The sequence below is a fragment of the Grus americana genome, chromosome Z (assembly GCF_028858705.1).
Source record: "Grus americana isolate bGruAme1 chromosome Z, bGruAme1.mat, whole genome shotgun sequence".
Taxonomy (NCBI): Eukaryota; Metazoa; Chordata; class Aves; order Gruiformes; family Gruidae; genus Grus; species Grus americana.
In genome coordinates, this window is record NC_072891.1 from 58841350 (window position 1) to 58955292 (window position 113943).

The 113943-nt window shown below is 41.8% G+C and overlaps 3 protein-coding genes across 5 annotated transcripts; 1 reads left to right on the forward strand and 2 right to left on the reverse strand.

Annotated features, from left to right (window-relative positions):
- Window positions 1-239: 239 nt before the first annotated feature.
- On the reverse strand, window positions 240-9357 carry LIX1 (limb and CNS expressed 1). The gene is given in 3 exon segments (XM_054810867.1): window positions 240-514; window positions 1244-1322; window positions 9289-9357. Coding segments are annotated over 3 exon segments (423 nt in total).
- Window positions 9358-12269: 2912 nt separating this feature from the next.
- Window positions 12270-26210, reverse strand: RIOK2 (RIO kinase 2). The gene is made up of 10 exons (XM_054810756.1): window positions 26076-26210; window positions 25126-25264; window positions 24108-24224; window positions 22976-23151; window positions 21438-21526; window positions 17743-17934; window positions 17243-17335; window positions 15769-16305; window positions 14717-14813; window positions 12270-13156 (listed from the first exon to the last, which is right to left on the reverse strand). The coding sequence occupies exons 1-10, from the start codon at window positions 26139-26141 to the stop codon at window positions 12995-12997; spliced, it is 1668 nt and encodes a 555-aa protein (XP_054666731.1). The 5' UTR covers window positions 26142-26210; the 3' UTR covers window positions 12270-12994.
- Window positions 26211-74959: 48749 nt separating this feature from the next.
- Window positions 74960-111795, forward strand: RGMB (repulsive guidance molecule BMP co-receptor b). Of its 3 annotated transcripts, XM_054810762.1 has the most exons (5): window positions 74966-75388; window positions 78075-78586; window positions 89917-91497; window positions 96196-96267; window positions 109373-111795. In XM_054810762.1, exons 1-3 carry the CDS (start codon window positions 75271-75273, stop codon window positions 90583-90585), a joined length of 1299 nt encoding a protein of 432 aa, XP_054666737.1. In that variant the 5' UTR covers window positions 74966-75270; the 3' UTR covers window positions 90586-91497; window positions 96196-96267; window positions 109373-111795. The 3 variants fall into 3 exon arrangements, with proteins under 3 accessions (XP_054666736.1, XP_054666737.1, XP_054666739.1); XM_054810761.1 differs by having other exon boundaries at window positions 74960-75388; window positions 89917-96267; XM_054810764.1 differs by lacking the exon at window positions 96196-96267.
- The last annotated feature ends 2148 nt before the right edge of the window (window positions 111796-113943 follow it).

Consider the following 113943-nt stretch of genomic DNA (forward strand, 5'->3'; position numbering starts at 1 on the left):
TGCTTCCCTTCAGGTTTACCTGTAGTTTAGTACCAGTACCACATCAAATATTCATGGTAGCTTTTACTTGACCTGAAGAATGTTTCTATCCACTAAAAAAAATTTTTTTAAAAAGGCATCAGTGCTTTTAGGTATAGAAATTAAAACAGCCATGGAAAAGAATGTTACCAATTTACACATGGGGTCTTTTCAACTGAGAGGAGTATGTCATAGTTCAAAGTCAAATGCCTTTTTCAAGGTTAGTGGTAGCCATGTAAAGCCAAGCTCATGTGATCATTCTGTGAGGGCGAGGTAACTTGATCACTGTAGATCCGACTCAATGCTAAGGTCAATATTTCTTTCTTTTCTTTGTAAAAACCTCAGTTTCTGCCCAGCTTTCCTGACTTCTTCCAGTTCCTCGTGTGCAACTCTTGGGATATAATTCCTGGAGATTCTTGCTCCTTCATAATCCAGCCTAGAGCCACGTGACTTCTCATTCTTTCATCCAAGGAATACTGGGAGTAATATGAAATTACTTTATATTACTCAGGAAAGTAACAACAGACATGGAAGTTAGTAACAAATATCTTTTGGGTTTGGTTGTTTTTTATTCTGGGAAAAAAATTACACCCCAATCCTTGTGTGACATTCTATACATCTTTCAAAAGCTGCTCATTAAAAGGGAAAAAAACGTCCATCAGATACTGAATTACTTTCTAAGATGCTAAAAATGTTAAGCTATAACTAAACCTTCTGCCTACGAAGACTTATCTTGAAGAGTGGTAATATTTTAAATGCTAAATGTGATTTTCTTCCTGTACTTAATTTAAGAAGTTTAAAAATGTCTTTAAATTGTTCAACCTAATTTCTAACATTTCTAAATGTTTTCACAAAAATGGAAGATAAAACATGCTGGGTTTACAGTTTTTACTCAAGTGAATTTTCTGCCTGTTTCTTGATAGATAGAAGTGAGAAATATTATGAGGCTTCTGCAGTGACAGCAAGGGCCAAGTACAGAAAATAAAAATCTAATTGAAAATTTAATTCTGTCTGAATAAGTCCGGTATTAAAAAAAAAACCAACAACCAAAAAAACCCAAGCCCACAACAAAACAAAAAAACCCCAAACAAACAAAAAAACCAACCCAAAACCAAAAAAAAAAAGAAAACCTCACAATTTAACTCAGAACTTCAAAGAAAATTCTTTGCATATTTTAATCTCCAGCAGTTAACCACTCAGCCAAGTTTTTGATGTGATGTCCTACTTGTTTGGGAGCACTTTGTTTCACAGAGGGCTTTAATGCTTCCATTCCAATGCAAAAGCTGAAAGAGAATCCTCAGCTCCTGCAAAATGAGAGCATGCTGATTACTGATTGACTCTTCAACACCCACAGCTTTCCATTTAAGAGAAAAATAAAATAGGGCAGATGTGGTGTTTAAAGGTGATAACATAAAGAAACACAGTTGATCCTAATCACATTAAAAAGTATAATGAAAGACCTATGGCCAGCCAGCTGGAAGCTGGTATTGCCTCTTTCAAAGCAAGTAGAAAATGCATGAGTACTGAACAATATTCGTATTCTAAGTAGTATAGGTTTAATATTGATCTCTACATGAAGTTTTACTTACTTTTAGGTAACTCCTACAACCTTGTCTGTAGTCATAGTGCTGGTGCAATTAGAGCTTTCTGACAATCACATGCTAATATGAAAATACTGTGAACTCTTGGTCACTATGCTGCATGTATACTTTCTATTTTCTGTGCATTGCTAGTATGGCGGTTTAAGTTACTTACTTGCTAATCTTCATTGTGATACGCCTAGCTACTCACGGCGAAAAAAATTGAATTTGATCCATTACCAATGGTATCTAAAATTAACCTTAAATCCTTGCCCCAAATCATTGTTATATCAGTTTTAACAATTTATGAACTTTGAATTGAGAAGGGCAACTATCACAGAAAGAATGTTATCAACTAAATTAAGTAACTGCATTTTTACATAAGCAAAAAATGCACACTAAAAGGGAGTGGCAAATATGCACGCAAACAGGAAGTGGCATCTGTTGGGAGTAGCTTCAGCAGTTTGCATGGCAGTTCACGTAGAAGGGTACGCAGAAAGTGCAGTGCACTCTGCCAGTGATTGAGCTGCTGCCTACTCGGCTCACCTGCAGGCTTAGGCTGCAGCCCCATTGGTCATCCCCAACCTAGCCTGAGACAAGTGGAGGCAGCCACCCAGCGTTTCCTGTCAGGGAACCTACTGTACAGGTGGAGGGCTGTGAAGTCTGTGCCCCACAATCCTAGGTGGAGGAGAGTGGAAGCTCCATCTGTACAAAGTGTGTTCTGGTGGAATCACTGAGGCAGTGGGTGGAGGAGCTGCAGGAAGCTGCAGGGATCAGGCCCAGCCAGCATGGGTTCATGAAAAGCAGGTCCTGCCTGAGCAACCTGATCTCCTTCTATGACCTGGCAACTCGCTCAGTGGATGAAGGAAAGGCTGTGGATGTTATCTACCTGGACTTCAGTAAAGCCTTTGACACGGTCTCCCACAGCATTCTCCTAGAGAAGCTGGTGGCTCATGGCTTAGACAGGTGCACTCTTCGCTGGGTAAAAAACTGGCCGGAAGGCCGAGCCCAGAGAGTAGTGGTGAACGGAGTTAAATCCAGTTGGCGGTCGGTCACAAGCGGTATTCCCCAGGACTCAGTCTTGGGGCCGGTCTTGTTTAATATCTTTATCAATGACCTGGATGAGGGGATTGAGTGTGCCCTCAGTGAGTTTGCCGATGACACTAAGTTGGGAGGGCGTGTCGATCTGCTTGAGGGTAGGAAGGCTCTGCAGAGGGATCTGGACAGGCTGGATCGATGGGCCGAGGCCAACTGTATGAGATTTAACAAGGCCAAGTGAGGGGTCCTGCACTTCGGTCACAACAACCCCAGGCGACGCTACGGGCTTGGGGTAGAGTGGCTGGAAAGCTGCCTGGAGGAAAAAGGACCTGGGGGTGCTGGTTAACAGTCATCTGAACATGAGCCAGCAGTGTGCCCAGGTGGCCAAGAAGGCCAACAGCATCCTGACTTGCATCAGGAATAGCGTGGCCGGCAGGAGTAGGGAAGCGATCGTCCCCCTGTACTAAGCTCTGGTGAGGCCGCACCTTGAGTACTGTGTTCAGTTTTGGACCCCTCACTACAAGAAAGACATTGAGGTGCTGGAGCGTATCCAGAGAAAGGCAACAAAGCTGGTGAAGGGTCTGGAGCACAAGTCTTACGAGGAGCGGCTCAGAGAAGTGAGGTTGTTTAGTCTGGAGAAGAGGAGGCTGAGAGGAGACCTTATCGCTCTCTACAACTACCTGAAAGGAGCTTGTGGTGAGGTGGGTGTTGGTCTCTTCTCCCAAGCAACAAGTATTAGGACAAGAGGAAACAGCCTCAAATTGCTCCAGGGGAGGTTTAGGTTGGATATCAGGAAAAATTTCTTCACTGAAATGGTGGTGAGACATTGGAATAGGCTCCCCAGAGAGGTGGTAGAGTCACCGTCCCTGGAGGTGTTCAAAAAGTGTGTAGACATGTGACATGGTTTAACCGCAGCCCGCACCTGAGCACCACCCCTCCCCCGGCGGGATGGGGAGGAGAATGGAAAAACAACAGCAAAGCCTTGAGGGTTGGGATAAGGGCAGTTTACTGGGACAGCAAGGGAGAGGGAAACAATCAACAACAGTACTGATAACAGATATTAACAACGGGTGATAACAGAGAACAAGTTACCGATCCAATGACCGACCAACCAGACACTCAGCCCGTCCCGGAACCGTGTGGAAAAAAATCACACCGCCCCTCTCCTGCCCGACTAGCCCTCCGCTTTTATGGTGAGCATGATGTCACATGGTATGGAATAGCCCCCCCCCCCCCCCCCCCCCCCAGCTTGGGTCACCTGTCCTGGCTCCTTGTGAAATTAACTCTGTCCTTGCCAGAACCAGGACAGGGTGTTGGTTGACAACTGGCTGAATATGAGCCAGCAGTGTGCACAGGTAGCCAAGAATGCCAACAGCATTGTGTCAGAAATAGTGTGGCCAGCAGGAGTAGGGAAGTGATTGTCCCCCTGTACTCAGCACTGGTGAGGCCACACCTTGAATACTGTGTTCAGTATTTGGGCCTCTCACTACAAGAAAGACATTGAGGTGCTGGAGCACATCCAAAGAGAAGTAACAAAGTTGGTGAAGGATCTAGAGAACAAGTCTTAGGAGGACCATCTGAGGGAACTGGGGTTGTTTAGTCTGGAGAAACGGAAGCTGAGGGGAGACCTTATTACTCTCTAGAGCTACCTGAAAGGAGGTTGTAGCCAGGTGGATATCGGTCTGTTTTCCCAAGTAACAAGTAATAGAAAAGACAGGAAATGGCCTCAATTTGCACCAGGGGAAATTGAGGCCAGGCCATTAGGAAAAAAATTCTTCACTGCGAGGGTTGTCAGTGTTAGAACAGACTGCCCAAGGAACTAGTTGAGTCACCATCTCTGGAGGTACTTACAAGACTTGTAGACATGTCGCTTACGGACATGATTTAGCAATGGACGTAGTAGTGCTAGGTTAATGTTTGGACTTGATGATCTTAAGGGTCTTTTCTAACCTAAATGATGCTATGATTTCTATGGAAATGCTTAGGTTCAGTTCAGAGTTGACTCCTGACACTCCCTTGATGGCCTCCAGCCAGCAGGGAAGCTGAGCTCATCAGCAAGTTACTTTCCACATAAAGCCATCAAGACACTTTCCATGTATATCGGGTTTAGCTGGCAGTTTTAGTAGCACGTGGGGAGGGTTACAGGGTTTTGACAGGTTTTTTTACTATTTCCTAAGATCATAAAGTTCCTGATTCAAAATCTTTGGGTTAATAATCTCTCCACTGACTTCTGTGTTGTTGGATTAGAAATATACCTGGTTATTTTTTCTGCCTTTCTGATTTATAAGATGGGATATTATTTAATTCTTGTAGGGTTTTTTTATCATTACCTCATCTTTGGCTTAAGAATTAGAAACAACTAAAAGAAGAGATAACTGCTAAAATTAGCATTTATTTGAAGAAAATTAAAATCTTTCTGCGCAGTACATCATCTACTATTGGACCTGGAATTATTTTTTTTTATACTTTCTGATAGATTTCAGAAAATTTGGGTAAGGATAGCATAGTACCTTACTTATGCTGTAAGCATTTTCAGGCAGAGAATCTGTTTTGATTGCACAGTGTTTAACAGAATTGGGTTTTGACATACATTCAGGTGTCCTACAGACTTGCTTGCATATCACATCAGATAGTCTTAATACTGTAATCCTTTTATGTAGTATATTCCACAGTATCTCTACTCAGACAATTGCACATTAGGCAAAGGGCTTTTTTTCATTTCTTCAACCTACAAAAATAATTTACATGTGGGAAATGCAACAGCAATCTACTTTTCAGTTCATGGACAATATTATGAGATATAAAAACAAGGTAGGATGTCAAGTGATACCTTACTGTCTCTGAGATCTAACAGAAATATGAAAAGAAAACCAACTCTTTTGTACTTCAGCCTTTAATTGGACTCCTTACAGAATTCATGAGTTCAGCTTCCTTCCTTGGTTGGTGATCCTCATGTTTCCTTCAAAGAACATTTAGAAAAAAACAGCTGAACTGAAGTTAGAATACACGAGTGCAGCATAATGTGTATGGAGAAGGGGGATGGATTTAATCTGCACAGGAAATACAATTTAATTACATACTGATACTTTTATTCCTTCCCTGCTGTCAGGACACTTCTTTTTTTCTGTCACTGCACAGCTTAGACTAGCTCTGTCTGGCGTTAGATAGGGGCTGTGTGGTAGAAAGTGTTATCTTTACAACAACATATCTTTAGTTACAAGAGTTGAATGCTGGGCTCCTTGTTCTAGCCTGAGTATCCTCCTTCATCCTCCAGGTCTTTGCCCATTCCTTTCTCCCTGGGGCTGCCTGCTACAGCCTTTCTGCAGATTAGCTGTCTCAGTCCAACGTTTTCTGTCCCACCAGTTGGTAGGCAGCCTGACATGCCTCCTCCTTGAGCTGGCCTGTGTGCTGTGTCATGAATACGGCTGTTTTGCCCTCCATGTGCCCATAGTGGGGAGCTGGAACTAGATGATCTTTAAGGTTCCTTCCAACCCAAACCATTCTATGATTCAATGATTCTATATTCCTGGGTCAGTATGTGAGAGCTACTGCAATTCCAGACATGCTTCACAGCAGCCCAGAGATACTACTCAAGGCCCAGTTTCTCTCAGCACACGCAATTATAAGGGGAAAAAGAATTTCTCACCTACAGATTATCTCCACTGAGCACGTGCAAACTGAGATTTTTCAAAATGAGAAGTGTGTCTAAGTTTTTCTAGCTAACTGCAGAACTTGCATCCTTCATACAGAAGGCCATTTCTGCTAGTAAATAAAAAGTCCGTGTGAAAAATCATGGATTACAGCTTTTTCAGAGAAAGATGCATAATCTGTTAATTCAGACAAAAATTAGTTTTTACCTAGTGCTGGCTCTTTCCAGTACAGAACATAAACAGTTCAAATACACCGGTTTAGCAGATAGCAAGAACAAAAGTCTTAATAGGCAAGACTTAATAGGCATGCATATTCATGTCTCTGTTTTATATATCAAACTTTTTTCTCCTGCCAGCTGCACCTAGGGAAGCAGGAACTCTGGAAACTCCTGTGGCTGCCTGCTGCTGGGGAAAGCCCTCGATGAAGGCATTTCCAACAGACTACACAATGGGAACAAAAGTTGCATGTGGTGTTGACTGGTAGCAAGCAGATTGTTTGCTCTGAGATGTTTCCCTCTAAGCAAAATTCAGTCTGATCCACATACTAAACTGATTTAGCTCACACTTGAAAAAAAGTAGCTGTTAGTACAGCAATATGGATGCTAGATGGCTTTTCATTCTCATCTAGTTATTACTGGCAAAGGCTGAAACTAATGTAAGACCTGTGGACATGCTTTCTCAGGGAACCATGACATAATCTTCTTTCCAGACTAATAATTCACATTGTTTAAATCCCATTAAAAAATAAAAAATAAAAAAAAATTAAAAAATCAGATGAGATGGACAAATCTACCTAAATCTTTTTAGACTTGACTTTTCACTGAAGATAAAAAGAATGTATGTAAATTCTCATCTAACTTTATGCACAAAGCACTATGAGTGTTTTTCACCAGCCAGAATTAGTGGCATGTACTCACAGTAATTTCAAGCCTATGTAGGTCAACCTGTATTAGAATGTCTTTAGGATTCTTTTCGTTCCTCAGAAAAATCTAAAGAAAAATAGTACTCCAAGCCACTTACATTTTTGTTTCAATTTCATCTTTCCCTAGATCTGTGGGTCATCACAACTGCATTGTCCAAGCAGCTTGCACATATATTTTCAATAAAAACCTTGTCAGTAGATCTGTAGAAACCAGTTACCAGTGATAACTTATGAAAGGGAATGCCCTTCTTCTTCCAGACTAACTTCCCATCTCCTGTCCCACGTCCCCTGCCTTAAATTTTTTGGTCCTGTCATGCATGTGCATTCACAGACTTTACTGGAAGGTTCTGAGACTGCAATGATAATACAAATCTACCCAGCAGCATGAAAACAACCTGAGGGGTGGCTTGAGAAGCAAATGTTGAACTCTTAAGTTTCAGGATGGATCCTTACACGGCAGTCATATGAAAATAGCATCCTTCTGCATGAAGTTCCCAGGGAACTACTTGTGCAGTTGTCCTGGTTCTGGCAAGGACAGAGTTAGTTTCACAAGGAGCCAGGACAGGTGACCCAAGCTGGCCAGGGCTATTCCATACCATGTGATGTCATGCTCACCATAAAAGGGGGCTAGTCAGGCCGGGGAGGGGGCGGTACAGTTTCGGCGCGGCTCCGGGACGGGCTGAGCATCCGGTCAGTCGGTTGTTGGATCGGTAAATTGTTCTCTGTTACCACCCATTGTAAATATCTGTTATCAGTATTGTTGTTGTTTTCCCTCTCCCTTGCTGTCCCAGTAAACTGCCCTTATCCCAACCCTCGAGGCTTTGCCTTTGTTTTTCCGTTCTCCTTCCCATCCTGCTGGGGGAGGGGTGCGCGAGTGGCCGTGTGGTGCTCAGCTGCAACCTGGGACTGAACCACGTCAGCAGTCTCTCACTTTTCAGTGTGAATAAAGTATAGGCATGTAGTGAGTAGACATGTTTTATGCACAAGTACACATGGTTTCCCACAGGTCCATTACTAGTCATATACTTTAGTTTTCCATAGCAAGTTAGAAGAAAACCTTTGATTGTATGAGATTGATTTTATTAACTCTTAAGGTAGCTGTTGACAAATGAAGTGGAGATTAAATAAATGCCTCTGCACTGTGCCTTAGGTCCCACAACAGATTACAATTAGATTTAAATGTTAAGGGGAAAAAAGCTCCTTAAAAAAAGAAAAATCAGTTATCCCAGCATTGTCTGCACATAACACAACTGCTTAACTGAGCTTGCAATGACAGCTAGAAGACTCCTAATTTAACAGTTTAAGTAGGACTGGATTTGCAGTCACAAAATTAAGAGATCCCATTCATCTTTGGTTCATGCATAGCCCTGCTTAAATCATAAAGAAGTCAAATTTAAATACTCGTATTTCCTTGATATCTAGGTCACATTCAACTCCATTTGTTTCAAGGCATGTATCAGACCTGTTTATTATGCAGCCAAAAAGCACTTCAGAACTAATGGTTCATAAAGGACAGGTAGATACATCTTGTAAGATGAGAAAACTATATACATAGAATAACTAAGTGAACAGTTTTGGCATGCTTTTTAAAAAAAAAGAAAAAAAAAGAGCATTTATGATCAAGTCTGATAGAAAAGAAAAACAACAACAACAACAACAACAAAAACCCAACCCCCCCCCCCCAAACACGATTCCATTACTTGTAGGAAAACTTATGCTTAAAAAGTGGACAGGACAAACTACCATAAAAAGAAAGGGAAGTGACATAAAATTTTCCAAGGCTGTCAAGTAGTAAAAGTTTTTACCAAAAGATCAATATTACTAAGAATGTAATTAAATATCCCAAGAAAAAGTTCTGAATCATTCTCCTGAAATGCAAACTTAAAAAACAGCCAGCAACACTACCTTAGATAGTTGATAGAGTTAAAATAGAATTATAGTTCACGATATGCATGCAAACATAAGTCAGTTAATTACTTCTATGTCTTAATAATTTGACTCTAGCAGACATTTGAATTAAATAAGGCAAATGAATTGTTAGGCAAGTCAGTTATCTTTGGTACTTAGAGTCTGTAAATACCAGGGCAGGGTCTCTATGAGGAAGAACTCTGGCAATTACAAGTTGCAAAGACTTTAAGGTTCTGTCCATCTCGAGTCTGCTTTTCCAGAAAGCGTCCACAAACTGTCCTTGTACCTAAATTAGTTGAGTCCTGTACTGAATTTTTGCACATATGCCAGTCAGACACCGCCTCTAACTCCAGGATCCTTCAAAGGGTCCAGCTCCCTGAGCTGCTTTTCTTTGCTGTATGCTGAGTTAATTAGCTGCACAGGCAGACAGGCTCATTCCTATTGCTTCCACAATAGCCACACCCACCTACAGGCTAGGAAGAGGAAGAGGAAAGGGCTGTCTCATCAGGATATTGATGAGGTACTGAAGCAAAGATCGTTCTGGTTTCTGCCAAATGAACAAAGACACTCCCTTGCTCCTCAAGACTCTCAAATTCTAGGGAGAGACTGAAAAAATAAGGAAAAAAGATGTAAAGTTGTTCCAAACTAATTACCACAAAAGTAGCATGTGGATTCTTGTTTAAACAGTGAACTAACCGAAAAGTATGTTTTTCTTTCTCTTTCAATTATGTAACAGGAACACAACTTTGGTATTAACAGCAAGTGGAAAATGAAAGCAAAAGTAAACTTGTGATGTGTTATATTAACCCAATTTGAATCTATTTTCCTGGAATGTAGTTTCAAATTCCATGTATGGTAAGTGTATTAAAATGCCAGTGATTTAAACTATTTACATAAAAGAGCACAGGTCCTGTGCTTTGTTCAGCGGTCTGAAGAGGCACTCCAATCAAAAGACAGACATAGATGTGCTAGCAAAAACCTGAAGCACAAATGCAAATATACTGCTGTTATACAGGTATAATTTTTCTTTCAGACAGGAGGGCTGTTTGTAGCAGCTATAAGCTATATATCTAGAGCTACTTTGCTGGTACAGAGTACTTCTATATCAGTTCCCATAAAGCAAAGATGTGTTCTTTAGTTACTGTACAATCTTTTATTCCATGTTCCAAAACAAAAATTAGTTATCTAGGATTTAGCAGTTGAAAATTGCTACACAACCTTGTATCTGTATCACCTAAAAGTTTTAACACATACTGTTTCATATATTGAATGTGCTTAGTACAGTGTTTATCTGCTCTCTACTAATTTTCAAATTTTGTTTCAAATTAATGAACTAACACTACTGTGTGCTTAAAATAACACATTTTAAACCATTTTTTTAATAACCCACACATTCCCTTCTGCTGAATATGTGAATTTAAGACAGTTAATAACACTATTGTGTTAACCTCTGCATTTTCCTAAGTTCATTCAAAATACTTTGTTTCACATGTGGACATTCAAGTGGAGTGAGTACTCTGAAGTCCATTCAATGTGTAAACCTGTTACTTTGAATGACTTCAGATATTTCAGGAATTCTGCTTTGGAAAAAATAGGCTTAATGGAGATGTATTGAGCTGTAACTTTGAGGATTAGTTCCTCCCTAACTCATCTCAGAAGAGTCTCATCTGGCAGAGTAAATGAAAATGGTAACTTACAGCTATCCATCAGAATACCTTTGAAAGAATTAATGGACATTTTAAAGGAACATTTTGAAAATAAACAGCAAAGATTTCCATAATCCTTGCTTTTCTCATGGTGCTTAATCAAACAGACAGCTTTTGTATACTTTTGGAACTGCTTACCAAGACAAACTTACAGTTGCACACCAAAAAGAACTCACTCACTGTGAGAAGTCCTAAATCAGAAGCCAAAACGCATGCACCTCTTAGCCAAAGAACAGTAACTCAAATCTTGTTAAGCTGTCACTGAGCCAGTCCCTTAACAGGTAAGAGCCTAGAAACATAAAAAGATTTTTCCCCTTAATGTTTAAAATGGAAATACAACTAATGTAGTTTGCTTTTCTACTCTGAAGTGTTTCAGCCCCAGCCGGCAGCTGAGCACCAGGCAGCTGCTGGCTCATCCCTCCCCCGCGGCGGGATGGAGAGGAGAATGGGAAGACAAAGGTAAAACTCATGGGTTGGAATAAGGACAGTTTACTGGGACACCAAAGGAGAGGGAAACAACAGTACTTATAATATTCACAATGGGTGATAACAGAAAGCAACTTACCCATCCCAGGACTGACTGACCGACCACACCCTCAGCCCATACTCAGCCCAGTCACATGGTATGGAATAGCCCCCCAGCCAGCTTGGCTCACCTGTCCTGGCTCCTTGTGAAAATTAACTCTACCCTAGCCAAAACCAGGACATACTCCTGCTAAAATCAGGCCTACATACCTTGATTGCAGTCACTTACGCGTGAGATTTAATCAAACTTCTTTGTTTCTGTCAACAGACATACATGCAGCTGTGATGCTACAAGGAACTATTACTGCATGTTTTATAAAACTTCCATGGTTTTATTTAAGACCATATACAGCTGCTGGCTTAAACTAGCTTTTATATTGCGCCAGAGAGAACAAAAAAAAAAACCACTGAAAGCAAGAGCATGCTGCAAGACAGTATAGAGGCTGCAATTTTTGAACAGGCTAAAACCTGAATAAGGTATCAGGCATATCAGGTACACAGGGCAAAGAACAGATAGGGTAAGACAAGCAAGGTCAAACCTGAAGTTCCTAATTTCTTTTACTAAGGCAAGTTAGCGATTCAAGATTTTTCAAACTATAGATTGATAATTTAAACTCTACCAAGTTGTCCTTCCCAAGAAAGGCTCCACCTCACATTTGAAGCACAGATGTAGTAGCTAGAAGATTAAGAAAAGAACAAAGAAAAATTTTAACTGCTCTTTCTTGCTGCAGTAGCTTCAGTGTTCACAAACACTTCTCTCCTTAAGTTGATTAGGTGTTTTTAAACATAAACACCATTTAATTTTATTACTACACATATCCTAAAATAATAAAAAAATCAATATACTTGTTTTTCTTCCAGGTCTTCAGACTGCAAGGAAATAGCATAGTAAAAGTCATGGTAATATTTTTGAAAAGAGAAGTTCCAGAATCCTCATCATTTTATTTATTAGGTATAAAGGAATTCAATTTATTGGTAACTGTGCAGGCACATTAAAATCTTAGTCCTTTCCAGGTCTGTACAACTCTGCTATTACTACATATTCTTCTGGGCAAGATTTATATCCAAGATCTTGGAGTGAAGGAAAAACATAAATGAGAATTGCTGGCTTCAAAGAATGCAAATTCATCATACAGATTGCTCATGTTTGTACACGTACAAAAGAAATCTTATGAATGCTAACTGCTATCAGGTTCATATTTGTGATTTTTAATTAAACAAAAAAATACCTGTTTATAACATGAGGGCAACATTTTAAATTTAAATCTCATGTCTTTGCAAAAATTGGTTTTCAAAATTTCCTTTCCTTCCCTCTTAAGAGCAATCCTCTGCACAATACAAGATTGATAATCTAAACAAACACAGTACAACTGATTTACAACAAGATACTGTTGGAAATTACTGCAGTTAAACGATCTTAGCTGGTACTTCTAATTTAATTTATAGTCAACAGTTTTAACCAGAAACACAAAACAAAATCCCCCAACCAAAATCACAGGAACCAGAATGTGTTTATTAACTTCCAGAAAAACATCTGGTTGTTGGAAGAGATTGATCCATTATAGAAAAGGATTATTAGTTATTAGCATAATTCTTTCAACTCTATACATGATGAGTTTTCTCATGTTCTACAGGAGCTTTAATAAATCATCCCCAGAAACTAGCTGCATCCAAGCTTGACTTTATGTTGTGCATATTTTCTCGACGTTGTTTGGTATAAATATTTGCCTCTCCTTTTTGCAGTCGTTGCCTCAGAGCAGACTTTTGATGTTTGGTCAGATGACGTTTTATCTTCTGTTTCACCAGTTCCTAGAAATAAACAATTCAGTATCAGAACTTTTTGAAGATCATTTAGTACTGAGACATGGCACAACAACAGTGTATTTTCATGCATGATCCTAACCAGAAGACCTCTGTACATTGAGAAGTGATCCACACAACGGCTACCATGAGTAAGCTCAGGTCTGTGCTGTGTTGCACAAAGTTGCGTGTACAGGGTGGCCTTCAGGCCTGTGTCACACTGCACAGATACATTGGCAGTAGGATAAACTAAGCCAGCTCCCGCTCAGTACTGGCAATTAGGCCTCCTGTGTGGCCCTGTCTTCACCTAAAAGTGCAGCAAGAAGTTGTCATGTGAACATCATTTCAGCTTGACTGTAGAAATTAGGAACAGTGTTGTTTCCTTGTAAGAAAATAATAAATTAGCTGGACTGATTGAAAAGAGAGATACTCTGCTCTGGACAAGGTTTGCACAGCATGCTGCGTATGTGTTGGAGTGCTGTTCAAGGCTAAATCCTCAGGGCCTCCAGCACCTAAAGAAGGTATTACTATGCTATTCTCAGTCTTAGCTCTAATAAACAGTATTTTATATCATACCTTACAGAGTTTAAGTCACTTTCTTACAGGGATTATAAAGGACCAGCACCTCTCAGTGCAAAACACATGCCTTCTACAAAAATATAAAAGCTGGTAATATTCTATAATTGAAGATTTGACAAACATCTTTAAAGTTTTCTTTTAAAAAAAGGACTAACACAACATCTCACATCCTGCAGTAATTATTTGGTTTGTGCCTATTTTTTTAGCACCTTGTTTTTTCTAAAGTTTGGATTACAAAGATCTGAATATGATTCTAATGGAAAACAAAAACTCTTTACCACAAGTCTGGCTAAAAAAGAGGGGGAGTCAGGAGTGATTTACAGTTCTTCCTCCAGTTTTCCCCTGTTGTAAGGCACGCTCCTATTAAGATTCACAAGGTCAGGACTGTCTCACGCCTCTACAGCATAAGTACTGAAACAGCAACAGCAACTGTTATTTCCATAAATCTGCAGCAGTTTTACGAAATTTAATCTGTTAGTTACACCTAAGTTTTCTTTCTGACTTCTGCCCTCCATTATGATGGCAATAGCTATCCATAATAAAAATGAAGCTATGGTTTAGTAGATTGTGGCAGTGATTTTGTCATTTGGAAAATGATCCCAGCTCAAGCTGCTGCACTGATATTGAGTGCATACTTGTATATCTTATTAATTGTAGCTAGCAACAGAAATGAATGAACTGATTATACGTTAGTGTATTAACACATATTAGCCAGTTATTGGCTAAATCAGAGTTGTTAATGCTGATCTATAGCTTTGGTGAAAGAGCAATACATGAAGGAAAGTGCTGGAAATCATTCCCTGTGAACAATTACAGAAGTATCAGTCCTATTTTTCTGTGGGCATGGAAATGCAAATCAGAGAGGAACATGGTAACAGTCTCTCTAAAAATAATTAACGCTAGGTAACATTTTTACAAATACGTACTAACAGCTATGCACAATATAACGTGGTCTGAGAGGAAACTAGATAATAACATAACAATATTTACGGCTGGAATGGTTGAACAGCTCCCAACGCTTCTGACTGATGTGATACTTTTAGTCCTTGTTCTGTGCTCAGCAACATGAACGATACTCTCTTCATTTCTAAAATACATAAATCAACGTTTTATTCCACTAGCAAGATTAACATCCTTCGCCTTTATAAGCATCACATTTTAGTCTTAACTTTTTGAGATATAATCTGAAAATTCCCAACAGAACATGCAAGTACTACAGAACATTTACATTTTAAATATTAACACTAGCTGTTCAAAACAGGCATTGTATGAAGGAAGAATTTGTTACACAATAGCCACATGTACACCAACCGTATGCAACGAAGTTTCAGAACACTAAAAAAAAGTATTTCAGATTCTGCACAATGTCTTGAGTCATTTCAGTAAAAAGCAAAAGCAAGCGAGGAAGTGTGACTTGGTATATGCATCCAGGTACATGGTAGGCTGGCAAACTCAGAGTCAGAATTTCATGTACAAGGGGCTAGCCTGAAAGCAAGCAGGAATTTCTAAGTATGTCAGGAAAGGAATTAAAAGCTAGAATAACACAAAGTACAATATATTTGAATAATAAATTCCAAGGAGCTTGTTCTTACTAACTTCAGCCGAGTGAGCAGCAGAATAATTTGGCTTTGAGACAGCATTCAAACTACAAACTTTCATGAGTAAGTTATTTAGAAGCAGTATTTTAATATTGAGAACTCTCTCACTACCAACATTAACTAAAAGAAAAAGGGGAAAAAATTCCACCATAGGAAATAGGTTGGACTAAGACCTGTATTCTCATTAGATACTACTACGCAGCTGGACAACTGATCTGTTACACATTACATAAGAAGCATCACGTATGTAGAACCAATCAACAGGCTACCTTATCCTCAGACCAACAGGAAAGATATTCACTGCAATGTTTTAAAAATAAATTTAATTTTTAGTCTTAAACAATGGTAGCTGAAGAGTAGTTCTTTTTGAGCTACTTGAAAGATTTACACTTGTTTGGGGGAGGGGAGGAACCACACTTGTAGATAGTAAATATGAATCTTTACCTGTAATGCCTGAATTCCTCATTTAAAGTTGACAAGCCAACCAGACCAGGGCATTTGGCTCCATTCTCTCTATTATTACAGCACTCCTCTTGACTTGTCTGATTTTCGACTTCAGCAGCATTTTCAGATATGCTTCTGCCCTCAGAAAAGGCAATTGCAGAACACTCTGCCTCTTCACCAGACTTACAAAGCATAGCTTGCCCTTCAACTTTTTCTAAGGCTGAACACAACTTCGACATACTCAGCCTTTGTGTATTTTCACTACTGTCAGTTGTACCAGCCTCTCCATCACTATACGTCAAGTCGTTAACAGTTTTGCTTTCATAGAAATCACCCATTTCATACATGAAGTCTGCATTGTTTTCTTTATCTTTGCTGAAGAAGTTGAGCTTATTCTCAGCATCTTCTACAAATTCTGACGCCTCTGTTGTATTATCATCCTCATCAGAACCTGGTGGGTAAAGCAGTTCACCATCTTCCTGCATTTCTTTTATATGGCCGCTGGCAGCAATCTCTCTATCAAGAGAACACTCTCTCCTGTGAAAGAAGTAAAAGTATGTTTTCTTTTAATATGCTGAATCATCAAGCCACCAATACACTACATTTTGGATTAAAAATACTAATCAAACTAGACTATAATTACCCATACTATTAACAAAGAGGATATACTCTGTTCAAACACACAGAATACCACATGACAGTGCTGAGCTGTGTGATTTGAGAAAGGCAAACTTCTACAGAAAATTAGTCCATCTCCATAACCAGTATATATTTGTTTGCTGATGTATAGGAAAATATTTTATTTTAGCAGGAATACAATTTGGCTTTAAGCTCAAATTATGTTTAAGCAAACAGAAAAATAATGGGTACACTGACACGTAGAGACTGATTAAAGTGTGGTAGCCCTTTGGGAAAAGCGCTCAGAATGAAATAAAACCCTTCTCATTGCAACACCTTAAGTCTTAAAATAAGTGAAAAATTATTTTACTTTTCAAAAGGGACAAGAGACATTAGGAAAAAACCTGAACATAATAATGTTTGAAGAGGTAGCCACCACGTTTACTAGCATTTAAAAAATAAATTTAAAATTGAAACACAAATTAATCCTCAATATACTAGAACTGTCAAATAGGCTTTGAGAAGTGGAAGAAACTGATTCTGCATTACTGTTTACATTTCCTAGATAACTACCATTTGGACCAGGCTTTCAGATTGATCTCTCTTCCTTAGCTGCAAGAAGAAAGACAAAGGAGGCAGCAACAGATTTTAAAGCACACTCTAGCTTTTGGACACACAGTAACTCTGATTGAAGAAAACACAATAGGAATGACATAAATATAATTTAAAATTGCATAGTTGGACCTATAGGGTTTTTTATTTCTCCTACAAGCGTCTCTCACAGGCACCCGTTTTCTCACAAAACCAACACAAATATGATAATTAGGAGAACTGAAACCTATCTGGTAGTTTGCACCTGATGTCTTTGAATGTTGGGAAGAGCTCACTCTCGTAGCTGAAGCGTTTCTTAAAGAACTCCTTAATACAGCTAACATCTCTGTCAAAATACCTGTAAAAATAGAGAATTGTACAAATACAAAATCAAGGTAACAATGTCTACTGCAATGACAAACTTTTACCCTGCACTTCTTGTCTTTTACTGATTTTATCTGAAAATTATTTCTATTAGTGATACCAAGACAAAAGGCTGAGGAGACAAACTGCATGCAGTTTATTTCTAAGCATTTCTTAACAATGTCATTCTCTCTGAGAAGCAATTAATTACATAATTACCCTAAAGAGACATTTCTACTCATTCATAAATCAAACTATGTTTAGAACGTTACTTGTGCTGCATAACAATAATGGTAGAAAAAGAATCAGAAACAGTCTGACGGAAACAAATCATGGTTGACTATTTGCTGTTGTAAGCACTTGCCAGATTTACTTTGAGAACATCTTTAAATTTGAACCTACCATTCCGCATTTGCGTGTGAGGCTGATATCATCTGAGGGAAATCAATCATAGTGACATGGTCATCATTATCCAATATAAGATTAAATTCATTAAAATCACCATGAATCAAACCATGATTGGCAAGTTTTACAATTAGATCCATTAATTCACTGTAGACAGAGGCAGGATCTTCCATTTGGCGCACCTGGCACCTGAAAAGTAAAATAAAATATTCTGAACCTTGAAAGACTTTATTTAAAAATATAGACAAAGTATATGAAATACATCTGACAGAATGACAGGGTAATTCAAGTTAAAAGGGATCTCAAGTCTCTAGTCCAATATCCTCCTCAAACTTGAGTCAACTCTGAGATCAGCCCACATTGCTCGGGGCTTTGTCTAGCTGGGGCTTGAAAAACTCAAGGCATGGAGACAGACTGTGCTACCTCCCCAGGCACCCTGTGCCACTGCCTCACTGTCCTCAATGGCAAAAAATTTCTCCTTATATCCAGGCTAAATCTCATTTCAACTTATGCTCATTGTCTCCCATCAGGCATTATTATCATAATGCATTATTTAAATACTGCATCCGTAAATTTTTATTTCTCTCCTGTTTCAGGTAATCTTATGGTCTCAGCAGGAACTAGGTCTTCCTGTATGCAAATTCAAATGCCCCATGACTTTTTTTTTTTACAAAAATGTACTTTCTAGATTAAGTGAAAAGAAAAAAAGAAAAAAGCTTAAAGCATTCCTGAATGTACATCTGAGAAAGCAAAGTACCTTAAGTGGCAAAATACAAATCACCCTCTCTTTAGAAACAAACCAAGTAAAAAGGCAGTTACCTAATTGTACCATAAACTGTCAGAAAGTGGTCACCATTTAGTTATTATGTGAAATATTTTAGTCCAAATGCAGCACTACAGTATTATAAGAATGGATCACTTGTACAGTACAAAGAATGAACAGTGGAAGTCTGGAAGTCTAGCAGCTCTGTAAGAGGCTCCTGTTGAACACTTTCACACTTGTACCAAAATTAACTGGTGGCAGACACAGGTCTGTACCATAAAATGTCCCACTTGCTCTTTGGAGTCATGTTAACTGGTACCTTCTGAGATAGGAATCCCAGGTCCCAGGGGGAAGGGCTGGACCTCTTCTGGATGGAAGAGCATCAGTTCAGGGAATACTTAAGCAAACTGGACATAAATAGTAAATCTGGCCCATGGACACTGATGGGATGTTGATAATCATTGGTCAATCATGGCAACTGAGAGAAGTACCTTAAGACTGCAGAAAGGCAAACGTCACTCCCATCTTCAAGAAGGGCAAGGAGGACCCAGGGAACCATAGACTGGTCAGCCTCACCTCGAGCTAATCCTGGAAACCACTGTGAGGCACATTAAGGCCAAGAAAATCATCCATAGTAGTCAACTTCGCCAAGGGGAAGTCATGCTTGACCAACTAATAAACTTCTCTGACAAAGTGATTGGCCTGCTAGATGGGGGACAGCAGTGGATATTATCCACCTGGACTTCAGTAAGACTCTCATAGGAAAGCTGTTGATGTACAGTGTGGATGTGCATACTGTGAGGTGAACTGAAAACTGCCTGAATGGCTGGGCACAAAGTCTAGTTGGAGGTCAGTGACTAGCAGTGTATCTCAGTGGTCAAAAGTAGTTCCAGTCTTGTTTCACATCTTCATTAATGAGCTGGATGATAGGTCAGAGTTTGCAGATGACACCAAACAGAGTGGCTGATATGCCGAGGGTCATGCTGCCATCCAGAGGGTCCTTGACAGGCTGAAGAAATGGGCCAGCATGAACCTCATGAAGTTCAATGAGCAAAGTCCGGCACCTGGGGACAACCAACCTCATGCACCAGTACATACTGGGTGTCACCCAGCCGGAAAGCAGCTTGACAGAAAATGACCTGGTGGTCCTGACAGACACCAAGTTGAACACAAGCCAGCAGCGTGCCCTTGCTGCAAAGAAGGCCAATTGTATCCTCGGCTGCATTAGACTAAGCATTGCCAGCAGGTCAAGGGAGATTATCTTTCCCCTTTATTCAACACTGGTGACGGCATGCCTGCAGTGCTGTGTCCAGTTTGACACAAGATGATTAAGGGATTGGAGCATCTCTCCTGTGAAAAGACAGAGAGCTGGTACTGTTCAGCCTGGAGAAGAGAAGGCTCAAAGGTGATCTTACCAATGTATATCAATACCTGAAGGGAGGGTGCAAAGAGGACAGAGTCAGGCTTTTTTCAGTGATGCCCAGTGACAGGACAAGAGTCAATGGGCACAAACTGAACATAGGAAACACTTTTTCCACTGTGAGGGTGACTGGGCACAGGTTGCCCAAAGAAGTTGTGGAGTCTGCCTCCGTAGAGATATTAAAAATTCATCTGGATATGGTCTTGGATAACCATCTCTGGGTGGCCCTGCTCAAACAGGGAGGTCAGACCAGATGACCTCCAGAGGTCCCTTCCAACCTCAACCACTCTGTGATCCTGTGAGATGAAATAAAGTAGGTAGACTAGGAAAAACTAAGTCCAATTTGGCAGGAACTTTGGATAACCCTTTATTTGTCAAAGATAGCATAACAATCGTTCACTATACGTCACCAACTCCACACTAGTTTTTCAACTCAGGCAACGGACAATAGAAAAACTGGCAACAGGCTCTAGGTGGCCCTGCTCGAGCAGGGTGTTTGGACCAGATGACTGCCAGAAGTCCCTTCCAACTTCAACCATTTGGAGATTCTTTGATCTTCGCATATTTGAATAATTCTTATCCACTGCTGATCTCCTTCATGTTAGAATCACAAAACAGGGCAAGCACAGTGAACTTCCACTGCAGATGTTCACATGGAACTTGAAGTGTTCCACGTACATGATGGATGTGGAAATATTTAACAAATGAAGGTGGGGAGACAGAATATAATGCAGTCTCTTACATGTCACTCCTCAACTTTTACACTTTGGGATTAACTCCCTTTTGATTAAACTGCCCACATCAGATTTTGATTACCATACAAGAGCATGGACTGGTTTGTTCTTGAACTAGATATTTTAAATCTCTGGATAAGCACCTAGGTTATTCTGCATTATATCAAGTATATAGGCCTTTTGCATTCTGCTCTGCAAACAAAACAAACCACCCCTCAATGTACAAATGTCAATGATATGTAATGTTTCTAGATGTTGAACAACTCAAGCAAAGTAATCTACCTTGAAGAAGCAAAACTAGATTACACATGATATTCTATATAAACAGAGCAGAAGTTCTAAAACACTCAGTTATAATCTCACCTGAATTACCAGAGCAGGGATCATGAACTGGAGGTCAGAATGTGAAGGATACAGTATTCAATATTGTATATATTCAATAACATTCAGAATATGCAATTTCTCTGTAGAAAACAGTTGCAGTACTAACCTGTGTCACTCTGATTTTTTAATGTATTCCTTAAAAAAAAAAAAATCAGTCTATCTCACGAGTTTCTTTGGACTAAGAAAAAACCAATTTCTCTGAATAAAGAGGTAAGAGAAGTAAGACTATAATTAAGTAGAATGCTAGTGAGTGTGGGCTAGAGAGCACTATTCAGCATGGTGAAGTCAGAATTCACTCATATGACAAGGAAAAACCCTAACCATATTACATTAATGAACCTAACATTGTTAGGGTTTCTACAACACAGACAATTCAAGCTTCAGTACTTACAAAGGGTAGCCATCAATAAGTTCCATAACAACTGCATGCCTGTTGTAGTCTACAGGTTTTGGAACAGGAAATTTTCTGTCATGCAAAGCCTGGAAAGAGACAACACATTGAAAAGTTAAAATTAATTAGTTAAGGAAACATTACATATATTGACAAACTCGCATCTAAGATAAGCAATGAATATTACTGAGGAAGCAGCATACATTACTCAAATGCTAACTGGAAACATCAAATCACATGCTTAAGAAGGAAGACAGCATAACAGCCATTTGAACTTTCACTGCAAAGACAAATAAAATTACTAAGGTTAGACACTAAGCACAGTGCTATACTGTCTACAGTTTAATTATTGTGCAACTGGAAGAAAAAACCCAACAGAACAGAAAAATGACAGAATCATATCTAGTCTGTTAGCCCAAGTAATCAAAAGCAGGTAACTGTGAATAGTGTGTCAGGCATTAGAAAAAAAATCCACACTAAGTTGCTGCCAATACAGTTCTGCCTGACTAGTTAATCCATACCTAGTTGCTGTAAGAGAAAATATTAAAAACCAGCATTACACTACATTAAAGATTGACAAAAGGTAGGTAATAATATTTTGAAGCTTTCTTGTTTGACTTTTCTAACACAAATTTAGTCATTCACTTGATCCACTCAACTTCTTTATTCTCTTTTTACTCATTCTCTTGTTAACAGTGATTTTTTCTAAGATAGAGTTCTGAGTTAAAGCAACATAAATACAGCTTTTGTTACTTAAATATTACACTATTATCACTTTTCAGCACACAATTAATCCTCCTCCAACTCTTTTCAGGGAAACTGCCCCCCAAGATTATATTCCTGCAAGTCCTGAGCACAAAATGCTTTCCCAATTAGACCAACTGAACCAATAGAGAGGTTCTAAATGATGGTAATAGTTCTTTCTCTCTCTGACAGAAACCTATCAACGTTTTTTAAAAGAAACAATAAAATTATATTTAATTTATATAGTACTGTTGAATAGCACAAAAGGAAAAGGGAAAACTTTTTTCAGAAATAATTGAGTTTTCCCACTATCAACTTTTAATCACTATATAACATCTGCATTTTTTTGAACTGAAAACATGGTAAATTAAAAAAATAAATAAATGCATTTAAAAAAAAAAGGGCAGTTAAAAAAAAGTAATTCTTACAAGTAACTGTAAATTTCCTTACTTTTTAAGGTGTTTTTTGCAAGCTTATGTAATAAATTTTAAAGAAAAAAACAGCAGAACTGGTGATATATAAATTATCTATCCATAAATAACAACCTTCATCTGAAATTCTCTCATGACACCTGCTTGTGTTCCACATGACTTCCATGGCAAAGCTTCATTTCGTCATTGGAAAGTATACAAAACATATATGAAATTCTCTGAAATGTATACTTTAAGTCCATTAGTAAAAAACCAAAGGGTAAATCCTACCAGCACTGCAAATAGGAAGTAATCAAAAGACAGTCTGAAAAGTATCTTCCAGTCTATTACACCATTGCTGATATTGTGTGAATGGCCACCTACCTTCATATAGGCAAACTCCTTCATTGCTGCTAGCCGGGATAAATAAAGCCATGACATTTTATGTCTGTGCTTGTGGTAGTCACGTTTATTTTTCAGACTGCGAAAGGAAGTTCTTCCAAGTCTATGTAATTTCAATGCAAACTTCTGCTCCTCTTCATTTGCAACAATATAAATATCTAGAGGACACATAATGGCATAAATCTAAGACATAAATGATATCTAACAAGCTAGTGTCTGACAAAAAGGTGCAGTGATAAGTTTGTTACTTCTCACAATTACTATTTCTGGCATGGCAAGTTCTACTACAGTTAGTAAAGACAGCTACATTTACATATTGTATATTAGAGATCTGAACAAGAAGAAATTATTGTTAAAGACATCATGGTACTCCATTAGAAGAAATACTGATGTGATCTGAAACGTCTTTCAGAGCAGATGATCTTAAAAGTACCTATATTGAGGGTAACATCAGACTATCTGCACAGCAAAGAACAAATATAAGCTATCCTAATTTAGAGCAGATGCTGGTGTTCTCAACTGCACTCTGGAAGAGCCGCCTTCTTTCTGTTAAGTGGACAGACAACCCAAGGGACCAGCCTCTTAACTCAAACGGTGTTAACCGCCTATGTGCCATTGCTACCTCTTGTCCCCCAAAAATCCCCTTCTCATTCTTCAACTACACGTTACATGCTGTATCAAATTACCATCTTCACGAACGTAAGAGGAACTACAATAGTACTCTAATAGTTTTGAGTCTGTTTTACTTTACTATCTCATATTGAAGTGTGATGAAAAAGTTGAAATTATCTTTTTGCAAAAATGGTTCAAAACTATTCAGAAAGCATGAGACAAACAGCATCTGCCTGCAAAGTATCTTTTTAAGTGATGAACCAAGAATCAGACAAAACTGTCAAAGTAGAATGACATTTTTGTAAAGAAATATTCAAATGCAGCCACAAGCCTCACACGGCATTTCAACAAGTGACCCATAAATCCTGGTGTTTGACAGATTAACTGATGTGCCTATCCAGAGGGAAACCTACCTAGTTTCTAGCAAAATATTTGCAACATTACAGTTGTGCTTGCTTAAAAAAAAAAAAAAAATTAAAATGTGGGGTTTTTTTTTAATTACCTGATTCTTTGCCAACACCCATCTGGTTTCCAACAGAACTTATGACTTGTCGGGAAGACAGAGTTTTCAAAGCAAGGTAATCATATCCTGCATTAGTTAACCGATAACCCTGGACAGCTAGGGAAGAATAAAATGCAAAACATTTAATTCCTCGTTATGTATACATTATACTTAAGTCTCAGTTTAGTCTTGTTTCAGCTTACAGTATACAACACCAAGTAATATTTCACCCATTGGCTAATATCAGGCCCATCTAACAGAAGGGTATAAAGATGTTTAAACTGCTGCAAGTTTTATGAAAATTGACAACCTGGCAAAAGACAGACACGCTGTTAGCCCCTCTCTAATAGAGGCAACAGCAGTACTTTAAATAGCCAGGGAAAATCTAAGCAGCATTTTGGAAGATAGACATATAAGAGACACAGCAGGGATCTAGGATTGTTGTGATGATCTAGAGTGACCCTTATTGCTCTGAAGAACTGTGAAAAAAAGGATAGGAATTTCCTGTACACTCCTACAATATGTTTGCAAAGCCAGATGCAACTAAAAGGCTGAAGGAAATGGGGAAAGGCCTGCACAACTATTTGTCATATGACAGGGAATAAAAACTGCTTTAGCTGTTTCTGACAGGGGGGAACATACAAGGCTTTTGCAGTCTGCTCCGGTTTGTGTGCTATAAGACTGTAACTGGGTTGATTCCTGTATGCATCTGAATACAGTCGTAACTGATCATTCTTTTATTCTTCATGACTTTGGTGACTGAACAAAAAAGAAAGTTAACTGTTCATCTCTTTTCTGCCTGTCATCTTTATGATTTATTCATCACCAGCAGCTCGGCAGACAGCTACAACATTTGGTGCTGCACAAAACCATATTCCCAGGGTAGGTCCTAAAGAACGTAAGGCTAGCAAGTGCTCTGGATGCTCCTATGTGCCAAGCTGTGGTACTTCTGCAAGAACCATTGTGAGGCATTGGGGATAGAATGAGAGAGGGAGCCCAGTACAAAAGTAAAACTCACTTTTAGTTCGTTCATAAGCTAGAAGTTTGTGCTTCACCAACTCTCTCAAAATTTTATTACAGCCACCATGTTTAAGGCTGGCAATGGAAGCAATTAAGCTAGCAGGAACTATTTCATGGTTCTTCATGCCCATTTCCACCTAAAAGAGTAAATAAAAGTAGATTTGTTAGCCTCTGCGCTCAACAATGAAATACAATCACATCCTGCTCGAGACTAAAATCACTTTTCATGGATGCAATTTTTTTTTCTTTACTTAAGCAGACCTTTTAATATGCATCGCTACCCCTTGATATCTCTTCTATAATTCAGCATGGAAACTTCTACAGTAGTGGCCAGAAAATAAATGGCTAATTAGATATCTGTCTCAAGGGTGGATGAAGGAGCTGTTCTACATTTCTGAAATGAGACTCCTTCCTCATACTTACACAGCCATGGCTCAGTTTGCTTTTCCACTAGTACTCCTGCTGTACACTCAGATCAAGTGGTGTGGTCTGTGCTTACCAAGCAACTAGCCAAGGCAGCATGTCACACACCGGTAAACCTTTGGTCGCTGTTCCTTAGGCAGGGTGGAAAAAGCAATCAGTACGTGTGGAGAAAGTGGTACCCTACGGGGCAGCAACCACCTGGGCAGCCGCAGCGACCACCCTGCCGCTAACGATCTCTCCGAGGCGGCCGGCGGAAGGAAAGATCGGCCCTCCCCACCGTGAGACACCAACATCGAACCCTAGGGGAGGCAGCGAGAACAGAAGCAGGTCCCATTCCCCTGCAGCATTTCTTCCGCTGCCGTTTGCGACACAACCAATCCAGTCTCCCATCCATGGACGGAACCCGCCCAACCCTGCTTAGCTAACCGGCAATGTGGAACTCCGTGCGCAGAGCTAGGCTAAACAGGCCTCTCCTAAATCCCCCCGCTCGCCTGTCCCCCTAGCCAGGCCTCCCCACCGGCTCACCGCTGTCAGGACCCTGAAGTGTTCTCTGGAGAGGTACCGAAGCATCACCACGTTCAACTTCCCCATGACCGGTGCTTCTAGTACACGCTAGCGGCGCAATAAGCCGGCTTAGTCCGAAAAAGAGGACGAGTAGCCTCTCTGCCCGTCCGGAAACACGCCAGGCCCACAGCACCACTCCGACGCATGCGCAGAACTCCGCACAGGGCCGCAGCAAGCTCCTCCCCAGCCGAAAGTTGCTGCGTTTGGGTCCTGGCAGGTGTGTACACATTCGTGTAGTCGGCCGGATATTTGTGTGCTTTATCACTGAGACATTACCGACTGAAAATCGAAGCAGAACAAGTTCCGACGTTTGGCCTGACCTCTCTCCCTACTGCGAATGTGTTAGTTGCGTGGCGTGTGCGTCTTTCAAGACCCACTCTTTAAAAGAAACACCACTCTGGGGAAAGCCGGCACAGCAACCAGCTCGGAGCGAGCATGAGCTATCGAGAGGAACTCCCACCATCCCCAGCCCCGGGCGCCTCGCTCTCCTCCCGGCGGCCGCAAATCTCGGCTGCGCCTGCGCACAACTCGGGCACAGCCGGGATGTACAGCGCCTATGCACTAGGGGTGTGGTTCGATGCTCTTTTTACGTCTGCGCCGCACAGCTGTGCTTGCTCTGCGCGGCGAGCGAAGTGTATGCGGGAATGGGGGGGGGGGGGGGCGTGGTGTTCGAGGGAGCGCTCGTGTGTTGCGCTGTGGAGCGCCTTCTGTGAATTCTTTTTGGTTTTTAATCATACGTGATAGGAGGGCTGAAAGAAGTAGAAATACTGATGGGACAAAAAAAATCCCAAACCTATTTACTGGGGAAGTGAGGATGGTTCTTCCCCCCCCCCTCCCCTAACCCCTTTGAGGAACAGGCTGTAGTCTGGAGTCACGTTTACTAACTGGGAAATGAAATGCTTTTACTGCTTTGTTAGTAACTGTTCTGCGTTGTATTAGGCTGCAGTGGTGAGAGGTTAATTTTATTCTGTAGCAGTAATGAAAAATTAGACACCCTTTCCTCAATTACTTTGTAATATAACTACTTGTGATGAAAATATTTCTGGTGAGCTTTCTGTCTACTGCATTTTTCATATTCTTTCTCAAGGTCTTTGGTGAAAAGGGTATCCTTCTGTTGACTTAAAGCAGTAAATCCTTGATACTTATTTTTTTTTAATTTTCAGAAGTTAAACATTGCTATAAAATGTGCCCTGCCTCCCTCCTTGGTTTTTTTGTTGTCGTTTTGGGTTTTTAGTGTTTTTTTCTTTTTAAACCTTTCTGACATGGCAAGTCAGAAAGATGTTACTTACTAATAAAGTATCTTTGAGAAAAGTTTTCACAATGATAGCAAGATCTATGTATTTTTGTCTGTTTTTCTTGTAATAAGTTGCCAGCAGTACAGGTAGAGACCATATATAAAGATCAGAAATAATTTATGCATGTAGTGCACTAGCTGGTGATACAATGCTCTCTGAGTAGTGAGGAAGAAAGATTTTGTGGAGGAATGGCATATGTTGCGTTGAAATTCTATACAGCAGTTGTGCATTCACAAGTCTTAATAGGTAGGTCAGCCTCATCCCACAGTGTGCTGGTTTTGGCTGGGATAGAGTTAATTTTCTTCATAGTAGCTAGTATGGGGATTTTGGATTGGTGCTCAAAACTGTTGATAATGTAGAGATGTTTTTGTTATTGTTGAGCGGTGCTTACACAGAGCCAAGGCCTTTTCTGCTTCTCACACCACCCCACCAGTGAGTAGGCTGGGGGTGCACAAGGAGCTGGGAGGGGACACAGACAGGACAGCTGATTCCAACTGATGAAAGAGCTGGTCCATACCATATGACATCATGCTCACAATATAAAGGGCTGGAAGGGGAAACTTTTCAAAGTGATGGTGTTTGTCTTCCCAAGAAACAGTTATGCATGGTGGACCCCTGCTTTCCTGGAGATGGCTGAACACCTGCCTGCCGATGGGAAGTGGTGGATGAATTCCTTATCTTATTTTCCTTGCCCATGCGGCTTTTCCTTTACCTATTAAACTGTCTTTATCTCAACTCATGAGTTTTCTCACTTTCATTCTTCTGATTCTCTCCCTCATCCCACTGGAGGCAGGGGCAGTGAGTGAGCAGCTGTGTGGGGCTTAACTGCCAGCTGGGGCAAAACCACAACATGCATCTTCAATAGACTAAGTAGTACTCTTAATGCAGTAGAACTGTGTTGCGTTGCATTTTGTGTATTCAGTTGTAGAACTCTTCTTCAAATTCTTTGTTGAAAATGTGGTTTATATGTAGCACTTTTACAAAAGAGTAATGTGATTAAGTTGGATAATCATAGAATCATACAATAAGGATCATCGAGACCAACTCCCTGCAGCACTACCTAAAGCTAAATCATATGACTAAGAGCACCGTCCAGACACTCCTTGAACTCTGACAGGTTTGGTGCCGTGACCACTTCCCTGGGGAGTCTGTTCCAGTGACCAACCACCCTTTCAGTGAAGAACATTTTCCTAATGTCCAATCTGAACTTCCCCTGACACAGCTTCATTCCATTTCCTTGTGTCCTGTCGCTCATCAGCAGAGAGAGATCAGTACCTCCCCTTCCACTGTCCGTCTTGAGGAAGTTGTAGACTGTGATAAGGTAACTCCTCAGCCTTCTCTCTTCTCTCTCTCACTCTCTCTTCTCTCTTTCTTCTCATCTCGGCTGAACAAACCAAGTGACCTCAGTTGCTCCTCCTAAGTCTTGCTCGCGAAACCTTTCACCATCATGGCTGCCCTCCTCTGGACACTCTGTAATAGTCTGATGCCCTTCTTGTATTGGGGTGCCCAAAACGGCACACGGTATACAAGATGAGGCCGCAGCAGTGCAGTGTAGAGTGGGACAATCAGCTCCCTCAACTGGCTAGCTATGCTGTGCTTGATACACTGCAGGACACGGTTGGCCCTTTTGGCTGCCAGGGCACACTGTTGACTCATATTCAACTTGTCATCACCCCAAGCCCCCAGATCTCTTTCTACAGGGCTGCTCTCCAGCGTCCTGTCTCCCAATTTGTATGTGTAACTAGGATTACACCTTCTCATGTGGAGAATCTGGCACTTACTCTTGTTAAATTTCATATGGTTAGTGATTGCCCAGGTCTGTAGTCTATCCAGATCTTTCTGTAAGGCCTCTCTGCCCTCAAGGGAGTCCACAACTAATTTGATATCATTGACAAACTTAATGTACGGTCAACTCCTGCGTCCAGATAATTTATAAAAACATTAAAGAGCACTGGTCCTAAAATTGAGCCCTGTGAACCCCACTAGTGACTGGCTGGCAGCCTGATGCAACCCCATTAACTATAACTCTTTGAGCCAGACCTGTCAGCCAGTTATTCACCCAAGGTATTATGGACTTGGCTAGCTGTATGCCATGCTGTATACTTGATCTAATAACCCCAAACCCCTCAATCAGTTCTTCAGCACTGGCAAGTAATTGGTGAAAGAGGCAGGTGCTATATTCCTCCAAATTTTTGTTCTCCAATTTAGAGTCCAGTAGATGAGCAGGTGAATCAGTTTCCATTAAAGGAATAATTTCTGGCTCTATTTTTACAGTCTTAAATATTCTCCTTTGCTTGGTAAGAATGTTGTGTTATTATTGATGTTGCTGGTTGCTCTTCTTGACAGCTGTGCTATTGCTACTAGAGAGTTTTGCTGTGCTGTGAAAAAGCTTAGTGTGCAGTAAGTGTTTCAGGTTGTTTGAAAAGTCTCAAGAACGTGTGCATTAGGGCCTTTTGGTTTTGTTAGAAGTTCTCCAAATGAAGAATCTTTACCTTCCATACCAACGCTGCAATATATGAGGGCTGATCATGCAGCTGGGGAACATTTAGGCATATTGGATCCCGTGAATTTTCCTAATGTGAGTATATATATAAATATTATAATATAGTCTATATATCCAAATATAAAAATTAAAGATATTGGCACACATGCATGCACGTACACATATATGTGTGTATATATATATGTTCTCATATAAAAATGTGCTTGTATGCATGTTTAATCCTGCTGAGGACTTGTGGGCTGTCTTGCTTGTTCCCTTCGTTGTGTACTAGATGTTGACACAGTACTTCTACCTCTGTCCTTGCCTGTCCTGGGATTCTCAAAGAAAATGTGTCTGCTCCTTGTGTCCTCTCTTCAGGCTTTCACTGCTGGACTTTTGTGGGTAGTGACATAAAATGATTTTTTGGTATTTGGGTTTTTTTTTCCCCAGTCCCTAAACTGCTTACTCAATATAAAAGTTACTAAAAATTGATTTCTAGCTAAACAGGGTAATGAAAAGTTTGAAAACAAAAAAACCCCTTCAACACTTCTGTAAAATCTAAGCAAACTCTAAATTGGGATGTCTCCATCTGTTCTGCTTTCTGAGTTGTGATGTTCATTTGTTTTTCTGTGAAGACACTGGGGAAATTTATGTACTTGGCCTTAGCATCAAGTAAATGTAGTAGTAGTACAATGATCATTCAGCTGCATGCTTCTAATAACCAATAGTATGGTTTTAACCATTTAGATAATAGTTTGAAACACTTGATATTTTAATCACACCTTATTTAGTCTTTCTGACTGCCTATTTTTAAAGCAAGAATTTATAATGATGATTTATAATTCTTTAGCTGTTAAATAGGCAATGATAAGCCAACAGATAGCATCTCTGGACTTTCAGGTGGCATCCTCTGGACTGAAACTTATATGTTCTTGATGGATTTTAACCTATTTCTTTCTTTTCATTGACAAGAAAAATGGAAATTACTAAGGCTTTTGCAAGAAGGTTTATTTTTATTCAGTGCATGGGAAATATGAAAGGCTTCAAGGTATATGGTTTGCTAGACTTCAACATGTAATGTGTAAATTACCTAGCAGTATTTTGTGCAGGGGACTCACTAATTCTTTATCTGATGTAGCTTTGGACAGCTGTTCATTACAGTAGGTCTTCTGTAGTGATTTCCAGAATTTGATGAGATTGTGTTGTGTCTGCCTCACCTCAAGGGCTGACTGAAAGAAGAGCTAAAGCACACTTGCATGCTCTCTTGCTTGCTTGCTGTGTCTGCTGCACTGGCGCTCTCTCTCCCTTCTGTACACTCCCTGTCTCACACTCTGTCTCTCACTCTTTACTGTTGTTTTCTGTTGCTTGTGCACTTTGCTTTTTCCTGTGGTCACTCTTGTGCTCAAGCTTGGTTGCACTCTCTTGCTGTCAGTGCTGCACTCTTGGGCTTGTTCTCTGGTGCTCTCATGCTCAAACTCACTCTTCTGGTCTCCCTCCCTTTCTTGTGCTCTGTTACACTTCTCACCCTGTTGCACTCTTGCACTATCGCTTTCATACGCTCATGCATTCTCGCGTGCACCTCCATGCCCCACCTTTCCCCATGCATTCTCTGTCATGCTTTCCCTATCTTCCTATTACATCTCTTGTTCTCTCTGCTGTCTTGACAATGCTCTTGCTTTCTCATTTGGTCGCTAGCTCTTTCACTTTTACTCCCTCTGTCTTCCGTGTGCTCCTGTGGGCTCGGTCATGCTTGCATGCTCTCTTGCTTTGGCTTGGCCATGCTTGCTCCCTCGTGCTCAGTCTTTTGCGTGCTGTAGCACTTGCCCTCTTTCTTGCACTCTGATGGTGTCTCTCTTGAGCTCTCATGCTGTCTCATGTTTGTGTTCACCCCTATGATCTTGCTTCTTCCAAATTTCTCATTTGTGTATATGATTACTTTGAATGGTATATACTATTTCAATTGTTTATTCTAAGTACTGTATATGTTGAACACTTCTGTGTAACATACCCCGGATATTCTATGGTTAATTAGATCATCAGTCAATAAATTATGAATCAATCCATTATGGATCATTAATATTGAGCAAATGCTTATTTTTGGTTACTTGCACTACTTTATTAATAAAGCTTTTTGTTTTATTTCAGAAACTCCAAGTGGAAAATATGAAAAAACAGCAAGAATTAGAAGATTTAAGGTCTTCCTTTTGGAATTCATAAATACCAACTTTCTTTATACTAAGTTCAGAATTGATTTCATTATTAATTCTGATGTCCAGTACAAATTGAATTTTATTACATGTGGTTTAAAAGCCTGGTGAGGGCACTATCCACAGACCAGCCTAGCCTGTCACTGTGAAAGCATGTTGCAGTGGAGAAGCCAAAGCTACAGCTTCAGAAACAGTAGTAGTGCAGCAGATGGAATTAAGTATACATTTGAAGAATTACAAATTCTAGCTAGTGCTAGTGCAGGAAATAACAAGAAGCACAGCAGAGGTTTATTTGGAACCTGGTCAGAAAATATTTGGCAGTATTACAATATTAGGTAAAGTAGTGTATTTTTGGCATTCAGCAGCTCAGCTTTGAAGAGCTTTGTGCTCTTACAGCTTTGAGCTATATAAAAACATAAAAAGAAGGCCTGTAGACTAAATCTTAGTGAGTAGTCTTTTAAAATTGCAGCTTGGAATTCTGGTTTTGCAAGTGTTTTTTCACTTCTCATTTGAAAGAATACTTTGCCTTTCTCTTGGGTGAAAAAAATCGATCAGCCTCAGTAAAAATAAATAATTTAATATTTGAAATATGCCAGAAGCAAAAAGTGTGGAAGTGAACTAGTAAGTGTTTTGGTCCCAAGAAAAATAAAGCAAACAGTGGAAGACAATTAGGCCATTACAGTGAAACTGAATGACTATGTTTATCTTCCATCAAAGAAGAGAAGAGCGAGCTATTTTTTTCAACACTCCGTTTTAAAAATAAATAAGCTAAATAGTATCAGAAAAATGGAGATTTAAAAAGAAAATGTACTTATCGTTGATAAATTTTAAGAAAAATAACAAAATCTTTGATTCCTGTGTTCTCTGTTACTCTGAACCAATACAAATAAAGTGCTTGGGTTGATAAAAATGTAATCCATATAAAACATCTATGTGGTATCTATAAAGTACATTTTGATCATTCTTACTTTTTACCCCAAACATTTGTATTTTATTTTTTAAGACACCTTTATATACAAACATGCTATAAGAGACTTCATCTAGCATGACAATTCATTTGTTTGTGAAGGTAGTGTAAAACAGAGGGTTATTGTAGTCTTGCTCTTCCTAACCAAAGACTGATTAGCTCTAGAATTACTGGGCTAATGTCTTTCATTTTCTCCAGCTGGTGAATACAGGGTATCATAACCACATCTTCACCATTTTTCTACATGGGCTCTTTAGTTGGACGTCACTCAGGTCTGTTTTTGCTGTGTTCTTCATAAGAGGCTATACCAATGGAAGTGGCTCTATCCTCAACAGAGAGGAATGGGCAGAAATAAACAGGTCAACCTGAAGTTGGGGGAAAATAATGAGGGAGGGGGAAAAAAAAGAAGTAGATAGAAAGCATGTCAAAAAGCAGTGACTTTCCTCTGAGAAAGAAAGCAGGGAATCTATGCTGCTAAAAGACTTCAGCTAGGTTCCATCCTCAGCTTGAGACTTAAAAAACTGGGCATAGAATCATAGAATATCCTGAGTTGGAAGGGACTCATAAGGATCATTGAGTCCAGCTCCTGGCTCCACACAGGACCAGCCGAATCAGATCATATGACTGAGAGCGTTATACAGACACTTCTTGAACTCAGTCAAGCTCGGTGCTGTGACCACTTCCCTGGGGAGCCTGTTCCAGTGCCCAGCCACCCTCTCAGTGAAGAACCTTTTCCTGATATCCATCCTAAACTTTCCCCATCACAGCTTCATTCTGTTCCCTCGGGTTCTATCACTGGTCACCAGAGGGAGGAGATCAGCGCCTGCCCCTTCGCTCCCCGTCGTGAGGAAGTTGTAGGCCGCAATGAGGTCTCCCCTCAGTCTCCTCCAGGCTGAGCAAACCAAGGGACTTCAGCCTCTCCTCATACATCTTCCCCTCTAGACCCTTCACCATCTTTGTTGCCCTCCTTTGGACACTCTCCGATAGTTTTATGTCCTTTTTGTGCTGTGGTGCCCAAAACTGCATGCGCTACTCAAGGTGAGGCCGCACCAGTGCAGCGTAGAGTGGGACAATTGCTTCCCTAGAACAGCTAGCAATGCCGTGCTTGATGCACCCCAGGACATGGTTGGCCTTCCTGGCAGCCTGGGCACACTGTTGACTCATGTTCAACTTGCTGTCGACCAAGACCCCCAAGTCCCTTTCAACATGGCTGATCTCCAGCGTCTCATCGCCCAGTCTGTATGTGTAGCCAGGGTTGCCCCTTCCCAGGTGCAGAATCCAGCATTTGCCCTTATTAAACCTCACGCGGTTGGTGATTGCCCAGTTCTCCAATCTATTCAGATCTCTCTGCAAGGCCTCTCCACCCTTGACGGAATGAACAGCTCCTCCCAATTTGGTGTCATCTGCAAACTTGCTCACAACACCTTCTAGTCCTACATCCAAGTGGTTTATGAAAACATTAAAAAGAACTGGCCCTAAAATTGAGCCCTGGGGAACCCCACTAGTGACTGGCCGCCAGCCTCATGTAACCCCATTACCATAACTCTTTGGGCCTGACCGATCAGCCAGTTGCTCACCTATCGCGCTATATTTTTGTCAAACTGTATGCTGGACATTTTGTCTAGAAGGATACTGTGAGAGACAGTATTGAAAGCTTTACTGAAATCTAAAAAAATGACATCAACAAATCTAAAAAACTAACATCAACAAATCTAAAAAAATGACATCAACTGGCATGTGTTATATGGAAGTGGTAATACAGACTGTATAGCTTTGTGTCAACGAAGATGCAGCCTAATGCTGACTGTATGTGTCCATCGTTAGCACAGAACACACTTGTTGGCCTCAGTTTAAAGAGAAGTTCTAAACTTTGGTCAAACATACAAAGCTCTTTCTTATGTGATGTACAAAACAGTAGTGTTCATTAACTGGAAATGAGAGTGCACTATGGTGGTTTTGAAATACTAAAGTTCCTGAAGAAAACTTGTAACCATAAGGTGTCTTTTCCAAGCACAGCACATCAGAAGCTGATGCTGCCTGTTTATAGCAGGTTGGTTGCTTATTTTTTGTTGTGATCTGTGACTTCTGGTCTGGTAATAAGAGATGTGCTATTTAGCAAAAACATTTTACATTTGTTATACTTTGTGAATGTTGTAGAGGTTTTCTTCATTATTGAAACTGTCTTTCTATAACTAGACCTTAGTATCTTTGAACTCAGAAAATGGAGAGATGTGTTTTTCAGTAGAATATTTGGAATATCCTGAGGAGAAATGTAGTGAATTGTGAACTTCATGCTTTTGGTCATCTTAAGTGAATTTTATTATTTAAATTTCTCTCTGGCCGTATATTCTTCTCACAAATATCAAAGTGTACACAGTGTTCAAGTTGTGAAGCATTACTAATATCTGCAAAGTGAAATTTGCAGGGAGACTAGATTTTTCTATCTAGAGCTATACAGTTGCAAAACCAGGCAAGCTTTTGGATATGCAGCCATTCTTTGGCAGCTAAGCACAAACATGCCTAAATAGGCCATGGAATCAATTCCTTTCCCTTCCTACAAGACTGAGAACTCTTGCAAAACATGCATAATGTATTATAATGAAGGTCAGAAATCTCTATCAGTGCAGTTTGCCTAAGCCCCTTGATACTTTTAACATCCATTAATGGCTTTCATTTTTTTTCTCTCTCCAGATCTCAAAAAAAGCCAAACAAGTTTACTAGATCCTCAACACATTCAACAAACGAGGCAAAAGATCTGTATCCTAAAATAATGTAAAAGTGTATTTACCTGTTTAATGTTTTAGGAAGGTATAGATTCACTAATTTTTTTTCTTGGAATTTATGTATGCCAAACCAGTTTTTGCCAACATTGCCATTAAAATCTGAATTTGGAGAGTTAGGCTGGATTGTGTCTCACTTGTAGATTAATAAAAATAAATCTAAGGATCAGAATGTACATTTTTGTGAGATTTATGATTGTACCTTGTTGCTTCCTTGTCTTCAGGGATTTAGATTCAGCACACACAGTAAGCTGACTGGTAACTTATTTGTTATGTTTGTCATTGTTTCCCTTCCAAATATTTGAGTTGAGTCCGCTAGCAGAAAAGAAATACTGATGGGTTTAGTTCCTATTTCACATAATAAGAATATTTAACTCAGGGGGATATCACTGAAAATTGCAGGTTCTCAGCATCTCTTAAGTTCCTGTTTATGTCAAAATGATTAAAAGCGCAGCCACTGGGTGGCTACCGAGATTGAGAACATAATTAAGTTCAATGTAATAACTATATTGTGAGATTCTGTTTCCTAGTAAACAGTGCTGTAGTGAATGAAGATCCTGTTTTTTTTTTCTAATGTGATTGTCGTATCTTGTAATAAACCAGTGCATTTAATATGACATAAAAAGAGCTTTGAAAGTATATTTGAACTCTGATAACCCACAGACATTATGACTAAGTATGATTTCATCCTGTAATTATTTCAATATGAAATTCAAAATTCCCACTTTTCAATTTGTACATAAGAACAATACAGAATGTCTTGATAATCACCTTGACTAATTTTAAAGTAATGAAATTGTATTATCCTTAATGCTTTCCTGAAAGCAATTTGAAAGCTAGATTTAAAACAGAAAAAAAAATTTTTGAGGCTTATACTAAATTTAACACTTTATTAAATAATTTCTATATATCAACTGACATTTCTTAATTACAAAAAGGGAAAACCTGAAAGTGTGGAGGTTTATCTGTCTTTTATCATTGACTTTCCTTTCATAAACTGAAAAATTTGCTTGGGGCTGAAGATTATAATTTATATGACAGAAATTAAACATCGCTGTCTTAAAATATTTCGAAGTCAAAACTTTCCATCTTTAGAAAGAAATTTTCCTTATCCTGCCACAACTTTGTTTAAGAAAGAAAATTGTGTAAATGTGTGTGTGTAGGAGGGTAAGTTAGTAACAGTATGTCATAACTCATGCACAAATTGTTCACTCAAACAAGTGCTTGGGACAAATGAGAGTTATCTGCTCTAATATGTAATTACCCAAGACTAGGAAAGATACTTAGGGTAGTAAGGGGTCTGAGGTTATATGGATGGAATTATTTTAATCCCCTTTGAAAAAAATAGGGGAGATGCATTTCAAGAGAATGGTTTTAGAGTGCTTGGCTACTGAGTAGCACTCACAGAAGAAAAACCTCTTCTGGGTAGCTATATTCCATTGAAAATACTGTCACCTGGGAATTGAGATTAGGAAGACAGTAAATGAAGAAGTAAAAAGTGAGACTTTGGAAGAAGGCATGACATCTTTTAACTTAACTTGAGCACTTAAGAGAAAAATAAAATAAATGAGAAAATGGCAAATGTTGAAGTAATAATAGAGTAATAGGAGAAAGGGCAATGGGAAAGGAAGTTAAAAATATTGTTAACAGTGATAACTACATAAGTAATTCCACTAAAGAATGGGTTTTATTGTTGATCAGTTGTGGTCAGCAGGCCACTACTGAAATATTTGTGAGGTAATGCAGGAAGTCTAATAACAAGGTAGAGGAACTTGAACTGCTTGAACCCCAGTTTTATAGGTTAACTAACAGATATAATTACAGAAATGTAAGATGGTGTTTGAGGAAAACAGAAGTAAAGCTAAAATGTGTAGTCATAGTATGGTACTCTTGGTTCAGTGGAGTCTGGAAAGGATAGTAAGAAAGTTCTAATGAGGTAATTTTTGTAAACTAAGTCTCTCTAACAGCATCAAAGGAAAAAATAGCACTGTTTGTTCTAGTAATATGGGACATTTTAGCTTTCTAGATAGGGATTATGGGGAAAAAAATGCTAGTTAATAGTGCTAGAGCCTAGATACTGACATTTGACCAGTATCTTAATTAATATCTTTTCAATGACTAACTCTATTTTGTATTGACTTAAATGGATAAGCAGGAATAAATCTTTAATTATCTTGATTTCAGAAGGGGAAATATTGAGAAATTAATGATTTAGAAATACAGATACACTGAGGAGCCCAGATACTCAAGTGAAAAGGAGATTTAGAATTCCACATGGAAATTTTTTTTTTGTTCTCAGCAAGGTAACTTGAAAGAAGGACTATGTGTGTCTGTGAGAATACTGACTTCCAAAATGTCATACGAGGGAAAGAGGATGGGAGAAGGAAAAGGCCAAACAGCAATGAAATAATTCAAATGTAGGGATAAAGTTATATTTGCCAAATATAGTGTAGTAGGAATGAAAGCAAATGGCAAAGTATTTTTCAGCCATTCAGTTTTTAAAAGAGTAAGAAAAAATTAGACTGCATTCAATGAGGATCAAATATCTAGATTATCTTTAATCTCTAACTCAGGAATGAATATTCTGCCTCAGCTTCCATGACTAGGGTAATGATACTACTGAAAAGGAAATAACAATGAAAACACTAAAACTCAATACTCATGTGCTGGTTTTGGTATTACGCTGGTCCAATGCTCTGAAGAAATTTACACTTTAGACACTTAATTAAAAACCTAACAGATCTTTGCATTTAGTTGAGAACTAGTATCATATGAACTACAGAATAGTAAGCATTGGTATTGTAGTATAGATACAGAAATAAAAGATAAATAAGAGATTTATTAATGTGAATTTGACAGTACGGAAGCTTTGGATTTTTTCCTGAACAAGTTTTTGAAGAAAAATCCCTACCTATGTCCAGTTGCTTCAATACAATTTGAAATAATGTCCATTATCTGCCTTGAAACAGCCAACCAACATTTTACGTTCTTCATTCAGATTCCTTATTTCTAGACAGAGGACGTAGTTCTATTTGTAATGCATCTGCTCTTGAGAAATCCAAGTGATGCACTGGCACAAAGGAGGTCAGTCCTTTAACTGGAAAAGATCTCTTGCAAAAGTAATTACAAGGTTGGTAAAGAAATGTTAAAAAGGGAAATGGCAAAGGAGAAGTATTAGGTTAGAGGATGGGTGTTACTACTCTGTTACAAAGAAGCTGGTCTTGGGTTGATTGCATTTCTTTTAATGAATGCTAGAAAATGTTACAGAGCATTTTTGTGAATCTTGATAATACAAAATTAGGATCTATAGAGGAGGCATGGTTTTGAGGACTGAAACAAGAAACAGGAAGCCACTCTGTATCTTTCAACAATGGCTATGTTTCTTTCTAAGGCTGAGCCCAGGCTACAGCCTGATTTGTAGCCTGAAGTCTTGCGTGTTCATAAGCATGTTCAAGAGCACACATATCAGTTTTCTTGCCTGTTTCCTCTCTTCTGCAGTGACTATACCATCAGAATACTCTCATTTCTGCATAAGATTTTTTTTGTCAGCCTTCGGAAATTATTAAAATGTCTCCTGGCTGACTATGTCTCCAACTGCTATGGTGCAACCTATGGTGAATGTGCACACCCTCTCTTAATGGCAACTGCTCTGCTGATGTCTGTCCAGTATGGGTATTCTGACAAGCATAACATTTGTGTTAGATAAATTACCTAAACTATTTTCATAATGTATCATGAACTTTCACTCAACATAGTGTATTTATTTTTTATGTATACTAGTATTTCTAACTAATCTAAAAATTCCCTACTTTCATTGCAGTAACCTTATATTTTCTCTTCTTATGCTCTTCTCTAAAGAAGAAAACATATGTGGTAAAGTGTCACTCTCAGGTATAACTGTTTCCTGCAATTGTTGGACTAGGTGGAGCTTTCATTCAAAATTTTACTAAATTTTGACTAGTTTTGTGATTCTGGAGATGGATTAAACTGATGGATGTTTTAGTTCAGATAATGTGAAATGAGAACTTGGTGAGTGCTGTGGTGAAATATTTCTGTGGACTTTATGAGTTGAAAACTAATGCATAAATTGTCCATACAGACATAAAAATGTCTGTGTGAAATGAATTGGTAGTCCTTTTATACAGATGTTGAATAGTATATGCGTAACTTCCTTCCTTAAAACCACTACTTGTTGGTTCTGTTACTGTCCTAATTTGATGTATAATTGTCCATTTTATAATAGAAGTGGTATTCAGTTGTAGTATTCATTGAAACTGAGTAGATTTCCCTTCGTTCAGTGTGTAGATTTTAACTGATATGAAAAAAGCAAATGCCTGGGAAAGGGCATTTGTACTCTCTGCTGAAGTACTGTGGGACATATTTTTGTCTGACCTGCATTTGGATAAATAGAGTTGACATGAGACTAGGCTTTCTTTTTTCTGTGTATATATATTTTTTTCTGTGTATGTATATATTATTTTAATCACAACAACAAAGTACTCCTTGCCAAATCACTCCTTTACTCCCAAAGCTCACTTACATGCTGGGAGAACCCCACAACTGCCAAATGTCTCAGGTTGGCAGGGACCCTTAGAGATCACATTGTCCAATCCCCTCCTTGGCTCATAGCGGGGTCAGCTACAGCACGTTTCTCAGAGCAGTGTTATCAAATTTTGAATTTCTCCAGTGTGGTAGACTCCAGAACCTTTCTGGGCAACCTGTGCCAGATCTTGGTCACACTCGCAGTAAAACAAAAAAATAAAAAAAATTGTTTGATGATGTTCAGCACAGACCTTCCTGTGTTTCAGTTTGTGCGTTGCATCCTGCCACTGGTTATTTGCTCCAGTAATCTTCAGTAAAATACTCACAGAATTCCACTAAGAATTATGGAGCACTGGGGCTCAGTGAATTATTGGTTGAAAGAGTGTTTCTGAGTTCTCCCTGTCCTTCCACAAGGGGGTGAAATTTATATAAAGCAAATGTTTTTTGTACTCCAAGATACATCTGGACTGGAAAACCGATATGTCTGCAAGTATGGAAGTGCCCTTCTGAAGTAGTTTTTGGCATTCCTGGAATATGGAATCACTCCGCATCCTAGAAATAAAAACATTTTAAGGAGATGAGATATCATCATTAAGTCATTTTATTTCAAGGAATCACATATGCAAATGACTTGTAGAAAGAAGCTGAGAGAGACCTGCTTTAATACGTTTTCCTGGCTTTGGTTCTGAGTAGGTTGTTCAGAAATTCCTGCACAGACCTCCAGAGAAAAGTATGGATATTAATACACTGTTTAGATTGTCCATATTTTTTTTAAATCTCATAGGAAAAAAATATTAAAAAAATAGCATAATTGCAGGTCCAAAACAATTACATTGCCAATGTGTAACCAATTATTGTTGTGACAGTCCACTTCATATTACTGTTTATCTCTCATTATCACTGTATTTCAAAAGACTTGTCATGTGTGAGCTGCAGCTATTCTGTTGACAGAAGAATAATTTTATTCAATCACTCTATGAAAATGTGTTATATTATTCCTCATTAGATTGTGTGAATGATAAATGCATAAAATCGGTATTTCCATTTTTAAATCCTTTTCCTTCGGCAACTGGTATGCAGAATCATTGATTACTGTGGATCAGGAAGAAATCTGACCAGCCAACCTGTGATAGTCTTAGATGTTTGCTATGAAAATGTAGAAAATTTAAAACTGCAGTAAGTGGTTAGAATTTCTAAGTAAAAAATAAGAAAACAGTATTTCTATGTTTGGAATTAAATTCTGTTGAGGATCTTAAAGCACTTTCTCAAAATTTCTTCTGAATATTAAATAGATAAAGGTTTCCAGTGATATTTCTTACTTCATACAACTGTTCAGAAAGAGTTTGGAAAGACAGAAAGATCTTTGCTCTCTAAAATAGGTAACTTAGGTCCAAGATTAATATAATATCGCTACAGCAGCTACTCTACCTTTGATCAATTATAGTTTCTTATATTGCAGAGTTTGACCACAACACATAAGTGCTTGCTCTAACACAAAAGTAGGAATGGTAGTAGTTTGACTCTGAATCTTTAATCTTCAGCTGTTTCATTTCCAGACTAATCTATAGAGAGTAACACTAGGCACAGAGGCTGAGTTTTGTGTCCTTTTATTTTTACAGTACTGTGAATGTGTGCATGGCACCTTCCAAACAAAATTGAAGATATTGTCATTGGCCTAAGTTGCATAAGACAGAAGAAATTCACAGATGAGATGAAGGCAAGCCAACACATAAGTGAGACTTTTTGCAGGAGGCAGAAGGGTTTTATAGGAGAGAACAAAAACCACCTGATTTCACTAAGTGTGATTTCCTAGGACTTTGTCTTGTTTGGGAAGAAGCGTTCCCATATGATTAAGATGGGTCGACAATATGGGACTGGGAGTCATGTTTGACAGGTGTTGATGCTTTTCCTGGACACTTCTTTACAAATGGAGATAATGGGTATGTCCACTGTCCTGTTTGCCTTGTCCAGACTTTCATGCAGTAGATAAACACACAGACCTTGTATAGCTCTTGACAAAATCTGGCTGTTCATGCAGACAGTATGTCATAAGTGGCTTCAGATTCAGGATTCCCTAAAAATCAACTCACTGAGAAGATAGCTCCTGGCATCTGGCTCTATCTCAATTGACCTTGCAGCCCCTGCTGTTCTAATAGCCCAGACTCCTAGTCAACTTCCAGGAAGTTTCCCAAAAAGCATATTAGCTTTTGAAGCTAGAATCTTATAGGGGTGGACCTGTTTGCTTGACCTCCACCAGAAAAAAAAAATGACAAAATTGTTTCAGTACTACTAATTTTACTGTTCATCAAATGAATGTATTTCTGGCTTGAGCCTGAGCCACAGGATTGTTGCTGCCCTTGCTCAAGAATATGAACAAACTATCCTCAAACCACTACTGACAGCAAGCTTAATTTATACTGAAGAGGCTCTAGTACTAGCTTAGGTGCTAGTGGCATTGCTACTGCTACATTTCCAAGACTTTTAAGTGATTCTGGGCATTTTTGTTGATACGTTCATCCTGAGGCAATTTGTATACATCTGTTCTTTTGCCAGAGGTATATGAGGCTTTTGGCAGATCATTTTGGACTTTATTTTTGTAACAATTCACAGTTCTAGAGATTTGCATATTCTTGGGATATTTGATTTCTGCAGTCCTAGTAATTAGACAATTTGCTGTTGGTGTGCTTACTGGTTTTGCTGGGTATATTGCTGCTGTGGCTATGCTGGGTTGATAACTACTTACGGGATTCATAACCACTTTCAGAATGCGTTTGAATCCATGCTTCCTTTAATAAGGAGCCCTGTGCTCCTTCACAGTCTTTAAGATGGTGTGTGCCCCTTTCCCTCTTCTAAGCTATAGCAAATGACCACCACAGTCTCTTGCGTGAACATGCATTCAAATTGGCTTTATTTTTACTTCGATTTAAATTAATTTATAAACCTGTGAGACAAAAGAAAGCACAACAAGAAGAGAACATTTCAGCATGTCTTACAGGAATCCTTTGCATCTTTTCTGCATTTCCCTGCCATCAGCCTCACTGAAAGGGCGCAATTTCTGTCCCGCTCTAATGGTTAGGGTCCCTGTACTCACCTCTTGTGAGCTATATTGGAGCAGGCTGAGACAAGTCTGACTCAGATTTGTAAGGCAAGACTTCCTGTCAGAGTGCAAGACTTTCGGAATAGCTTATTTTAGATACTCCACTCATGGACGGTGTAATGTTTAATATCAAATCTACTTATCTGAAGACAGTTGATGTTACATACAATTTCTGATTAAAAGAGTGATACAAAATATACCGCATAACACAATATAAATGTCAAATGTAAGTTACACTTAGCAAAATATAGCAACTTGTAATACACAGTTCAGTCACAATAGTAAGGTGATTCCTGTTACTGGTCTCTATATGCTCACCATCACAACACTGGGCATCCTCAGTCAGCAGGAAGGCATATGTGGTTGAAGCCAGCTCAAGCCTGTAACTGAAATTTTTTGTTAGTTGTTTAGTTTCTATACTCTTATTTTGGGTTGAGCCACCTATTCACTCCCCTCATGCTGCTCTGCCTAACTCAGGGAGACTTGTACACTCTTTTAATGAATTCAGGGAGAAACATTTACACTACCAGCTGATCCACTCAATTTTTGATTGCTGTTTATCTAAAGCAAAGGTCAGACTTGTGTCCCCTTTGTGCTGAGAAAAAAAAAAAATCAGTTTCTTTCCATTATTCCCTGAGCTTCATGGGCACATCACCCTTGACCATCACCCTTCCTCTGAGCCTTCTTCCATTACAGGGTTTATTCAGTGACTCACATTAAACCCCTAGGGATTCAGTGAGGGCCACTTCACTTTGCAGAAGCCACCACAGCACTTCCCAAAAAGGCAGTATGTATTCTAGTGCTCGCTAACTCTGTTCTAGAAGTTTATCAGTTTGTAGTGTGGTATCATTTGAAAACCAGCAAGTTTAATGCCTCTACTTAAGAAGAACCAAAAAATTTCATGCAATTACCTGTAACAGAAGAAAGAGAAGGAACCAGTATGATAACTAACAAAATGCAGTCAGTTTTGCTGTGTACTCTGAGCTCTCCCACTGAAGCTGAAATAAAAATATTTGAATGCATTGGTCAACGGCAGAATGATCTATCCCACTAAGAGGACAGAGACATGAAAAAAGGAATGCAATTCTGGAATGTGCCATTGAGAAAATGATTTTCGAGTGGGCAGGATTTGCATGCTGGTAATGCAAGACTTGGCTAGCATACCACAGTACAGTCCTGATAACCATTTTTCAAGAAGGACTTAAAGCCACAGTTTTCTAGAGAGTCCTGCTAAGCCAGTAGAGGGAACTGTCTCCATCTTTCTTTTTCTCTTACGAAATAAATTTGTGTCTGTGTGGACTTCACAGGCACACACAGATGAGGTGAACAGCTCATAGATGTGTTAAAGCTGCAATTTAGAAGAGGATTTCAGGCCTTAGCAGAGGTGAGGCTTAGGAACAGTTTTTTATCAAAAGCAGATGAAAACACACTTAGTCTTAGGTTAGTACTTAATAAGTTTATCAATTTGTATTATGAGAGGGCATAGAACTATAGTTTATGAGTTTTTTCGTCCCATATATATAACTCGAATGGGCACCTACTGCTATTTCTTTATAGAATCTCAAAATTTAAGAGGCTACTTAAACTTTTGTTGAAATATGGAAATTTTTACATCTGTGAATCATAAAATAATAGAATGGCAACTTGTAAGAACATGTACATATTTAACTAGGAACATTAAAAAGTTTTTAAAAAATTATAAGATCTGACTTATTTTGACTTTAATAGTCAGAACAAGAACCTTTTCAAGAGATATTTGTGTCATAGCACGGAGTTACATATATTCAAAGTTATAAAAAGTCCAAGTGATTGACAGATGTAGAAAGTGCATTATTTTATTTTACGTAAAAAAGAAAATAATCTCATTTCCAAAGCCTGTGTTCTCATTAAATACTGAAATAAATAAGAAATATCTTCTGAGCACTTCTGAACAAAAAAGTAATAGGATTCAAATTTTCGTGAAAGCGTAATTTTTAAAGTGGTAATATTAAATGCAGATTCCTTGTATTTCAACGTGAAATGTAAGACCTTACATTGGGGTGCATATGTCATAAGTTGTAAAGAAAAAACAGTTTCTGGTCAAAAAATCGTCTCTCTCTTGGATTTGTTATATGCTGTGTGAGTACATATTTGCTGTGCCATTTGCCTCCTTTCATGTACAGCTTAGTATGTCTTCTCTCAATAGAGTTTGCTTCAAAATATATTTCCTATCTTTTAGGAATAATCGCATGTTCTTAGTAAATGAAAACATGCTTTCAATAACTGAATGTTTGGCTGGCTAAAGGTTTAAACAGTAAAGGGACACAAGAAGATTCTGTGGTAGGTATAAGCTAAACATGCTCTTGTTTATACTTTGTTTAGAATTCTGAGTATTTTCTATGGACAGTTCTTCAGAAAATTAAACAATCAGTCCGGTATAGATGGTGGCTTTGATCTTTGTTTTTTATTTGTTGTAAGAGGCTAAAAGACTAGAATTTTGTTATTCCATGTTCTGTTAGGTCATCCTCCCTCCAGATGTTATCCACAGATGGTTTAAGGGGAGAAAAGAAAGGCAACCCGCCTAAAGATTTGACATCTTCAATAAATTCCCAGAAGGTTCCTGTGTAAATATCAACATATTTGCAGTTCTTGCAATTGCTTAAACAATATTTGTGGTATTTCACCTAGCATAATTAGCTTCCTTTTATTTCATAATGTTTACCATTTCTTTGCCTAACCCTAGTGTTTCTACAGAGTGCTTCTGAAGGAAAACTTAATTAATTGCATAAACACCTGCTTGCCACAAGGCAAACACAGCTTCATGTTAGTTCTGGGAGAGAAGCCCTGTGAGAGACTTGCCATAGGTGCATACATCATACAACTAGTTGTCATCAGTCTGTGGAGGAATGTAGTAGTGACTTGCTTATTTTGACACTTCATGTGCCATCTATGCTGTGGGTTATTTACAATTCAAAACTTCGTATATTGAAGTTCAGTGAATAATAGAACTGAATTTTAAAAAGCTTTTTCAGAACATTTCTGAGGTCAATATCCTTATATCACTTAAATCATGCCTGTCACATCCTGTTTTATTACTTTCATACATACATATCTCCTATGTTTCTGATTATGTTTCTGTACACTTTAGAATAATTATATTCCAAAGTTTGTTTTCACTATAAAACATTTATGATCATGAAATATGATGCAATATTTTTTTCCAGATGCGCCAAAACATAGAAAAATAATTCTGTTGATCAGTGGAGGAAGGCAAAATCACAAACTGTTCATTCTTGGATCATTTCTGATTTGCACTTATTAAAGGATTTATGAAGCATTTTGTCTGTGTAGTGAGTGATTTAAAGACAACTCTGTAATAAAAAAGCTGGTCTTTAGCATCTCATGGGTGTTATTAGCTGTATAGATGAAATGCTGATGGAGTTTCAGGTGAGTTGCTTGTAGGCAGTTGTTTCCATCAGAATTTGTAATGACTTGCACATCTGTGTACCATCTCAGTGCAGAAGGTAGGATTTGAAATAGAAATAATCAAAGAGGACATCAGACCTGATGTCACAAACTGTGATGATAATCTCTACACTTGTATGTAGAGGTTTTGTTAAATGAAAAAAAAAATTAAATGCTTGGTTAACTTTGATTTCTTACTTTTCTTTCTAAGAGTGTGAACAGACCAGATGACATGGGTTGATCTCTGTTCATGTGTATGAGGCAAAGTTGTGTTAGAGAAAAGCATAAGAAATTTCAAGCCACAATGAGATGTCCAGTTACCCAACAGTAGCAGGTGATCCTTGTTAGATATCCATCCTACAAAAGAACAGGCAGGTTACAGGTGGTGTTCTCCCAGAATGAAAGCTGAATGGTTAGATGATCTTTTTTTCAGCTGGTTGTGAGTGCACATGCTGTAACACTTGCATGTTGTAATCAATTGTACTTTTCCATGGGATTGATCAGAGGTTACAGGTAATATCAAGCAATTTCAGTTCAGAAATGAGAATGATGCCAGAGTAATCATTCTGTTCAGGGAAACAAAGGAGGACAGAAGGCCTGGAAGTTAATCCGTAACTAGGAAGTATGAAATAAAATATCTGGATTTTGCAGAACATCAGTCAGTTTTTTCTACAGCAGAAAAAGTTATCTAGCTTGGTACCTTCATTTTTAGAGACAGACCAGTCTAAAATCAAGAAGACAACAAAGTAACAAAATAGGAAAATACAGAACGAATGGAAGGTATTTAAAATAATGATTTTGAGAACAGCAATAATAAAACACCAAAAATTGTGAAAGAAATTAGTCAGTTGCCAGTGCTAGAGATTTGAAAGATAGATAAGAATAGGATTTGCTTATTTATCCACCCACTAACAAATTAATTAGAAAAACAAGAGTGGTAGAAGGAATATTTAAAAAATTAAGTTCTAGCATGAATGAACAGGTCTATTAAAGCTGTAATTTATGAAACTACTCACATTGTTAAACTTTAACTGGATTACTCTGGCCAAGCTCCCAGAAGGCTGCAGGTTGATTTCTTCCCTGATAGCCACAAGTTAACATGATCTAGAAACTTTATCTGCTAGGTAAAAATGAATTGTTTTGTCTGAAACAGAGCAGATTAAAGCTCAGAGTATTTAGAAAAATATCATATTTTCAACCATTAAAAAGTCTGCTACAAGGAAAGATCTCCCTTCCAAATATAGGCAATGTATGTTAAAACATGTAGTGGATTTAAACTGCACCAAGGAATTTTAGACAACATCTTAGAAAAAAAAAGTAATAGGATCATGAAGGAGTGGGCTACAGTGCTCAGTGAGTTTTTAGAATTGTTGCTATTGGAAGACTACATACACAGCTTTTAGAAATCATAGAATGTTTTGGGTTGGAAGGGACCTCAAAGATCACCTAGTTCCAACCCCCTTGCAATGGGCAGGGACACCCTCCACTGGACCAGGTTGCCCAAAGCCTCATCCAACCTGGTCTTGAACACTTCCAGGGAGGGGAGCATCCATAACTTCTCTGGGCAACCTGTTCCAGTGCCTCATCACCCTCATAGTGAAGAATTTTTGTTAATATTTAATTTGATTCAGTCACCAAGGGGAGCTGCTCCGGTGCCAGCCTGACCTGCAGCCAAGCAGCAAATCTTGGTGCATAGAGAGTTTTCCTGAGGCAGCGAAACACCAGGGGAGCAGGGAGACATGCCAGGAACCAGCAGCTCTTGTGGGAGATGAGGCCTGGGCATTGCCAGAGCAAGCATGGCCACCCCCATGCCTATAAAAAGCAGACTAGGGAGTGCTAGTGACCAAAGTGGGCAAACAGAGCATGGTGCATCAGCTAAGGTGTGTGTGGGGGTGTCAGCCAGAGTGGCAGTTCACATGGGATGGCGCGCAGGAAGGGCATAGTCACCCTGCCAACTTTAAGAGGTCTCTGTCATAATGATGGGCACTCGCCTCAGAGCTAAAACCAGTGTTTCTACTGAGAAAGCCCCTGAGATGTCTCATGGTTCCACCCAGAAAGAACTGCTAAGGAAGGAGACTCCAGTCTAGATGGTAGATCTAAATGGATCTCTCCTGGATTTCTCCTGGAGAAAATGAAACCCTTCTCCTGGAAAAAAGTATGTACCTGCAAAAGATGTGCATAGCTTGATGATCTGTTGTATCAGGTGGCTGAGTTGCAGGAGACAGTTAAAAGGCTACACAGTATTAGAGAGGCCGAGATGGATATAAGTGGTTTTAGAACCATGCTCCTGTGATGGACACCACAAAGAATGAGGCACCTTGGACTCTGGTGGCCCACAAAATCAGGATATGCTTCAGTCCCCATGCTCCAGCATTACAACCAAAAAAACAGATATGAAGCTTTAACAGCTGCACACACCCACGAGCAAGGTCTGCATAGAGAAACTGTATGAGCAGCACACAGTGGATACTGCAAAAGTAAGCAACGAGTGCTCATAGTGGGTGACTCTCCGCTGAGGGGCATTGAGGTGCCCATCTGCCAGCTGGGAGCTAAGGTCTGAGATGTTGCCAGGAGGGTGCCACAACTTGCCAAGGCCACAGACTACTATCTGTTGCTACTCTCTCTTGTAGGCATGAGTGACATCGCAAGCTGGAACCTGGGCAGAATCAAGTAAGACTACAAAGCTTTGGGGGCAAGTGAAAAGTGTGGGTGCCCAAGTTGTCTTTACTTCTGTTTTACCCAGGAAAGGGTACAGCCAGCAACGTATAATGCAAATCAACTTCTGGCTTCATGGCTGGTGCTGTCGTGAGGGTTTAGGCTTTTATGACAATGGGACATTCTTTGATGAATACAGCCTACTATGGAGGGATGGGATCCACCTGTCTAGAAGAGGCAAGGGAATCTTTGGCAGCAGGCTGGCCAACTTGATGAGACAGGCTTTAAAGTGAAGGACTCGGGGCGGGGGGGGGGAGGTGTGTCCAAAGTGGCAATGCTCACGCCACTGCAGCCAACTGGGGAATAAGCCTGCCAAACCAGAGCAGTGACAAATGTTCCTTAGCTGCCTCTCCAGATGCAAGCCAGAAGACCAAGCACCTCAAATGTATGCACAGCAATGCATGCAGCCTGGGGAACAAACAGGAGGAACTTGAGCTCCCCACCCAGTCAGAAAATTATGATATCATAGGTATAACTGCAGATGGAGGATCATGATGGATGGGTATAGGCTACTGACAGGCAGGGAAGAAGAGGTGGAGGAGCTGTAGTCTATGTTAAGGAGAACCTTGAATGTATAGAAATCAGCTACAGTGATTGTGGAAGTTCCATCACATGCCTCTGGGTCAAGATCAAAGGTGTCATCTCCAAGGGGGACTTTACAGTAGGCATCTACTATCGACCTCCAAACCAACATGATAAGGCTGACAAAGCAATATTTGGGTCACTTAAGCTTTAGGTCAAAAGAACATGGTTCATATGGGTGACTTCAACTACACAGACATTTGTTGGAAGAATATAGCAGCTCACACATCATGCATCAAGTTACTGGAAAATGTAGAGGACTGCTTCCTTGTACAAATGTTAAATGTGCCAACCAGGAATGAGACACTGCTGGACCTGTTACTCACAAATCAAGAAAACCTGCTTTGTAATATCTTGGTTAGCGACAGCCTTGGCTGCAGTGATCAGAATATTGTGGAGTATGGGATCCTACTGAGCATGCTGAAGGTTAGTACTAAGACAAAGATATTAGATTTTAGAAGAGCAAATTTCAGCTCGCTCAGAACTCACTTGGGAGGGATTCCGTAGGAAGCTTCCACGGAGGATAAAAGAGCTAGCGAGTGCTGGGTGTTTTTCAAGAACACTCCCCTGGAAGCAAAAAACCAGTTCATCTCCTTTAACGGTAAGGGAAGTAGGTGGAGCAAGAGACCCCCTTGGCTTAACTGTGAGCTTCTGAGTCTGCTCAAAACCAAAAGGGAAGCATACCAGAGATGGTATGTTGTGGTAGCAATTGGCATCTGTTCTTCGGCCCTCAGCAACCCCACAACAGAAGGGTCCTCTGAGAGACCAGGTAAAGCAGACAGCAGTTCAATTTACTCCTTCTCCAAGGCAGCTATACCAAAAGCCCACTGGTACCCTTTTGTGTCCTTGAAATACCCTCTCCAGAGGTAATCTATGCCCAGGATCCAGGGAGCCTCTGAGCCAGTCACAATGGGGTGCTTTTCCCAGTCATTCCCAGTTAGACTCACTTCAGCCTCCAGCAGAGTCAGCTGTTGGGATTCCCCATCACTCTGGAAATAGAGATGTGTTCTTCATTGCTTGATGGCATTAGAGTACACTGTGCACCGCTGTCCACTAGAGCCTTGTAGTCTTGTGGATCTGACATGCCAGGCCATCAGATCCACACAGTCCAATAAACCTGGTTGTCTCTTTCCCCCACCCGGCTGGAGGCAGGGCCTCTCTAATCCTGCTCATCATATTTATTACTCGCGTCTTGTGAATACAAATTAGAAGTCCCTTCATTAAAATTTGAAGTCAGACCAACCCTTCTACTCTGTCTAGGGAAGTGCTCACTGGAAACTGGAACAGCAATTTTCCTGAAAGAATCCCCTTTGGTGATTGTGTCACCTTGCAACTCACATACCTGTGCCTTTAGGGTCAAAGTAGATTTTCCATCCCACTTCCTCATGTCCTCTCTGTGGTTACGCAAATAAAACCACAGGGTGGCAAGTACCCTTATATACCCTCTCTTGAATAAAGAAACTCCTTTCCCCTCCCAGATTTTGAGCTGTCACCTTTTCTTCATGGAGGGCAGAAGGAATTTCTCATGATTCACTGTGAATTCATTCAAATTCACTCATCCTGTGCAAAGCTGTAGCAATCCCCAGGTTATAAATGGCAAGTTCATCTTACCCAATGCAAACTTCATACCTGACAGCTTGTTCCTCTGGGGTAATAACAATTATACTAAGGGACCAGACAGGTTCTTAAAGTATCATTATTTAGAACAGTTGCATTTAAGACCAAAAAAAAGTTGATAGCTTTTAGAAGCTAATAGACAATAAAGAAATCATAACTTTACAAGTGGATACCTATTGCTTGTTGGGCATGCTCTACACAACACTGCAATGTTGAGGGACTTGACATGTTTCTTCATTACATTTATAATGTCCACAGTCTGTTTAACGGTCAATCTTCCTCACATTAACCATGTAAATTAAATCACTTTAACTCATTTTATGGTTTTGATAATTAGACCCTGGACCTGGCAAAACATCTGCAGAATTCTGGATCCTTGAAGTATATCACTACCCAACAACATTTCTGAAGAATGTACCAATTAATTTCTTATCCAGAACAATTTTCTTACTTCCATATTTGCTTTTACAACAGCTTACTAAAGTAATGAATTATATTCACAGCAGGAAGCCTCTTAAGTTAACCTCTCTGCTACTACTTTACATAACATACAGAATTCATAGAAGCATTGCACATCTATTTTCTAAGCTTATTGTAAGGCAATACAACCCCAATAAGACAGAGTACAATACAGGAGTTTTGGAAAATATAAGTGGGAAATTTTTTTAACATTAACTTCTATGCAACTTATTGCACATACTAATTCTCAACTGGATATGACGCTTTTGTATTCTTTTCAGTGGAAATTATTTTAAGAGGAGAAATGAGGAATTGCAGAGTATTTTTTTAATAATTTTTTTTCTAGTTGTTCACTCTATGTGTAAAGAAAATCCCACTTTTTCTATTCATACTGCAGTGGTTTTTCCAGTAATGGGAGTGATGACCTTCATGAAAGTGCTATTAGAATGGAGAAATTGAATTCAAAGAACAAGTTCCTCTGAGGTACTTAAGAAGAAACCCAGCCTGTGCTGATGGCCAGTTAGGATCTTCAGCCTGGCATACTAACAGCCTTGGGCTCCTTTCTAGTCCTAGTAGTCAGTTTAATCTTCCTAGAAGTCATGTTAAGTTTTTCTTTCATAGGAAGCTATTTGGAAAGCTCAGCATCATGTTCAGGAGATGTCAGAATTGGGAACATGCACATTAAGAAGTGGTATGATAGCATTCTGGTAAGACATATTAATACCTGAGGCGTAGCCTATTAGTATCTGGACTAAAAACAAACTTCTTTTTATTTGTTCCTGTACATGTACATTTAATACAGCATAAGCCTAGCTAATGCAAACTGTCAGACCAAACTCAGTTTAGTCACTCAGAAAGTAAAAAAAAAAAATTAATTCACACATATTATTTTCCCCAAATACAACAGAGCAAGTTTGACATGAGTTGTCAGATGTATTTGATTTTCAACAGCATAATTAAAGGCCATTTATTTAAAATAAAAATATTTTCCAAGGCAGTATATTCCAGAAATAAACACACTAATGATTATGATGCAACAGGCCATAGTGACACCAGGAGGCAAAGAATTACTGTTTGAAACTAAGTGAAAATTCGAGAATTTAGTGAATGCAGTATGCTACCAGCAGTTCTAATCTGCTTAGAAAGAAGTTGATCTCTAAGAGAATAAAAGGAACTAGAAAAAGATATCATTTAATATTTAATTGTAGATAGAAGTACACAGCTGTGTGTAATTATTTCTACATGGGCTTTTCATAATTATTTTTTTACATTTCATTGTTGAGACAAGTTTAGAATGACAATTTTCATTTGGTAACAGAGTACATCATAGCTTTTATGGTTTTTAAGGCATATCAGTAAGTCCCTGGAACAAATTCTTCCCTGATTTCACTCCATGGCTCTAATGAAATAAGACAGATGAACTTGGATAATTATGTGGGAGATTTTCTCTTAATGGCTGGAAGAACCCAGATGGTCATTTAAATGACAAAAACGTTTTTCAATACATTTTGTTTAAAGTGTTAGGCAATATCTACATGTAGCCTGAATGGGATTATGGAAATATAGAAATAAATATGTGTACTCATACTTATTTTAAAAAGTTACAGCCAATTTTAGTGACTAGAAAACCATGCAGGCTATCATGAACTTGCCAAGAATAAAAGGAACCTCACTATACAGAACTAAACTGAAAATTTCATTATGCTTGGTAAGAAGAAAATTATCTATAATCTAAATCTCTATAATTTCCAGGATATATATGAACATTGCCAGAAATATGGCAGATGTTTGAAATATTTTTGTCTACTCTGATGATTTCACAGCCTTGCCTGTCATTCAGTGAAATTTAGCTATATCTTGAAAGAGCTCATAGCAAAAAGCATGTGCCAAGGGCCAATGACAACTCCTGAAGTAGTGTAAATCTGCTAAAACTGTAAACTTCAGTTTGGAATAACACTTTAAGGAAGTGACTCAAAACACAAGTGTAGTGGCATGTTGTCAATGAAGAAAGGGCCTGATTCCACATTTCCCTCAAACAATACCACCCAGAGCAGATCAGTCAAAAATGGGATCCTGGTTAATCAGTTTGTAGACTGACCTCTGAAGGTTTAATTTGCTTTCCACGTAACTCATATGTCTCCAGATTTCCCTTCCTTCCCACAGACTGGGAAGAAAACAGTCTCCCATAATGCTAATACAAATCACTTCCTACAGAACACTGTGGAATTCTGTGATCTTTGACAAAACACTGTTAACTCTTACTAGTTTTATTAATTATTTTAATGCAATAGTTAATCATCAGTGATGGTCAAAATTCGTACAACCCCTATGGCTAATTTGGCAGAAAATCTGTAGGCAGGCTACTCCTCTGCACTCAATTGCCTGCATTCAGCTTTGCTGAGATTTGGCACAATGAAGTGGAACACTGAAAAAGATACTATGTCCTGATCCAGTGGAGCTCAGCTCAGCTGTTTTCCTAAACTAAATGCATGTCAAGGGATTAGACTTTTTCTTTAAATCAAAAAATCCACCGACTTTCATCTGTCTTACATTTTGCAATCAGCTAATGAAAGCACTGTCTAGAGAACCAGCAATCTGTTAAAGTTTCAAAATTGCTTCCCAAAATTTGGAAGAATTTAATACTAGGAAATAGCATAAAAAAACATTTACCCATAGAGAATAAGTCCTCAATACTAATAATTTGAGGAACGAATGTGACTTTTTGTCAGCTTAGAATATGGTTCCCTGGAAATATGGAGAAGTTCACATTTATACTGGCAAGCCCTTTATGTATTAGACTAAATTTTTAATGCATATACAAAACAGTCAGCAAAAGATATATGACTTCTTGAGAACAAAACTATTCTCAAAAGAATAGACATAAGTTCAATTAACCTGTGTATTACAGCAATTAAATTAATATATCATATTATCTGGTGGTGAACCCAGCAGATGCAGGATACTCTTGGTCTTCTCATTGGATATCAAGACACAGCCAGTAACTTGTTAGTGGATTCACAACTTCTCATATTAGCAGTCCTTTGATATATGATGGCCATACTGCTGTGCAGTTGTTCATAACAACAATTCAAAAGTGTGAATTTAAATACTTGCAGAGGCTGAAAAATGAGCAATTGATGAATAACTCAACAGCTTTTGCCCTACCTTGAAACTGTTCCCAGATGATAGGAGGAAGACAGCCCTTTTCCAATATCACATAAGCTGATGAGGTATCTAGAAAGTGTTGAGTTGAAGGCCTGAGAAGAAATCATGTCTGTATGTGCTCTTTCACTATCTTTTCAAATAAACTTATCAATTATCTGTTACCACAAATGATGCAAAATGCATACAAAATTGTTAGTAAAAATTCCTTTATCTAATAAATATCATCTCACTTTATATGTATGGTGGAACTGATATTACTGGGAAAGTTTACAAACAATGATAAATATAAAGAAGCATTACTAAGCACTTCTGCAGAATGGTGTTTTACCTTTTGTATGAATACATATAGTAATATGGTATTTTACTACATGAAAGTAACCAGTGTTCTAAACTAAAAAATTACATTTATAATATAGTACTATATCAGTAGTGAATTTATTTATAATCTATATTTTTTTTCTTATAAAGGACAACTGAAAAAACTGTATATTGTATATAATGAAAAAGAGACGTGGGTCAATTCACAGGAGAATTCACTAGACATGACTGGCAAATTAGAAAAATCACATGAGCAAATTCTTGCACAAATAGACACATTTCAACAGGAAAGCTTAATTTGCCTTCATTTTTTTGTATTCAGTTGCCTCAGCAAAACAATCTAACCTAGGGGAAAAGCCTTTTACACTGGTGTTGTGGTTAGCTCCCAACAGGTGTAGCTCCCAAGAGGCAGTTATAACACAGCCATTCACTCACTACCCATCCTCCCAGTGGGATGGGAGAGAGAATTGAAAATGGAAAAAAAAAAATAAAACCTCATAGGTTGAGTTTAATAGGAGTGAAAAGGAAGATAATAATAGGAATAAAAGAATATACAAAACAAATGATGAACAGCACAATTTCTCACCAGCTAAAATTGATGCTCTGCAAGACCCTGAGCTGCTCCACGTCACTGCCCACCCCTCAGTTACACACACACCATGACATCAGGTGGTATGGAATATCCCTTTGGCCAGTTTGGGTCAGCTGTGTCCCCTCACAGCTTCTTGGGAGCAGCCTTGTTGTTGGCAGGCCAGTATAAGAAGCTGAAAAGTCCTTGAGTGCTTGGCAACAAACATCAGTGTGTTATTAACATTATTCTCATCCTAATCCAAAACACAACTCTATCCCTGCTTAAACCAGGACAACTGGTAACTATCATAGCTATGGTCAGCATTAACTATTTTTTCTGCAGTTCTCTCAGCACCATTATGCTTAAACTTCTTAGTATAGAAAAGGTCCTTGAGTTACAGAGTTAGCTAAACAATTCTAGAGGGAATCAGAGCTGTGACACAAGTTCCTCTATCTTCAGTCCACAATGGTATTCTGATCTTCTTTTGCAGTTTTAACTGTGAGGTTAAATAAGTCACTTTCATATAAAGCTGCAGCAGAAGTAAGATTTGTTGCTACCAATTTCCGCTCCCAGAACAATTATGTTGTGTTAGATTTGCATGGCAAGGTTTTGGTAGCGGGGGGGGCCTTACAGGGGCGGCTTCTGTGAGAAGCTGCCAGAAGCTTCCCCTGTGTCTGATAGAGCCAATGCCAGCCGGCTCCAAGATGGACCCGCTGCTGGCCAAGGCCAAGCCAATCAGCGCCTCTGTGATAACATATTTAAGAAGGAAAACAAAACAGTTGGGGAGAGCTTTTGCAGCCAGAGAGAGGAGTGAGAAGATGAAAGAAACTCTGCAGACACCAAGGTCAGTGCAGAAGGAGGGGGAGGAGGTGCTCCAGGCGCCAGAGCAGAGATCCCCCTGCAGCCCGTGGTGAAGACCATGGTGAAGCAGGCTGTCCCCCTGCAGCCTATGGAGGAAGGATGAGGGGGTGTAGAGATTCCACCTGCAGCCCGTGGAGGACCCCACGCTGGAGCAGGTTTGCTGGCAGGACTTGTGACCCCGTGGGGGACCCCATGCTGGAGCAGTTTGCTCCTGAAGGTCTGCACCCCAGGAAAGAGACCATGCTGGAGCAGTTTGTGAAGGACTGTAGCCCGTGGGAGAGACTCACATTGGAGAAGTTCATGAAGGACTGTCTCCCGTGAGAGGGACTCCATGCTGGAGCAGGGGAACGATGAGAGGAGTCCTCCCCTTGAGGATGAAGAAGCGGCAGAGACAACATGTGATGAACTGACCGTAACCCCCATTCCCCGTCCCCCTGTGCTGCTGAGGGGGGCGGAGGTTGGAGCCGGGAGTGAAGTTGAGCCCGGGAAGATGGGAGGAGTGGGGGGAGGTGTTTTAAGACTTGATTTTATTTCTCATTCCTCTACTCTGTTTTGCTTAGTAATAAATTAGATGAATCTCCTCTCTCCGTTCAGTCTGTTTTGCTCGTGACAATAATTAGTGAGTGATCTCTCCCTGTCCTTATCTCCACCCAAGCTTTTCATTATACTTCTCCTCCCCATCCCGCTGGGGGAGGGGTGAGTGAGTGGCGGTGTGGCGCTCAGCTGCTGGCTGGGTATAAACCACGACATATGTCTTTTGCCTGCTACAGATACAGCCACTGCAGAATCCTATTGTCACAATTACAAGCTCATAAAACATTAACAGATTCTTTCTCTAAAAGGATGCTCAACATCCTAATATAGCAGTTTGTAGGAACTGTTTTGCTTTGGTTAGTCTATACACAATTCTGATAAAATTTAATATATTCTGGTTTTAAGACACTCATGAAAATTGGTTGGTTTTATTTTTTTAATATACTAAGTACAATTAAAATGGGTCACACAAAATAGGACTATTAGCTCAGACTCCACCTAAATTTCTCTGTCATTTTGAATTAGTACATCTCAGTATGTAGAAAAGACAAATTTGATCCTAAGAAGGTTAAAAAAAGTACTAATGCATTGTTAATCTTCACCATGCTCTTGCTACAAATTTTTGGTATCAGAATCTACATGCTCTTGCTACAAATTTTTGGTATCAGAATCTACATGGTTCCTCTCCAAGAACTGGAGTTTAATTAAAAATCAACTTACATTAAAAATCTGAAATTTTTTCCTATTATTGTTGATGAAAAAGAGGAAATAGATGACGACAGGTACTCTAAGAGTCCACTCCACAAAAAAAAGGCCATTTCGTGAACTCCCAACTCTTTACATTTTATAAAACCCAAACAAGGAAGCCCCTGCATATTACCAGTGAAAAGCTTTAATTGGAGGTCATGGTAAGAAACCAGTCCGCGGATGTTAACTTTGGTGTTCAGAGGATCTACAGCTTTATTAAACCTTATTAAAGGACAGTAGAAATGTCAGACATGTTAAGGATCTGGCTCTAGCAACACTGTAGTTCATGAAGCGTACTACAACTATTCTAAAAATTCCAGAATACTTCTTGATGTACATGTTTGAGCTGAATAACTGATCCTGGAAATCTAATCCATTCCATACCGCTGTTCTTCCATTCTAAAATCATTAGCCTTGATTCCTGTATATGTTTTGATTGAGAATATTATCTTCTTTACACTGTCACCAAACAACAAAGTGGATTGTTACCAAGATTTTGCTTTTGTTTTCCAGCACTGTCACAATGAATGTCAGCAAACTATAATCAGAAGACCTCATCTTAAGCATAGGTAGGCAGTCAGGTTCACAGGAAAAGTTATCCAGGAACAAAGAAAGCTTAACCATATCAATCTACTGCTATACATCATAGTCACACCAGCAAAGGAAGAGGTTGAGAAAACTGGTCCTGGATAATTTCTCGTTGGTCCCTAAGGTCTATCAACTGTGTTTACCAGTGTCCTGCAAAGTATTTTTACAAAAATTTATTCATGGAAGCTCTTCTAACTGATTTCCTGAGTGTGAAGAAAAGGCCTGAAAAATATTCTTTAACACTTCAGAGTGTGCTGCTACATGCATCGCAATGCAAATTGCATAACATGTTAAAAAAATTATGAAAAGAAAGCATTGACAGAAAAGAGAGAGCTAATGTAAAACTTCCCCAAGGGAAGCACCTTTTGCAAATGAGACAAAGGACACTGTAATCTCACTTGAAGCACAGCAGTACATAGCTATCCATTTAGAATTTACAGCCATGTACTCGAAATTCTGCTCTTCCCACTGACAATCAATCAATCAGTCTTTATCTTTCTGTCTTGCCTTTATTCTTCAGTGTTTCCTGGATGTCTATGGCCCACTTAGTTTTCTTTAAAAAAACACAACACAACTTCACAGAAAAACTAAAGCAAATGAACAAACAGAGAGAGCTCTGGCATAATTGATATAGTATAATGTCCTGGTTCTGGCAAGGCTAGAGCCAGGACAGGTGACCCACGCTATTCCATACCATGTGACATCATGCTCAATATAAAAGGGGGGGGGCTAGTTGGGGGGGGGGGGGGGCGTGGTTCCGGGACGGGCTGAGTGTCTGGTCGGTTGGTCATTGGATCAGTACATTGTTCTCTGTTATCACCCGTTGTTAATATCTGTTATCAGTACTGTTGTTGATTGTTTTCCCCTCCCTTGCTATCCCAGTAAACTACCCTTATCCCAACCCTCAAGGCTTTACCGTTGTTTTTCCGTTCTCCCCCCCATCCCGCTGGGGGAGGGGTGAGTGAGCGGCCGTGTGGCACTCAGCTGCCAGCTGGGCCTAAACCACATCAGTCCTTTTGGTGCCCAACGTGGGGCCCAAGGGGTTATGATAACGACAAGTCTGACCCAAGTGTGTTAAAGCAAAATTGTTACAAGCATTTATGATGTTATTGAAACAGTTGCTGGTCATAATGATGTTCTGTTTGGTCACATGGCTCTGGTTTGTAAACCCGTGTTTACTCTATGTAATCCCTGTGGCACTGGTTATCGCCTCTGGGAGAGGGGTTCCTGTTCTCATATTGTTGTACTGTGTGATAATGACTTATGCTAAGATATCATCGACAGTCATGAGTCTGAGCTGGTACTTGTACGTAGCATTTCTGTCAGGCCCGTACCTCGGTCAATATCTTTCAGAATTGATTAATAATTGCACCCAATCTATGGGGAAGACAGGGGGGGATACCTTCTCCCAGTCTTTCACCTCCCCTTTTCCCTTTTGGTTGGTCATGACAATTTCTGAGAATTTTGAATACCCTTGGAATGTTCAGGCCAGTACATTCCTATTGCTAGGTCTCCTGCATGTTTTCCAACTCCTGTTCAGGGTTAGCAAAAATTGTTTCAAGGATACCACCCAGGGATCTTCCCCAAGGCTGAAGGGTCAGGGCTGGCATGGCATGTGGGAGAGTATGGGTGGGTATCTAGAGACCTTCTCACCCCCAATGGTTTGGAGCTTCACTCCCGAACAACTGCAAGACCCTGATAAAATGGTAGAATATTTGAAAGGAAAATGCTGTGGGGATTCTAAGGAGACACAACTTACTGCGCTGTGCTGGGCCCTGGCCACAATCTATCAAACACTGCTTGATAGTAGACAGCACCATCCAGAGGGAGAGAGCGGACCCACAGGCACTGCAGCTACCCAAGCCCCTGCAACAGGCACTGTAGCTGAGCCAAAAGATCAACCCATACCAGTATCAGTCGCCCCTGTACACAAAAAGAAATACACAAAGAAATCGGTTCACCTAGTGAGAGATGATGATGAACTGGGACCATCACGAGAACAAGAAGAAGAGCCAGAACCAGAAGTGATCACCCGATCCCTGTCCCTGAATGAGCTGCGAGATATGCGGAAAGATTTCAGCCGCCTTCCAGGGGAGCACATTATTACCTGGCTGCTCCACTGCTGGGATAACGGGGCCAGTAGCCTGGAACTGGAGGGCAGGGAGGCCAAACAGCTGGGATCCTGGTCTAGGGAGGGGGGCATTGACAAGGCAATTGGGAAGAAGGCGCAGGCCCTCAGCCTCTGGAGGCGACTCCTGTCAAGTGTGAGGGAAAGGTATCCTTTCAGTGAAGACGTCGTATGCCGGCCATGCAAGTGGACCACCATGGAGCGAGGTATCCAATATCTGAGGGAATTAGCTGTGCGGGAAATGGTTTATTATGATCCAGACAATGCACAGTTGCCCACAGACCCTGATGAAGGCCAATGTACCTGACTGTGGTGGGTTGACCCTTGCTGGAGGCCAGGTGCCCACCAGAGCCGCTATCTCACTCCCCTCATTCACTAGACAGGGGAGAAAAAGTATAACGAAACACTTGTGTGTTGAGATAAGGACAGGGAGAGATCACTCACTAATTGTTATCATGAGCAAAACAGACCGAACTTAGAGAGGGAATTCATCTAATTTATTACTAAGCAAAACAGAGTAGAGGAATGAGAAATAAAATCAAGTCTTAAAACACTTCCCCCCACCCCTCCCATCTTCCCGGGCTCAACTTCACTCCCGGCTTCAACCTCCGCCCCCCTCAGCAGCACAGGGGGACGGGGAATGGGGGTTATGGTCAGTTCATCACACGTTGTTTCTGCCGCTTCTTCATCCTCGGGGGAGGACTCCTCTCATCGTTCCCCTGCTCCAGAATGGAGTCCCTCTCACGGGGTGCAGACCTTCAGGAGCAAACTGCTCCAGCGTGGGATCCCCCATGAGGTCACAAGTCCTGCCAGCAAACCTGCACTGGCGTGGACTCCCCTCTCCACGGGTCCACCGGTCCGGCCAGGAACTTGCTCCAACGTGGGCTTCCCACTGGCCACAGCCTCCTTCAGGTGGCTCCACCTGCTCCGGTGTGGGGTCCTCCACGGGCTGCAGGTGGAATCTCTACACCCCCTCATCCTTCCTCCATGGGCTGCAGGGGGACAGCCTGCTTCACCATGGTCTTCACCACGGGCTGCAGGGGAATCTCTGCTCCGGCGCCTGGAGCATCTCTTCCCCCTCCTTCTGCACTGACCTTGGTGTCTGCAGAGTTTCTTACATCTTCTCACTCCTCTCTCTGGCTGCAAAAGCTCTAATTTGTTTTTTTTTTTTTTCCTTCTTAAATATGTTATCACAGAGGCGCTGATTGGCTTGGCCTTGGCCAGGGGCGGGTCCGTCTTGGAGCCAGCTGGCATTGGCTCTATCAGACAGAGGGGAAGCTTCTGGCAGCTTCTCACAGAAGCCACCCCTGTAGCCCCCCCGCTGGCTACCAAAACCTTGCAACACAAACCCAACACACCGACCCATGTGGCGAAAATTTGTGCGAAGTGCACCATCATCGTACGCCAACTCACTGGCAGTCATCGACTGGAAAAGTGAAGGGGCACCCACAATGGATGAAGTGGCTGGCTGACTCCGGCAATATGAAGAGAGCCTTTCTTCCTCCCTCGTCTCAGCTGTGGAGAAACTGTCCAAGGACGTCCGGCAACTCAAAGAGGATATATCATACTTCCCACCTGCACAGACCTGTATTTCAGCTGTTAGGCGTAAGCGTTTTTCTGCTCCAGAGAGGGGATATGGAGCATACACACCACGAGGTATCCTGTGGTTTTATCTGCGTGACCACGGAGAAGACATGAGGAAATGGGATGGGAAGCCTACCTCAACCCTGCGGGCACGCGTACACGAGCTACAAGACAAGACAGCTGTACAAAGGGACTCTTCCAGAAAGAATGCTGCTCCAGTTTCCACCGGGCAGCCCCCCAGATCAAGTGGAAGGCCTGATCGCACTTACGATCCTCTTGAAGGGACTTCTAAGTCCTTTCTGCAAGAGATGACTAGTGAATATGGTGAGCAGGATTAGAGGGGCCCTGCCTCCAGCCAGGTGGAGGAAAGGGGCAATAGAGTGTATTGCACCGCGTGGATCCGATGGCCTGGCACATTGGACCCACAACAGTACAAGGCCCTAGTGGACACCGGTGCACAGTGTACCCTAATGCCATTGAACTATGAAGGGGTGGAACCGATATCTGTTTCTGGTGTGACGGGGGATCCCAACAGTTGACTCTTTTGGAGGTTGAAGTAAGTCTAACTGGGAATGAGTGGTAAAAGCACCCCTTTGTGACTGGCCCAGAGGCTCCGTGCATCCTGGGCATAGACTACCTCTGGAAAGGGTATTTCAAAGACCCAAAAGGCTACTGGTGGGCTTTTGGAATAGCCGCCTTGGAAGCGGAAGAAATTGAACCGTTGTCTAGTTTGCCCGGTCTCTCGGAGGACCCTTCTGTTGTAGGGTTGCTGAGGGTTGAAGAGCAACAGGTGCCGATTGCTACCACAACTGTGCACCGGCGGCAATACCGCACCAACAGAGACTCCCTGGTTCCCATCCACAAGCTGATTTGTCAACTGGAGGGTCAGGGAGTGATCAGCAGAACCCACTCATCCTTTAACAGTCCCATATGGCCAGTGCGGAAGTCCAATGGAGAGTGGAGGCTGACGGTAGACTATCGTGGCCTGAATGAAGTCACACCGCCGATGAGTGCTGCCGTGCCAGACATGCTGGAACTTCAATATGAACTGGAGTCAAAGGCAGCCAAATGGTATGCCACAATTGATATAGCTAATGCATTTTTCTCGATCCCTTTGGCAGCGGAGTGCAGGCCACAGTTTGCCTTCCCTTGGAGGGGCGTCCAGTACACCTGGAATCGACTGGCCCAGGGGTGGAAACACAGCCCCACCATTTGCCATGGACTGATCCAGACTGCACTGGAAAAGGGTGAAGCCCCAGAGCACCTGCAATACATTGATGACATCATTGTATGGGGCAACAAGTAGAAGTTTCTGAGAAAGGGAAGAACATAGTCCAAATGATTCTGAAAGCCAGTTTTGCCATAAACCAAAATAAGGTCAAGGGACCTGCATGGGAGATCCAGTTTTTAGGAATAAAATTGCAAGACGGGCGTTGTCAGATCAGCTTTTGAACGAATTAAACAAGAAAGAGTTCATGCTGTAGCTCTTGGGCCAGTCCAGGCAGGACCAGATGTAAAAAATGTGCTGTACGCCGCAGCCGGGGAGAATGGCCCTACCTGGAGTCTCTGGCACAAAGCACCAGGTGAGACTCGAGGCCGACCCCTGCAGTTTCAGAGTCGGGGATACAGAGGATTCGAGGCCTGCTACACCCCAACTGAAAAGGAGATATTGGCAGCATATGAAGGGGTTCAAGCTGCTTCGGAAGTGATTGGTACTGAAGCACAGCTCCTCCTGACACCCCAACTGCTAGTGCTGGGTTGGATGTTCAAAGCCCTCTACTCAGCATGCAACTGATGCTACGTGGAGTAAGTGGGTTGCACTGGTCACACAGCAGGCTGAATAGGAAACCCCAATTGTCCAGGAATTTTGGAAGTGATCACAGACTGGCCAGAAGGGAAAGATTTTGGAATGTTTCCAGAGGAGGAGGTGATGCGTGCTGAAGAAGCCCCAACATATAACAAACTGCCAGAAAATGAAGAGCCATATTCCCTGTTCACTGATGGGTCCTGTCGCATCGTGGGAAAGCATCGGAGGTGGAAGGCGGCCGTATGGAGTCCTACACAACAAGTCACAGAACCTGCTGAAGGAGAAGGCGAAGCGAGCCAGTTTGCAGAGGTGAAAGCCATTCAGCTAGCTCTAGACATTGATGAAAGAGGAAAATGGCTGATACTCTACCTCTCTACTGACTCCTGGATGGTGGCAAATGCCCCGTGGGGGTGGTTACAGCGGTGGAAGCAAAGCAACTGGCAGCACAGAGGCAAACCCATCTGGGCTGCCCCATTGTGGCAAGATATTGCTGCCCGGCTAGAAAAGCTAGTTGAAAAAGTACATCGTGTAGATGCCCACATACCCAAGAGTCGGGCCACTGAGGAACATCAGAACAACCAGCAGGTGGATCAGGCTGCCAAGATTGAAGTGGCTCAGGTGGATTTGGATTGGCAGCGTAAGGGTGAATTGTTCATAGCTCGGTGGGGCCATGACACCTCAGGCCATCAAGGAAGAGGTGCGACATATAGATGGGCCCGTGATTGAGGTGTGGACTTGAGCATGGACGCCATCTCACAGGTCATCCATCAATGTGAAACATGTGCCGTAATCAGGCAAGCCAAGCGGGTAAAGCCTCTGTGGTATGGAGGACGTTGGCTAAAATATCAATATGGGGAGGCCTGGCAGATTGATTGCATCGCACTTCCACAAAGCCGCCAAGGCAAGTGTTATGTTCTTACCATGGTGGAAGCAACCACCGGATGGGTGGAAACATATCCTGTGCCCCATGCCGCCACCTGGAACACTATCTGTGGGCCTTGAAAAGCAAGTCCTGTGGTGACATGGCACTCCAGATAGAATTGAGTCAGACAGCGGGACTTATTTTCGGAACAACCTCATAGATATCTGGGCCAAAGAGCATGGCATTGAGTGGGTGTATCACATCTCCTACCATGCACCAGCCTCTGGGAAAATTGAAAGGTACAATGGACTGCTAAAGACTACCCTGAGAGCAATGGGTGGTGGGACTCTCAAACATTGGGACACACATTTAGCAAAGACCACCTGGTTAATTAACTGTAGGGGATCTGCCAATTGAGCTGGCCCTGCACAATCAAAACTTCAACACACTGTACATAAAGTCCCAATAATATGAAGTAGATGTTGGGGAAGACAGTCTGGGTTATCCCTGTGAGGTGGTTTAGCCCCAGCTGGCAGCTGACTGCCACGCACTGCTCACTCTCCCCTCCCCCGGCGGGCTGGGGAGGAGAACCGAAAAACAACGGCAAAGCCTCGAGGGTTGGTATAAGGGCAGTTTACTGGGACAGCAAGGGAGACGGAAAACAATCAACAACAGTACTGATAACAGATATTCACTATGGGTGGTAACAGAGAACAATTTACTGATCCCACAGACGACCAACCGACCAACCGACCGGACACTCAACCCGTCCCAGAGCCATGCTGAACCCGCCCCTGCCCAACTAGCCCCCTTTTATGGTGAGCATGATGTCACATGATATGGAATAGCCCCCGGCCAGCTTGGCTCACCTGTCATGGCTCTTTGTCTAATTAACTCTATCCTTGCCAGAACCAGGACATTATCCACCCCTTATTCCATACCATCTACGTCATGCCCAGATTATTTCACAGATCTCATTCCCTTACTCTATGGGCTATCGCTCTAAAATGTCTGTCAAGTTCATTTAGTCCATGGCTTTGGCTTCCATCTGTCATTACAGTCTCTCAGAGCAGGAGCAATGGTGCGTGCTACTGGATTGTTGCACGCTGCATCCGGAGTTTTCACGGCTGGCGTATCTGGTATGGTCCATGATCACAGTCTGGATGTCAAAGATGTGATTTTCAAAGAAGTTCCTGGGCACCAGTTGAAGTCAGTTCTAGTACCATCATCATGGCACTTTGTTCAGTTTCAAAGTCCATCCTTCCATTAGTTTTGGGTGATTGTTATGGTCGTACCGTTGATACAGTACATAGCTATTAACATCAAGCAATTTAATTTATTGGCTATTTTCACCCAAAATCAAATCCCCTTGGGGTACACACCGGACTTCCCCATCCTTTCTCATCACCCACCAAGTGCACCCTGGTCCCTGAGCAAAAGCAATCCCGCAGATGGGCTTGCCTTTGCCTGAAGTGGGGATAACCCAAACCGTTTTACCCAACATGTTTTTCATGCGCACTACAGGAACTTTATCCCTTTCTACTGGGCATGGAAATTTTGATTGGGCAGGGCCAGTTCAATTGGCAGATCCCCGAGTGTTAACTAACCAGGTGGCCTTTGCTAAATGTGTGTCCCTGTGTTTGAGGGTCCCACCACCCATTGCTCTCAGGGTAGTTTTTAGCAGTCCATTGTACCTTTCAATTTTCCCAGAGGCTGGTGCATGATAGAGGATGTAATACACCCACTCAATGGTCTTTGGCCCAGGTGTCTATGAGGTTGTTCCGAAAATGAGTCCCGTTGTCTGACTCAATTCTCTCTGGGGTGCCATGTCGCCACAGGACTTGCTTTTCAAGACCCAGAATAGTGTTCCGGGCAGTGGCATGGGGCACAGGATATGTTTCCACCCATCCGGTGGTTGCTTCCACCATTGTAAGAACATAATGCTTGCCTTGGCGGCTTTGTGGGAGTGTGATGTAGTCGATTTGCCATGCTTCCCCATATTTATATTTCAACCATCGTCCTCCATACCACAGAGGCTTTACCCGCTTGGCTTGCCTGATTACGGCACATGTTTCACATTGATGGATGACCTGTGAGATGGCGTCCATGCTCAAGTCCACCCCTCGATCACGGGCCCATCTATATGTCGCACCTCTTCCTTGATGGCCTGAGGTGTCATGGCCCCACCGAGCTATGAACAATTCACCCTTACGCTGCCAATCCAAATCCACCTGAGCCACTTCAATCTTGGCAGCCTGATCCACCTGCTGGTTGTTCTGATGTTCCTCAGTGGCCCGACTCTTGGGTACGTGGGCATCTACACGATGTACTTTTTCAACTAGCTTTTCTAGCCGGGCAGCAATATCTTGCCACAATGGGGCAGCCCAGATGGGTTTGCCTCTGTGCTGCCAGTTGCTTTGCTTCCACCGCTGTAACCACCCCCACGGGGCATTTGCCACCATCCAGGAGTCAGTAGAGAGGTAGAGTATCGGCCATTTTCCTCTTTCATCAATGTCTAGAGCTAGCTGAATGGCTTTCACCTCTGCAAACTGGCTCGCTTCGCCTTCTCCTTCAGCAGGTTCTGTGACTTGTTGTGTAGGACTCCATACGGCCGCCTTCCACCTCCGATGCTTTCCCACGATGCGACAGGACCCATCAGTGAAGAGGGCATATGGTTTCTCATCTTCTGTTAGTTTATTATTCGGTGGAGCTTCTTCAGCATGCATCACCTCCTCCTCTGGAGACATTCCAAAATCTTTCCCTTCTGGCCAGTCTGTGATCACTTCCAGAATTCCTGGACAATTGGGGCTACCTATTTGAGCCTGCTGTGTGATCAGTGCAACCCACTTACTCCACGTAGCATCGGTTGCATGATGTGTGGAAGGAGCCCTCTCTTTGAACATCCAAACCAGCACTAGCAGTTGGGGTGTCAGGAGGAGCTGTGCTTCAGTGCCAATCACCTCTGAAGCAGCTCGAACCCCTTCATAGGCTGCCAATATCTCCTTTTCCGTTGGAGTGTAGCGGGCTTCAGATCCTCTGTATCCCCAACTCCAAAACCCCAGGGGTCAACCTCGAGTCTCCCCTGGTGCTTTCTGCCAGAGACTCCAGGTAGGGCCATTCTCCCTGGCTGCAGTGTACAGCACATTTTTTACATCTGGTCCTGCCCGGACTGGTCCAAGAGCTACAGCATGAACTATTTCCTGTTTAATTTGTTCAAAAGCTTGTTGTTGCTCAGGGCCCCATTTGAAATCATTCTTCTTCCGGGTTACGTGGTAGAGAGGGCTTACTATCAGACTGTAATTCGGAATGTGCATTCTCCAGAAACCCACAATGCCTAAGAAGGCCTGTGTCTCCTTTTTGTTGGTTGGTGGAGACATGGCTGCTATTTTGTTGATAATATCCATTGGGATCTGACGCTGCCCATCATGCCACCTTATTTCTAAAAATTGGATTTGCTGCGCAGGCCTTTTCATCTTACTTCGTTTTATGGCAAAACCAGCCTGCAGCAGGATTTGGATTATTTTCTTCCCTTTCTCAGAAACTTCCTCTGCTGAGTTGCCCCATACAATGATGTCATCAATGTATTGCAGGTGCTCTGGGGCTTCACCCTTTTCCAGTGCAGTCTGGATCAGTCCATGGCAAATGGTGGGACTGTGTTTCCACCCCTGGGGCAGTCAATTCCAGGTGTACTGGACGCCCCTCCAAGGGAAGGCAAACTGTGGCCTGCACTCTGCTGCCAAAGGGATCGAGAAAAATGCATTAGCTATATCAATTGTGGCATACCATTTGGCTGCCTTTGACTCCAGTTCATATTGAAGTTCCAGCATGTCTGGCACGGCAGCACTCATTGGCGGTGTGACTTCATTCAGGCCATGATAGTCTACCGTCAGCCTCCACTCTCCATTGGACTTCCGCACTGGCCATATGGGACTGTTAAAGGATGAGTGGATTCTGCTGATCACTCCCTGACCCTCCAGTTGACGGATTAGCTTGTGGATGGGAACCAGGGAGTCTCTGTTGGTGCGGTATTGCCGCCGGTGCACAGTTGTGGTAGCAATCGGCACCTGTTGCTCTTCAACCCTCAGCAACCCTACAACAGAAGGGTCCTCCGAGAGACCGGGCAAACTAGACAACGGTTCAATTTCTTCCGCTTCCAAGGCGGCTATTCCAAAAGCCCACCAGTAGCCTTTTGGGTCTTTGAAATACCCTTTCCAGAGGTAGTCTATGCCCAGGATGCACGGAGCCTCTGGGCCAGTCACAAAGGGGTGCTTTTACCACTCATTCCCAGTTAGACTTACTTCAACCTCCAAAAGAGTCAACTGTTGGGATCCCCCCGTCACACCAGAAATAGATATCGGTTCCACCCCTTCATAGTTCAATGGCATTAGGGTACTCTGTGCACCGGTGTCCATTAGGGCCTTGTACTGTTGTGGGTCCAATGTGCCAGGCCATTGGATCCACGCGGTGCAATACGCTCTATTGCCCCTTTCCTCCACCTGGCTGGAGGCAGGGCCCCTCTAATCCTGCTCACCATATTCACTAGTCATCTCTTGCAGAAAGGACTTAGAAGTCCCTTCAAGAGGATCGTAAGTGCGATCAGGCCTTCCACTTGATCTGGGGGGCTGCCCGGTGGAAACTGGAGCAGCATTCTTTCTGGAAGAGTCCCTTTGTACAGCTGTCTTGCCTTGTAGCTCGTGTACGCGTGCCCGCAGGGTTGAGGTAGGCTTCCCATCCCATTTCCTCATGTCTTCTCCGTGGTCACGCAGATAAAACCACAGGATACCTCGTGGTGTGTATGCTCCATATCCCCTCTCTGGAGCAGAAAAACGCTTACGCCTAACAGCTGAAATACAGGTCTGTGCAGGTGGGAAGTATGATATATCCTCTTTGAGTTGCCGGATGTCCTGGGACAGTTTCTCCACAGCTGAGACGAGGGAGGAAGAAAGGCTCTCTTCATATTGCCGGAGTCAGCCAGCCACTTCATCCATTGTGGGTGCCCCTTCACTTTTCCAGTCGATGACTGCCAGTGAGTTGGCGTACGATGATGGTGCACTTCGCACAAATTTTTGCCACATGGGTCGGGTACATTGGACTTCATCGGGGCCTGTGGGCAACTGTGTGTTGTCTGGATCATAATAACCCATCTCCCGCACAGCTAATTCCCTCAGATATTGGATACCTCGCTCCATGGTGGTCCACTTGCCTGGCCGGCATACGACATCTTCACTGAAAGGATACCTTTCCCTCACACTTGACAGGAGTCGCCTCCAGAGGCTGAGGGCCTGCGCCTTCTTCCCAATTGCCTTGTCAATGCCCCCTTCCCTAGACAAGGATCCCAGCTGCTTGGCCTCCCTGCCCTCCAGTCCCAGGCTACTGGCCCCGTTATCCCAGCAGTGGAGCAGCCAGGTAGTAATGTGCTCCCCTGGAAGGCGGCTGAAATCTTTCCGCGTATCTCGCAGCTCATTCAGGGACAGGGATCGGGTGATCACTTCTGGTTCTGGCTCTTCTTTTTGTTCTCATGATGGTCCCGGTTCATCATCATCTCTCACTAGGTGAACCGATTTCTTTGTGTATTTCTTTTTGTGTATAGGGGCGACTGATACTGGTATGGGTTGATCTTTTGGCTCGGCTATAGTGCCTGTTGCAGGGGCTTGGGTAGCTGCAGTGCCTGTGGGTCCGCTCTCTCCCTCTGGATGGTGCTGTCTACTATCAAGCAGTGTTTGATAGATTGTGGCCAGGGCCCAGCACAGCGCAGTAAGTTGTGTCTCCTTAGAATCCCCACAGCATTTTCCTTTCAAATATTCTACCATTTTATCAGGGTCTTGCAGTTGTTCGGGAGTGAAGCTCCAAACCATTGGGGGTGAGAAGGTCTCTAGATACCCACCCATACTCTCCCACATGCCATGCCAGCCCTGACCCTTCAGCCTTGGGGAAGATCCCTGGGTGGTATCCTTGAAACAATTTTTGCTAACCCTGAACAGGAGTTGGAAAACATGCAGGAGACCTAGCAATAGGAATGTACTGGCCTGAACATTCCAAGGGTATTCAAAATTCTCAGAAATTGTCATGACCAACCAAAAGGGAAAAGGGGAGGTGAAAGACTGGGAGAAGGTATCCCCCCCGTCTTCCCCATAGATTGGGTGCAATTATTAATCAATTCTGAAAGATATTGACCGAGGTACGGGCCTGACAGAAATGCTACGTACAAGTACCAGCTCAGACTCATGACTGTCGATGATATCTTAGCATAAGTCATTATCACACAGTACAACAATATGAGAACAGGAACCCCTCTCCCAGAGGCGATAACCAGTGCCACAGGGATTACATAGAGTAAACACGGGTTTACAAACCAGAGCCATGTGACCAAACAGAACATCATTATGACCAGCAACTGTTTCAATAACATCATAAATGCTTGTAACAATTTTGCTTTAACACACTTGGGTCAGACTTGTCGTTATCATAACCCCTTGGGCCCCACGTTGGGCACCAAAAGGACTGATGTGGTTTAGGCCCAGCTGGCAGCTGAGTGCCACACGGCCGCTCACTCACCCCTCCCCCAGCGGGATGGGGGGGAGAACAGAAAAACAACGGTAAAGCCTTGAGGGTTGGGATAAGGGTAGTTTACTGGGATAGCAAGGGAGCGGGGAAACAATCAGCAACAGTACTGATAACAGATATTAACAACGGGTGATAACGGAGAACAATTTACCAATCCAATGACCGACCGACCAGACACTCAGCCCGTCCTGGAACCACACTGAAAACCGCGCCGCCCCCCCCCACTGCCCAGCTAGCCCCCTTATAAGCTGAGCATGACGTCACATGGTATGGAATAGCCCCAGGCCAGCTTGGATCACCTGTCCTGGCTCTTTGTGAAATTAACTCTATCATTGCCAGAACCAGGACATGGTGAAATAACTGGTTCACAACTAAATAACTTTTCACTATTAGTGGACTCAGAGCCCTGACAGATGCTTTTTGCTATAAGAAAAAAGTGAAATTTATTAATAAATGCAAATGATGTCAAATTAATCTGAACTTAGAAAGTCATTATATTGTGTCTAACTGTTTTATAATTTCATTTCATGTTTTAAAGCACTCTTGTTAGTCCTAGCTTCTGATTAAAAATCATGCCTCCCAGATAGCATAATAGTCATATTCTACTAATATATGTGCATTATTGGTATTTTGGTGGGTGAAGACTGCGGGCGCAGTGGGGCAACGCCTGGCCGGGCGTGGAGAGGCAGGCTGAGGGGCATCTCTGCACTCCCAGGGGTACTACCCGTGCTCCCCGCTTTCTCCCCCCACTCCTCTCCATTAGTTTTCTATAGATGGCAGAAAGATCATCCTGTCATTAAAAGCACATCTCCTCCCTCTGTGCAGGTACCGGTGAGAGAGGGGTGGGCGGGCGGCAGGCACGCCAGGGCAGACCGCTCACTGTTGCTGCTACTCCCGCGACATCGGCCACTACCTGCACCGCTGCTACGTGTGCTGCTGTGCCAGTGGGGGCGGCTTCCTGCCGGTCCTGACCAGGTGCTGACCCATGGACCGTGCCAGCAGTTGGTCACCTGCCAGCATGGCTGCTGCCCACCCACCTGCCCCTTCACCTTGAAAGCTGCCTGCCAGCCCCACTGCACCCCGACCCCACCGCCGGCAATGTAGGCAGGCGATGGGGATACACAGGGTGAGTCGTTTGTCGTGTGCCTTTGTCTGAGCTAGGGTTGCAGCAAGGGGTGCATTTCAAATAGTGTGTTTACTTGTTCGTTGTGTTGAGTTTCTTCCACCTGACTTTAAGCAGTCTCAGCTGTTGTTCAGAGATGCCAAGATCTTGGGGATCAGGGACTGGAGAGGGAAGGGAAGCATTGCTGAGCTGTCTAGGTGCACATCTGGATTCATTTGCAAGTTTGCAAGATACAGATTGCATCCTAGAGAACAAACAGCTCCCGATGTGGAGTGCTTCCTGTGAATGTCAGCTTTAGGGATTCCAGGGGGTTTCCCTGCTCTGTGCCTAAACTAAAATGTGTTCCCTTCTTCAAGTCGAGGTGGGTGAGAGGGTGGCCCCCACTGAGTGCTGCTGAAAAGGCAGCCCCAGTGGGGTCAGTGCTGGCAGCATGCATTTTCCACAGGTATCTCCCAAAGGTGGGCAGCATGGTGCGGCTGTCTGGGACCACCATAGGTAGAACTGGCAGGCCTCAGGCCCAGCACCAGGGTGCAAGTCCAGGGCGCATGCAGAGATCCTAAGTACGACACATGGCAATGACTGCCTTTGCTCAGATGGAAGGAAGCAAGAAACAAAAATGCCAGTGCATCTGTGAAGCTGCTGTGCTTTCAACTTTTCGCAGTTTTTCCCTGATGAGATTAATATGGTGGTGCAAGTTTCCCCAAATGGGCAAGAAACATGCTACCTCTGCAGCCCTGGCAGGCAGGCCCCATATGCGTCTTGCACTGGCTGGCATGCCTGCAGCAGCGCGCTCACAATGCAGATGCAGGGCCACCTCTGTGTGAGCCCTGTTCTTGCCCCCACAGCGGGGCTGCTCACCATGTCCATGTGGTCACGTATTTGATATGCAGGTCCTAATCGTCAAAGCATCCCAAACTGTCCAGTGGGAAAGCATGGTGCAGCCCTGACCCCAGTGAGCCAAGCAGCGCACTAAAGTCAAGTAAGACATTAAGTACCTGGTGCAGCATGGGTGAGTTACCAGGGGTGTAGTGCTGGTACATCTGCCCTCCCCGTGGACAGGCATAGAGGAACACGGTGCGCCCTCTGCGCCCAGGGCGACCACGGAGGAGCCGACCGTGGTACTCCTTCCTGGGATTGCAAATGCTGCCCACGGGGGAGCGGCTAAGGCATCACACCTGACTTCTGGAAAATAAACCACGGCTAGTTCAAAATCGAGTAGTGCTTCTTGCACTGACACGTCCGTTTAATTTCACTATTTTTCCTGATTCTCCCGTGGCTGTGCTTGGAGCCCTGTCCGGGGACGAGTGGGCGGTGCGGGACCCTCTGGCTGCTATGAAAATGCCGTGGGTATGGCTTGTGCCGGGACGGGATCGCCTACAGAAGGTTTCACCCCTGCCTGGCGGAGATCTCTCCACCGCTCTGTCCGGTGGTTCCCTCGTACCCGCTGGGACGGACGCACGCGAGCCGCGCGCGACCCCTGGCGGCGGCCCGCGGCACTGCGGACCCTCCCTCCGCGTGTGTGCCGGTGCAGCCAGTCACCGCCGCAGGTAGCGCGGCCGAGTGACGTAAGCAATGGGGCCGGCAACAGGCAGGCGGAGCCGCGTCCGGCGGCACAGAGGGGGGGCTTTTTGCTCAGCGTCTCGCCGACAGTTGGCAAGGCGCGAGGGGGCGGGGGAGCTGGGGGCACCCCTCCCGCTCGAATCAGCCCAGGTCTGGGGGGCGGGGCCACGCCGACGGCACGTCGTGGGGCTTGCCGCACAGGCTGAACAGCCAATGGGAGTCGGCGGGCCGGGTGGGGCCGCGCGGGGCGGGTGCAGTACACTCGGCGGCGGGGGAGCCTTCGGGACGCTCGGTGAAGCGGGCCGCCATCGCCTGACCGCTTTCGCTTCCTCCTTCCCTTAGTCACCGGCTCCTTCCCTTTGTGCTCGTCTTCAGCCGCCATGCCGCGCTGCCCCACGCACGCCCCCGCCCCGCTGTGGCCCTGCGGTTACCGCTCCTCGCCGCGCCGCTGAAGGAAAAGGAGAAAGAAGAGGAGGAAGCATCAAGGAGGTTGCCCGCCCGCCGCCTCATGCCGCGGCCTCGTCCCGCCGCCAGCCCGGCGACCTGCATGGACGGGCATGGGGAGAGCTGCGCCTTGCTGCGCCGTCGGGGCTGAGCCGCCACGCCGCCACGGGCCGCGCTGCCCGTTGTTTGCCGCCCTCGGCCTCGCCGCCCTGGGGGTGCTTCTGGGCTCAGGTACCGGGGCGGGCCGAGGCCCGAGGGGAGCCGCAGCGTGTGGGGCCGTGGCTCTGCGGGGACCGCCGCCGCCGGGCGGTGTGGCCGTAGCCCTGGTCTGGCCACGGCGGGACCGGGACGAGGGGAGAGTGTTAACGCACCCGAGCGGTGCGGGCTGGTGCGGTGTTGCGAGCAGTGTCTGAGCGCATCCTCCCGCCCACCCGGCGGGTGGGAAGGCTGATGCAGCCCTGGAAGTGATGCGAGGGAAGCCGGGCAGCGCTGAGCTTTGCGGCGGCCTGCCTGATGAGGCGGGGAATTGCTGGGTTTGCTTCAGGTTGAGCTTGCTTGGCCGATTGGAAACTGGGGAGAAAGCGAATGGTACCCCGCACATTGCAGATGCCTGCTAAAGCAGTCTGTGTTTTCATCTCAGAAGTGATCTGGGCAGTTGTAGTTTCGTGAAAATGTTTTTTTCTAACTTGAACGCCTTTGTATATTTATAGTTCTAGTTAAATGAATTCCAGGGAGAGGTCATCCGATTTTAGTTAAATCGCTGTTCATTCACCTGTCTCTGTACCAAGAATCAACTAAGAGCAGCAAGCAAATTTCCTAAAGTTGCAAGTAGTGTGGAGGGACAGATTTATTAGCCTATTTGATAACTTGACTTGCTTAGCTAGACTAATTTATATGTGATTAAAATATTATCACAAATCATAACTGAAGGGAAATATGGGAAAAGTTTTGATGCTTTGAAAGTCAGGCTCTGAACCAACATTTTCTGTGTTGTTTTGCTTGGCATAGGTCTTCTCTGTTTGTATATCTGAAAGCACAGAATTTGATAGGTTTGGGTTTGGGGGGGTGTCTGTTCTTTTGCAAAGCTACATACTACTTGCACAAAGATCAAGTGAGAAACTTACAGCTTACTCATACAATTCATGGTTATGCTTGGCTGTATATTAGAGACTTTCTCCTTCTGCACTGTGCTGTCTTGAGATCTTGACAGATTTGTATTAGTTAGCCATCACTGGCAAACCATGTTGCCCTTATAAATTCATGGTTTTGATATTCAGAGTAAGTCATGTGAGTACTGACTCACAGGAGGGTCACCTAAGTGGCAAGCAAATTGCCAATATCCTCTCATCACTGTGAATTGCAGAAAACAACTATGTTTAAAAATGAGAAGTGATACATTACTATTCAGTCCATTTTCTGCTCCTCATGTCTCAGGAGTTTAGGAACATTTTTATTAGGCTGTCAAAATCAGAATAGACCCATGCCTATTTTACTTTGAAGACACAAAACAAGTGGGAAATACTGTAAAGAGAGGTTTGAGGGAAGGGAGAACAGTATCTGCTAGGTATATTGTATTTTCCTTTTTTTCACTTCCATGTAGCTTTGTAAGTATTTTTGTGGTGTTCAAAACTGCTTTATGATAGTTTGAAATTACAGATTAATGTATGCACAGCTGAATTTTATAGATCATAAAAGGAATGAATAAGCACAGCATGTTTTTAGTAGATAGTTTTGGGTGCTTGGACAGCTGTTGCATGAAGTCTTGCACATATTTTTTATGAAGGTCCATTTTTTGTTAAGGCTGTTTTCATCTCTCTGGATGAGACGGAACCCGCTGTCTCCTTTCACTGGGGTCCTCCTAGTTTTAACCCCTGTGGAATGTGTGTGTCTGTTTCCTTTAGTGCAGTGTTCAGTTTTGTTCATTTCATTTCTACTCCTCATAAGTTCTTGTGTAAAAGTTACCTGCAGAAGATAGTTGTGAACTGCCATGAGAATCTAAAAGGATTTCAGATCATGACAGTGAAAGCTGTGGAGGAGAGGGCTGAAAACTCCAGTTTGCTTGCTGGGATGGTAATAATGCTTTCTTTGCATAAATCAGGTGACCACATATGGTCTAACTGGTTTGTTCGTGTAAACTGAACTGTGTACCTATTGCACATATCTGATAAGTACTTTGGGTTTTCATAGGGAGAGGTTTTCTTTTCCCCTTGTCTTATAATTGAATTACACTGTAAGAGGTACTGCTATTGCAGTGTATGGATTTCTTAGCTGGCAACTTGCACTTCAGACAGCTGTGGGTTTTCTCACTTCTTAGTCCCAGAGAGCAAGCAGTCAAGCTTTAGCTATGGCAGTGCCAGGGAAATCAAGCAAACAGAACTTATGGCCTGCCCACTTCCCTACCCTTCTTCCCCCCACTCTGCTTTCTAGAAGAGAAGCTTTGATTTCTGCTTCATTCAGTGTGGTTTTGTCTAAACATGTGTCACTTGCTGCCTTTACCACATCCTTCCGAGGGGCAGGATTCTGTTTAAAAGTTCAGTAGCTTGTGTAAAGTACCGAAAGACTAAATGGAGACTTGCTTATTGACTAAGTGATTAACTTAGGCACAGAATTGCATCATCACCTTGATATCTGGAAAGAAATGCTGGGCTCATGCTTGGCAGGAGTTAGTGCTCTTAATTTCCATCTAGACAATATCAAGTTATGGATTAAGTCATGCATGGGTCATCTCACCCTTTGAGATGGTCTCTAGTGCTATCTTTCTGCTTCCTAACCCCTTTTGCTCTATTATGTAGTGTTTCCCTAATGGGTGAGCACTATTAGTTGTCTCATATTTTCTGCAGTATCTGTGGGTGTAGAATGGAGTATTACAATCTAAGAGGTTTACTTGATTTCTCTCTGCCATATGTTTTGTGCTTAGGTGACTGCCAGCTGCAAACACCGTGTCGAATCCAGAAGTGCACCACCGATTTTGTATCCTTAACTTCACATCTCAGCTCTGCTCTTGAGGGCTTTGATTTGGAGTTCTGCAAGGCACTGAGAGCATACTCTGCCTGTACCTATCGCAATTCCAAAGTATGCCGTGGAAACCTAGTCTACCATTCGGCAGTGCTTGGGATCAGCGACCTCATGAGCCAGAGAAACTGTTCCAAAGATGGACCCACATCCTCCACCAGCCCTGAATTGACCCATGATCCTTGCAATTACAGTGGTCACATAGAACCCAGGGAACATCAGAGAGGGGAGAAGACTCCTCCTCCTACATATCTATTTTGTGGCTTATTTGGTGATCCTCATCTGAGGACTTTTAAGGATCATTTCCAGACATGCAAAGTGGAAGGTGCTTGGCCCCTCATAGATAATAACTACTTATCAGTGCAAGTGACCAATGTGCCTGTGGTCCCAGGATCCAGCGCTACTGCTACAAATAAGGTATGGATTGTTCTTAAGCACTTTGCACGTATACGGAAGTAAAAGGCCAAGACAATAGAATAAGTCACTTGGCCGTTAACAGTTAAAAAGTACAGCAGTAAGCCTCATGTGCTAGCATTGATAGCTTATGCCATTTGCTTACCTTAAGTATTTGTTTCTGCTGAAGGAAGATAGCAGGTGTGTCTTTAGAAAGAAAATAAGGAAGTATAAAGCATGACCCTGGCTGAGATGTCCTTAGGTTTACCTCCGAAGCCAGGGGTGAAAAATGCTCTGAATTTTTGGGGACATCTTTCTATCAATAAAGGAAATTACTTGAACATACATTTGAAACTGATGCTGTCACATACCTTGTTTCCTTTTTGGAGTGAAATAGTCTTTTACAACTGTGCTAGTGTAGCTCTTGTATTGTCAGGGTTTGTCAGGTTATGTGTGCACAGTTTCAAGACCATCAATACTGGAGAATTTTCACTGTTTTATTAAACTTGGAAGCACGGGGTTTTTTATTACTGAAGGCAGGAGCAGAGAGTGCTGGTCACAGCAGGTTAGAGCCTGCACATCTTCCATGGAGTCTGTGCAGTAATATTAATAAGTGAAAATCTGTCTTGCTGTTGCACTCATGCTGGATTCTGAGGTACTGACTAATGTCAATGCTTGTATGATTGAGGCAAATTTTTGCATTTCCCAGAAGCCAGAGGTTGGACTGATAGGTCACTGAAATTCAAAATCACTTTTTCTTAACTTGTACCTGTTCCAAGAATAGTCTGTATCATGAATGAGTTCTGAAGGAGTATAAAATGAGTGAATGAGGCTAATCTGGTAAGCTTTCCAAAAGAGACTTGAGTCCCTTGAAATCTGCTCCAATGGCTTTTTTAAAAGACTCTTACAGACAAGAAAAAGCTGTATTTCATAATCTGCAGTAAGTTTTTATCCTTACTTTCTTGCAAAATGTTCTTTATTTCCTTGTTCCTGGTAGTACTGGAAGAAAAAGTTGAGAGTTGTCTTGTGTACAAATTGTGTGAGTGGCTAGGGTGTGATGGTAGTAGATAGGAGATCTTATCTTAACCTTTAGCCACATTCTGAAAATGATTGACTACGGTAGCATGGAATTATGTATTATGCTGGAATATGTCTTCTCAAACAGATAGCCAAGAAGAGAACTTCAGGAGATAGATGTCTGTACATAGTGGGGGAAAGTACGTGTTTTAAAGCTCTTTAAAACATTTTACATTCTGTCTTTATTCTCAATGTTTTTGTGTTTTTCTTTGACTTTTCATTTTGGGAAAAGTGATAATACATTTTTCTCTCTTATAGTAGTGGTTTAACATCCCTGCTCTTGCATAACTACAGCTAAGTGTGCAGAAGCAAATAAATAAGAAGTATGGTTTAGGATATTAGAAATGTTTGTAATGTTAATATCTGTTACATGTTGTACAGTCCTTGTGTTTTTTCTTTTTTTGGTAGGTAATCAAACTTATCAGCACACTTGTTTGTAGGAAATGAAGGTTATTTGAATGTATAAGTAACTTAGCAAGATAAGTTTTAATATCTCTAATGAATCCTCTTGACTCCTTTATTTCTTTATGGAGCAGGCTGCTATAAAAGGTACAGAAAAGGCTTGATAAACCACACTGCCACTGGTAGTTTCATTCCTTTAACATTTTTTCTCTGCAAGCATTCCATTTTGGTTGTGGTGGTGGACTATTTGCTGCTGGGCGTATTTTCCTCATTTTGGCCACAGGGTTACTTAAGGCACCTTTAAAGACATACGAGAAGTTCAGTGACTTTTATCTAGATAGTGTTATTTCCCTAGCTGAGAGCGTGAAAATAGGTCTTTCCTTCATAAGAAAAGTTTCCAGAACATTATCCATTGCTAGTCTTGCTGCTTTTTCACTGCAGATGTTTGAGACAGACGTTTAATGGGAAATAATAGCAAAGGCTTATGCTGAACTTAAATTGGGCAGAAGCCAAAGCAAATACTAAATTTCTAACTAGCTTACTTAATCCAGTCTAAAGCCAGCCTCATGAAAGCAAAGACTAGAAAACTTAGTTTCTCCTGAATGCACTTTTTTAGGGGAAGTGATTTAAGATGCTGTAGGAACAGAACATTTAATCTTCATCCCATATGCAGCATACTTTTGAAAGGAGCATACCATCACTTGGTCTTGTAGGTAGTTACTACCTTCAGATTTATCATAGCTTTCTGGTGTACCAAGCTTTAAGGGAATCAGCAATGAAGGGAGCATTACGTGTGAAAGTAAGTTGTCTGCTGTCTCCAAAACCTGTGAGACTTGAGTAACCCGAACAGTCTGAAGGCTATCCAGTAAGTTCATAAAGGACAAAAGAAAGTCAGGAGGAGATTTTATTTTTCGCATTCTTTTTTTAAAAAGTATATTTCCCTGTCCCCCTCACTCCATACTGGGCATCTGGCAGGGAAGTATGAAAAGCAGGAAAACTCTTCCTTTAATTCCTTAATTGGAAGAGTACATCTTCTTGTGGGAGTTGTGTATTTATTCACAAAATGTTTTTGGCAATTTATTTGCAGGTGTCTTGCATATTTGCAATGCCCATAGTAACAACATCTGTTTCTTCACAGTGAACAAAGCTATTGTATGTTCTGTGGTGTAGCTGAAACCTGAAAATCCAGTCTTTTTGAGATTGTCTTATGTGCTTATGCCCCTTGGCATAGGATCCTAGGGCCTTCCAGTTGGAGAATGAAGAATAATCACCAAGTAGCTGGGAAACTAAGTTCAATCTCTCTTTTTCTTTCTGACAGACTTTCTGTATGAGTTTTGGGCAGGTCACTGGCATCTTTATGTCTGATTTTCTCCAGCTCCCCTGTCTTGGGAGCTGTTTGGGATTTCCTGAGGATAAATGGCTATTACAAGGGACTGTAGAAGGAGCAGGTAGGAAGGATATTGTGGAATGCATTAAATAGAAGGGTGGGTTGGTTTTTTTATTTGCATGCTTTATTTGGACGGGTACAAGGTCTTTATTGGCTTTCATGGCTGTGACAAGTATTCTGGGTATCATTAGTGTAGTTGTCCTTGCATAGCAAATGAGGCAATGATGCTTGTGCTTGCCTATGGAAAAATTCTTTTTTGCAGTAATTGGAAATAGAGGTTTTCCAATCAAGGTGTTTCATAGTGCATAGCTTGAGGGTGAGAGTGTGAATGGAAGGACGGAGAAGGAAAAAAACCACAGAACTTTAACTGTAGTGGATTTACTAGGCATAAAGCCTTGAACCTGGGAATTGGTTGTATTTGCAGGGTAGAGGAGCATTGGGTATAAGTGTTCTTTTTCCCAGAGTCAAAACATTTATATATCTTTTTTGGAGCATGGTTTCTATTTTTGCAGGAAATTGTTGCAGACTGCACACAGTGCACTTAGTCTCCTTTAAGTAATATTAAAAATTTGTCTTTAGATGTTCTTCTAAGTAGGAGAATCTGGTAACTGATCAAGTGTGATTAGTTTTTTCATTTTTATGGACATACTGCCTGAGGTAAAGGTGAATTAGGCTTTATTTCTCAGAAGTAGTACATACTACAGTTTTGTTGGAGGACATCATAGAATGATTTAGGTTGGAAAAGACCTTTAAGATCATCAAGTCCAACTGTAAACCTAACAGTACCAAGTCCACCACTAAGCACCACGTCTACATGTCTTTTAAATACCTCCAGGGACGGTGGCTCAACCACTTCCCTGGGCAGCCTGTTCCAATGCTTGATAACCCTTTCAGTGAAGAAATTTTCCATCATATCCAATCTAAACCTCCCTTAGTGCAACTTGAGGCTGTTTCCTCCAGTCCTGTCACTTCTTACTTGAGAAAAGAGACTGACACCCACCTCATTACAATCTCCTTCCACATAGCTCTAGAGAGTAATAAGGTCTCCCCTCAAGTCTCCTTTTCTCCAGACTAAACAACTCCACTTCCCTCAGCCACTCCTCATAAGACTTGTGCTCTAGACCCTTCATCAGGTTTGTTGCCCTTCTTTGGGCATGCTCCTGCACCTCAATGTCTTTCTTGTAGTGAGGGGCCCTAAACAGAACACGGGACTTGAGGTGCAGCCTCACCAGTGCTGAGTACTAGTCAGCTGTGTCCGAGTCCTGCTGGCCACACTATTTCTGATACAAGCCAGGATGCTGCTGGCCTTCTTGGCCACCTGGGCACACTGCTGGCTCATATTCAGCCAGCTGTCAACCAACACCCCCAGGCCTTTTTCCACCAGGCAGCTTTCCAGCCACTCTTCCACAAGCCTATAGAGTTATTATGACCCAAGTGCAGGACCTGACACTGAGGCTTGTTGAACCTCTTACAATTGGCCTGGGCCAATCAATCCAGCCTGTCCAGATCCTTCTGTAGAGCCTTTCTACCCTCAAGCAGATCAACTTCCCCACTCAGTTTGGTGTTGTCTGCAAACTTACAGAGCTTCAGTGGTATGAAGATAAACAATGCTTTTTCCTGGTGTTCAGGACAGCCAGACCTTACTAGAGGTGGTTTTGTAGGACAAGCTATGGCAGTCTGTTAGACGTTTCTTTATAATCAATGTCCCCTGCCTCTCTAACTAGCTTTCCTTGTTATGTACCTGAATGTTGACTGTAACCTTCCCAAGACGTGTATTGTGGCCATCTGTGCTTGGAGTAGTAACTGGGGAGGAGGGAGTGGCTCTGTGAATTTTAGTGGTACCACGGGTTTTCAGCAGTGTTGAGCTAGGTTCTGCATGGTTGTCTTGTGATACAAGCCCTTGCCTGAAAGTACAACCCAGTCATGACAAATATCTGGCAAGGAAAATGGACTTGGGGACCATTACAGTAAAATTATGAGTAAAACTAGACAAGATCAAAATCTGCCCGTAGCAGGACAGGAAACTTCTGTCCAATCTTAAACAAAAAACCAAAACAAAGCCCAAACACAAAACAAAAGAACAACCAACAACCTTCAGATTTTTCCAGTCACTGCCTGTTCAGGAAGTGGTGTCACTTTCTTGCATGTAGTATGTCGTATCTGTGGTTTTTAACATCTGGATGTAGTCTAATTCTTACGCAGGTTTTGTCTGAACTCTTTCCTCAGGAATTTTGCCTGAAGTAGACTTAGAAAACTTGAATACCTGAAATTGCATTTCTAAATACAGGAGTTGTATTTGTGTCTTGCTGTTGTGGGAGGGCTAGGCTGGGTTAAAGATAGGAAAAGGAAATGTCCTACCCTGGTACAGCCCTTGTATTATTATCCATTATTGCTTTATCATGTAGGCAGCGATGAAGTTGCAATAAAAAGTACAAGGGTGATCAAAAGACTTCAGGGTCTTGGGATGACTGGTTAAGGGATCAGAAGCACAAGTGGTTTCTTCCTCTATCCATCCAGTTGCAGGGAATGATGTTGGAAGAAACAGGAAGACCCAGCTGATCAATATCTGGCCTCATGAATGGTGTCACTGGCAGAATTTTAAGGTTTTTCATCACAGGTTGGTCTACATGACACCAGGCCTCCTGGTGACAGGTGGGGTACGCTTTTCTCAAAGCAGGGAAAGGATCTTTGCACAAGAGTTAGCAGGACTAATGGAAAGAGCCCTAAGTTAGATTTGAAGGGGGAAAAGGATAAACCCAGGCTCATTAGTGGTAAGCCATGGGGTGGCATGCCAATGTTTGAGGGACAGTGTGCTAACAAGGTCCTTCAGTCTGCTCCATGGTGTGCTAAGTACATTGGAGCACATTTGAAATGTCTCTATACTAATGCATGCAGCACCTTAGCCATCTCAGTGGGGTAGGGAATGGAGATCCATACCGCAGCAAACACACAAGGGTTATTGATGCGTTAGAAACCATGGAAGCACTGAGAACAGTCACATATGAATTAGGGCTTCTCCCCCAAAAAAGGTGGCGGGATTAATAGCCCAACAGAAAGTGTTTTGATTGTCTAGAGCTTGATGATGATGATGAAAGGGTTGAGTGTTTACGGGTAAGAAATAAGGAAAAGGCCAACAAGGCAGGTACCATGGTGGGCGTCTGTTGGAGACCACCCAACCAGGATTAAGAGGCAGATGAAATACTGTATAAGCAGCTGGGAAAAGTCTCACAATTGCTAACCCTTGTTGTCATTGGGGATTTCGACTTACCAGGTATCTACTGGAAATACCATACAGTGGAGAAGAAATGGTCTAGGAGGTTCCTGGAGTGCATGGAAAATAATTTCCTGACAGAGTTGGTGAGTGAGCCAGCTAGGAAAGGTGCCCCACTTGGACCCGTTGTTTGCGAACAGAGAAGGACTTGTGGGTGATGTGATGGTTGGAGGCCGTCTTGGGCATAGAGATTGTGAAATGATAGAGTTTTCAATTCTTGGAGAAGTAAGGACAGGGAGTCAGCAGAACTGCTACCTTGGACTTCCGGAGGGCAGACTTTGGCCTGTTTAGGAGCGTGTGTGACCTTGGGAGCCAGTCCTGAAGGATGAAGGAGTCCAGGAAGGCTGGGCATCCTTCAAGAAGGAAATCTTAAAGTTGCAGGAGCAGGTCGTCCCAATGTGCCAAAAGACAAGCTGGCAGGGAAGAAGAGCAGCCTGGCTGAACAAAGAGCTTTGGCTGGAACTCAGGAAAAAAAGAGAGTTTATATCCTTTGGCAGACAACTCAGGAGGACTACACAGACGTTGTGAAGTTGTACAGGGAGAAAATTAGAAGGGCCAAAGTCCAACTAGAACTTAATTTAGCTACTGCAGTAAAAGACAATTAAAATGTTTCTATAAATACATTAGGAACAAAAGGAGGGCTAAGGAGAATCTCTGTCCTGTATTGGATGCAGAGGGAAACAGAGTGACAAAGGCTGAGGTGTTTAATGCCATCTTTGCCTCAGTCTTTAATAGACTAATTGTTTGCAGGGTACCCAGCCCCCTAAGCTAGAAGACAGGGAGAGGGAGCAGAATGATGCTCCCATAATCCAAGGGGAAATGGTTAGTGACCTGCTACCACCTAGGCACACACAAGTCTATGGAGCCGGATGGGATCCACCTAAGGGTACTGAGGGAGCTGGTTGAAGTGTCCACCAGGCCACTTCTGATCATTTATCAGTGGTCCTGGCTAACTGGGGAGGTTCTGGTTGACTGGAGGTTAGGAAATGTGATGCCCTTCTATCAGAAGGGCCAGAAGGAGGATCTGGGGATCTACAGGCCTGGGAGTCTGACCTCAGTGCCAGGGAAGGTTATGGAGCAGATCATCTTGAATGCCATCACATGGCACATACAGGACAACCAACTGATCAGGTCCAGTCAACATGGGTTTATGAATGGCAGGTCCTGTTTGACTAACGATCTCTTTCTATGCCAAGATGGCCTGCTTAGTGGATGAGGGAAAGGCTATGGATGTTGTTTACCTGGACTTTAGTAAAGTCTTTGACAGTTTCCCACAGCATTCTCCTGGAGAAGCTAGCTGCTCAGCTTGGATGAGTGTACTGTTTGCTGGGTAAAAAAACTGTCTCAATGGCCAGGCCCAAAGAGTTGTGGCCAATGGATTTAAATCAGGTTGGCAAACAGTCACAAGTGTTCCCCAGGGCTCAGTATTGAGACCAGTTCTGTTTAATACCTTTATCAATGATCTGGATGGCAGGATCGAGTGCACCCTCAGTCAGTTTGCAGACGACAGCAAGTTCGGCAGGAGGGTTGATCTGCTAGAGGGTAGGAAGGCTCTACAGAAGGATCTGGACAGGCTGGATCAATGAGGTTCAACAAGGCCAAGTGCTGAGTAAGAAGTGACAGGACTGGAGGAAACAGCCTCAAGCTGCACTAGGGGAGGTTTAAATTGGATATGATGGAAAATATCTTCACTGAAAGGGTTATCAAGCATTGGAACAGGCTGCCCAGGGAAGTGGTTGAGCCACCGTCCCTGGAGGTATTTAAAAGACATTTAGACATGCTGCTTAGGGACATGGTTTAGTGGCACACTTAGTAGCGTTAGGTTAATGGTTTGACTTAATGATTTTAAGGGTCTTTTCCAACCTAAATGATTCTATAGTTCTATGAAATACATAGTAAAATAGCAACATACAGTCAGGCCTATGGCATTGTAATTGCATTATGGTACTAGTGAAGACTAGTTCAAGAAGTACAAGTTGAAAGTGTTGCTTTTGTTTAAGGCACACAAGCCAGGTACCTTCTACTGATACATGAAGGTCTTCTAGAAACTTCACTTTGGCATCTCAGTAATACCATCCTTGAAAGGCTTCGCATGTGCAATGGGATTTAAGTAATCTTTGTGATCAGTACCTTTAGTGAGGAAGATGTTACTGGCATCAGGAGTGGGGGAATGAAGTCCAAAATGAAATATTTCAAGTGCAGATTGAATGTGTGGGAGTTTTTTGGTTTTAGTAATCTTAGTATAGCTGAAGTTTGTATATTGTATCTTCAGATGAGTCTCTGAAATAACCTTATTTTCTTCTTTTACCTTCCTCACTGCAGTAGCTTAAGGGCTCTGTATGTGCCTGGAGACCGAGTCTTGGATACCAATATTTTCAAAATAACTTTCTTCATCTGAAGGTTCTGGCATTTGGATTTTTTCTGTCCTAGGTTTAGAAACGGTAGCTAGTTTCTAGTCCATAAACAGTGATGCATGAGCAGCTTTGTGGGGGTGTTCTTACAACCCAGCCAGAGCGCAGAAAGTACCATAGGTACATGTACACATATAACACGTTAAATTGGTTTGAAATAACCTTTTACACTATTTAATGCTTTCTGTTACCTTGAGAACTTAAACAGAGAAAACTTTGCAGTTGAATTTGCTTCATCTCCTTTTGCAACAAGCCCTTGAGTATCCCTCAATACCAGGGCGTGAGATTGAGGTAGGAGCAGGTGATAAGGGAACCTTACAGAACTCTGGTTTTACTGATGTGGCCTATGGATTAGATGAACGTCATATGACAGAAAACACAATATCTAAACCTAATTTATTGAGCTGCATTGTTTAAATATGAGTATGTCCTTGGAAAGTCTTAATGGTCTCTATTGATTCTCTGTTTGGAGCATCCTTGCAAGGTATGTGGAGGCCTTCATTCACTTAATAGTCGTTCAGCCTTTATTCATTGTGCAGCATTGTTGCTGATCTTGCCTTAGGGTGAAGGCTTCTGTTCTCCCTCTGTGTCTCTGAAATTGTGTACATTTAATTCTTGCAGAGGTGGGAGCTTTGGAGACAATAATTTGGTGGTTTCTGACTGATAAATTTTGCCTAGCTTAACTGTTTTACCAAGTAGCCAGTTTTGTGTCCCATTAAAACCATTAACTCTTTTTGACTAGAGACTTGTTCAGGGGCTGAGCAGACTTAGAACTTTACTTCAGCTGAAATGTAAATCATTCTGTCATTTCAGAGCAACACAAATGTGCTCGAGGAAGTAGGAATGCTTCTTTGTCTAAGCAGGCTGAGATAGAAGTCTGTTTCATCAAAACCGTTATATAAAATATAGAACTTGATTTATTGCATGAGGCTCTGGATTATATGCAGAAATACTAATCACTTGACAGATCTCAGGTTTCTCTTCTCTGGGTTTCTGAGTTTACTTCACTATGCATAGAGTTGTGAGGTTGTCTTCACAACAACATGGACACGTGCATTTTCTGGATTTTGGGCGTAGGCATTCAAGCTTAGCTGTGCCTCAAAGACAGTTTACCAAATTGCTTGACTACAGATGGTCTCAAGCTGGCTGTATAACTGATTAATGCAAAGAAAAACAATTGAAAGTTCCAGACAGACAGCACCAGAGGGAACATAGGAAATCAAAATAGCAAGTATTGTCTGTGTGTGTGAGACAGCCAGAAAGACTGAACATCAACAAACTGGGACAAACCAAAAATTTCAAACTAGTGTAATGCTGTTGAGGGTACATCTGCATACTCCAAAGGAGGAATTGATGCAATGGAAGGAGGGAGAACGGAAGACTTTTGTGTTATGCAACTGATATGGAGAAGTGAGGCTAGTGAAGGTAGAGGTTTTGTTTGGATTGTCTCTTAATCAGCTGTTTATTTAACTTCTAGCTCTTACTTCAAAGCAGAGGGACAGAAAACAAAAGCTGTTGTGTAGAAATGTGCTGTTTAACTGAAATTAAAACATGAGTTTGATATACAGTAGGTTTTAATGAAAAAGTGTAATGTTAGATTGAAAATGCCTTCTAATGTGTTTTGGAGTACTCTGAATCTTGTAGCAGACTGTAAGTAATTTTGATGTAATCAATCAATGATGAAAATAATGATTAAAATATCTGTTCCTGGTGCAGTATTCCCTTTGACCTTTTGAAGAAGTCATTCCTTTCTAAAGTGTAAAAGAAATAACATATCTGTTTCTAATATTTATATATGATTCCTCATTATACTTTTTATTTCAGGACACTCCAAACTCAGTCTGCCAAATAGCCTAATTATTCCCTTCAAGTAAGACTGGAGGACCCACTTTTTCTGTTGTGGCTTATTCAAATAAGTGTAAAGGTTTAAAAGGCCAGTCATAATGTTAAAAGAATGAGTAATTGCTTTATGCTCCTGGTTTGTGTGTTGGAAGTCACTCTTCAAAAACATGTATTTGAGTGTCTTTCAGTCTTGCTTTTTTCCTCCATGGGCACATTTTCTAGCAACAGTGGACTGGAAGTCTCACATCTCCCAGTTCTAGGACTAATGGATCCATGAACCCTAAGCCAGTTATTTGACTTGTTATTCTTCCTGGTCATGCATATTTCATGTCACTGCCTGTTGTGTTGATGGCTGATAAAGCACTAAATACATCAATGCTTTTAAAGTAGTCTCACCCAGCTAATCCTGGCAACACATTCAACAAGTGTACAGTAGCCTGACAAGGGTCGTACTGTCACTGTGAAAGGAGTGGTGAGAATATAATGAGTGGGAGGCTGAGTTCTCTTGTCCCTTTCTGTGATTTTGTATAGTCTCATTTTGGTTTTGCCATAGTGGCTAGTATTGTGGTAATTACTTGGTACTTACGCTTCTCTGTGACTGCAGGATGCATTCCAAAGTACTAAGAAACCGTTAGGCAGAAGGGAGTTGTGATACTTAATTAAATATAAAGCCTTTTTCTTTCCTGACCTTGTGGTTGTTGCCACATGCTAAAAGTCTTGCTTCCAGGCTAACCTAAGAACAAATTTAATAATTGCCATCTGGTAAAATGCTATAAGCATGTGTACGAACTGTTTTGCTTTAGGCATGAGCTGGGGACAGCTATCAAGCTCTGTGCTGGTGGTCAATCAAGCTCAGAGCTAGTGGGCAGTCCCAAATATGTTCAACTGCACATTGGAAGAGGATGCAAAATTATTTTTTTCCACTAACTTTGCTTTTTTTTTTCCTCTCCTACACCCCCCCCAGATAACTATTATCTTTAAATCGTACCAAGACTGTACAGATCAGAAAGTATATCAAGCAGTAACTGATGACTTGCCTGCAGCTTTTGTTGATGGTACAACGAATGGAGGTGATGGGAACACCAAAAGCTTGCGAATTGTGGAGAAAGTCAGTGGCAAATACATCGAAATACATGCAAAGTACATCGGGACCACAGTGTATATACGCCAGCTTGGGCGCTACTTAACATTGGCCATTCGCATGCCTCAAGAGTTGGTCATGGCCTACAAGGAGAGCCAGGATCTACAGCTGTGTGTGAATGGTTGCCCTTCAAGTGAACGTATTGATGATAGTGGCCACTTACCATTGCCTGTGATAGGGCAGTTGTTCCCTCAGGATGGTGCTGCTCATCCACGGTCAATGTACACACTGGATACTGCCACCACTAAATGCCATGAGAAGATGCTGGTGAAGGACATCTATTTTTACTCATGTGTATTTGACCTACTCACCACTGGTGATGCAAACTTCACAGCTGCTGCTCACAGTGCCTTGCAGGATGTGGAGGCATTGCACCCCAGAAAAGAGCACTGGCATATCTTTCCCAGTAGTGGACATGGTAGTGTGGGCAAGAGTAGCAAATTCTTTGTTGTTTTCGGACTTGTGTGCTTGATCCTTGTTGAGTTTTTGTAGGGCCTATAACAAAGTTTTGAAGTATATATTGTCATAATATATTGAGTAAAGATGAGTATATGTGTATATACCATGTATATGAAGGGATGTTTTATCTTGGGATGCCCACCAGATTGTACGTATTGTGTTAACTGTTTTCATGTGTGATGTAGTATTCTTTGTATGTATTTGTTTTGCAGTTGTTGAAATGTTTTGTAATGTCCCTGCATTGGGACCTGATAGAAAGCACTTTATTTTTTATATATTAAATATTTATGTGTGATCTGAGTAACTATGTATTATACATACAAACGTGCATACAATACTCGGTGCTCCCTCTAAGTACTACTTGGTTTAACAAATTTTTTAGCTAGATTAATTCGTGGGTTTTTTTCTGTCATTTCTCTTACTCTAGAGACAGCACATCTCTTGTCCTGTAATGACATTGGTGATTTGCTGGATTCACTAGTTAAAATCATTATTGTATTCTGTCCCTCAAACAAATCATCATCCCTCCTTTGGAAGGAAAGAGTGAAGTGCTTCCCATTAGCTCAGATGACCATCTTGGATAACATGAATTACAGAACCTTCTTGGTAATTCTGACATTTCCTAGTTTCATGGCATGAGTTTCAAAAGAAGAAGAGGGAATGCATTGGAGTGACACTTACATAGCTTTATAGAACCAGTAGACAGATCATTTCAAAAGATATTAATGGTCTAGTTGTATAAGCATGTAACATAACTATTGCTGCCTCTAACCAGGAGGCTTAAGTCATTCTCCAAGATGGACTGGAGAAATCACAAGCTTGAATTCTGTCCCTTGCTTAGGTGCTAATGCTATCTATACATTTAGAAGAAGGAGGGGAGTGACGCCACAGGCTCTGACTACTCTTACTGAGGAGCTACGAGAAGAATGATTTGGTGGCCTGAAGGTTGGTTTTACTTAGTGCCTTAATCTGCTGCAAGAAGTGGAAGCTTTAATACATGCTACAATAAACCCAGCTCCAACATGGTTTTATTTCACTCTTAAAACTTCATCTGAGACTGGACTGATAAGACTCAAATAACCCTTGCCTTTGTTAAGCAATCTTGAACTAGTGTTTGCCTTGATGGATGGAGATGGAGTTTATTCATGGAATGAAAGCTCCCAGTTTTTATGCAGTCTCTTCTGGCTAGGTTAGGGACTGTTGACTGGTTAAGGATAGCAGTAGTCTTTTCAAAGAAACTAATTAATTCCCCGTATAGATGTATAATTACCCAGCATAAAGGTGTTATTCTGGGAATACTTGAGATGAAAGTAGTCAGAACTGAATTAAGGTGGAAGGTAAAAATTTACTTTAGATTAGACTACTGGCAGTTTGTTCTGTCTGTGCTGTCTGATGGTGCAGTTTCAGGCAAGTTAGACTTGTGGATTTATGATATGTCTGATAATGTGGCTCCAGTGGTTTCACCTGATGGTGACAAGCTTCTTCATATTTTGTGTGGCTGAACTTTCTCATCAGTGCTCTGAATTTAAAGTTCTCATGGCTGAAAGCTGATGGATTAACTAGTGTTGCTTCCAGTGGTGCACATACTTATTGGGCAGGCACTGTATAGTAGTTAATTTCCTCTGTACCAGAATCCTGTATGTATATACATATATATATGCTATATATGTATACTAGCATTCAGTTGTGAGCCTCTCAGATAAATAATATTTCAGAAATGTAGTAATTCCCCTAAAGAGTTTTCCATTTTCTTGTTCCTACTGTTGGATTTCTTGAGAAACTGTTATTTGCATATGTTCATTCTTAAAGTCTGCCATCAAGAGAGCTTTAGTTAATGGCAAACCTGGATATTTTGAAGCTAGGGAATGGTCTCTGGGGACAACTTCAGCTTAGAGGGAACACTTTTTTTCACAGACCCTCCAAAATGGCTGGCTTTTAGAAGGCTACAGGTATGGGATTTTTTCATGCTTAGAAACCCCACAGTGTGTCAGTCTTTGCAAAACCTTTTAGATGTTCATGAATATACCAGTAAGTATATGTTTGTGTAAAAGAGTGGCTGTGCAGTGTGTAAATACTTTAATATGATGTAAGAATAAAGTTGTCTACCCTGCTGAGGAATGTCTGTAATGTAGTTTTAGTGACCCCTGGTGGGGTGTGGAGAAATTGGGGATGCGGGCCACTGAGCAGGCAATCCATAAACAAAGCCCCACTTTGCTTCCTAGCTATCTCTTGTTGGGTAGGAATGTGCTGAGTGCAATCATACTTCTTTGCAGATGCTTATTTCTCCTCTGCTAAATAAGCTCTGTAGTGAAATTTATGACCAGCAGCTGCAAACCAGGCCGGTTTATTTAAAAGACAGCGTATGGGAAACCAACAGCAGGAACCATCCTCTCAGGATCCTGCTTGTACAGTTCCTTTGTAGTGTTTGCAGAGATATTTAAAGAGCTTCAGCACAGTCATCTGGTATTGCTGCATCCATGTTGAGAGGCATTATGAAAATCCTCTTCTAAAGTACTGGACAACTCTCAGAAGAACCCTAGAAGAGAAAATTACTTCCTGTAAAACTGAGGAAGAGATTGAGGCATTGAAAGAATAAATGATAAGAAAGAGTCCATAAGATTACAGGGTCTTATTTAACAAGATGATCTGCTAAGTATACATAGGAGCTGTAATGTTTCAGCTGCAGGGCTAATCACATGGTATGAAGGTAAATTGAAAGTGCTAAAACTTAGATCAAGTTATGTCAGATACATACCAAGAAAGACCTAATAAACACAACTTTGAGTGTTGTTTTGCTAAGCTTGTGTTACAGCTAGAATTTGAGGTTTATGAGGAACAATTTTCCTTGGTAGATAAATCATTGAAATGCTTCGTGGAAACAACTGTAGAAAGCAAAGGGAACTTTATGTGTATGTTTAGTGTATACAGAAGGCGGCCATCGCACCTGTAAGAGCTTACTTTGAAAGGTGTTGATCTACCATGATAAGCTCTGCAGGAGGCAATATAGCATGATCATTATTTTCATGCAACAACTAGTAAGCTATCATGCTATCTGTTACTGCTCTTTGTCTTAAAAAAGTTGGCTGAAGCTTTGGATATTAGAGACTTATTCAAAAGGTTAAGTATCTTCTAGATAATTTCTAACCAGAGTATTTCCTAATCCTATGTTAACAGAGGTCTTAACAGCAGCTAAGGATAGTTCTCTGTAGTTGTGGAGTCGGATGACTTCCCTAGGAAGCATGTCACAGAACTGAGCAGAGAACCAGGTGCTTAATACTTCATTTTATATATACATAAAGGAAATAGTATGCTCAACTAACTCTCAAACCAAATTTTTTTTTTTCTTTCTTCCTGGAAAATCTGGCTGGACAATAATCTGCATAGAGCACCTGTTAAGTGAAACGCAGCCTGAGAGAAATGCAGGGTCTGAGAACAACCTGGCTCTTGTGGTCAATTTAGAGCCCTTCAGTAGTGCATTTCCTTTCAAGCTGCTGGTGTACTGCCAGAAAATAGATCACCAACTATTTATATTCTCTTGCCTTAGCATTATGGATACTGTGCATTTGTTTTATGGGTTTTGAGGATGTGCAAGTAGCTATTTACTTACATATACCCTGAAGCGAAGCAAGCAATGTTGCAAGCTTTGCACTGCCTAGTGAGGGTTTCATTAGTGGACATGTTTAGGAAAATGCCCAAGTGGTTTGTGGCTTTGTTTTGACAGACTCATAGCACAATTTCAAATCTTCCATTCATTTTCTTCATGTAAGTACAGCTGCGGTGTTTTACACTGAAATTTTCATGCTTTGGATTATTTTAATTCCCATCTGTGTCTTGACTGATATAAACTCTATTCCTTTCTGTCTTTCCCTAATCCAGCTACTAAAGACTGCTATTCATACAATGCCTAAACATGACTAGTAATGACTCCCTTGTTTTTCAGAAGGTTTTTTTGTTGCTTACAAGACAAGTTGTGTTGTGCTGCTAGTTCTCTCATCTATATTCAAAAGAAACAAGGATTTTGTGGGTCAATGTTGTTCATTAGATTTTATCATTCTTACTACCTTGTTTTGGAGAGCAACATAGTGACAGATCAAGGACAAGTATGCAGGTAAATTTATTGTGATGCTGATGTAAAACAATTGCATGTGATCTGATCTAGAATTCTTTTAGTCTGTGTAAATTACACCTCATTGGAATTAAAAGCTGCTGATTAGTAAATCAACTGTGAATGGTAAGATTGCAGACTTCAGATACATGCAGGGGTACATATCAGAACTGATCACTAAATACAAAAAGGACTTAATATGTTGTATGTGGAGTGCCAGTAATTTTTATTTATAGGAATTATTTTCATGATTACTGCAGATTTAAAGCTTAATTTCTACTTTTTTTCTACACCATAACAGTAGAAGAATAATCCATTATATACACAAAAGATGTGTCATTGATTCTAGTACACGTTTAGGGCTGGATCTACAAAAGATTTTAAATGTCTAGTTGGTGTGTGAAGTGTTTAAATCCAAAATAGAGGTACACAGCAAAGCTGCCTCGGCTTGAACCCAGAGGTTTCTTTAGGATCTCTACCTCTCTTCTTAATCCAGTAAAGGTCCTCAAGGAACCTGTATTTTTGTGGCTGAGCAGAGAAGAAAAATGCAGTTGTATGTGCACCCTAGCCAGATTCACATGTTATTCATCTGCCTGGTTTACTTGCAGGACATTTTTGACAGGTACCTGATGTTTGGCAGATGATGGTAAGAGTTGTTTATAGTGTAGTTGTGGTAAGCATTCTGCCAGAGTGTGGGAGAAGCAAGTTAAAATTCCTTGCCTCGATCTTTCACAGCTTGCAAGAGTGCCGATGCCCTAACGACCGGGACCTATTATCAAATAAATGCCATTCTGTGTTATAAAGTGATAGCTTTATCCAAACAAGGTTTTAGGAGCTTTGGAAGAGATTGGAGACATACTGTACACTTGAGAGTTATTTCACCTAAATTTAGTAAATTAAACATGTAGGGCCTTCTCTGTAGTCAGTGGACTAAATGGCAGTGTTGTAGGTTGGGTTGAATTGTCTTCTGGAGGTACCTACTGATATCCTTCAGTAGAGGGGAGACCCAGGCAGCTAATTTTTAAATAGCTGAAGTCAGATGAAATAATTCCAACCCTGATGGTTACATTTTAAATTCCAGCCTAGGTTCCTATTCAGGGACTACGTGTGTTTGCTAGAGACAAGCCAGCTGACCCAGCATTTCCTGCACAGCGCCACATCTGTCTCCCAGGCCTGACTAATAGATACACTTTGACCTCTAAAAGCCTCACCTAACCTTCTTGGCCTGGCCTGTACACTGAAACTTTGAATAGTTTATTTATTTTTAGAGCATACCTGAAGAAGGCAACAAGGCCACCTCATCCTTTCTGTACTGGCCCCTTCTCCGCTCCCAAAGCAGATGCAGGAGGGGGAAGAGAGGAGACAAAGGGGAAAGAAGAGGTTGAGTGGAATCATAGTGTGTAAGGCTTCTAATCTTAATTTTGGCCTTAATTCCTAGACTCTGTACATTTTCCAGCGAATGGCACAAAGTATATAACATAAGCATCAGGCATAGGAGCAAGGGCTGTGTTTTCTAATTAGTGTGCTTTATATTTTAGGCTCTCCTTTGGTGTGTGTCTTGCTGTCATAACCATACAAGTGTTTTGCAGAGAGCAGAACAGTTTCAACAGGTGAGATTGCCACAACCCTTAAATACTCTGCAGCCAAATTATTAATGTATTTGACTAGAAAGTTAAGAGATCTGTGTTTGTTCGAATTCCCACTCTAAATTATGTAAAGGAGATGTTTAAGCAAAGGTTTCCTGCCTTCTTGGGTGACTGTAATAATCATTATCCTACTGGGTTTATCAGCTTTTATCTGGCAGTGATAAGTGAAAGTGCAAGCTGCTTCCTTAGCTGGGAACTCTGGTGGAGGACTGCACTCCCTCTGAGCTGGAGTTGCCAAGTCCAGTCCTATGAGAATTTTAGCCCAATATTTCCTACTGCATAGCTAAAAGCTACAAAACCCTGCTGTGAATCCTGACAGTCTTACTTGCTCCAAGGTAGCTCACTCTCAAAAAGTCTTAACTAGATAGCAGTGCAACCCAAATGTCTCCATGCTATGCTTCTTAGCACTGCAGCACCTGAACAGTAGGTCCAGGCAATAAGTGATTTTAAAAGCTAGCCACCCCTGAAAATCATTGCAGATGCCTGTAACATCCTCAATACAAATAGCTCAGTACCTAGCTATATCTGATTAAATTCTTTAACTCAGCCCCTGTTTTATAAGAAACCCAGAGGCCTGATCTAGCAGCTGTCCTTTCTCAGAACAAATGCTCAGCTTTTTCATATCAGTCTGCTTGGAAGCATATGAAATGTGCCTTCAAAGACTGTGTTAGGATTGAAACATACCGTTCCAACTTTCTATAGATGGAGTAGCATCTTATGTCAGAGGAATAACACTGTCTCTAACCCTGTCTCTCTGTGGAGATAGCCCAACGGTGGCAAACCCTCCTGGTAGCTAAAACAAATTAAAACATAATGTACATCAGTGTCTGTGGTGCCATCTCTAATCCCTTTGTCCTGACCTTGATGCAGTGCCAGTGGTTTTGGCATGACTTGCCTTCATCTAGTCCTTGCTTCTTCATGTGCTGCCAGTCATCTGTCCACAGCTTGCTTAAAACACGGTGAACTAATTCCCTGTAAAGCAAGTGAGTTGATACTAAGCTTTCAAAGATAGATGATACCAGAAGAGACTTTTTGGGAAAAAAAAAAAAAGTTTGGGAGTTTTTTCATTTAGTAATTTTACAATACTTTAGCAATTATAAATTCCATAAAAAGGCCCTAATAATTAAACTGTGGCTTGCACAAGTAGTGTTTGTGATGCTTTGGAATGCCACCATTTTGGATTTTTTTTTAATGTGCACATAAAAAAGTCACGTCTCACCTATTCTTGCAAATGAGATGGCCTTTATGTATGCTAAAAAGATCAATAAATAGTCCCATTGGGGAAATCAGATATAATAATATATGTGTGTAATTATGTATATATAATTATATATTAGATATTATAATTATGTAATAAACTTCTATAATAATTGGTGAAAAATAATTTCAGATGCACTTACATTTATGGCAATCACAGTCTTCTGCCCTCTCCTTGCAACTAGTTAGGGCTCCTCAGTCAAAAAATATTAAGTCCTTCCATGATGACCCTCTGTGTTTGAATCCTTGACAGTTTCTACAAGTAGACATGCATGTTCATTGACAGAAATGCAAAGAGTTTCTTCTTTGTCAGCAGAGCTTGAGCTTGTAAGATTGTAGATTACTTCCTCTAGATTATTTTTTACTGCTGACCTGTTCAGCAAACCTGGTAATCCTGATGTGACAGTTTCACTGACTGAAATAGAGGACCCTTACAAATGGAAACACTTTCTACTTTGGCATTTAGAGCCTGGTAAAAAGTCTAACTTCACAATTATGGAAAAATCAGCCAATAGAACTCTGTTCAAAAAAGTGTTAGGATATTGTGCCTCCATTGTCTGATGGGACTAGAAGTGTATAGTGAAATCTCTAGTTCTGCACGTTTCAGAGGATTTGGCTTTGGCTTAGTTCTACACTGTCTCGAACTGAACAAACAGCTGGCAGCAGCTGGAGTGCATTGCATGATCTTCTGGAACACTTCTTCCCGTTTAGTTTCACCCGGAAAGCTCAATTACATCCAGTCAGAGATGTGAACTGAAGCATGGTAAGAGGAAAAGGGAAATAAGGAGGTTCACTTCAAAAGTGAAAATCTTAACAGCTCTTTCAATATTAAGAAAAGATCACTTGCCTGCTAGTGCTAACAATTACAATGCAAATCCTTAAAATCAACATGCTATGTAATATCTCTCTGGGTGAAAACACACCATTCCCACAATGTCGGAATCTAAAAGCAGTTCATTTATAAGTGAACTAGTTACTCTAATGACAAGAAATGAAAAACCTCCCAATTTCAGCTTTGTTCAGAGGATATTTTTACTGGATATTTAAGCTGCCAGTAGTATATTAGCCTCTGGCAGAGTACTTGCCTTAAACATAAAGCTGCTAACTGCAGTTTAATTGTGGACAATAAAGGTTATCTGACAATCATTAATGAAACTTCCCCAGATAACAATTTATGGGGGGGATATGTTTTGCTAATTTCCCCTTGACAGGGCTCTTGGAGATTAAGTGTGCATATGGATCAGTATGTACATAGAGAATCTGCTTGATTTTTAGTCTCAGGAAATAATTTTCTAATGTGCCAAAGTGACTTTATGCAGTGGTTTAGACCCTCTAAGATAGTAAGGCATGTCTCCATCTTGAATAAAGATCATATCCACTGCCAGTCCTTTTCACCTCTGTTCCTGTTTCGAGTTTGTGTGGCAAGGTTTTGTTAGTGGGTGGGCGGGGCTACAGGGGTGGCTTCTGCAAAAAGCTGCTAGAAGCTTCCCCTAGGTCTGACAGAGACAATGCCAGCCGGCTGCAAGACAGACCCACTGCTGGCCCGGGCTGAGCCCATCAGTGATGTTGGTAGTGCCTCTGTGATAACATATTTAAGAAGGGAAGAAAGAAAAGGAGTGGCAGCTTTTGCAGCTGGAGAGAGGAGTGAGAAGATGTAAGAAACTCTGCAGACACCAAGGTCAGTGCAGAAGGAGGGGGATGAGGTGCTCCAGGTGCCAGAGCAGAGATTCCCCTGCAGCCTGTGGAGAAGACCATGGTGAGGCAGGCTGTCCCCCTGCAGCCCATGGGGGAAGGATGAGGGGGTGTAGAGATTCCACCTGCAGCCCGTGGAGGACCCCATGCTGAAGCAGGTAGAGATACCTGAAGGAGGCTGTGACCCTGTGGGAAGTTCATGCTGGAGCAAGCTCCTGGCAGGACCTGTGGCCCTGTGGAGAGAGGAGCCCACGCTGGAGCACGTTTGCTGGCAGGACTTGTGACCTCGTGGGGGACACACACTGGAACAGTGTGGTCCTGAAGGTCTGCACCCCACGGAAGAGACCCATGCTGGAGCAGTTCGTGAAGAACTGTAGCCTATGGGAAGGACTCACATTGGAGAAGTTCGTGAAGGACTGTCTCCCGTGGGAGGCACCCCACGCTGGAGCAGGGGAAGAGTGTGAGGAATCGTCCTTCTGAGGAGGAAGGAGCAGCAGAGAGAATGTGTGATGAACTGATCGTAACCCCCATTCCCCTGTGCCACTTTGGGGGGAGGAAGGAGAGAAAGTGGGAGTAAAGTTAAGCCCAGGAAGAAGGGAGGGGTGGGGGGAGGTGTTTTAAGATTTGGTTTTATTTCTCATTGCTCTAATGTGTTTTGCTCAGTAATAAATTAGATTAATTTTGTAAGTTGAGTCTGTTTTGCCCATGATGATAATCGGTGAACAAATTCTCCCTGCCCTTATCTTGACACATGAGCCTCTAGTTATATTTTCTCCTCCTGTCCAGTTGAGAAGGAGGAGTGATAGAGCAGCTCTGGTGGGCACCTGGCATCCAGCCAGGGTTAACCCACCACAGTTCCTTATCCACAGAGTAAGCTTTCAGTCTATCCTATTCATAAAGGGGGAATACAATTCTTCCATTCTTATTGCACCCTTACACCTAACTTTGAATATAGGGATTAGAATCATAGAATACCAGGTTGGAAGGGGCATCAAGAATCATCTGATCCAACCTTTCTTGGCAAAAGCTCCATCTAGACAAAAGCACGGTCTAGACAAGATGGTCTAGCACCCTGTTCAGCCAAATCTTGTAAGTGTCCAATGTTGAGCAATCCACCATTTCCCTGGGGGGGGTTATTCCAATGGCTGATTGTTCTTATTGTGAAAAATTTTCCTCTAGAGTCCAGTTGGAATCTCCCCACGAGTAACTTGCACCTATTACCCCTTGTCGTTTCTATGTTGTCCCGATCCAGTGTTGGGGAGGTTTCGATACGATCCCAAGAGCGAGATTAAGACACAAACAAGGTCAAATGCCGTGTACCAGGAACAGTTTTATTATAAAAAGAGTGAAAAAAAAGAAAAGGTAAAGGTAACCAATAAAAGCAATAGGACAGGGCAGAAAAGCAAAGCAGAAAACCAAGCAAGACTCTGGGATAGAATCGCAATAATAATCACCGCCATGGATCCATGGTGTCTCAATGGAGGGGTCCAAATCTCTCATTCTGCAATGGCAGATGAAGATGCAGGTCCACAACGCCTCGTGGGCGACGTTCTGTGGCGGTGGACGAAGGTGTGGGTCCACAGCGTCCTGTGGACAAAGGTGTGGCATGGGTCCACAGCGTCTCGGAGGTCCATCTCAGGAGAGTCCAAATCGTTCTGCAGCGGTGGGCGAAGGCGTGCCACCCTCATCTTGGCAGTCCCCTTTTATACTGGTGGCGGTCTTCATGATGGCACGTACGACATGGTTCCAGCCCTGTTCTTCAAGCAACTGTTACCTGACGCCGTGACGCATGACCCGTCAAGCATGACCCGTCAAGGTGTTTTTCGCAGGTTGAAAGTCTCTACGACCCAGCAATCGTCCTTATGACCCGGCAATCGTCCTTATCACACTCAATAGCTGGAGGGGTTTCCTGCTTGAGCAAAGCTATCTTTGAGACAAAAGTTCTTACAGTCCGGTTTCTCACATGTGACTCCTTGTAAAAAGGGAATCTCCATCTTCTTTGTAGCCACCCTTTAAATACTGGAACATGGTGATAAGGTGTCCCCAAAGCCTTCCTTTCTGAAGTCTGAACAAACCTAATTCTCTCAGCCTTGTCTCGTATGGCAGGCTTCCCAGTCCTTTGATCATCCTGGTGGCCCTCCTCTGGACCCTCTCCAGCACGGTCACATCTTTTTTTTTTTATAATGGGGACCAAAACTGAACATAGTAGTATTTAGAGTATCATGTATCAGCTTTGGCTGGAGTGCTGCATCCCTGAATTTCAGGGAAGCTCTTTCCCCTGCATATGCACCCCAAAGCTTTGTTTAAAGTTCATAGCACTCACCATCAACTATTTTTCTGTAAAGGATCAAAAGACTTCTCATTACTTCTTTACACTGAGTGCCTTGTCCTATCAAGGAATCAGGAGAGCTGAAGTTACCATTTCATTTCTAGGTTTTCAGCAATACCTTCCCACTCTGACACCCAGAAATCTAATTCAAGCAAGCAGATATGCAGTCCACAAGAAGAAATTTGTATTCCATTGTGAAGTTAACAGAGCTTTGTGTTCTCACTTTCCTACACTTGGAGATTTTCTACTAGAAGAAATTCACAGCATAGCCTTATAGACATGGATAATACCTAGCCCATCTCTGGGGTTCTGTCACCAAATGTCTTACCAAAGCAACATGGGAAAATAAAAAACATCAACCATGAGATCTGGCAATCTAGGAGCAAATGAAAATGCCTACACGATTGAACCCTGAAGGAAGACAGGTGTACAAGTGTATCCTCTTCACAGATTCACAGATCGGAAGGGACCTCTAGAAATCATCTAGTCCAACCCCACTGCTAGAGCAGGATCACCTACATCATGTTGCATAGATTTGCATCCAGTCAGGTTTTGAATATCACCAGAGAAGGAGACTCCACAACCTCTCTGGGCAGCCTGTTCCAGTGCTCTGTCACCCTCAAAGTGACGAAGTGTTTTTTCATATTGAGATGGACCTTCCTGTGTTTCAGTTTGTGCCCATTGCCCCTTGTCCTGTCACTGGGCACCATTGAGAAGAGTCTAGCCCCTTTTTCTAGACATCCACCCTTTAGCTAGTTATAAATGTTGATAAATCCCCTCTCAGTCTTCTCCAGGCTAAACAGACACAGCTCCCTCAGCCTTTCCTCATATGAGAGACACTCCAGTCCCCTAATCATCTTTGTAGCTCTCCGCTGGACTCTCTCCAGTAGTTCCCTGTCTTTCTTGAACTGGGGTGTCCAGAACTGGACACAGTGCTCCAGATGTGGTCTCATCAGGGCAGAGTAGAGGGGGAGGATAGCCTCCCTCGACTTGCTGGCCACACTCTTAATGCACCCCAGTCGACCAGGACTCCCAAGTCTTTCTCCACAGAGCTGCTTCTCAGCAGGTCAACCCCTAACCTGTACTGGTGTCTGTGGTTGTTCTTCCCTAGGTGCAGGACCCTGCACTTGCTCTTACTGAATTACTGAATTTTCATTTTGATGAGGATTTTGGAAACCCAGGCAGACTGCTCTTCCCCAAAGTCAACCAAGATAGTTTTCAGGGAAAAGAAAAGGAAGACATCCCAGGGGAAAAGTTATTAATGTAACATATCTAGGATTCTGTGAATCATGTGTTCTTGGGAAATGCCTAATGAAGAGTTCATATCTGACTGAAGTTCATGCAGCTAAGATGGGGGGGGGGGCTTACTGTAATAACTGCTAAGCTAAAAATCATGTAGAAGAATGAAGGTGAGAAAGAGAAGGTGAGATATGCTGCAAGTCTGTTCTTAAGTTGTTAACAAGGAGCTGGCAAAACTGCTAGAACTGGTAAAACCAGAGTGCTACAGAGCATGGAGGTTTAATAAACATGCTGCTTAATGTCATAATAGCCCTTTTTTTAACAGTTCTGCAGACCATCAGAGTACTTCAATGGCAGATGAAATACTACATTAAAAAAGTTGTAATCCTAAGAGCAGCTACTGTTAAAGTACTTTTCATGACCTTTATTGAAAGTGAGCTGAAAGATACATAATTATTGAAGACTTACAGAAATTGCTGACACAAGATTTTGAGAGGTTGTAAAATATAAACTTTTGGTTCTGTGAGAAGGCTTAAATTTAGATCTAGATTGAGTTCATGCACCAAGGCTGAACCCAAAGAACATACTTGGACCTTATTATTATTTGCTAAAAGTAAATATTTATCACAGACTTTTCAGTAAGCTCAGTTTCAAGTCTGTCTGCTCTGAAAATAAACATCCAGAAGTCATGTCAGGAAAATCACATGTAAGAAATTAATCAGAGAGCTTTTATTACTGCAGTACTCTAAGACCTCAACTGAGTTTTAATTGCAATAGATTTAGTATTTGCTGAAGTACTTGGAGTATTTGGAAAATAATCTTGCTCATCACTTAAAATTAGCTACTGGTTTTGATTTGCAGAATCCTACCATTGATAACCTTGATAACATTGACTACCTGTAGTGTATAGACCAATTAAAATTAACAACTGTTTCTTTAAAATTCCTGTTAATCACAGAGGAGCAAAGAGAACTTCAAAGCTCTGATTTTTGTTAGCATATCAAATCCTCATTTTTTTTCAGTAAAGCTTAATTTAATTTTATATTAGAAGTTTCTGAGATACTTAAGAATATATTCTGTGAAACTGTCTGTGCCTTTCAGTATCATAATTAAATTCTGAAATTGTGAAATGTAGTCAATGACTTGAGCACCACACACAACTACCATGGCAGTGAGCATCCATAATAAAACTGTTAGAAGTCCACAGCCTTAAGTTCTTTTGTCTTTCAAGTGCCTTTCATTTCTTTTGTCTGAAACAACTGCTCCATGTCTTTTTGGTATTGTTTGCAAAAGAGTTGTTAATATGAGAGATAGCTTTCTGTTTGAAATTTTTAACTCAATTAGATTGGAGGGGGTGTGTGTTTGATGATATTTTTCCTGTCATTAAATCCGCATATGGATTCTCTATCCAGAACAGAATACGAAGAAGATCAGTTGGAAGAGTAAAAGTAAGAAAACTCGTGGGTTGAGATAAAGACAGTTTAATAAGTAAAGCAAAAGCTGAGCATGCAAGCAAAGCAAAACAAGGAATTCATTCACTACTTCCCATTGGCAGGCAGGTGTTCAGCCATCCCCAGGAAAGCAGGGCTCCATCACGCATAAAACACCATTACTCCAAACGTCCCTCAGCCCCTTATATGCTGAGCATGACATCATATGGTATGGAATATTCCTTTGGTAAATTGGGGTCAGCTGTCTTGTCTGTATCTCCTCCCAACTCTTTGTGCACCCCCTGCCTACTTGCTGGTGGGGTGGTGTGAGAAGCAGAAAAGGCCTTGACTCTGTGTGAGCACTGCTCAGCAGTAACGAAAACATCTCTATATTATCTCCACTGTTTTCAGCACAAATCCAAAACATAGCCCCATACTAGCTACTCTGAAGAAAATTAACTCTATCCCAGCCAAAACCAGCACAATGGATAAGGTCTAATCCAGTCTTTTTTCCTGGTGTGAAAGTAAACAGGGCTGGAAAATTACTCTTACCTTCCCAAGATCTTAAGGGCTCACTACCTCGTGTCAAATTCCAAATACCTACATCTGAAGAGTTAGGATCCAGGTATTCATTAATCTTAATGCTGGAGGGAAACTTGCACAGGAAAGAGATACTCTATGAGCCTTACTGAAAAAGAAAATGTACATCAAGCACTGCATTCTGTAGTTTGGTTCTTTAAAACTGTATTCTTTCTTTCAAATGTATTGTACTGGGACAGTCTCTAGCTAGTGACTGAAGAGACATGTTTGGAGTAGGTATCCATGAGCTATCAGAACATATCACCCTGTAGGTCCTCCATATTCCAGCATGTTCTGGTCAAGTTTTTAAAGTATAAACTCCCATTCTATTTTGTACGTTATCGTTGATAGCGCAACCTTCCCTATTCTGTTTTAGTTAAGTGCATTCATTCTCAGATGACTAACAGTTACTCTCAGACAAGAACATGGCCAGAACACTAGAACAAATTAACATGAAATTATCTAAAAGGCACAGTATGCCCAATTATTACAGTCTTCAAATATGTATATCTCTTGAAATAGTTACCGTTGTGAAGTTCAAGGATGTAGCCTCAGACAATCACAGATGACTGCCCTTCTGCAGTTTTGAAATTCTAGAGAAACTCCATAATCATCACTGCAAGTGGAAAAAAAAAAACCAAAAACAACCAGCCCTAGTTTCTCTGCCATAGAGACACAATGGGAGAATGTGTGAAGTTTAAAGAGTTTGTATTATTTCAAGTTACAGTACTGAAAGCAAGGAATTATGATGTATCTTATAGCATCCATTTACTTGTAAATTATCCCATTTGCTTTTAAATTTTTGAATATTGCAGCTGTACTTAAGGATCACTCTTGTAATTTGCTGGAAAATTATTCCGAATAGGGAGAACACAATATTATTTAAGTATAAAACTCAAACCAGACCTTATTACTAAAATCACAACCTATGTTTCCATAATTACAAAAAAGTCATTGCCATTATTTATTTGAAATTTGCTTAGCTTAACTGTGAGTCAAGTAATTTTTCCATTCATAACCTAAAGGCTTAATATATAGCTTTGTAGTATAATAACATAGAGAATAAACAGATGGACTGACAGCCTATCATTTCTTTACAAAAGAAATGTTTTCAATAAATACACTGTAAATATTAAAAACTGAGGCAAGAATATTTTTAAATGACAGTATTTTCAATTTTCTTTCCATAAATTTAAGAGCAACTTGATATTTGCATAATTGTAAAACAAATCACTTGAAAGTTAGGAAATTCCAGAACTAAGTTTGCTTGCAGAATCTTAATTCAGATGCATCTGTGCAATTCTTATGATGCCTTTTTAATAACAGAGCCCCAAACTATTTTTTTCTAGGGAAGCTCACTTCATCCACTGCAGTGCAGAGTGTCCATGAAGTAAATTTAGTATTTGTTTTCTTTTAGCATTTTTCAGTGTATGATCATGGAATAAAAATATAATAATTTCTTGTCAGGTGCAGTGATGCAGTTTAGTACTGCAAACTTTTTAAAATACATGTTGTATGAGATGAATTTGTGTTATTCCAGCATAACAAGGGGAATGTGAGACATACGTCAGTTAGTAGTAATGTCTTTTGAACACCAAAATACTTTAATGTGAGTATTTTATTTTATCGTCATCTGATGCTTCCAACTACTACAATTTATTCAGTGTTTCTTTATCTCTTAATATCTTCTTTCAGCCACCAGGATTGACTCAAATCTTTGGTCTAGGTTTTTTTTTTTTTTTCCTCCTAGCTTGTTCCTGAGCCTTCCAGGAAGGATCTCTGATTGCAGCAGGAAGGCAAGCATGGCTGGTGCCAGGTGTTCCTGTTGGGGCAAGCTGGGAGATGAGACAAGCTCATTTGCTTGTCTGAAAAATAGCATGTAGGAATTCTGCTTACTAAACCCAGTCTTTTCTTTGGGTCTTGACTGAAAAATTAAATACTCAGCAGATATAAGAAACAAAATGAGGATGCTGAAAGCAGGTATACTGAGGGAGACCTGTTATGAATTATGCATCAATTCACAAATGTTGGAAATAAACTGGGTACAGATGTGGTCCTGTTTCTCTATGGTAGGAACTTATATGTAATCCTCTATCTCTCTTTTTCACAACTTGAAAAAACTTGAGTGCTTAAGTTGAATGAAAATTTTAAAGTTCAGTTTCAGAGTTCCAGTGCATCAGTGTTGTTCTGACAAAATTGGTCTTCTGGAATTTTTTTGAACAGAAGAGCCCATCAGGGTCATGAGTGAGAATCAGACTCCTGCTTGTACCTCTGTGAGGAAGCAAATGCGGACCAGCTGCAACCTTCCCTTGGTTCTCTCTTCCCATCTGTTGCAGAGATGGAAGTGGTTGAATGTAATCTTAAAACTATATACATGAGGCATCTCGTTATCAGCCTTGTTGTTGTTTTCCCACATATAAATATCCTGGTATTCCAGATGCCAAAATTCCACAGAATAACAGAATAAGCAGCCTTTGGGCTATGTAGTTGGCATCATCTGTGGAAAGCATTTTCTGCAAGCAGTTAGTTGTCTCACCAAACACTGAATGACTACTTCAGTATGTATTCCATCTGCGTTAGGAGTGTGAAGGCAAAGTAAATCTGTAAGGCATCAAATCTTTTTGTGTTTGCCAAACACTGAACCTAGCTATAAGGATTCCAGGTTTGGAAGACTGGCCCTGAAATAACTGTTCCACAGAGACAGTGAAGAAAATCTGAATTTCAGTCAACTGTAATAGAAGTTGCTCCATAGTCATTCATGGAAATGGTAGCATACAGCTGCAGATGAAAGCATGCATGTGTGCTCTGTGGCAGTCAACAGCGCCTGGATCTCATGGCCTGCCCCTCTATTCATGCTTCTTGGGAACAGGGAATTTAGACAGAGTTCTGTGGTTACAGCTATTTAAAGAAAAAAACAAAACATCCTCTGCCAAAGTCCTCTGCCACCCAAATAGCAGATCAATGGAAGCTACAATGTTATTCACTGTCGTAACCGATTCTTCAACTGCAATGTCTTCAAGAATCATAATTACTATTGAGAGGATAAATAGCTATATCACCCAAAAGTCATCAATTATAATTGTATTTAATAACCATTTCACCACCTAAAGTTGGAGGCTTCAGATTTTACGAAGTCTAAGATTTTGGATAGCAGGATATCCATTTGGTCATATGTAAAAGGAAATTCTGTATTATTAGTGGAAGTACTCTTTTGGGGAGGCTAGTAAGGAAGCAATGCCTTGATTTTTATTTTATTTTTTCGCAGCCTCTTGTCCCAAAATATCTGTTGTCATTTCTGACATTATTTTTACAATATTGTCTTAAAGGGTTTGAGTTCCTCACTGTCTCAGGTTCTTGTGCACCAGATGCCTGATGTTATCAGTGTGGGTGTACAGAAGATTCAGGAAAATGTGAAACACTTGACAAACACCCCATGCACCTACAATAGGCTTTTAGATTAAGGTGTGGATTTTTGAAGTGCATTTCCTGATCCTTTCCACTTACTGCACTTCGATTTGCACTGAAGAGCAGTCTCTCTGCACAGGTGTCCTGGTTTTCACCTAGAATAATTTTTACAAGAAGCTGGGAGGGGACACAACCAGTACAGGTGACCCAAACTAGCCAAAGGGGTATTCCATACCACGTGATGTCATGCTCAGCATAGAAAGGGGGCTGGCCAGGGAGGAGCAGTTTCAGACAGGCTGGGTTACAACCCAGCAAATTGCAATGTGTATCACCCATTTTTGTATAGTCTAAGTACTGTTCGTGTTATTTCCTTCTCCCTTTGCTGTTCCGGTAAACTGTCCTTATCCCAATCCATGAGGTTTTGCCTTTGTCTTCCCATTCTCCTCCACATCCCACCAGGGGCTCCAGGGGAATGAGTGAATGACTGCTGCCGGCTGGGACTAACCTACAACAACAAGGCTCCCACTGCACTGCGTGACTTGCTAATGTAGACATAGCTTTCCTTTCCCCTAAGAAAAGCAGTGAAAGAGTGCAGAAAAACTGAAACACTTTTCCACACATCCAACACACCCTGGGAAGGTCTTTCAGACTGGTGCTTCCCAGCAGATGCAGGGATGTCATGTCTAGCCTTTCTGTGCCAATTCCAGTGCTTTCATGTTTACTGCAAGTCCCCCACATTGGTACAAATTAGCAAACATTTGCCACATCTGTTTCAGGCATTGATAGCTTTAGCTTATCAATTAAGAATTTTAACAAGATAGTGAAGTACTCTCCATTTGCACAATATATTCTATATGTCTTTAAAATAATTGCTCTGTTCTATCACTTCAGTAAAAATTATTCGACAGAACAATTTCCTGTACTTAATGCAATTGGCTAAGTGGAACATGACTGAAAAGACAGGCTCTGATGGATTATCCCCATTTCTTCTTCATGATTATGTCACCAAGAAATAGTCCTATGGCAGTTATTGTAAATGCTTGCTTGTATGTTTCAAATCTCTCAAATTCTTTATTATTTCTATGACTGTGTTTTAGATACTAACTGCTCTTGGTTTTGTCTTTTAACATGATTTTAGAATGCCACTAGATGGAGCTGCACTTCCAGCTGTGTTAAACACCAAGTGAGCTGCTGAAACACTTCCCTTGGAAAATTCGGAGCACGGTTTCCAATTTGAGACTGCATGAATGTGAAAGCTTAATACCTAAATGGTTAAAAGAAATCTACTTACAAATGTTTGCATGAGCAAAATATGTAAATAATAAGTACTATTTTCTCTAAACTCACCAGAAATGGTCAGTAATTTCAAAGAATACAGTACCCTGAATGGTCCTAAAAAGGATGACTTCTTTTCCAGAAGCAGTGGAAATGTTTTGATTGTTAATTAGATGTTAAGTATTTGCTGATTAACCATAATCATCTTCGTATTTTTTTTCAGCTTTGTGAGTAGTTCAATTCAACAGGTGAAATTTTCATGCTTCCTATGGTCTGCGTATTTCTCTCAAACCTAATTTGTATGTAAAACATGTTAGCTGTACTTTGAGTTCCAGAATGGAGCAATCTTCTTCTAATGAGCTCCAAGACTGAAAATCTGAGAACTAGATGGTTGGTACAAATAGTTTCAGATCTTTCTGTGGGAAAATAAAACAGGGCTCACTTTACAGCCTAGAAAGAACAATCAGATTCTAAAATGATCACTATGGTACAAATATAAGGAGATCATCATGGCTATTTCTGATGTACTTTATTGTTTGAAATTAGTATTTCTAGGAAAGCCTACAGCATCAGAAAAAGGGATGAGAACAGAGGAGCAAAACCAGTGTGTCAGCTGATGGATAAAGTGAAATGTTCATCATGGATTTGGATGATATGATTATAGCATCATTCAACCCTTAGGGTTTATGGAAAAGAGCAAAGGAGACAAAGAGCAAAGGAAAAGTTTTCCAGCAATCCACTGAGCTTAATTAAAGTTTAGGGCAGTGCTTCTCAGCCTTGTTAATGTGTGCCTGACCTCAGTTAATTGTGTCTCCTGACAGCCCCCCACTCCCCCTGTAGCAAGTATATCTTGAAGCATCTGTGGCCATAGATATGTCTGTGCCACACCAGGTATACCTCTGAAGGGATTGTGGCTCAAGGATAAGTCCACACTGCAGAAGGTACACCTTGAAGCATCTGTGGCAAGGATAAGTCCATGCTGCAGCAGGTACACCTTGAAGTATCAGTGGCTGTGCATGGAGTCATGCTGGAGCACCTCAAAGTGTGTGGCCATGGATAAGCCCACAACAAGGGCAGGTTTATTTCTAACAGGAATTAAATGACTGCGCCTGGGGGTAAGGCCATGCTGGAGCAGGTATATCTCTGAAGGCATTGTGGCCCATGTGGAAGGCCATGCTGGAACAGGTACACCTTGAAGCAACTGTGGCCATGGATAAGTCTGTGCTACAGCAAGTATAACCCTGCAGAGACTGTGGATCATAGATAAGGCCCTACTTGGAGCAGGTACATCCCTAAGGGATTGCAGTCTGTGGGTAAGACCAAGCCAGAGCAGGGGCAAGGGGAGGAGTTCATTGCGATGTTAAATCCAATGGTCTGGCTCAAAGGGACCAGGGTGGAGACTATAATGGAAATACCTCTAAAATTTTGTAACCCAGGATTTGGGTTGCATGTTATAGGAATTACTGTAGCAGGAACCACCTGAATCAATGGAGGACAAGCCTTACAAAAAGCAGTGCAAGTGCAGCAGCATACCTGAGCGGGCTTTGGTGCCCAGTAACTCCACACCTCTTGTCCTGAGTGGCCAGCACAACAGATGGAGCCCATGGTCATGGGCTGAGTGACTCAATAGACATTTTGTGGACATTTTACAAGGGTGGTCCATAGACTAATGGAATGATATCAGCATATTATATTATATCAAATGTTGGGGGGGGGGGTGGTTAATGAGATGTATTGGATTGTGAGCATTACCTGAGCATGACGTAAATGGAATAAGGGATAGATAATGTCCTGGTTTCAGCTGAGATGGAGTTAAATTTTCTTCATAGTAGCTAGTATGAGGCTATGTTTTGGATTTGTGCTGAAAACAGTGTTGATAATGTAGAGAGATTTTTTTTTTGTTACTGCTGAGCAGTGCTTAAACAGTGTCAAGCCCTTTTCTGCTTCTCACACCACCCCACCAGTAAGTAGGTGGGGGGGGTGCACAAGAAGTTGGGAGGGGACACAGACAGGATAGCTGACCTAAACTGACCAAAGGAATATTCCATACCATATGATGTCATGCTCAGCTTATAAGGGGCTTGGAGAAGAGGAAGGATGGGGGTGGGGAGCAGTGGTGTTTGGAGTGATGGCATTTCCTAAGCAACTGTTACATTGGATGGAGCCCTGCTTTCCTGAAGATAGCTGAACACCTGCCTGCCGATGGGAAGTAGTGCATGAATTCCTTGTTTTGCTTTGTTTGTGCACATGGCTTTTGTTTTACTTATTAAACTGTCTTTATCTCAATCCACAAGTTTTCTTATTTTCACTCTTCCGATTCTCTCCCCATCACGCTGGGGGTTGGGGGTGGGTGAGTGAGCGGCTGCATGGTGCTTAATTGCTGGCTGGGGCTAAACCACAGCAGTATGTGCCAACTTCCCCGCGATCCTGTGGCTTCAAAAGCGTGAACCCTGCTGTAGTTGAGGGAGCTGGCAGAGTCTGTGAAATGGAGATTCCCAAGAGGCAAGGGCTGGAAACTGGTGGCTTTCAGTCCCAGGAGAGTATTCTGCCCCACCTACAGAAGAGATTCAGTGTCCTGGTAGCAGATGGGGGTTTAGGAGCTCATGTGGTGAAGCACCCCAGCTGGCTGCACCTCAGTGCAATGGCAGCTGGGGGAAGTGGCAAGTGATAGCAGTGTGAAACTGCCTGCTGTGGGGCAGAGGTCCCCATCTGCTGACCTGACCTAGATCAGGACCAAGGGAGGTTTGCTGCTTGCCAGAGGTTTAGATCCAGGACACTGTGGGGAGCATGCCAAGGTTTCTCTGTCTCTTGGCCTATTTGCCCCTGCTGCTTTTCCACATGAGTGCTAGCAATGGGGCCAGGGGAGGCCTGGAGCATAGCCCTCAGAATTGGGGCCAGTTCTGTTTAATATCTTTATCAATGATCTGGATGAGGGGATCGAGTGCACCCTCAGTCAGTTTGCAGATGACACCAAGTTGTGTGGAAGTGTTGTCTACCCTCTGCTTGAGGGTTAGGAAGGGTTTACAGATGGATACGAACAGGCTGGATCGATGCGCTGAGGCAAATTGTATGAGGTTCAACAAGGTCAAGTGCCAGGTCCTGCACTTGGGTCACAACAACCCCATGCAGCACTACAGGCTTGGGAAGAGTGGCTGGAAAGCTGCCCAGCGGAAAAGGACCTGGGACTGTTGGTTGACAGCCAGTTGAATATTAGCCAGCAGTGTGTCCAGGTGGCCAAGAAGGCCAGCAGCATCCTGGCTTGTATCAGAAATAGTGTGGCCAGCAGGACTAGGGAAGTGATTGTCCCCCTGTACTCAGCACTGGTGAGGCCACACCTCGAGTCCCATGTTCAGTTTTGGGCCCCTCACTACAAGACAGACATTGGGGTGCAGGAACTTGTCCAAAGAAGGGCAACAAACCTGGTGAAGGGTCCAGAGCACAAGTCTTAGGAGGAGTGGCTGAGGGAAGTGGGGTTGTTTAGTCTGGAGAAAAGGAGACTTGAGGGGAGACCTTATTACTCTCTAGAGCTATGTGGAAGGAGATTGTAATGAGGTAGATGTCAGTCTCTTTTCCCAAGTAAGAAGCAATAGAACAAGAGGAAATGGCCTCAAGTTGCACTAGGGGAGATTTACATTGGATATTGGGAAACATTTGTTCACAGAAAGAGTTGTCAGTCATTGGAACAGGCTGCCCAGGGAAGTGGTTGAGTCACCATCCCTGGAGGTATTTAAAAGACATGTAGATGTGGTGCTTAAGGACATGGTTTAGTGGTGGGCCTGGCAGTGCTATGTTAATGGTTGGACTTGATGATCCTAAAGGTCTTTTCCAACCAAAACAATTCTGTAAGAATGACTATGTGGCTCTGTAGGCAAGGGTCAAGGGTACCAGGGCCCAGTAGTGTTACTTGTCAGTGAAAGGAGGAACTTGAGGAGCAGTGATAGATCCTGCAGATGAACAACCACTTTTGCAGCTGGTATCAATTATAGGTTTTCAACTTTTATGATTAACAGGCCATTTTGAGCACCAACCTGACTGAGCGTGACAAAACACCTTGTCAGATTTGTCACGTCTGGCCATCCTGGTAAGAAGAGCTTTAAACTAGGAACAGCAAGGGAGGGAGATGACAATACACAATCAAGAGAGGCAGTTGTGACCTGGATTGACAACCAAAGGGTGCAGGGTGATGTGGACATGAGAGACTTTGAAGCCCGCACAATAGGGCAGAAGGGGACCCAATCCAAATGGAGGCACACCAATAATGATGTGCAGAGAGGACCGCATGATGGTGAAAGCTCTCACGCCCTTCCTGGAAAATCATCATGACTGGGTGCCCTTCTACATGCACGTAGCATGTAGTTACTAGGGCCTTCACCTGACTACCATAACTTTTCAAATACAACAAAGAATGGCTTAGTGACTACATCTGCCAGATCC

What these genes read in the sequence shown, in the direction of transcription:
- RIOK2 (XM_054810756.1), bottom strand. Translation starts at nt 26,141, where the DNA reads ATGGGGAAGTTGAACGTGGTGATGCTTCGGTACCTCTCCAGAGAACAC. An exon ending in AGGAGTTTGCCTATATGAAG is followed by an intron (nt 21,527 to 22,975) that starts GTAGGTGGCCAT and finishes GTCTCTTTCCAG; the next exon opens with GCTTTGCATGACAGAAAATT. An exon ending in CCAACATTCAAAGACATCAG is followed by an intron (nt 16,306 to 17,242) that starts GTGCAAACTACC and finishes CTTCTTTCACAG; the next exon opens with GAGAGAGTGTTCTCTTGATA.
- RGMB (XM_054810761.1), top strand. Translation starts at nt 75,271, where the DNA reads ATGGGGAGAGCTGCGCCTTGCTGCGCCGTCGGGGCTGAGCCGCCACGC. An exon ending in GGGGGTGCTTCTGGGCTCAG is followed by an intron (nt 75,389 to 78,074) that starts GTACCGGGGCGG and finishes TTTTGTGCTTAG; the next exon opens with GTGACTGCCAGCTGCAAACA. An exon ending in GCGCTACTGCTACAAATAAG is followed by an intron (nt 78,587 to 89,916) that starts GTATGGATTGTT and finishes CACCCCCCCCAG; the next exon opens with ATAACTATTATCTTTAAATC.